The sequence below is a fragment of the Lonchura striata genome, chromosome 14, assembly GCF_046129695.1.
Source record: "Lonchura striata isolate bLonStr1 chromosome 14, bLonStr1.mat, whole genome shotgun sequence".
Classification (NCBI taxonomy): Eukaryota; Metazoa; Chordata; class Aves; order Passeriformes; family Estrildidae; genus Lonchura; species Lonchura striata.
Window position 1 is genome coordinate 7,963,412 of NC_134616.1, and position 143,748 is coordinate 8,107,159.

Consider the following 143,748-nt stretch of genomic DNA (forward strand, 5'->3'; position numbering starts at 1 on the left):
GAGAGCCTAGATTCAAAGTATTCTGATGAAAAATCAAAGATGAAAGAGACAATCCTTTCTCCATGCCTGGATGGAGGCATTTTTATGGCTCTGCTGTCCACCCTGCTGGTTCCTGCTCAGAGGCCAGAGCAGCACCTGCCTTCCCAGAGTGACTCTCCAGCCCTTCAGGCTCCCAGAGCCACGGGCTGGAGCCCAGCTGGGGCAGAGGTGGGCACAGAGGGCCCCTGGCTCTGGGCAGCTCTGGCACAGCAGGGACTGGAACCATCAGGAGCAGGGATGGGATTTGAGGCTGCAGTGCCTCGGTGCAGGCGAGTACTCGTTGTTACTCCATGGGGCAAGACAGAAGTCACAGAGCAGGGAATAATGCAAAGATGTTTGGTTTTTCTTTTCCCAGCACTGTGTCACTGCAGGCCAGATGGAAACCTCCTGGGTTATTACACAGTATAAATTTGACAGGATTGTAAATCATAAAATTGTCCCAAATGACAGAGCTGCTGACAGCAGACATTATCATTCAGTTGCAACTGAACTCCTTTTTTTTTTTTCTTCTTGCCATCCCCTCCTTAAAACTCCATAAAGTAAAAAGGAGAAGCAGAAACTCCAAAAATACCTGAATGATGAACCAAAACCTGACATTTCATGTTTCCTGGGTTTGACTAAATGCAGCAATGCTGAAATAACTAGATACATAAAATCTCTTTTAAAAAGGCTTAGGAAATAAAACCAGAAAAGTGTATCCTCTAATATTCTATGTAATTTTAAAACATTATTCAGAATTGACTAGATAGAAAACACTGTGACTAATGGGAACTAGGGCATCACTTATGTGATATGAGCACTTGAGACATCCCATATACACACAAAGTCAAATATTAATAGTGTGGTATATCAACAGAAGCAATCTCTCTGTTTTGGGGACAGATGTAGGGATTTATTTTATTGTCTTTATTTACAGCAACAATCCTTTCATTGCTAATATCCTCAGCTCCTGACAAAACATGCCTAAGGGACAGCAGCTCTCTCTCCCCTTTCTGGAAACTTGGGCTGTGCTTTAACTGCAATTAGGAAGCTGCTTTGATTTTCCTTCCAAGTTCACTGCTCCTGACCCTGGCAGAGGTTCTTTAGTCACACAAGGCTGTTCCCCTGAAGATGGAAGAACATCACTCCCAATGAGTCTGTCTGGGTAGGAAGGGAACCTCGCAGGCAGGGCCCAAGGAAACCTCAGCACCCACATAAGGGCAGGGAACACACTCTATAAACAGTGTACTGTATGGCAGGCACTGTAAATATTGCAATTACATATCAGAAAGAGACAAATATTCAAAACTAAAGTTAACAAACACAGGCCAAAACAATCTGCGTTTAAATATAGTAAACACAGCAGGCCTGGTCTTCAAAGCAATTTTTTTTCCAGAAGTGATTAAGAAAAGAGATGACCCCTCTTTACCCTACTTAACAATGCAGCACCCATCAGCAGGAATTTTATGCCTCTGTGATGGTATTTATTGACAGCTGTCAAACATTTGGGTAAAAATATGGAAAGATACACTGGCAGGCACTAAGTAAGAAACATGGGGAGGGGACTCAGGTGATCAGTGGTGTGTTTATTTTGGTGCATAAAACATGTCAGGAAAATTATTTCCACATTTCTAAGAAAAGGTTACAAGCAATGAAAAACAAATGGAAAAGAAACCAAGCAATTTTTTTTTTTACAGTAACGTTGAACAAGGGAGGTAAAGGCAAAGTTGTTAATTCAACAGAAGCCAAGTATTTTGGAACAATCCTGGTTAGGAGGAACACAGGTTAAAACAGACTAATTTATCCTTTATTAATGGATACTGTTCTGTGAAACAATGTTTAAAATCTGAAATGTTCCTACAGTTCTTTTTCCTGCCATGTTGTGCAGACAGAGGAGAATAAACAAACTTGCTCTCTACTGAGAGCTGGAAAGTGTGACACAGCCCTGACCTTCCCTCCCACCATCTCCATCTGGGCACAGAAGGAAGAGCAGAATCAAAGGCCAACAAAAAGTAGGGTTCCCCAAGGAGCTCCTGTGCCTGCCCCTCCCAGAGCCCTCAGCAGCTCATGTGCACAACTGTCCTTGCAAAGGGGACGAGGACACTCCGGTGGTCTTTAGATGCCCAGGTCACTAAAATTTTCAGCCTGAGAGATTTGCCCCGTGCACGCAGATTTTAGCTGCAAAGCAGTGAGGGGCTGGTGGGGAATTAAATGTCAAAGCCATGGCCCTCAATCCACAGCTCCACACGGTCTTTAGCTCCACAGGTACTTCAGATGTAAGAACCCAAGCTCAGATTGATTTTGGAATTCAATCAACAGGCAGCAGGGAAGACAGGAGGTGCTCTTACACAAGAAAACGGATGCCAGACAGCACTGAATGCTGTGATCTGAGGGAGAATACAGCAACAGGCCAGCCAAGAATGCAAGCAGGTACTAATAATTGAGCTTTGACTTACTTATGCCAACTATAAGTTATTTTAAAAAAAAATTTAAAAATTAAATCCCTCCCAATTCAGTCTGTGAGAGCTGAAAGTCCAAACTAACCTCTAAACCATGGCAAAAAAATAAAACAAAATCTAAAATAATATGCAGTTTTGTTCCAGTCCCAAACACATTTTCATCTGAGATTTTTTCACATTGCAAAATTATTTCTTCTAAACACTTAGGAAACAGAACTCCAAAGAGAAAGGGTTCAATAACCATGCAGACAGTCTGACAGCATGAAGCTCTAAAAGAGCCACCTGAACCTTTTGCTCCCACTGCAGACTCACAGAGGCATTACTCATTTCATAAAAAAAAGTTAAAAACTCAAACAGCAGCAATAAATACTCCCAAAGATGGGGAAAAAACAGCACTCGAGCCAAAGTAATACATATAGTAGGAGACCATCCCCTCAGGAATGTCAGCCACTTACGGCTCCTGCTGTAGCACCACTCCCAGGTTCCCTGGGCTACATCTCTACAAATTACCAGGTCATTAAAGAACTCTGGAGGACTCCTGTGTGTCACTGATGGTGGAATTCCTGAAAAAAACAAGCCATGTCTTTTCAGGTTGTGAAAACACAACACGTTTTCCCCAGAGAGGGTAATCAGCAGGTCCAACAGAGCTGGACATGAAAACCTGGAGCCTACTGACCAAGAAAAGAACTTCACTGAATGACCTGTGAAAGACTGGCAACAAGAACATGTGACATGGTGACAGGCAGGAAAGCCATCATTTCCTAGCTTGCTCTCAAACTGAATCACCTTTTCACAGCTGAACAGGTCCTGCGATACTCATGGGACTAAAAACTTTAGCAATTAAGCAAAGTAGAACTCTGCCCTTTACGACTTTTTTTTCTGACTACATTTGCACACAAAGAATCATTATTCACATTTAAAATACAGAATAAAAAATACCCAATAAGCTACATATGGTGTGCAATAAAGAAAACTTTCACAGGGCGTGGAAAGCATAAAGTGCCACATGAGAGCTTGACTCTGCCTCCAGACCTCTGGGTCACCACTACACACAGCCCTCCACACACCAGGTAAGGTGCAAGCCAGGAGGAAACAGGACACACATTACTCCTGCAACATGCACATACCTTTCCCTAGTTTAAAACTGCTTTTATATTTCTAAGAATGCACAAGCTGAATTACAAATACATTTATCAACAGTGGGCTTTTGTCTCTCTTGATGTAAGTGCCACTAAAAAAGCCTCAGCTTTATCTGTTCTGATCAGGAGCAGAGGAAGTAACAGAGATGTCAGCTACAAAAACAAGGATTGAAAAAACAGTGAAGAGCAGTGTAAAGGTGAGGTAATCACTAGCTGGAGGGCATATTAAGAAGGAACAATAATTCTGGTAGGCAGAATGAACTTTGCAAAGAAAAGTGCTATGATCTTTTCTGATCAGATCATCCTCAACTCTTTGGTTAGAAAGTTCTCCAGGTATTTGTACTGCACTTATTGCTGTGGTATCAAATTATTTTTTGATGTCCAACCAGCCCATCAGATTAAGACTAAGCTTCAGGTAAAACTTTATTTATCTGCATGCAAACTGCTCTAATCCATGCTTGCCATTATTCCACTAAAGGACCAGATCACTGGTTTGAGCTTCTGATACTAAAATACTACTCCTTAGAGATCCTACCCCTCAGAAACAGAATGGGCAATTTTAAAATAGCATTGTTTATAAGAAAACAACTCACTTTTGTCCTGGGAACAGGTAAAGTGATTCTTCCATCCAAGGGGCCTGTACAGCCACAGCCAGGCTATCAGCCACGTTCTGCTGCACCAGTGCTCAATCCTTCAGCACAACTCCATTATCCCCAGAAGCCACAAGACTGGCTGGATCCTTGCAGGAATTGCTTTCCCTGGACCAGGTTCTTGGACTTTACAACTTTCTAAGGGGAGGGAAATCACAGAAAAATGGATATCTGCAGATGATGAACCCTCTGGTGTTAACAGGGCAAATAAACTTTACATAACCTGGATTTTGCCAGGTCTTCTTCCCCATTGTTCTTGGTCCCATCTCAAAACACAGAACAAAGGAAATGTTATCTTGGGTATGTGGAGTCAGAGTGCTGGGTTTTGCAGGGATATCAGATGGGCCTTTGGCCAAACTGTATATGGAAGTGAGCACTTCTGGCATTTGCTGCTAATTGGGCACCAAAAAGCAAAGTCTGAATGAATTTTGCAGCATGTGTCTGCATCACTGGGAGAGAGCAGACAGCTCCTGTGGCTCTCCAGCTGGCACACCATGCAGCCTTAATTTCATTCAAGTCAAATAGCTATAATTGCTTTTTATCCAGATGCTTTTCTGATTCAGGTACTACACTGCAACATGAGAGAATCGAAGATTTATGAAGAGGCAGCCTGACTGGAAATGGAGATGGGTATTTGCTGTATCCACACCTACAGCTGTGGGTTCAGAGATGGAAAGAGGCTCTTATGCCATGGCTGAGATGGATGCAATGAGCATTAAGTCATTTTATACTGTATTATAGAAGAAACCAGTTTGTAGTTATGGACAAGTCTTTGATGCTTGCTTTTCAATCCTAGTGAGTAAATTTTAACTAATGTAATTATAAACACTTTAATCCAGAGGGAGATTTAAAAAAAAAAAATCAAACAAAAAACCCCAAAGATTAATTTGATTGAAGCACTGCATTTAATCCACTGATGACAAAATGTTCAAAAATAATTCTTCCACTTTACATATAACAAATAATGAGTCAAAATAAAATAAAACAAAATAAAATAAAATAAAACCGACAAAAAAATCCCTCAACATTGTGGCCATATACCAACTCCTGGCTATTCAAGGCTCAGACATTAAATTGACATCCTGGCTTTAAACCACCTCAGAATGATCAGAACCCATGTTAAGCTTCTTCCAAACAGAGAATACGAGTGAGATACCCACTTTTAAACACTGTGTCCCTCATCCCCAGCATACAAAGAGCAGGATATATTTACATTATCCTAAAGGAATTGCAACTTCTTCAAGTATTTTTCAGTTTAATTAATAAAAGAGACACTGAATATGGATTTCAGGGAATTTAAACTCAAGCAGGGTCTAAAATCTGGTCTTTGAGCTGGAAAAAAAATTAGTAGCATGTGACACTTAAATTATTGAAAAATCCTTAAACAATCCTTAAACAATCCTTAAACAGAGCAACATTTTTCTATCCAGTGCTTTACACAGCATAAGAAGAGTATTCTTAGGGTGATGAATCAATTTATATTCAATGGCCAGTTTCCAGGAGTATCCACTGGTGCCACTATTCCACCTGCAACAACCTTGCACAGCCACACGGAATTGAGACTTCAATTGTTTAAAGAGGAAGAATTGATTTTGATTTTAACCAAAACAATTATGAAACCTAAAGCTTACATGTAGATTTTTGTAGTGACCATTACTAGTAAACTGCACAAAGAATAATTATCAGTACTTCCAAAACTGACACCACAGTAATCCTGCTGCTTGATGCATCAAGCAGGGACAAAACACAAATAGCAAAATCTCAACAAAAGTCTATTAAGCTTTACTTGGTTATTATTAATAGGTAACACAATAAGCTAGTTTAAACAGTTTTCCCCAGAGGATGCCCCTGTGGCTGTTCATTAGCAAAATGACTTGTAACATGATGGGAAGTTCAGAACAATCACAATGGCATAAATCAAAGCTGCAGTTTGTCAGCAGGGCACTGTATTTTGGAGCTGGTAGAGATTCCTGTGAATTTGCAGGGCTGCACACATAAGCAGTTCTCCAAGGAAAAAAACATTAAGACTGGCTTTTCATCAGTCCCTAACAATAAAATGAACACATCAGACCAAAATAGTTTCTTTAAAAGTAGGTCAAAAATACCCATTCCTGATCACTCCTGCATTGGTTTCCTGGCAGATTCATCTACCCGCGTGGATATACGGAACGCGTATCCTGGAGACAGTGAGGCAGAGGAGGAAAACCAAATACATCAATGAGGTAGCTTAGACTGGGTAACTGCAGTTAAAAGTTTTATTGAACAAAAAGAAGGTAAAATGTGGTAGTCCAGGTTCACTGAGCAAAAGCAGCTCTCTCACTGAAGCTGCACTTTGTGCTAAATAACCTTATTAACTGAGACTATACAGAGGACACATTATGCAAGTTATCTCAACAGCAAAGGAGAGAAGGTAGATTCAATTTGATCGATGGAACCATTTGGTCAAATCCAGTGGCTTAAGTTACTGTTTCTAGCCCTTAACTACCCATACTCAGTACAGCCATAGCACAGAACACACAACTGCACTGAATTCCCATTTGTTAATAGTGTGTGCTCCCATGCAAGCGGAAGCCAATTCCTGAAAAAAAAACCCAAATTAAAAACCACAATATGTTTAGGATGTTTTGTTTGAAGCATCATTGAACTGACTCAGCAAAAACACTCGATATATGTTATAAAAAACTCCCGGCCTCTACAAGGTCCGCCCCTGTACAGTGCTAATATTTTAAAATTATTTTATTTCTTCCCTCTGCCTAAGAAACTTCATATGCTCTGAAAGCACCCACAAAGTCAGGTGGGTAAACAGATATGTCAAAAATACTCTGTGTAAAGAGGGAGGTAGCTCAGGCCCCTTGGCAACCTTCAGAGAGTTCACATTGATGTGGTCTACCTACCCCTGTGATCTGCAGTCAAAAATGAAAGGAAAAAGGATTTCAACATGAAATTCAGTGACACGTTCAATACAAATTTGACTCACTGGGCTCCCAAATGTAAGCTATAAGGTACCTCACACCCAACATACAACATTAACAACGTACCTAGTTCATACATTTTATAGACAATACCCTCTCATTTGTTAAACATTTGGCTCAGGCGAGTACATCTTTTTTTGTTAACCACTTGAGAGACATTCTAGGCCAAACAAACAGCACAAATAATGCCAAAGTCTTTTTTTTTTTCCCAGTAATTGTATGAAATGCTGTAGGCTAAGCCTAACAGAAACTACTGAAGAAAAATGACAGAGCCCATGATGCAGTGCAGAGGTGTTACTACAGCATGGTGAGCCAAGGGATGGCTCTAAGGTGCTGAAAGAGGAGACTCTCTAGACGGTGACCCTGTATTGTCCTCCGGAGGGAAAACAGTGAGAGTGCAGGCTCGAATGCCACCAAGGGATTCTGGAAGGTCAAACACTTTATGCCACTCATCTTTTTCTGGATCATACTTCTGAACTATTTCCACCATACACCGGTTATTCCAGGAATATCCTCCAACAACATAGATTTTATTTTCAAAGACAGCAACCCCAACATCACTTTGGCCACGTAACATGGCGGCAATTGGAGTCCACTGGTCTAGAGTTGGTGAGTAATATTCACAGCTTAGAACATCATCATAATCACTTGTTCCTCTAAAGTGATTTCCACCAATAACATACAGCTTGTCTCCTACAGTACACATGCAGTGCAGACCTCTGACTGTCGTCATTGGAGCTTTCTGAGTCCATTTGTCTGTGTCAGGGTCAAAGCACATGAGTTCCTTTTGGAAAGTATCATGGGTGATTCCCCCTAAAGAAACAAGACACATGTTAGAGTAGTGCCCACCCTAATAAGCATTAAATAACAAAAAATACATTTTACTGAAAGAATTCAATCTTCCTTAAAACTTCTTCACTCTAGCTTAGATTACTGTCACAGAAGTACTCCATTTCAAATGACATTTGTTCCTTTAAATGGGAATATGGACACAAGCCACGTCTCACACTGCACCTCATTAACCAATTGATACTGGCAGATTAAAAGAACAAAAACTGTTACTTATGCTTCTATTTTGTAAAGATATTTCTTTGCTTGTATTCAGTTTGCTAGTTATGTTTCTCACCATCAGGAATCCATTTCCCTTTCAAATTTTGATACTATGTCACTGTGTTTTAAGTATTACATAGTAGAATTTTCATCAAAAATATTTTTTCATCAACTTCAAGTGAATAGAGAGAGGACACACATTTCAAATATTTTTCAGTTAATAGTTACGTATGGTTCCCTCTACATTTACCTTCTCATAGCTCTCTGCAAAAGCATTTGGAGAGGCTTCAAGACAAAAGGAAAAGAAAAATCTGTGGGATCTACATGAAAAAAACACAGCAGATAGCATATGCATGTGCCACCTGCAGTAAAACAAACAAAATGGGCAAAACACAACTGCCAGCAGCACAGCAATTAGGAGCTCAGTGGACTTGCTCACAGAAAAATAAGCACCTGTACCTGACAGTAAATTCTAAAGCAAATCCCTCCTAGCCTACTGGCACAAGAGCCCCTAAATGAAGCTGCTCCAGCACATCTCTTCACCAGTTCTTGTCAGCTGAGCAACCTTGTCCCACCTCCTACCCTGAATTTTAGCATAGCTCTTAAGAGGACATCCTTTAAAATTTCAGTAGGAGAATATAGGCCTGTGATCCTTGCAATGATCACTGACAGACTGAATCTTCTTTTAAAATTAAGCTAATAGAAGTTTTCCAGACAACCCATTTGGAAAATGCAATGAAATTGCAACCTCAGTGACACACAGAGGATGAGCATATTCCAAATAAAAAAACAGTGAAAGTACAGATATCACTTATATGCTATGATTAACATGAGAACTTGGCTCTTTCCATTACCTCAATGAAGGCAAATGTGGTTTAAAGTAATAAAATTTCCAATGCATTCCAAAGTTTATAGGAAGGGTGTGTTTAATTGCTATATTATATCATAATGCATGTTATAATTATTTAATACTCTTATACACAATTATAATTATGTATTATAACAATATTATGTTTAATTATATTGCTCTATAAATTTTTATATGTGCTACAGAAAACTTTATTCTGATTGGTAAAGTGAGTAACTGCTTTGGAATTTAGAGCTGTTCAATTACTAAGCATAATGTTATCTGCAATAATTTTGTCAGAGCCTGCACTGTATGTGCTGTTTGACTGACTTCATATGAAACTGCATCACTACTGATAGCATGGCAATCCTAGTGCAACCACAGCCTAATTTGCACTGTGTGCTGCTGAAACAGAAAAAGTTAGGCAAGGAATTGTTTCACAGAGATGATCTCACAGGCAGCATTTACCTGAAATATACATTAACCCCCCATACACGGTTCCAGCGTGGCCATAGTGGGGCTCGTTCATTTTTGCCACGTAGCTCCACTCGTTCATTCTGGGGTTGTAGCATTCCACAGTGGCTGAGGGAGACAAACGAGAGCACAGAGCTGTTGAAAGCAGTTTGGTGCTGAGTCGAGTGCAGAGGCAGAGACATCCACAGAGGAAGTGCCAACAAGTGACTCTGTTCAGCTGAGGGAGTCTCAAGGGAATTACTGAGCACTCCCACAGAATCACAGAACACAAGGGGTTGGAAAGGGCCTCTGGAAATCATCTAGTCCATCTCATCCAACTCCTCTGCTAAAGCAGGGCCACCAAGAATAGGTTGCATAGGATTGTACTATCAGCAAACTCGCTCAGAGAACACTCTCTCCCTTGCTAATTTTCTATTGTATTGCAGTGTTTTATTAAGGATTTGCACAGCAACATACAGCAAAGAATATGCATGTCACTACATCCATTTACAATAGCCAAGCTTGAAAAAAAAAAAAAAAAGGATGAAGCATCCCTGAATCTGGCAAGGAGATAAACAGTGCCTGTGTTGATGTACAACTGCATTTGTGCAGTTTTCTCTGAGTTGGAATGCTAAAATGATCAAGGGTTTTATCAGATCAGAAATCACAGAGCACAGTACCCAGCCCCCAGGAGTCAGTGCAGAATGGATTCCTGAGGAATGCACGATGGGAGAGATGCAGGCTGCAGGAAAAGGGCTGCAACAATCACAGGGAACACAAACAGAAGGCAGATTCAGTAATGGAGCAAGCTCTAGGTTTGGCAGCTTGAATACTACAGTACGAGCAGAGAGGCACAAGAGACTCAAAAAACCCATAATATAGTGACATTATGATGCACAGAGAAATTGTCAATAATTAAGTTATCTTAAAGACAAATTAAATCTCATTTTAAGTAATTCAAGATTGTTTAATCTTTGTTGGATATTTATGAACTATACATAGAAAAATTGAATCTGTCTTTAGAAGTGGCATTTTACTTGCTCTAGAACAAGATTTTTATTGAATCAAGGACAGAAAATCTGAGTCAGCTCTATGGAATCAGTGATGGTGACTAAACAGTGCAGGATTATACATCAACCAAGAGAGAAAATACCCTTAGAATCTGATAAACTTGTCATTATAAAGGCAGAATGTAGTTAGTTTTAGTTTAAGCCTAATTACAGAATTATAGGGTAGACCAGTAAAGAACATCAGTCAGTAACACAGACTGAATATAAGGCATCTCACCCTAACTCCAAAGCTGTTTTTAAAAGACCTTCTGACTCATTTTAGAAGAGTATAGCTATGGTCTCAGACTACCAAAAAAAAAAATCCCTAGTCATGAAAGAATTAGTATTGAGCACACCAGAGTGACCTTCTGAATTCTCTTTTAGTTGCTGCATAACCTCCTTATTCTTGCAAAATGGGATGATAATACATAATTCCATGCAATTAGTGTCTCAAGTACTGAAAAACATGCACTGAAAATAGAAGCTTCCAGTTCCAATGTCAGAAATACTGTTTGACAGTTCAGCATCATCTAAGGCTAGAAGCGAAAAATAAAAAAATCTGTTTTGCACATAAGAATTGTTAAATTGTTACAGCACACTGGATTTGCTTCAGCTTTTCCTCACCCAGGAGCGGAACTTTAAATTTGTGAAATGCAGAAAAGTGCCAGTCCAAAACATTAAGTTCATGATACAAGGCAAAACACACTAAATTTCTGGTTTTTTTTCTCAACAAATTATATATGTTGATTTGCATGTATAAAATTATTAATTTCATATTCTTGAAACTGTTTCAAAATAGTAATGAAATCTTGGAATGCATCTGGTTCTGTGCAAGCGGCTCGCACAAGGACTCCCAGTTCTACCAGGGATGTGCAAGACAGACAAAAAATAACAAACCAATACAAGTAACTGAAGTCAGGTGTGTCTCCAGTACTAGTGATGTACCAAATTTTTGATTTTAAAAACCTGCCCAATATATGGGCAAGTTCCCAAGTTTACTCTAAGAGATCTGCCTTGATTGTGGGTTTTCTTAATAAAGACAGAAATCTCCTTTTTTAAAACATTGTATTATTTTCCATGCTGCAAGCTTTCTGAATCCCATCACAGACTTAGCCACAATTCCAATGAATGCTGGAGACACTCTCTTGCCCAAAGAAAGGTATAGGGACAAAGAACTGATTCCACAAATGACACCATTAGCAAGAGAAGACAAAACATGCAGAATTGGTACCCATTTCCACCATCACTATCACCATGTTGTAAGGGCATTATTTATCTGAGAAAGGATGGTGCTGAGCCCAAGACCTGTCACTCTCTGATGTGGCTTCAAAACTGTCTCCAACATTCCTTGTACAGTCAGAGTATTGCCTGACACTATTCCAGACAAACTATTCCAACCCAAATCTCACATCACATCTCACATCTCATGACTAGATGTGCTCTAAAACAAAGCTAATCACTTTCCAGGTGAAAAACCCTACTTTTCTGTTAGATTGATTTGTATACTTGTTTCCCTGTTAGCTTGTAAGGTCATTCAACCACTCTCTTTTAGCAAGATATTCCTCTGCACTGAAAAGAAAAAAAGTATTCAAAATTCTAGCTATTAAAGGTGGCCATAGTTTGAGAGACATCTCCAGACAGAGCAGAGTTCACAAAACACTCTAAAACTGCTACTTTAATGCACCTAAGTGAGAGTGATGGATTCATTTTTCTGACATCATGAATGATTCAGACCAGGCTTTATTTATGTTTAACAGTAAAACTTCTGACATGTTCATTACCATAATCCAGGGAAGACAGGCCTCATTTTAATAGAATTAAGCAATCTCAAAAGGACAAAAATTTTTGGCAGTCCCAAGGGATGTTCAGCCTGCACTTATTTTATAGTTCCATCTGTGGTGCTATTTAAGGCGTATACAGATATTTAACACTTCTCCATCAGTAGCTTCTAAAGTTCTTGAGGTCTGTTACAGCAGCACTTAGCAACTCTGTCCCAAAACCCAGGCTCTTAGTTTTGTTATACTAGTTCTATGTTACAGCTTATTCATGTACAACTCTAAGCTGACTTGGTTAAATAGTCCTGACTAATTTTGTCCTAGCATAGCAAGGAGCCACTCCAAAATAAGCCTCGGCACAAAAGGTCCTCTAGCTCACACTCTGGTCTGATGGTCACAATACTACTGACAGTAAACAGCCCAACTGGATACTGGTGCATATCCATCAACAACATTTTAAATATATTATCTTTATATAAATATATATGTACACATACACACACACTCACAGGGGAAGTTTTTACATAAACAAGAAGGGTTCCACACTACAGAGGGCATCTGGAAAATAAATATCTTCCAACTTGATGGTCAGAGGGTCAAAAGAACAGGTAACTGGCCTGGCAGTTTTCTCTTTCTGCTTTATTGCAGCGTGTTGAATGAATCTGTGCTTTAGTCACAACCCAACATCCCTTAAAGTACTTAGGAAAAGCCCATATATAAAAACCCCAAACTCTACTCAAGCCTATCAACAGCAGAGCCTGAAGTATCTGGAAAATATCTAAATGCACAAGTTTTCTAGTATTTACACAGCTTCTGCCATAATCAAGCACCACAACTGAACTCTTACAATGAGTTACAAAAATTTACTTGTCAGAAGAGAAAACAGCCTCTAGTGTTCAGCTGGAATCTGCCAGTGTGCTGTGCTTCACAACTATCATTGTGAGCCACATCTGCTTCTCCCTTTGTCTCTTTTCCCAAAAAGTCTTGCTTTTTGCACACTGCCCTCCCCAGGCTGGGCTCCTCCCGTGCCCAAGGGCTGCTCTCCTGCCTTCTGGGAATACCCCTGGCAGGTGCCTGCCTTGACACCTACAGGGAACTAACAGAATTATCTACAGTCCTCCCAGGAGCGGTGCTTAATTCTGCACACCCCTAAGCTGCCACAGGGTTGAAAAATCTAAATTATAATATTCATATTATAAAATTCATAACATTTAAAGGATACATTTACCACATTCCAACACATGTACCACATACATGGAAATTCACTCATCCTGTCCAGTGAAGCAAACTTTTCTCAGTGGCACGCACTGGTAAAACAGCAGCTCATTATTACATTAAAGCAAGCATTACAAATGTAGAAAGTGGCATTTACAAAGTTCTCAGAAGAAGAATCATCTGAAAACTGTTTTGAGAAGGCAAAAGCCTCAAAAAGTATAATTTTTATTCCCATGAATGTCAGGGGAAAAAAATTGTTTTAGTAACTTTAATTCTTTGATCTGTTTCCATAAGAGCCATTTTCCAGAAAGCTCAGTTCAGGTTTTGGGAATTTTTCCTCTCTAACAACAGACTGAAATTAGTTTGAACCCAAGGGCAACTTCTTTAATATCTGTCCAACACACATTTGACCTTCTCTTCTTTGAAAATCCTGAGAGATTTTCTCTTCTGAACAGAATGGGAAGTTTAAACTGGATTGCATCTTCCAGTTGTCAAGGTTTATGAAAGAAATATGAAAATGGAAAGTGACTCACCTCACAATTAACAAGGAAAGAACCTGAAGCCTCAAATCAAAGCATCAGACAGCTACAATATTTTGCACTTAAAGTGCTCTCTTCCCACAGAATGATCCAGTGGCATTTTTCACATCTGTGTGAAAATTGCTACAGCATTTTAATGATACTTTTACAAAAGAATTTTAGATAGGTCATAAATTTTGTATTTTAATTAAAGAAAGCAGAAGAGTTGAGGTCAGCAGAATGATACTGCTTGATCTAATTTAAGGTAACGCTGCCCTCAAAGCCTCCTTCACACACAGGTTGCCCTGGCTTAGTGACAATATTATTTTGTATTGATTTTGTCAGACTTGCAACTTTTTCAGACATTTTTATAACCCTACTCTGTTCCGATCATACAGTGCACAAGGTCAGCAATCTGATTATCTGCTATTAATTCATACTGTTAGAAAATAGCTCACTGAAGCTATATATCAGGTTTTCTGACACTCAAAGATCAATACATGTTAGTTTGTACATTTAGTCTTCCAGAGGGTATTGAGACTGTTTAGGATGTATTTTCAGATATATAGTGATACATAGTAAAAAATTCTGAAAACCTCAGGATATGTATCAGAAAATGGCTATCTAGGGAAAATAAATTATTGCTAAGCAATTTCCTATTCTTTTGGAACAGGAAGCATTTTTAAATGCCCCATTTCATCAAACATTGGAAGGGAATTAAAATTTCTAGCAAAGCCAGGCCCCTTTTTTCTGGTGGAAGCAGTGTGCTATATGTTTCCTATGAAAATTTGCAACGTGACAATGAATTAAACCTGTGTATGTGAATAACCAAGATGCAGTAATTTTAAGAAGCCACAGATCCTGCAGCAGAAATCAAGTTTTGTATTGTTTCAATTAAATATGTTTCTCACTGCACTTATAGATATCTGTGCATTTCTGAAAAGTAAATCTTAGTAGCAAGAGGTAGAAGCCACAAAGAGACAAGGGACAGTTGAGTGTTGGGCTGAAAGCAGCAAACAAAATAATGAGATTTACATCTGGTTTAGATATATTATGCTAAACTTTCAAGCATAATCTCTGTGACATTTCAATTTGAAAGCACAGCCAAATTTACAATTGAGTCTCCTATTCCAGACTTGACTAAATGTTAACCACTCTGGCTTTGCACAATACAGTGGATTAACAGGGGTCATCCTCTGCATATTTTTCTTAAATTTAAACTTACCATGTATTCATTATTTGTTCTATTTTGTTTCCTGGAAACTGATATGGGGGTTTTTTCTTCTGTTTTTGTTTGCTTTTTGGTGGGCTTTTTTGTTTTTGTTTTGTTTGTTTGGGTTGGGGTTTTTTTGGGTCAAGCTAAATTAAGTATCATTTGTGAGGGGGAAAAAGAGGAGGCACCAGGACCAAGTCATTCAGTCATTTGTACAAATAAGATCATAGGTGAAATACAACATTTTAAATAATTAAAAAGTCCAGAACATCAGAATATCTGAATCTCACTAATCTGTGAGTGAAACAAATCACAGTCATAAGACTAAAACAAAACAAACCACATCAAAAAAACCCTTTGCATTTCAAATAGTATTCCAGAAAACTTTTGTCTTTTAAAATGCAGTGTTCATTCAAGAGTAAATTTCAGCTAGAGCCATGTATCCCTTAGGAACGGATTTTGTTTCTCAGCTGAAGTAAAGATTAATTTTTTTCTTTTTAAAACTGCATTTATGTTTCCCCCACAGTTACACAGGCAGACACAGATGCTTACTTCACGTTCCCTGGTAAAGGCCAAGACATTGGATAATACGCATCAATAAACAAGATGTGTATTTGGAATTTTTTTTGTGGGATCCCTTCTAAAATTAACTTCTAACAGTATCCAAACAAATTTCTCTCTGCATTTGCAGTATTTCCAGAAAGCAGCAGCACTCAATGACTCCAGCTTGTTTCTCTCCACCCACTCCCTGGGCAGCAGGGTATTTCCAAGCCCAACAGAAGGCAGGGGGCTGGCTGCAGGAGGACTCACCTAGCTCACCCGCTGCATTCCGACCTCCGACTGCATACAAATGTCCTTTGAGGGCACTTAGGTGGAAGAAGGTCCGTTTCTCGTTTAGAGATGCCACTTGCATCCACTTGTTGTAGCGGGGGTCGAACCTGAAGACCGTGTCGACCGCCGTCTTTCCCTTGGTGTCGTAATTGCTCTGGCCGCCCACCACGTACAGGAAGTTCCCGATGACGGCGATGCCGTGCTGGTACCGGGGCGCGTCCATGGGCGCCAGGGACTTCCACTCGTGCGCCTTCTCGTCGTACATGCGCAGCTCCTTGCTGACCACCAGCTGCTGCCTCAGCACCCCGCCCAGGGTCACCAGGTGCGTGCTGTCCGAGCGGATCGCCGTCCGCTCCGACTGCATCACCGGCTGCATGTACGGCATCATTTGGTAATTGCTGGCCTCCAGAAGCAAGTTGACGCAGGTGTTGTCAGTTCTCATGAAGTCCACTGTCTGAACGTAGTTGATAAGATCCTGGGGTGTCATCAGGGGAAACCTGATGTTCTTCATGAGCTTTGCAGCGTACTCCATGCGAGGTTCCTCGTAGCGCAGCCAGCGACACGCCGCCTTGAAGAGTTCGAGCTCGGTGCAGTGCTTAAGGCTATTACTTGAAAGCACGAAGGCAAGACGTTCAAAGGGGAGTTTCACAAATTCACCAGTACTTAATAATGCAGGGAAGTTCTTCAGGATGAAATTATTAACATATTTATCCACTTCTGTGAGATTGTATGTGTTGGCAATTCGCCCAACCTCAACACAGTTTTCCAACGAAACCTATTAAGTAAACAGAAAAAGGAATCAAAACACTTTCTTAATTTGGTGTCTAAATGATAATGTACAATTTAATGAATATTGTAGAATCAGCAATATTTCAGCATTTTGCAGTGCTCCAGGTGATTGACACATGAGCAAATATTCAATGCACTATATATATTCACAACTGCAAGGGGAGACCCAATTTATTTCTTCTTTTGAAGAAAGAAATCAGACAAGTAACAAGCAGATGGCATATATTATACCAAATAGCTTATACAATGATGAAGCATAGCAGTTATATAGCACTCCATCTTTGAAAAGCTCTGAAAACATCTTTGTAAGAAAGACATGTAGAAAATAAAGTTAAGGATCAGCCCACGGTTAGAGAGAGCAAAACAAAAGTCTCACCATTAGGCATTTCTGGCAGTATTAAAATGGTATTAGCATAATAAAATCAAAGAGAGTAACAGCTAACCCCTACATGCCACATATTTTGGATAACTAATATTTACAGTGTTAAATCTCATGAACACATTCCTTCAAAACAGAAAAATGTATCTTTAATAAATCAAGGCAGTGTTCTTACAGACTCTCTCCAAAATTAAATACATGTCAAAAATAAGACAAAGTTAGTGATCTTAGTTGATATGTAATTTTTAAAATATAATTAACCTAGAAGGATTTCCCCTAAAATACTCAGCTCATTAAATGCTTTAGCAGTATGGCTTACACCGTAAGTTAACTCAGTACTGGAGTGACTGTATCTTGGTAATCACCTGTTTTACACTGTAGCTGCATCTTTTTATATCTTTATATTTTTGGCTCCTGAATTTCTAAGGTCACTTGGGATCCAAGGCACAGGGAGGAAGAAACATGCCAGGCATGGGGCACAACTTCTAGTGGGTTTCCAGTGAACCAGTCAGTTCCTTTCAGGAGCTCTCTGGTACATGTGCCAGCAAGTCAATCAAATGCTTCTTGCTGAGAATTGCAGCTTTTTTGCATTCAAACCTTATTCCAGTCCAAGCTTCATTTACACATATTCTAGTCTCTGTGCATGTCAGTCCTACTCAGTGTCAACCATTTCCTCAATTTTGTGATTCTCATGACATTCCTAATGCCAGAAGAATTTAAGCTTAAAAATCTCAGTTATTTTTAAAGGGATTATAAAGATTAAGTACTGGACCTGACTGGAGCCTAAAAATTCAAAAACCTTCAAATGACTTCTGGTCGTGACAGAGATTAGAAGATTTTAATACTGTAAAAATCAATCTGATCATTGTCCTTTAATACCAGACAATTCAAATGTCTAGTGAGTACAGGAATAGGAGATTTTCTTAATTCACTAGAAACTGATCTAACCTGCCCTAAAGTTATCTACCGTCATCCAAAGTCTTCATTCATACATCTTGAAATGCCTACTAATCCTGTAATCAGGTCCTATCTATAAAATGAATGTGTAGCAGACTGTCAGGAGTTCTATTATGAAAATATTTGTGCTTTATATACATGAAAATAATTTTTGTATTACAAGACAGACCACATTGTTTATATCAAAATATAATCACACTAACTAGCATCAGCCTATAAAATATTCTCATGACCGGTTTTGAGGCTCAACATCAAACAGATTGTCCAGAGAAGCTGTGGCTGCTGCATTGCTGAAGTATTCAAGGCCAGGCTGGATGGGGTTCTGAGCAACCTGTCTAGTGGAATTTCTTCCAAAATGTCTTCCAACTTGTATTACAAAATAAAGCAATGGAAAAATCACCCCTTCACAAACAGCTGACTTGCAGTATACCACAAATCTTAACTCTTGCTATACAGTTACTGTATTTAAAAATCACTTTGGAATACATTGTCTGGCACCAAACTAGAGAGATAAAGCACTTCCTCCACATCAAAGTAGGCAGGCAGAAATTATTGCAAACAGGAAAGGCACGCTTGAACTTAAAAGATCAAAGGAAAACCTGTACAGGTTCTGTACCACTGGAACATGTTCAGGATGCAATGAAGTGGCTTGCTGAGTGGCTGCCACTTCTCAAGTGCCCAGAGTGCACTGAGTTCTGTATTAATTATGTTGCACTGTAAATCCATGCATCTGAGCACATTCCTGGGCTTCTTACATTTGAAAATTTTATTGACACTGTTAATGACTGATGATCAGCAGCTTCCAGTCAGCCCCTGATTCTCAGAAAATTTACTTTGTACTGCCTTTATTAATCCACTGGGACTGGACTGCGCTCAGTGTTGTAGGTTTGGTGGTTTTTTTTCATATGTGATTGCAAATACTTCCCATTATGCTTATGAAATTGTGCACTATGTTTCACTCACTAACAAATTCCCCCACTCACCTCAAATCAGGGTGCCATATTAAATATTGTCTTAAATGCTACTTTTCTTGCCAAATTACTGTTACCCTCTTTACTGTGCTCTAAGATAGTAATCAATGTACCAGGCTAATTTATATTGCAAAGCCTTAAAAGTCATAAAAAGTATATATTCTAGAGATTCTTAAATCCTGAGCCAAAAAATAAGCCTTCAACAGAAAGAAATGATATAGCTACTTGTGCTTGAATATTCAAAACAGGACAGAGTTCAGTACAATAATGTTGTTTAAATAAGTACTTCAGTTTCCCAAACATTGGGGGTTTTGGGTTTTTTTGGAAGTTTGACTTATGCTATAGTTCTGTGTGGAAGTCAGTCAATCAGGAGCTCTTCAATGAAGAGAAGGAACTGCTGCTCTGGAAATCCTACTGAAGCAAACAGGAGGAATGGAAATATCAGGTGCAAACATATACACTGTACAGTGCATCCAATAACAAGTAAAAATACTCACTAGGAAAGAGCTAAAAGACATAAACATTCAAACAGCTAAGCAGCTCCACAAGGAGTTGAGAATTTCAGTTAAATAAATCCTATTTTACATGGATGTACACTACTGAGCAGAGCTGCTTTCTCACATTACTCATTGTAATTGCTCATTACAAAACAGAAGTAGCAGAAAATACTAAAAAGCCTTTCAAAAAAGAAAGGTCAAGCACAGCACCATGTTACAACAGCCTGAAAAACCCAAAGCAAAAGCCAAAGTACTTTCCTGAGAGCAGTTCACTTAATTCTTTGAAATCTTGGTAGCAACCACTTCCCAAGCTCTCATAAAAACCTAACTGACTATAAAATATTACAAAACTGGACACAGCACAATTATTGCAAGTATGAGAGCCTTGGAGAGCAGTTCAAGAAAAGCAGCATGCACAAAAAAATCAAGCCCTCCAACCCAGTAGCACAAAACAATCAGGTGTCTGACTTTGTTTTGTTTCAATGACTGTCAGACACTCAAGCATTTAATGCAGTGCTTGAAAGGGTCAAAGTTTAAAAGAGCAAATACACCCCTAAAACCCTCAATTTTCTTATGGGCTCCCACTGACAGGAGCCCAGAAAAAACAGCACAGAAATTTGACCAGCTCAGAAAACAGCATCCATTGTACCCCTACAGTATAAAGTCAAATTTCTGGTGCCTGTCAGAGCTGGTCCCAGGATTAGATCCCACATTCCCACAGATGAACATGCTCCATCCTCAGATAACAAAGTTGTTTTGACAAGACACGACTTCCAAGTATTAAGCCCTCAATATTTGACTATATCCTTGTTGATACAAAAGTGTAAAGCACCAAATTATAAAAGGAACAAAATTTTTTTTGTAGGTACATCCAAGACATTAATTTTCAATGTTTGGGAATGTTTTCTTTAATTACAGTACAATAAATAACCCTTTCCCCATTACCCTGTAATTTTCCTAAGTGCTGTAATTCACTTGGTTAAGTTTCTCATCTTTCTTTATTTTGTACATTGCTGCTACTTTTGCAAAATCAGTGTTTTGTCTCGAACTCGCTACTCTGAAAACATTTCCATGGCATTTTTATGAATTTTATTTACACTGAAGCTCAGATGTGAACATGAGAGTAGTCCTAGTCTATTGTACAGCTATAATTACTGAAAACCAGTAATAACAAGTAGGACTGAAAACATCTTAGAAAGTATTCCACTGTTTCTCTGGGAGTCTGTCTGGTTGCAGAGCAAAGATAATCCGAGCAATGGCTACTTGACAGGAGGGGTGTAAATGCAGAGCAAATTAAAAAAAATTCAAGTCAGCTACAACAGATACTGTTCTTGGAAGGTCTCATTATTTTTGTTACACAACTTAAGCTGTTACCTTAAGCTTTGGTTTCTCTTTGTAAATATTTCCAATACCCTTTTATGAAGTACACAATTACATTGTGCCTTACATAAACTGAGTTCTATAATCTCTTAAATAACGGACTCCCCAGACAATTGAAAGACAATTAAGCATTTGTCTGGGAATGGTTACCTCAGCTCTCAAGCCAGCTCACTTCAGTAAGAATAAGTTCAATACTTGCTCAGAATATTCATTTAAATTACAGAAATTCTCCTTCAAAAAGCAGCTCTTTTGCTCACCAACTCTTGTTTCAACAAATTTAGAAGTAAGGTAATTCAAAAATTCTTTATATAAGGATGCTAAGAATATAACTAGGCTAACAGAACAATCTCTGCTCTGTACTTCCCCTACAGCTATACAGGAATGAGATTATGTCCCCTTAGACATTGGTTTGAATGGAAGTATTCCCCAAAAAAACCCCAATAAAATTAAGAGAATTAATAAAGTCTTCCTCATTATTTGAAAATGAAATGAAGTATCAAACAAGAGAATTCTTATTGGAATAAAAACAGTGGGTGGGTCAACATCACAAGTGAACACACTTTCAGAGAATGAGCATTTTAAACAATAACACGATTCAATATGAAAAAAGTTCTTTCCTTAGCAAAGCAAAATAAACAAGGAGCTGCCCTACCCAGAAAGGGGAAAGGCCACCACAGTGTCCCCAGGGCACAGCTCCCATCAGAAGGAGCCCTTTTCAAATACCTCATTCAAAACACCACCAAGACCTTTTTCCAAGGTGGTATTTATAGTAATGTCAAACCTGGAGAGGCATCATTTTGGAGGGTAAAAAAACACTGAGCAAGATAAAACAGGTGGGGTAGGATTGAAGAGTATTAAGCTTAATGAAATATTATCACAACATTATCAGACAACTGGTCAGCTAGAAAATATCTCCAAATTAAAAGCAAAATGGCATTATCAAGTCTGAATATCTCTAACACATCATAGGAAAAAATTTAAAAAAAACCTTAAAAAAAAAAGCTTAGAGTCCTCTGGTTTGCATAAATCCTGGTACATATTTTTAGTTAGGGAGGTCACATTTCTAAGCCTATACTCTGCAGAGCAACAGGAATTCCTGCTTCTTTATTTCTTATTACAGTATCGAAAAGCTAATTTCCAAATAATTCTTTAATTTGTATGGAACACACCTGTTAAAGTCAGAGTTCTAGCGAGCTATGTAAGCATTTAACATCAACATTAGAAAACCTCCAGTTAGAAATAACTGCAGAGTCCCTCCAGGCAGAACTGCTCTTGCACCAGGGCTGTTCTACAGCCCCACAGAGCTGGTGCTCCTCCCTGCTGCCAGGACAGGAAAGCTGCTGAGGGATCCTGTCTGGGTATTGCTTTTATCCTGTATTAGAGTCAGAAAACAGCTAACTGCGCCCCATTGAGATGGAAGGGCTGTAAATACAGGAATAAAGTGGCTGTAACTCTATAACTGAAGCACACCTAATGAATGCAGCAAGCAGACTAATGCTAGAGTAAGTGTAGTCATGCAGGGAGACCCTGAAACATCTCAGCTCAGACATGTAAGGGAAGAATGTCAACATGGTAAAACATTTGAATCAAAATAAAGTTAAGGGACAGGTGATCATCCTGTTGAATCAAACTCATGCTGTATGTAATACTCAGAAAAAACCCAAGTTTTTCAAGGAAACTATAAAACACATTTGCTCTCTGTGAATGGCAAGTTTTAGACATAACTTTGATTATTATGTAAGTCAGTGTCATTACAGAAGAAAAAAAAAACTACATACCAAGGCCTTAAGCATTTTAAGTGGAAAAAAAATAGCCTTACCCCAGAGATAAGAAATACTTTACAGAAGTCCAAAACAGGTAAAATCTGCAAAAAACTGGCAGCTTCCAGAGTGTCCTGAAGGTTGTCCATGTTAAGGGAAAGTTTTGCAGTATAGATGAAATCAATGATCTTCTTTAGGCCTATTTTGTTCACCCCATGAAGCTTAATGCACATTAAATCTTGTTCCTTCATTCCTCCTGAAACAGACATGCAAGTAAATGTGAATTATCATTTCAATGGGGTTGAAATTAGTTCATAAATTTATATATAATTAAAATATAACTTTAAAATTTAATCTTAAAACCCCATATGCAACAGTAGAGAGAGATGTTTAGTCCACAGTGTTGTTTTCAATCCTGGACTGATTCACACACAGCACTGAACTTGTGTCTGAGTGTGTGAATGAGAGCAATTTGGAGACAGCAGTACATGGCTTTAATAAAAACACCACCTGTGAACATGGCCTTGAAGTAATCACTTGCAGAAGCCATCATTGCTCTGTGGACAGGGAACACCTCATCACCATCGCCAGGAACGAGCGTCACATCGCAGAGCAAACCCTCCACTCGCAGCTGGTCAAAACCCTGCAGGAAAAGCACAATGCAAAGCATCCCTTGGATTTGGGAGGAGAGTAGGAATCTTTTATTTCCCTTATGTAAATATTTATTTACTTTTATGTATATGTGTAGTGTAGGTCCAAAAAAGTAACAAAGAAATAATTTGTCATCTTAAAACCATTATCTGTAATATATTCAATGATTAGTATTCATTGAAAACAAGCAGAATAATCATTATTTTCCAGATACAGCTGATGAATGCCAAGTACATTGGGCCTTAGAAAGTAGTTTTATTCAAATAATGAAGTTATTTTCAGGAAGGAGTTTATTTTGTAAGCTTTCACAATAGCAGTTGTTTCAGGTAGGAACTATATTTTTTGGACCTACTCCTTCTGGTCACATATGCATTCTAGATATAATTCTGTTCCACAGCAATTTAAGGGGTTTGCAGCCTATCAGGCTACCAGTCTGTGACCTGAAAGGAAAGCTGTTACCTGGTTCTATGATTATCAAATTTGTTACCACAGCAACATGCTAAAAAACCCCAAAATAAGCTCCCATTATACCTCTGATCTCTGAATCACTTATAACATCTAACCGTAATAAAAAATAAAATCATCTACAGCGCCATCCTAGAGCAAGATTTCTTCCAAAGATGTGCCTGGTTGTGTATTCTGGAGGATGGATTAAATACTCTCCTCCTTCATTCACTGCAGAACAGGAACTCAAACATAAAACATTTTCCTTCAAACTGGTATTTTTCTAATACTGGCAAGAATGTAAATATTGTCTCTATAATGTTTTACCACACAGTAGTGCCATAGTCAGACCCAGCAAATGGCATTACAGCAAACCTGGCAGGGCTCTGCCTAACATAATTAAATAATTATATTTAAGTGAGCTTTTTTGATACAGCTGTTACATCAGAGTTTAAACCTTGTTTCCTCTAGAAACTTCAGAGTGGCCTGGGATATGACCCCAGGAAAAGGCCAGGTTTTTATTCCAAGTAGCTGCTAAAAGTTGAACCTCCATCTCACAGGAAACCAAGTCCCAAGCACTGACAGCACAAGAACATGAAAGTTTTTTGAGGCTTTATAGGAATTACTAGACTAATAAAATGTATTGAGTAGACACATTACTTAGAGCAGCCAAAATTCTCAGTACAGCTCAATACAGGCATGAGAATATTTCATTACCTGTAATACCACAGAACTGTGAGTATTGCTGGTGAAAAATCTGGTGGTTCCTGTCTTCGAAGACTGCAGATGGGCAGAGACGCCCATATCGCTGCTGCCAAGAGACACTTTCATATGAGGATCCTCCTCTTCCACCAGGGATCTAAGGAAATTGGAACAGAGAAACCTTAACATCAAAGCCATTTTCATTCAGTGATCTTTTGTTCTAAACCCACAGTCTTCTGGGATGAAATGCAACAGCACAGAGGCTACAGGAAAAAAAAATCAGCAGGCAAAAGAATCAGTCCTTTGTGGTTCTCTTCAGCTAATTCAAGAAAGGGAAGCGTTAACAGTCTCTAAAAGGCACAACTGCTTTTTGGCTTGTAAGTTTTTTCTTTTCCTTCCATCCCCAGCTCCTTGATTTAGACACTTGCACGCTATGTTATTTCTACAATCCAGTATTGTGGGATGTTTATAGAGGTTTCATCTGGTTTCCAAAATCAATCATCATAGTTTTCCTTGCCAAACTGGTGAAACATTAAAACTCTAAGTGTAATATTAAAAAAAAGTATTTTCATTCTTACAGCTTGCATTACCTCATCCATGCATAACTATTCCTAATAGAAAATATACATCATGGAGTTTCAAGCTGCAATTGGAGTTTGTAACCTGCTTTTAGAAACAGACAATTAGAATTACTTTAGGATATTATATCCAGTATTCTGCTACTGTCCAGGCAAATAATAATTTTAATTTAAGATTTGATTCCAAGCAATTACTGTCCAAATCTAGACAGGACGAGCTAATTTTCGGTAGAATTGTTAAAGAATTACTGCAGTATTATTAGCCTACTATTTTAATCTTCAGATATAAATTAGGGTACATCTGAAAGCCTAACTATGCTAACCTGTAATTATTATACTATGTAAATAAAATATTAATAACAACTAGTTTCTGTTATTTCTGGGATCTAATGTTCTACCTCTGAGCCTGTGTAGAGGTATAATGAATATGTATGCAATTTTAATTAACAAACATAAGCCATTAATCCAGAGAAGAGGGCATCTCCATTGTTAATCAAGTATCTCCACATCTCAAAAAAGATTTACAGCTGTTTGACATAATTGTTGCAAATTTCAGATACAGAAAATTTTCCAAATTTTAAACATGCAGGTTAAAACATCTGCCTTCAAACTAGTTTCAGAAATTACTTTAAGTAACAAGAATGTGCTTAAATCCCCCTCCTTTTCCTGAGTTTTGGTTATGATTATTATGTAAGGACAAATTCGGAATTTGTGGAAGCAAAATAATTTCAGAATTTCCTTTTAAAAAAAAAAAACATTTACCCCACCTTCTTCATGTGCAAAGACCATGTAGAGTACTTTCGGAAACCCTCATAGCATTGATATGCCTTGTTCAAAACCATGAGTACAAAAGGTCAGCTACAAAAACATACTCAAAACAAATTCACCATTCCACAGCGTACATGGGTTTGAAACAGTGAGATTTTATGCACACAGACATAACATTGTAGGAGCAAGGGTACATCCAAACAACCGTGACTTCTAATCTACTCAGCTGAGTAATGTGGATGAACTGCAGCATGCAAGATTTGTGCTATTTTTTAAACACAATTATCTCTATTTTATAAAACAAGTCCAGAGTAATTTAAACAAAGTTTACAGGGTTATACCTTACAAAAGGGCTCTCCAGACTATCTCTGCATCCAAAAAATACAACTATGCAACAGAGCAGCAAGCAGTTGCTGGCTCACAACCCAAAATACTTTTTTCACTTGGTTCTAGGGTGTTTTGGGTTTGCTGAATTCTGTTTATTTCAGTTTTCATAGAATCGCATGGAGGCAAGAGTCTTATATAATTTCAAAGGACATCTAAATCTCTAAATTTATACATGTCTTCCTAAGAAGAAATACAAAATAATGTGGGGAGACTTGCAAGCGTGGGTGTGAAGAACAACAGATTCAACAAGCACCAATCTGACTCTTTGCTCTTGAAGCATCTTCCCAAAATGTCAGATCAGATAGATGTTACATGAAGGAGTATTTAAAATACTTTCTCTGAACTCACAAGAAAATATAAAGTGAACACATAATTTTAAATCATTATGAAAAGAAATAGATAAGTAAGCCAACCTCCTTGGCTGTTTGGAGTGGGCTTTTTACCATGTTTGCCACATCACCTTGACTTCCTGACAGATAGCATAATTCATAAATTTTACAAATGAAGGCAAAGACCTAGAGCATGATTCATTTATTCCTAGAATGGCTGGGATAATGGAAGCATTCTTCTGAACATGACACAACTTCCCATAGCTCTGTTCTCTATAGGTCATCCTCTATAGAACACCATGCCTTGTCAAAACTGCACAGCCAACAAAGAGGATACAATAAAGATTAAAATTCTTGCCATACCTAAAAGTAGACATTTGACAAGCCTGGTGTGGCTATAAGCAGTTGTCTACCTGATTTCAATATATAATGAGCAGTTCTCTATCACACACATAAGCTCAGCAGTTCACCACCTGAAGTTCATCTGTAGAAAAGATTTTCACTATTTCTCTTCCACATTTGCTGTTACATATGGACAAAAATTTGCACATGTGAATGAGGCATTAAAAACTGAAAAATCCACACTATAAAAATTCACCTGAGCATAACTTTTACAATTCTAGTCCTAAACCTTAACTTGTCTGCATATGATTCCATGTGAATAAAGACAAGCAGATTATAATAATGCTATATGGGTTTTGGCTTATATCTAAACAACTACGACCAAAAAAAAAGTGATGTGGGTTTTTTGTTTCTTTGTGGAGACTTGGGGATTTTTGTTTGATTTGTTGTTGTTAAATACACCACTACAGCTTAACAGTTCTGGAGGGCTGTGCATCCTCTCCCTTCTGCAGAAAGTGACATTCAGCAGCTGGCTTTGGCAGAAGTTCCAAAGCAAGTCAGCAATAACACCTGGCAATAAGGCACTGATCCCCTGAATCCCAACCCTGTGACATTCACCAAGAGGGAAAGAGCAGTCCCAGAGTGACCACAAATTCTGCCTGCTTGGTAGCAGCTCAGCATTTATCTCCACACACCACAAAGGACCTGTCTTTGTAAGACAAAGTGAAATTGCAACAGTGCTTAAGCTCTGTGTTAACAGCACTACACAAAGAGCAAAACCCAAGCATTGCATCATGAATCCTGTAACAAAATCTTAAAGTACTCAGAATGTAGCTTCTGATGCAGGGGCTGTAACATTGAGATTCAGAAATAACGTTGCCATTCACACCCAAAACAGATGGGAAATGTGCCGAATGTCCAACTGACTTCCCAACAAAACCACAGTAAGTACATCTGTCTTCTTTGGACACTTACCAAAGGCATTATTTACATTTATTAACATAGGTCTACTAAGCACTATCATTAACTCAATAGTAATGAAGATAAACATATTGATTTTTTTTTTTTTTACTTTAAGTACAGTATATCACAATTAAGCATACTACCAAAGGAGAAAGTTAATTCACTTTCTAATTAATTATATTGTTCTGATCAATAGAAATCATTAAACAAGAAGTGCAGCAGTACCATTTTTAACCAGTCTTAAAAAGTTAGGAAATAAAAGTTAAGAGAAGTTAAAACTACAGTAGCATGTAGTGAGAATTCACAACAAACTGCTCTAAATGTGGATGTTAAATCCACCTTCAACACACACACTTGGTCTGGAGAGGGTTGAACATCATAGTATTAAGACAAGGGAATGTTGGACTTGAATTAACATTGCAAGAGGAAGGCAGAGGAGCTGCCTGACTTTCTGCAACCTCTGGCTTTCAGCTCAGAGAAAGGTGCCAGAGGTTAATTACTTGCTATCACAAAGTAGGTTGAACCAGAATTTTCTTTCTAACCGCATGTTGATTCTTTCAAGTACAGCACAGTCTTTTTCCTAGAGGCTACAACCAAATGTGCTTTTCTCATGACTCCAAGTTAATCCTCCAAGTACTTCCAACTGATATTTTTGTAGTGATGAAATATGGAGTGTTCATTATATGGATATTAACATGCATTAACTTTCCAGAAAATACTGACAAATTTCACTGGCTGGAGTTACAACATGACTCACAGAGACAAATTGCTTTCTAAGCCACTTAGTAAGTATTAACCTGTTGAAACAGTTCAGAGACATCCAGGTGATGCATGATAAGCAAAGATCTTTGAAAATTGTGACAGAATTTATTCTCAACTAGAATATTCAAATCATGCAGTTGCCATTTTATAGAGCTTAGTGGCACAAATGAAATAAACCAATATTCTGTTATGATGTTTTCTTCAGTAGTAGTCAAGTTTGTTCTGATGCATCAGGAACAAGGCAATTAAGAATATTATTAAGGATTTGTTCATTTCCATCAGTAAACCATTCATCTATTTTTCAGACTATTGTAGAAACTCTTTGAAAACAAAGTAAGGACATCAGCTTACAGCTACAGATATTTTAGAGTGCATGTTCTCCAATTTATTTAAAACCCAGTCTTTACATAACTCAGTAAAAGCTTTGCCAAAGCCAGATCAGCCAGAGAGCAAGTTCTTAATTCAGTGAAGCTCAATAGCTCATTTTTGAAAGGACTATAACCTTATTTTCTCTGTCAAATTACTGCTCAATAAACCATGACCACAAGTGTTCTGGTCACTGGTAAAATGGCTTCTGGTGCAATCACCCCTGGCACGTGCCAGGACTCTGGTATTTATCAGGTAACACAGAGATTTCAATTTCATATTAGGTTATTCTTAGTGCAGGCCAAATCTTTATAATTTTATGACCTATCAAAAAAAAAAAAAAAAAAAAAAAAAAAAAAAAAAAAAAAAAGCCCTGGTACATCCCAGGGCTATGCTATGCATGCACCTATGCATGTAATTCCCTAATGAACCTATTAATTAAAAGGCCAGTGAAATACAATAAAACTTTCAGTTGCTATTAAAAATACAGTAACTTTTTATTTTATATGCAGAATCTGCCAAAGAGTATTTAATTAAGCTTAGGTTCTTAAAAAAAAAAAATTATTGCTGTCTTCCCATTTTGAACAGATGTTCCAACTTCCTGAGTAATGAATTTAGGAATTCCCCAACAAAGCACTTGGCCACCTTGGAGCTCAGTAAGCAGAACAGGTAGGGCAGTATTGTATTAAAGAAAATCTCATCATATGTTTTAAGAAATTCAAATATTAATATAATGTAGATGAAAAAAATTATGCAATCATGGTATTTCACATTTCCATTCCATATCTTCTATTCATACAATTTCAAGAAATCCTTTATTCATGCAAAGAAGTTACTTTTATACTTGTCCTCCCCTAAAATAACATCTCTTCCTTTTATTACAACTTTTTATCAAGAATTTCTAATTTAATCCTTTTATGGTATCAGCAACCCAGTAAAATTAACTAGCTTTTATCAACTGCTGATGATTTCTTATTACAAAAAAGTTTCTATAGGAAATGCAAGTTCATATTTTAAAACAGATACATGACTCCAGCTAGGAGAGAAAAGGAAGAGAAAAGGTAATTTTTGTTCCAATAGGTCGGCATAGCAAATGAACTCCTCTCCACAGACCAAGGAGCAGGTTCCAGCTTCAGTTCTGGCTTTGGGGCACACAGGAACTGACACTGCTGCTGCTCAAAAGCCAAATGGAACATGAACACAAGAACAACACTGGAAGGCAGGACCTAAATTGCTTTGCACGGACACCTCTGTGACACACACAGTGCATTAGGAGTGGGAATCATGCCTTTTTGTCCTTTATCACTATGACCAGTTGTCCTACACTATTGGTTTCAGATGTCACTGTTTTTACTGGACAGTTTAAAGACCAAATTTTTATTAGATGAACTTGAGGCTGCTGCTGAAACTAAAAACAGCTTTTATTTGTCTAATCAGGCTAGTGATTTTGTTTAAAATGCTATTTAATTCTGTTCACTTGAAAAGGGCTGCCACAACCAGAAGTTTACAGACCTTCTGCCTCAAGTGAATTATCACTGCACTGTAACTACTGTGAATGCAATCTCCTAAAACAGCTAATGGCAGCTGGTGCCGAATATTGCTTGCTTTGGACAATACTCTGATGTTTATACTTTAATATTTCACTTTTTACACCTGATCTTTTCCATACATTAGACAGGCAGCAGTAACAGCTGAACATTTAAAAGTATTTGCTTAGTAGCTTCATACTGAGCTCTTTTAAATCTCCACTCCAGGAGAAAGGCACAAAGTAAAACATACCGTTTCTTAAATTAAAAAGCATATAGGTGTCCCATTTTCTACCTTTCCTCTAAACTGAAGGTGTTCTGTAAAAGTGAACATAAAAACAGGCTCTATACAATAGACCAAAGCAGTGAGAAGTGGGTTTTTACTTTGACAAGGCTCTGGCCAAGGGAAGAAATGAGGATACAGGACTTGCAAAGCCCCCAAAACCAGCAGAGAGGCTGAAGGTCGTTTGTGGGCACACGCTGTGGGCAGAGGCAGGCAGTGCCCCAGCCTTACCTGCTCCTCTGACACTCACAGCACAGGATGCTCATTGCAGTGAGCAGCTGAAGAAGGTGAACTCAGTACAAAAGTGATGTAGCCTGAGCAGCTCTGCCAGCACCATCAGCAGAGGCAGCAAGGCTACAAAGGGGAACAACAACCACCTCACTTGAAGGACAGGGACAATGACATGTGCTTAACCACAGGCTCCAGGTGAAGCTATTTCTAGAAGCAATGTTTTGGAGACTAGTACTTAAATGTCAAGCCTTAACCTTTCCCTTTTTATTTTTTCCTCTTTTTTTTTTTCCTAGGACTTCAACATACAATCACCATATTGTGTCCAACCACACAAGCCCACAACAGAAATTATGAGAGTTACAACAAACACTCGGGTGACTGAAGATATTGTCACTGTTCCCAGTACTGGTGGATGTCAATGGCAAGTAGGAGAACACAGAAACAAAGATACTCCCAACATCACTTAAACCTTTTTGTATCACTTTCAAGTAAGGCCACACTGCAACCAAAGCCAGCAGAAGAGGACTGAGCAACATCAACTGTTTCGGTATGAATTCCCAAGAATATGCACACAGAAAACATTCTCTTCAAAACTCCTTCTTAAACAACTAAACAATCACAGGTCTCAAGCTGTTTGCAGCATAATTACAGCCCGCTGGTTAATTCAAATTTGTTTTCCACAGAAACAAAGCAATATTTGGCTCAGTCACTGCTATAAAGCTTTTATTCCTAACAGCATTTAATCTCTCTGGGAGCCTTAGCATCACATCCACATTTATCTGTTTGACAAAGGGTTTGAATTCACTGAGCCATTCGTAGCTTAAATCTGCAGAGTTGCATTGTTTAATGATGCTAAATTAGAAACAGTTCACTAATGACTTTTTGCCAAAGTTGGTGTTTGTCTCTTGATTCCTACTATTAGAAACAGAAAAATCAAGAAAATACACATTTTGTAGCTTTTCTACATAAGGAGAACTATTTTATTCCTTAATGTTGAAGAAGGTAGAATAGAAATGAGATTTCACAATTTAGGCTGGACTAACACTGCATGTATTTTCTGCTCTTTATATCTGGTCTTAAGTACTCAAGAGTTAAACAAGAACTTTGACTAGGCAGCTTAATACTTCCTGTGTATTAAAAAACATCAAAACCATTCTGCATGCACCAGCAGATTAGAGTTGTACCTCATGTGTCCTTAGTTTCCACACACAGAAATTATTAAGTTAACAGAATGGCCCCTCAGAGACAAATATAAGTCTAAGGAGGCACCTGCACATTCAATATTTGGTCATAGAACACACATCCCACTGTATTCCTGCAACCAAATTAGGAACTACTCCTTTCAACAGTGCTAGAGGTTTTTTCCCTATATACTGGTCAGAATAATTCTGATAACTTAAAAGTCGGTAAGATTATGACTCTAGGGTTTGGGTTTTTATTTACCAATCCTCTTGCTCAGTCACTTCTCACAGATGTTTTACCATTCCTTCATGCAGTCTGCTGGAGAGGATGTAGAGGGGCATTAATTACTGTCATTTGTGAAATATTTTTCCCTGTGTGATAAAGCTTTTAGATCTATGCATGCCAGATAAGAGGGGCATGTCATTCATTCATCCCATGAAAAAACACAATTGCAATTTAGACATTGATACAATCTTTGTCACTGCTGGACAAAATATTACGGCAGTAACATAGATGCACACTTCACTTTAGTGTGATAGCTACATATTATTACACTACAGTTCCCATTATGGCCATTTAGAACAAGCAACTACTATTTTAAAACCCAAATATTCACCAAGCACTTTTTGAAAATCCATAGGCAGCCCCATCCAAATGTCAACAGAAAATACCACTTAACACTAGAAAAGTCAATGAGTAGGATGTGACTGGAGAACAAGATTTTTTTCACCTTAACAAAGAAATAATGGCAAAAATAACAAACTGGCAGAACTGACAGGCTGGCAGAACAGGCTAAGCAATATATTCTAGATAATTCAATAAAGATGCTTTACCATGTCACAACACAATGTCAATATTACAACAGCCTGCTGTATAAGGAAAAGTGTGTAATTTTGGGGACTTTTAGGCCACATCATCCCCTATAAAGTCTCCTCAGAAAAAACAGCAGCCCCAGGAGTCTTCATGATAAACAAGTTGGTTTTTTCTCATTTTTTTCAGTTTATTACAGCAATGAAATTTGCTGTACGAATGAAATTTCAAGCTTAGAATAATCTATTGAAATACCTATTATATAAAGAGCAGAAGAAATATCAACAGGCACAAAGGAGAACTCTATCCACAAAATTTCTGGGATTAAAAGCAATCTCCTACTAGTACGATGCAAGCCTCTTCTACTCTCCACTCATCCAATTCATGTTTTTGCATGTATTGTCAGATCAGTTTAAAATATATTTGAGGTGAGGTGCATATTGACTTCCAACACGAAGTTTGAAATATCTAGGAAGGAATGTCATAAAATGGAAATGTTGCCAAAGACAGGTGCATGTGAATATCGTGTAGCTGTCAAATGCTCAGGACCCAACAAAAGGATCCATTTCCTAAAAAATGACCTTTGAAGGCAGCAGACATAGGGTGGTCTCACCAAAGACAGCTAATGCAGGTGGTCTGATGAATTACACACATACACCTTTTCCCATTTAAGTGTATATCACTGTATAGCATAGATTAAAGAGCTCATTGTAGAGCAAAGCAGATATCTGGAAGAAGACACAAAAGCATTAACCTGTATAACCAATATAAGCAGCTAAAGCTAATGCTGCTTACTCCAGAGTATTAAGAATTTATTATACTTTTCTGCATAGTAACTGATTTCCACTAAAGCAAAGCATTTCCTATCAGACAAATTTCATAACCACATGACTCAGGATAGACTGTGTAGTAAACCCTTTGATAGCAATACATTTGGAATAGCACATCTGTTTATTTCTCCTAATATTAGTCAGTCATTTATAAAAACACATGCAAAGGATACTTTCCATTTGATACTATTCCATATCAAAGGATAGAAGGCACTAAGATTACAAGTGGATTATTTTGAAATAAGAATTCTTTTATTTTACTTATCTTTGAAATTGGAATGCAGGTGACTAAAACCACTTAATTGAACATTTAACTTTCTAAAAAACCAGCTAAGAATATTCATGCATGACATAGCCTTAACAGAACAGACTTCTGTAAAGTGTTTTTGTAAACAGTATTTTTGCATTATTGAATTCTTTGTAGATGTTCATCATAGCACTTTAATCTCCTGAATTTCCAAAAACAACTCTCCCATTTGTATTAATGGAAGATGTGCACTATTAAAAAAAAATTACATTACTGGTGTGAATAAGAAAGAATTCTCTTAGTTCTTAATGCATGAGATGCCATGCACCATGAACAATAAGTGGGACTCATGTTCTTTATGCCTCAAAGCTGTTAATTCAGAACTGTTCCTCAGCCTCGCTGTAGTAGTGCTTTAATTCTTAACCTCTGCTTATGTCAGTCACTGCTGCTTTTTTGTTTTTAAACATTGGGCAGTCATGTTAAATAAGAGCCATGATGCTATGGGACACCACTTTTTCAAGTGTTATTCACTTTCTCCTTTCCTCCTATTCACTTGCTGAAACTGTCCACCTAATATATGAAGTCACATAGGTCTCTCTCCACATAGTCAACACAACCACAAATATGAATATGATTTGACTAGTGGTGCATAAACTTGCTGTAACAGCTTTCACAATGTTTGACAAACAGCATCTATATTGTAAACCCTAGCAAAATAAGTGCACGAAAGAAAATGCAGCCTGACAAAGGCGTGTGCATGTACCCACAGCTGCATTCCTAACTCATGCACTAAGCCAGCTGCCCTACACCCACATATATTGGCACATGCCGGTCTTCCAAGTCTAATGAAGTCTAATTTTCCCTAAGCAACATCACTGGATCTCTCCAGCTTGGGGGAAAGTACAAGCTACTCTGAATCAGTTTCACCAGAAGTCAGGGTATGTGTGCCTTCCTCATCCCTCTGTATAATGTGCAGAGTTCCCTCTCTGCAGTCAGGATGTCCTGAAAATATCCCTGATAAATAACTGGTGGTATAGAAATCCACCAGCCAAGAGGCAGCAAGCCCCTGCTGCTCCTTCCCATTGTCAGGAAAGGGGTACCAGATCCTGCAAACCAAGCAGACTTCCCAGTGACAGAACCGTGTCCTCACCTGCAAACTTATCACACCTCAGCTCCTGCAGGTCCTTCATTTCAGGTACTGCCCAGCCACAAGCTCCCCACGGCACAGAGCTCTGTGAGATGAGCTCTTCACACTCATTTTCCCCCATCAGCAACCAACACAAACTTCCCCAGCAGAGACTGAGCTAAGCCTGAACAGCTGAAGGACAGCCAACATTTTCCAGGGGCACTTTGTTCATCCAAGAAGCCAAATCTGCTCACAACCACCAGTCTCAGCATTTTGATACAGGGAAACTGAGGCAGAGTTCAGCTATCAGGTACACAGACTGAAAAACTCTAATAAAATCTATGCATCCTGATCATCAGTTTAATCTCTAGATTATGTTGCTTGTAAATCATAAGCAGGATGAAGCTTTTAAAGCTAAGATCAACTTTATTAGAGGAACCTGAAAAACTGGAGTTTTATTTTAAATACAAGGAAAAAAATGAAAACTAAAACAATTTTTTGACCTTCCTACTTCGCATTCCAAAGTACACTAAAGCCCCTATTTTGCAAGATTTAGATGTCAAGTATCAAAGGGATTAAAAGCTCAAACATACCATTGTATACCCTAGATCCAAAATATTTAGTAATAGTGTTCATCTGTGAATCCTAGAGTTTTATGGCCATTTATTTTACATCAATACATGTTCCATTTCACACACCACTTATTTCTCAACCCTTTACTCAAAACATAAGCTCTTCGTCAGTGTGCAAAGTACTACTTACAACAGAAAAGTTATAAATATGAAAAACCATCAGATTATATAAAACAGTATCAAATTTACTGTAATCTCTACAATGAAGGTAATTAATCCGATCACCTATTTTACTGGCCAACCTGAATGACAAGTGATTTTTTAATTAGTTGATTTATATTGCCTAATCAAATAGGTGCCATTTTCACATTCTTTATAATAAAATATATTAATAATTTTAGCATTAGATATAAGAGTCCTCCTAATGCCAGGTCTGTGTGCCAATAAAGAAATGTCTTCATAAACATTGAGATACATTGACTCATTATCAAGAGATGATTAAGGCTGCTGATCACATATTTCTCATGCTCCAGACAAGCTCAGCATCATATAGTTTAAACATGATCACTAAACCTGCTCATACTTTCAAAACACTGAAATAATCAGCCACAGATCCCCATCACAAAGGCTGGAGTGTTCTAGGGCTAAGATTAGCACTTTAAAGGCGACGCACAAAAGAAAAGCTCCCTTGCAGCAGCAGAGACATCAGACTGGGCTAGTTCTGATTTTTCTTGCATTTAAAACTACTACAGTTTAAAAACAACAGCATAACATAAAATACTAATGACACTGTTTTCCTGAAATAGGTTCAAATGTCTCACAACTTTTATCATCATGATACTTTCCTTATATTTAAGTCATATTTTCTAACAACTTAGAATAGGTAGCAATTTACAGGAAATAGCTTCTCTTTTGGTAGCCTTAAGTACATTTGATGGTTCCCATAAAAAGACTGAAGCACATCCACATCTTGTCATAAGATTAATTAATCTTAAATGTGAGCGTGCCCAGCACAGGTTTTGCACAGGTTTGCTGCCCCAGCCTCTCAGCCCGAGAACAATAGTGACCATGCACATGGCGCTGGGTCTTTTCAGCCCCACCACAACAATGCCAGGCTCAGCAACAATAGAAAAAAAGACATTTAGAGAACCTGTGCACCTCTCTTACAGCATGTACCTACTGTAGCTGAAGCAAAAGCCTATCTGTAAGCAGACAATACGTGCTTAAAAGTATTAATATTGTACATATTAGGCTGGAATTTTATTGGAAAGCAGTAGCCTGTACAACAATTTCCAGATAGAAAAGTCATCTACTCTGCTACCTGTGCATTTTAAAGGAACTCTTCCTCCTTTTGGAAGAGCTGCTTTCCTTAAATAAAGGCAGAAGAAATTCAGTACCCTGAGCTTAATAGTTTTATTTCAGAGAAGGAAAAAAAGCCACCTGTGTATGCTAACACAGAACTCACAGCAACAAAAGGTGAACAAAAGCTGCATCAGGATTTGGCAAGACAAAGGCACACTGTGAAGCTACTTTACACTGACAACCTGTATAACTATGTAAGTATTCAGATATGAATGATTCAAATTTATGTTACAAGCTTTTATTGTAACTTTTTTATAAAGACATTCAATTTGTATTAAGGCTAAGAGTTTAAAGAATAAAACAAGACCAAAGCAGGATGATTTCACCTCTACAAGAACTCACACGAACAAAAGTGCAATACAATACAGCAGGTGATTTCAAGCTCAATTTCCAAATGAAATAGTCAAGAGAAGGAAATGTTCACATATACACTATATAGAAAGCCTGCCAGCCTCAAAGCTGAACTTGTCATTTCAAGATCAGCTCTACAAATTAACACCACCACAAACTTTTCAAATGAACATACACAGTATCATTATGAACAGGGCTTAATCTGCACAATTTCTCTACGTTTCAACAAAAAGGGAAAGACTTGACACGACATCCATCATGAAACATCCAGGATAAAATCGAGAGGGGGGTCTACATAGCAAACAAGATAAAATTCTGACTGCCAATGTCATTTAATATGTATCAGGGTATTTTGCCACAGGGTAGTCTCACAAAAAGAATTCCCACCTTATTATCCTCATTTCTCTCACTTACATGTATGCTGGAGAAAGTGGCGATGACCTGGATGTTTTAAGCACAGGAACTGGGAATTTCCAGATAGCAGGAGAGCTCGTTTTCCATTTCAATGGCATGTTGTCACCACGGTACTACAATAACAGTAAACAGCGTTTCCATAACAGACTACCAACTAGGACTTCCATTCCACACACTACTGACACAGCAGTGGCTGCTGCTAAGAACAAGGAAATGATTCTGCCAATGCCCTTAAACCGATGCTTCCAATCTGTAAAACAGGGCTGTAAGGCATCTCCTTTTAAATCCTGCTGTCCCCTAAAGCAATATGATGATTCTATCCTTCTAACTCAACAATAGTGCCACCTCGTTAGGGAAGCACTGACTGCAGTGTATGTTAAGAAAAAAAAAGAAAAGACTGCACTCTGCACACCAGCATAATGCAGCTTTATTTAATAAAAGCAGCTAATTTTTAAAGGTACTGTTTCTGATGCTATTGTTCTACCTTAACAGGGACACTGCAGCACTGTACTATATTCTCTTCCTATTAACCTCATTTCTGACCAATGGAAGCAGAAAAAAAAATGGGTTTCATATGAAAATGAAACAACATACCTACTCAGAATACACTTGTCATCCTCTGAACATTCTTCTTTTGAGCTGCAACAATACAAATGGGATATAAATCTCAGCATAGCCTTAGGCCACGGCTAATAGAGATCAGTGACTAAATTCAGCAGCCTGTTTTCCTCCTGTGCAAGCTCTGACCAAACAATACAAGAATGCCATTATGGAAAAAGCCCATTGCAAAAATCAGTCCTTCTAATCCATAGCTAGGAAGACAAAATAAAGCAGAAATCGCTGCAGGTTTCTGCATGCTCTTCTAATAGCTTCTGGTTCAGGATGCTCTCATTTTCCTATTCTCATTTCCAAGGAGGAAGAGCAAAATCTCATGCATTTTACAACATGATATGGGAACACAAATATCACTCTGTCTTCTGCAGTATAGAAGCAGAGACTAGCAGGCTGCTAATAGCAGTCTTTGTAGGAACGCTATCAACAATCTAATTCTCAACGCCCCCCCAGCAGCTCCCAAATTGCCTCCAGAGCTGACGAAGCAGATGGTCATGCAGGTCCCCATCAGGGACCACTCTGCAGCTCAGGGCTCTGCTTGGTGACCTCCCGGGGCTGACGACAGCGGGGAGCAGGGAAGGCAAGCTATTAAAAAGGGAATGGGGAATTTAATAGCATCTTATGCAGAAGCAGAGCAGGATTCTAGGGAAAAGAAGGCAGAGATTTCGCTATACTGATTACCTTACAGGAAAAAAATATATCACCTCTAATGTATTGCCACAGCAGACCAAATCAACCAAAATTAAGATATTTCATCTACAGATTTCCGAATAGTCTCTGTACAGCATGACAATTTTTCTATTCATCAGGACAGCTTAATCCTCTCATTAAAAAGCCAACACCCCGTCACGCTGCTTAGCAATAAGAATTGAACCAGGAGCTATTTCTATAAATATCTATAAATTTATTCATTCTAGTAACATTTAACAACACTCTGATAGCGTTCTGTAACAGTGAAACATTTTAAGTTTCACGGTTACAAAATGTTTTTCACAATGTTAAATTCAATTTTGGGATGAAATCACTAGGGAGTAATTGCTGCTCCTGATCACCATTATTGAAAATGCATCAAAAAAAGTTTTGGGCAAGTTGTTACCAAAATCGAAGGCAAGGAATTAAAATAACACATGACAACCTCACTCAAACCCAGATGCACCCCTTGAACAAACAATTGAAGGTCTCTCTCCCACTTCTCTGAAGTTCTAAATTACAAATGAGCAGCATTAACCCAGGCAACAAATTTCACAGGAACTGCTGCTACTGGGATGTTGAACAGACACCACTGGTATAACAATAGTGTTTATTTGCTGTGACTATTAAGAAACACTAGCCCTGCAGAAATATCCATGCCGTTTTAGCACAGTCATACTTTCAGCAAAAGAATTCGAGTATTTACATGCCAACAGGCACGCTTGGCTACACTCTTGGTCAATACTGTGTCCAGTCTCTCACACACACACAACAGACTAATACTTCATGCCAGCTCTGCACTGAAGGTCTAGAAATAAAGTTGAAAGATGTTAGATAGCAGCCATTATAATCACAAAGTAAAAAAAAAAAAAAAAAAAATCATTCATTTGCATTCACATACTCAGCTTTGGTTTTACATTCACCATTATACAGATGGTGTCTTAAAATACAATAAGCGAACACTTATAAGTTACTCCCTTCCTCACACCTCAGTGCGACCAACTGGGAACTGCTTGTAAAGCCTCTGTCTCACTGTTCTGTCACCCCCAAGGAGATCTTCACATGCTTTATTTATTAAGAGCAGCCTGACTAATTAAAAAAAATAAAATGGGGGTAAAGACAATCAGTGGACCTCTTTTCCAGAAGTAACTCCTGAAATACTCTTTTGATCAGTAGAATAATATCCAACTCAAGCCACAAAGTCATTCCCAAGCACTGACTGACACTGAAGTCAATCCACACAGGCACAGAAATCAAGAGTTACTTCTCACTTTGCACCCCAACACGATCATTCACCCTAGAGAGCAACATGAGTCCTCAAATACCTGCTCTCCTTTGTGTGCTCCTAGTTCATCTTGTCTTTCCACTTACTCTAAACAACATAATAAAATCTTAACAGAAAAAACAGTAAACATTTTTTAAAAGTACAGGAATTCCAAGCACTGCCAACCAAATCTCCTCCCAAAGTCCAGCACAAACTACTCCACCAAACAGCCCATGTCGAAAATTCACAATTGAAGAAAGTAGCAGTGCCAGGTACTCTAAAAATAGGGAAATGCTTGTCACTTGCTAAAGAACAACCATGTGAGAAATGAATCACCTATCCACACATAAGGAGAAAAAACAAATCAAATCCCATTTTCTTCCTGACAGTCATAGATTGGTAGCATATTCACAAGGAAAGTACTATTATTATGTGTTTTATCCTTTACATTAATTATTCCTAAGACAACAGAACATCTCAGTATATAATTCAGATATTTTAATTGAGACTTCAAAATTACATTTGAGTTGCACATTTAAAAATACAGGAAAAGTAATCTGATCTCCTGGAGTGTACTGCACCCACTGAATATACATTTTCTCTTCTCATATTACATAGCTTTTCCACTCATCCTCAAATGAAGGATTTTGAGGGCCAAGACCAGCATTACAGCTCTGTGCAGAATACTCCATGCTAAGAAAATACTTTCCCAGTCAAGTGCTCTGAAACATACCAACTTGGCACACAAACTGGAGAGGTGCTTTAAGTTTAAAACTCTAAGTGCTGAAAATCCCATGATAACTGCACAGATTAAACATAATTTTGGGACTATTTGAGGGGCTTTTCTGTAGTTTTCTCACAAGCAAGTTGACATTCAAAATTAAAAGCATCTATATTTATAACTTGCTTGAAGTTATATTCTACTTATTATCCAAGTCTGCCACACATCCTTAATTCTGTGTACAAAAGATGAGAAAGTGTTTGGGTTTTAAGCAACTATTTCCATGTTTGTGTTTCCAAAGCTGCACTGAGCACAGATGAAGTAATTGACATAGTATCAGGAACTTCTGCACAAAACTCAGCCATAAAGGAAAGGAACATGTGGCATAAGGAGAAAAAAAGTAAATAATGCCACCAAAGGCAAGATCCCAAGGTGACATTTTTACAGACCTGAAACGTTAAGCAAGGCCAGAAGCTACTGACTGGGGCTGAACAGCAGTGCAGCTCTGATCCCACAGAGAGAAGACTGAAAAGTGCTTGTGATAAGAGAGGAAAGTATTTCCTAACCCTCTCCCTCCATCCCTGTACCTACATCCTGGTTCACTATTAACAAGCAAAATTTGGCCCCAAACGAGCAGGCACACAGCATCACACTCAGCAAGCACATGACCAAATCACACACAAAGCTCCCTTGCCAGGGCACTGATCACACCATCTTTTCTTCTGAAAGCTCTCCCTGATCTTCAGAGCAGGAACACAGCTAAAACCACGTCCCTTGTGACTCTCTTCCTTTTCTGGGGATCTCCTCTTCCTTCCTCTGTGCAACTCCAATGCAAAGCTGCCACCACGTTGTGTCACACATAGCAACTGTCAACACATTGTCCTCTTACAGCCCACTGTGTTCACAGTTCTGAGGCATCTGTACATCCAACAAAACTTTTAAACCATCTATGCATTTCCCATAAGACTTCCAAAAGAAGTTGTTCAAAAAGAAGAAAAAGGCACAGGCAGAAAGCTGTTTCAGAGCACAGGCAATATAAAACTGTTCTAGTCTGGAAGTATTTATTCTTAGCCTTCGAATGCCACCTGAATTTTTGTAGGAAAACCAAGCAGAATAAAAGTCAGCTTTTAGAGATGTTGCTGGGTTTTCATCAGTTTGCACAGATAATGAGTTTAACCTTTTTTCCTCAGTTCTTAAACTGTTAAAACTGAAAAAAAATACTTGCTCAGTCAAGTGATTTGCTGTGGTTAAAAACCTGCTGTTCCACTTTAACAGGCTACTTACTTCTCTCCTTTTATTCATGTCTTAGGTGTCAGAGGAACCAAAAGCACTAAGTGAAAATTAGGGTTATGCTACATCACAACTTTCTCAGGTCTTCCAAACCCTTTCTAGCATGACCCAAAAAGTCTTCTCACTTCCAGAACCTCAGGCTTCTTAAGCTTTCCAGAAAGAAAAGCAGTCAAAGCTACAGTGACAGTATGATGTATATCTCCCATTTTCATCGAGAAACATAGACAACAGAAAGGTCTTAATATTTGTGTCACAAGCTATTTCCTAGTGATAGTGTTTAAGTAAGAGAAGATGCCAGACTCGACAAGAAAAATACCTTGAAATTATAGTGGTTAGACCAGTAAACATATTTAAACTACTGAGGTTCTTTTCCCCTACACCTATGTTCTAAAAATTCATAGATAAAAAAGCATGTTTCCATTTTAAAATGTGCATTTGTTGTATGATAAAATACCTGGTTTATGATATTAGCAGTAGCAGAGCTCACTCCAAACTGAAGGCAGAAAATCAGTTTCACATAGGGAGGAATTACTCTCATCTTTTCTTTAACCACCAGCCTGCTGAGCTGATGCATTCTACACCACACAAGAGCATATTGATACAGAAAAAATAAAGCAGAACCCCCAAAATCCAGCAAAATATCCCTAAAGACATGGAGTTCAAATGAAGTAATCATTTCAATACCCAAATCATTTCAGCCATTTAAATATGGCTGCAAAGGCATAAGTCTAGAAACTGAAGAAAAACTGTGATAATTTAATTGGCTTTCTTACTCAGCTCTTTCCACTTCACATGGGTGCTTCTCATGCCTCTACCTCTGGCTTTTCAGTCTATTAAACTGCAGCTGTTCCAATTACTGGAAGAGAATAATTAAAAGATGGTGTTGACAGTACTGCCCTATATATGAGTCAGTTCATTAATACAATTTCTTTGACCATACATCGTCAAAATATTCATACCAAAATTCATATGAAGGGAAAACAAATCTTTGCCTAAGGAGGAATCCAAAGGAAAACACTGAAGTCACATCTGCAGTCCTCTCACAGCAACACTGGAACATTCCCCAAATACTGAAGTACAGAAAAAGATTGGCAATATGCACCTGGCAATGCTTTTAGTGAAAATGCAACTTTTCTAGAAACATTAAAACAAGAAAAGAAACAGTCTTTGAATTAATTTTTTTTTATTTCATTAAGAAAATAGCTTTAAAATTGCTAAAGACAGTTTTGAAAATTACACCTGTACTTTGACTTGCTACCTGCTATGCTGTCTAAATTTTTTTTTTTATAACTGGGGATAAAAAGGCCCTCAGACATCAGATATAAGTTGCAGCAGCTTTTAGAAACCATTGTACTGTAGACATTAAGGTGCATGTGATGGATAATAAATGGATCCATCCATAATCTCATCTCATAAATGGATCAGAGACGCTTACAAAGTAGTTACTATCAAATAAATTTAATTCCTTTAAACAGGGGTGACTGCTCATGGAACAAGGAACAATCATAAAGCATAAAGAAGTGAGATAAACTGGGTTTGCAGCCAACCCCTCCTGCTGTCAAAATGCTGTAAGCAGTGCAGGTTCAAGCCACTACAGCAGTATGTGGGGCCCTTTCTCAAATATGAAAAAAAAATCCCCAAATCTTTAAATAGTAAGTTAAGCAGTCAGGGCATGTCCTGTGTGTTTAACAAGAAGTGCTACAGTTTTCTATCCACTCACTCAGCATTTTTTCCTGTATAAATGAGGAAATTGCTGCCGTAACATTTTAGGATGCATCAATTCAGTGAAAAACATTATACATAAATATACATATGCATACTATATATGTGGGATTCTGTATATAGCATATGTGTGCATATATATATACACACATACATACACACAGAGTATATATATATATAGAGATAAATATACATTATTTCTATATATATTTGACAAATACACATTATCCTGCATCTGACACAGCCACTTCCCCTTCCCTTCCACACCTCAGATAGGAGAATTCAAATTCTCATGTGATTTTCAGATTACCAAAGTTCTTCCACAAACCAAATATGATGACAAGGAATCATGCTGAGAAATTAGTTTTTCCATTTCACACATTCTTCAAATGTCCATAACCCTGGTCTTTGCAACATTCATAAATGAAAAAAAAAAAAAAATCTTATAGTCTAACTTTGAAACTTCTGAAATTACTCAGCAAAGCAAAGATTAAAAAAAAAAAAAATTATGTATTTCCTATACATAAACATTCAAAAAAATTCACGCCATTTCCCATTTCCAATCAACTATTTTTAAAACTATTTAAGTAAAATTTTGCTCAAATCTTAAGTCAGGTTCCCAAAAACTTGCAGGAAAAGAGAGACAAGAAATACACAAATTCAGTCCCTGCAGTATTCACACTTTAAATATTTGGAAGCATTCATGTATTAAAATATTAAAGCCTGTCTCAGGTATATTTGGCAACTACACAAAGTTTCAGACATATTTCAAATATTCTGAAGTGTGTGTTTCTTACCATGAAAGTGGGTTTTATTTTATGCCACTTATGGATGTGCTGCATTTTATTGTGTGTATTCTCGAAGAGAGATTTTTCTAAAATGGAGGCAAGACTTGTCAAGATACACTGTTTAATTAATTTCAAGACACAGATTATAATATTTTTAAAAATCAGCTTTCCTTGGGTAAATTACAGTTATGTAAAATTCATTAGGTAAAAAAATGTCTTGAAACACTTAGCAGGAGGTAAAACCAAAGTGAGATAACGAAGGTTTCCAATTTTTGATCTAAGTCCATGTACTCTACTGACAGCACACCACCAAGGAGAATGCTTTTGAATTAGCACCAATTTATTCAGAGAACTTGGCTCATCTTCCCCAGGTGATTATATCTAATAAATCAACACAGAAAACTGAATGCACAGTAACAGAAGCCAGACTGACCCTGCTGAAGGTAATTGTCTGAAGTAACAGTATTTTTATTAAGTCAAACCGTGAACTACAAAGAATTTATTTCTAAACAACTTCTCCACAGCTGTTATAGTCTGCTGGCTGCTCAATTTATTTTAGTAAAGTATGCCTAAACGCATTTACACATCAGACTCAACTGCTGCAAATATATTAAACAATTTAGTAAAGGAACAGAAGCCAGGACTGAGCACCAGCCATGAACAACGTCAGTATTTCCTGCACCACAGACAGCAAACTGCAAATGACAGGAGTCATGTGCTGGGTAACATTTTTTGGAAATATTCTTAACTTTGTAGACTTTTTCTTTCATTCTTGCATTATTTATATGAAATCTGTTAGTCCTCTTACTTTCTCTAAATCCTACCATCTTTATCCATTGGAGTGTGTTTTTGTGGTCCTGCACACCTACAGAAAGTGTCCCTGATGAAAAGAGAAGAGCAGGCGTGGGGAGGCAAGAACAAAGCCTTGATCACTGCTCTTGTGTGCTTCTGTAATGACTCAGTTTCATTAAAAGCCAAAAATTCCAACTTTTCCTGAACACAGGAATTCCTACTGCATTGTCACCTCTGATGTCTCCAATCCACAAAATCTCCACTGTGGACACTCCTGACACCTCTATCCAAAGGCCAGAGTCCCTCAGGAAGGCTGACAGAGAATGAGATGGAAAAGGTTTCAAGAAAGATGCTGATGCTTCAGGTTGACAGAAATCATTGTGTGCAACCTGGGAGCCAGAAAAACTGCAGGCATGCATCTTCCAGGCTGCCATGGCCACTGCTCTGCAGCTGCCTGGATTCCTTCAAGGAGTCACAAAAGGGACACCCAGGTGCAATCAATTTAATTTCCTGCCTTCAGATACTCTGAAGCGTATTAGATACCAATTTTTACGAAATAGCAATTTGATCTTAAATTTCAGCTTGTCTCCACACAGGGACATGTCAAAGTCTTAGGCAGCAAAAAGTTCCATTTCAAACTTGTCACTAATGTTAATTGTTTATCACTAGTGCTAATTTCTCACAATCAGTGAGAGGATAAAGTATAATTTCTCTGCACTAGAAAAGGAGTCTCAGGACCACAGATAATTTCTAATAAATGCCATGAGAACAGGTGAAATTAGTACCAAAACCAGAACAGCTAACAGGCAGTGTGGGAAAAGAGAGTCTTGTACTAAATTTTCATTGTACAATCAATGAGTGTACTCATGACACAGAATTAGTCTCATCCCAGGGATCATCAACATTTTAAAAACACTTGCAACTTTCAAAATGCATACCTTGCTTACATTTAGATTTTTCCAGGAGACAAAAAAAAATGATTGCAAAAAACATTCTTCATATGAACTCAGTCCATTTCTCTGAAATACAACAATATGTTCTAGTTCTAAATCACTAAATGTTGAAACTTTTGTGTAATAATTAAATTATAAACTGAATATTACAAACTGCTTTCATCTTTAGCAGATATGAGAAATAAATTTAAGGAAAATTCCATGTTTCCTAGGCAAAGTTTTGAAATATGCCTGTTAGTTATTTCAAATATGTTATGGTAGGCAAATATATAAGTTATTAATTCATTTCCAAAATCAGGTTTAAAGTTTTAAAATATTCACTTAGCAGTCTGGAAGAACTCTGCAATTGCAATACCCCTATTTAGTGACAATCTGGATAATTTAGGATCAAATGAGGACATACTGCTTTGCATAAATTAATTGTACAGAGCAAGAAAAGTACAAGCTGATTTTAGAAAGGCCCATGGAAGAATGGCAATCTTACTTGCATTTTTAAAAACCGTGAACTATTTAAATCAAATACTTTAAAGTCTTATGACTATAAACATATATTATTTATGAAGTTTCATAAAACTTCAGACATGTGACTCCTATTCAAAAGTGCAGTTCAATGCTTTCACCAATGTCCATGTCACAGCTTCTATAGGTCATTTTACCAGCACTCCACACACTCCTGACAGTTTCCTACATCTTTATTGAGACATGTGGCCACATCCCTTCACCTGGCAAAGCCCCCTTCAGAAATAGGGAACTGAAAATAAATCCATGAAGCTGAGAGGAGGAGAAGACTGCAGAGAGGTGGGTGGGAGGCTCAGCCCAGTGAGAGCCACTACCAGCACAGCTGCACCACTTCATTCCACCCACATCATCTGGTCAGGAAAGAAAGGGTCTAAATTCTGCAAATAACTCTAGGCTCCTATACAAAACATCCCTCTCATCTGTGCTGCTCTAGTGAATCACAGCAGGCTCAGGAGATATCACACTAGAGAAAAAAAAAAAAAAAAAGAATCAATGGATGTGCGTGGTGTAGAGGTCCTTGGGGTGAAATAGCATTGCACAGCTGTGATGCACGAAGACACTGTGCAAGAGTCAGCTAAACCAAGAAATATCTATATTTCAGCACCTTCTGCAGCTGCAGTACTGTACTTTTCTACAGCTGAAGATATGTTTTTGGAGCACACAGAGAGAACATCAAGCAACTTCGAGCTGGGACAAGCCCTTCACTGAAATAGTTTTAAGTAAAGCAGTTGCAGTTCGGGGCTTTGTCTGCCAGAGGGAGCTGAAGGAAAGCGAAAAAAATCTCATGCATCTCATTCCTTCTGAAGTTTCAGGTTTGTCCTACACATTACAATTAAGTATTCTAACAAAAAGGGGGTTGAATGTAAAATCCACCCCATCTGTGTCTGGCACAGGGCACCCCTGCACTGACACCCCACTACCCAAACCTTGTCCATCATGCCCAGTGCCCTCGCTCTAGGAGGCAGTTGTCTACAACTCTGAATGGAAACAATACCTCCATTTAAAATTTAACTACTTTTTGATCAACACCATAGTGGAGATGACTGCTCCAGAGACAGACCAATAAGGAAAGCATCAAATAAGAGGGTATCTAATATCTTCTTTCACCAGCTTGCCAATAAGTGCAGGGCAACACTGCACAAAGACTAAGCTTCCAGTTAGAACACGACACATATCTGAAAATAGATTGTCATTAAAAGGCTCACTGGTCTTTTTTGCACACTCTTTTCACAAACTGCTTCTAACACCTAATGCTGGTACACCTAAAAACCTGCCTGTGGTTAGAGGTGATACCACACAAAACTATCATTTATATGTTACCATGCTAATAACTTATTTTTTTGTAGCACTTGCTAAGGAGTTTAAAAGAAAGAGAAATTGGTCTCATTTTGCAAATTGATAAAGGAAGCTATTTAAACAACGTATTCATGGGAAACTGGGATTCTGTAAAACAGCTCAGGAAAGAATTTCACTGCACACATACTGTATGACCCCTTTCTTTCCCCCTGCATTTTCAGGTAAACTACTTCCACTTCCAAAAACTGTACCTATAAAAACCTGCACACAACGGTTTTGCAGTTTGTTTTTTGTTTAAAGGTAGACGGGTATACCTTTAAATAACTCTTTTAAATGCCAAGGTCTAAGCTGATCCAGCTACCCTCAGATCAAAATTTCACCAACAGCTTTAAAATCGGTGCAGTAGCTTTGTGTGCATTTCTTGCAATCAGAACCCTTTTAGGAAAACCAGTTGTGCCACCTTCTGGTGTCTAAAAGAACTACAGAACAAGACAAATATTTTAATATATTCTCATTTTAAATGAAAAAAACAATACAGACAGAAAACTCACTTTATCTATGAAACTAATGAAAAATACTACTTTTTTAAAGCTTTGGTTGATCTGTGCAACATCATAGCTAGGACTAGCTAGGCTGGAGTAGTTTGCACCCAGCCTTGAAGTTCCTAAGGCCGTACTACCCAGGAGATGGATTTGATGGTCCTTAGGGGTCACTTCCAGCTGCGGATATTCTATGACACCTACTGACAAACACAGCACCCTTCCCACACATTATCTGGTCTGAGACATGAGCTATTCTGCTCTTTGCCCCATCTTACCAGCTGGAGCAAAGAACAGGGAAAGCAGAGAGTGAAAAGAATTAGAAAACTTGTGGAATGACTTCTGTACAAGAATCATCTTTCAGATTTGACTTAACAGCATGGAAAGCAGAGAGGAAAGAAGAAATACTTTCAGAGTATATAATGTCACAAAAAGCATGGTAAATGTGGGGTATTTATTCATCATCTCTCCAACACAATAAAAAGAAAGTTTTACATGAAACTAGCAGATGTTTGGTGGGAAAAAAAACGAAACAGAGGAAATGTCTTCAAGTAACATGCTGCAGCTATCCCACCAATAACTGTTTTTTAATAACACAGATTCACTGAAGCAAAGTGAGAAAAACAATTTAAAACAGATGTGGTTGTACCCAGTGCCCCATAGGTGACTCCAGCACTCACATACAATCAAACGTCTCCATCTTACCTCCCACTACCAAAGCATCCTTAACATTATAGTGGGACACATGCACAGTTAGGTAGAAACAACTATAAACCCCCTTCCTCCCTTATTACACCTGGATCCATGCAATTAACTCTGTACTGATAAAAACACAAGGGAAGATGAATTTAAGTTATTACTTCAATAAATTTTTTATAATTTCCAATCTATGCCTTCAATATAAAACTGTTTCTACATGTCAAACTCCTACCAACAGTTTCTGAAGCAGAAAAAGCTTCAGTGAAGGAAGAATGAAGGCATATAATTAGGTATGAAATAATATTGACAAATCACGTGAATAACTGACTCCAACTACTACCTCACAACCCCTCCCAAGACAAACATTTAGTGTTCTCCAATCTTAGATAATATCTGACACAGAAAGTAGGTATTTCTGACTATAATTTTGCACTGTAACTTTGAACTACAAAATTAACTATATGAATTTAACAAATAATTTGGAAGTTTGGTGTAGGAATCCAACCCAAGACCATGCTCAGTCACTAATGTACAAACAGCAGAAATAAGGTAAAACAGTTGAATCAAAAGGACATCTATTTGCATGCTGACTTGCTCATCACACCTTCCACAAACCTCTGCATATTATTTCAGCCATATTTACTCAGCTCTCTGCAGTATGTGTTCCATGGTATAATCATTTTCTGGATCTCTAAACAAAGCAAAACTTAAATTAATCAAAGCTTTGCTTTGATGTGTTCCTCCAAGTGCAGTACATTTTACTCATTCTGAAGTTCAGTAGTTTCATTTTCTGGAGATGCTGAAATTACAATTTTGCCCACACAAGACAGAATGATAATATTCAGAAGGGTATACAACTCCACAAGAAATACAAAACATGATTCTCATCATAAGCAACACCATAAATCATGCTGCAAATAATATCTTATTTGCCTTAAAAGTGTTACAAGAACCTCTGAAACAAGTAATGTAACAGCAAAGTTGCCCAATAATTCTTCAGGAGAATCATGAAACTCAGACCAGGCAGAATGTGACTGCAACCTGAACAAAGTCTTGCTGCATATTGCACAAAGTGCTGCCAGGAAATTGCAATGCCATAATCCCACATAACTAACTGCTACAATATTTATTTTAAAAGTCATGCACTAACATCAGTCATGCCTGAGCTGCTCCTGCCTCCCCATGTATCTACAGACATTTAGAACTGGAACTGAGTAAATTCCTGCAATATATGAAAGCATTTCTTCACTTGCTTGGAACACTGATTCTAAATTTCAAACCTTATACTGAAAACAGTATTGGTGTCTAGAGACTCAAAGGCAATCTCAAAGGAACTCAGTACTTTCATGACAGTAAAATCCCTGAGAGCAGAAGCTTTGGAGGCCTTTGAACAGCATATACTGAAAACATGAAAAGAAGGCAAGATTAATTCTGGGGACATGTGGGAAATCTCTGTTGAGACAAACATACATTACTCCAAAAGCACAGGATACAGTGGTCAGATTAGGAAGGGAGGAAGGCAGGAAGGCAGGGCAGTAAACCAGATATTTATTCAGCAGGGTCAGTACTGAACTCAAAGCAAAATGCAGTTCGTAGCTTAAGATAAGATGAACATTTGCCACAAGAGTTTCTACAAACATGAAATAAAAACTGTTCAGTGAATAATAAACCTCTGCAGGGAAACCAAGAGTTACAGCAACTATGAACCCAGGAGTTTTACATAAACACTGTTACAGAAGACTGTTATTTCTTTAGTACTTCTCATCAAATTTCTGTGAACTTATGTTCTGGCTCATATCCCGAATCAAGCAACAACATGCACAAACATAGCTTCTTCTGTTTGAGTCTTTCACTAAAGCAGAAATATAAGCAAACTACCTACAGCTTGTGGTCCAAAAAGCAGCTGCTGGGGAGAAATTTCTGAAACATGACAAAGATTTGCTGGATCTATAAATAAATGTCCATTCAGCGACATTTTTTTGCTGTGGGAGAGGGGGTGTGCAGATGGCACTAATCAAAGACTGACTTATTTAAAGGAAAAGCTTATTTGAAGACTACCAACTATTTTAAATAATTACATTCAATAAATAGTTAAGTAGTTTTTCAGAATTTTCAGCCATTGTATCAGGCATCTGGGTGTTAATAACTAAATACAGGATTTGTAGATAAGCAGCCTATTTATAATTTTCTTTTATCAATACCCTAGAACAACGCAAAAGGCGCAGCGTGACTAAGCTTTTACTCCAGGGCTCTAATCTGATGAAAGCCTACAGAATCCAAAGGGCAGAAGTAAAATTAACTAAAATTATTAAGCCTTAGCTTTCTGGCGTTGAATCTACAAATTCTTTTTCATAGCAAATTCCAACAATGTGATTCAGTTCATTTACCCTGCTCCCAAGTTCTGCATCAGTCCTCTAACCAGTTAACTGGCTGGAGAACAAGGCCATTCCTGTTCTCCAGCAGTGCTGCTCATTACTCCTGAAGCATGTACAGCAGAGGGATGGCTGCTCCCACTGCACAACAAGCCAGCAGCATCACATAATTACTCCTCATCAGCCCAAGCCTCTGCCACACCCCACTGCAGAGCAGCAATGAAAAGGATTTCCGGCTGCAATGACAGACCAGCGATGTCCTGGCCACGGCCCTGAGCAAAGCCCAGCACAACCATGTACTTTGCTGTATGGGCCAAGCTCTAATTACCAGAAAACAGAACTGAACAGTCACATTGGCACTCTAATTACCAGGAGACAGAACAAGAGAGGAGAAAACCTGGCTATGAGAGCAAAGAGGAATCCAGACAAAGGCAAAGATGCTGCTCCAGCTGGGAGAGAGCAGCTTTGCAAAGCCTGCAAACTCCTCTGCTGCAGCTCTTATGTTCCACATTGCTCTGACTCACTCAAGTCACATCAATTTAAGCAACAGCAAACACGGCTTTGCTCCTTGTCCAGCTGGGCTTCTGAGGGACTTGCTGACTTGTTGATACATGACCTCTGTGCTCTTTGGGACAACAGAAGTAAAATGAGATTTAACACATTCTCCTTAAGCTTCCTCCTGGATCCCTGGTTGAGCCACCTCCCCAGCTGTCACCTTAGATTCAACCACCCTGTAACAGGTGAGCTGGAGCAGAAGAATGAAAGTAGAATTCAGGAATTTGGAGCAGGCTGGTTGCATGCTGAAAATGTTTGGAATCCAACATGATGGAGCTGGATGTGAAAACATAGCTTGGGAAAATGGAAGGAGATTAGCAAGATGCTCAAGTTTCAGCAGTGCCACAGGAAGGTCAGGCATAAATATACACACAATATTGTGACAAGGCACAACAGCAGTAGTTATAGCTGAAGGTTTTCCATGACAGACGTGGACATTTAAACAGTGCGCTGTTATGTTCCATTGTTAAATTTGCTGTTATCCACAGGAATCATACTGATGTCTGGATTTCAGTGTTTTTATTTACGGGAGTGGAAGTCACCAGACTGTACTGTTTGAAAAACTGTGCTGTTTCCCTGAACAGCTTTCTCTGGTCCTGCAGGATACTTGTATAATACCTCTGAAGATCACATGAAAACTTAATAGTTGCTTCAACTTTCATTCTCCAGGACAGGACATTTATGCAAATATAACCCAACACTTCTCATTATTACAAGATGTCCTTAACAACATTAGTAAGCTTAAAGTGCAGCTCATTAAAACAGATCAGTTACAGATGCAAAACTGATCTTCCCATACAATGAACTCAAACAAGACTCTTTTTCCAGCACAGCCTCCACCACTGTGTGATTATTTTCCAAGATACGACTGATTTTGCATCCAAGCGAACTGCAACCTGAATCAGAGACATCCCAGATGTCCAATGACAGTGGAATAATGGGAAATGTATTACCAAGCTGTCAACAGGAACATACACAGGCAGAAAATCTCTAGCATAGAAAAAGAGAGGAATGTACATGAAGGAGGCTTTTAATTAGTTGGGTTTTATAGTGCAAGAAGGGTTTTGTGTTCAGGTGTGGGAAGTTTTTCTGTTCAAATAAGGCAAAAATACAGACATCCTTCAGTTGTTTTGGGGTGGGGTGTGGTTTCTTTCATTTGTTTTAAATGTAGAAAGCACCAAACTATTTGGTAACCATGAAGAAAGGGACACTTCTCTTTTCAAAATTAGGTCACTTCTTCCATTAACAGCAAAATTAAATAAAACAGATCAGACATACTCAAAGAAAAGTTGTCTTTATTTTTTCCCCTTCCCTTTATGAATAGCAGATAATTTAATTCTTCCATTTCGACTAAATGGAGGGACATTGATTAGAGCTAAACTTTAGCACCAAAATAATTTTCTGGGAGCAAGCAATTTAGACAGCATCGTTGCTTTTTAAGATTACAACTTTTATTTCAAAAATGTTCATTTAGATGATCAGCTGCTAGCTAAGGCAGATTAAACTGCATATTAATGATTCATTTTTGAAACAACAGGGTAATTTTTGAACATTTTGTACATTATCAATTTAAGAACTATGCCAGTCTGTACCCAGAAGTGATACACACAGTTTAAATATAAGGTCACAATCAATACATTTCATGCAGACAAACAAATACCCTCTCTCAAAGGGACAATGCTGTATACACTGTCCAAATAGATTATTTTAGATTTAGAACTTTAAAGTACCTTATCATAAGTATAAAGTTGCTTTGGTTAAAGCCATTCTTTTTAACTTGATGCATTCAAATAAACAGCAAACAGAGCAGGGAAACAATTACTCATAACCTTACAACCACCACTCATCAGGAGAACAACTATAACCAGCAGACACCCACCCAAGTGACAGAAGACAGAGAGAGGAAAGAAAAGGGAAAGTGACAATGAGCAGGAGATTACACTACACTGCTAACAGGTGTCAGCAGATGGAGAACTTTCCAAAGCCAGCTTTCCAGAAAAAACCTACTTACAGTATGTTGAACATCCTACAAGGCAGCCAGACCTTCCAAGCAACCAGGGCAGTTTGCAAGTTCACCCATCCCAGTAAAAGCAGCAGCTGACCTCCTTCGAATGAAATATGAACTATTTTAGATCCACACCTCTCTGCCTCCCACATAAAGTTCAAGTTGCAAACAGTTCATGTGCAAAAGGCACTGGCTCACAAACCATACACTAAAGCTGCATTTGGACAGATAACAGGACCCACAGCCATGTCTAGAGGAAACTAAACTGCATTTAACCCAGAAACATACCCAAACCAAAACCCAGCTTTTAAATATGAAAGAATGTTTCTGCTTTGAACCACTGTTCCTTCTTCATGAAAAAAAATAAAATTAACAGGAGTACACCCGTGTCATGTTTCAATATATTCACTAAGCCTGGATGTTAATTTCTAGTCATAGAAGAGGAACTTCTGCTTTTTTATCAAATATTCTATCACAAATAAAACATTACTTCTACCTAGCCCATCTTGAAAAAAAATTACAGATACTTTCTTTTAATGCAAGTCAACACTAAAGCTGTAAGTATTCACTCCACTAATCTTTAGGTCATTTTAGTGGTTGGTTGAAAATAAAGATTATTTGGAGATCTAAAGGCATTTACTGGAGAAAAACTTTTTACTGAAGTAGTTAATTCTTCCACTGAGGTTAAGAAACCTTTACCCCTTAACAAGCATAAACACTGTTACACAAACCATACTGAGACCAGATGTAATAAGTGTCCAATAAATAAGGTAAAAAGTTTGTCATCTCCTTAAAAAAAAATACACTGAATTTTTTTCTAGTTCTTTATCTTCTAATTTTAATTCTTACATTAATATATTAAAAAGACTTCACATGGCAATGCCAACATTCAAATTTTGAATGGCAATTGACTTCTAAAGTATTCAAGTCCACATGCCTGGGAACAAAGGACAAAACCATGAACCTAGTGAGGACTGAAAGTACTTGTAACAACACTGCTATGAGCACAGATATGTTCATCTACTAAATAAAATTAAGTACAAAAGAATAACTGGAAGGAAATAGGACTGAGTAGGTACTGGTTGGGATTACTAGGGACTGGAAGCTTTCAGAGATGGAGAGAACACATAGATAAGAACTCTGCTTTAAGTAAAGTTTTTATAACTTTCTTCTTCAGAGTTTCACAGAATTATTCATTAAAGAGCCATTTTTCACACTAAGCAGAAATGTGACTGACCAAAACACTGCTAAAAGGTTGTGTGCACTCAGAGTACAAGTCTGAAAAGTGAAACTTGAGACTGAATATGTTCAAGTCACCATAAATTCATCCAGCAGACAAAAGAAACTTGTGTGCCTGTTTTGGGGGAGGGAAAAAAAAAAAAAAAAGGCAGAAAATCCACTGCTTCTAATCCAAGATTAAACCTATAAGGAAAATCCCCCCAGAAGCAGCGAGCAGCATACCAATGAGTTTGGTCATTCTCAAGACTGGTTCAGCTGCTGCCAAAACATAACTTTAGTAATTTAAACTATTGTCCTATGGATTATCTGTTTAGGCTGAGACAAAAGTACACAAAATCAGTCAATGAAATTACAGAAACTATTAAGATTTCTTCAGTCCAAACTTGCTAAAAGAAGGCTTAATGTCAATACACGCCTTGGAACAGAAATAATTGAGCATTTATTCTTAAGATGAATGCTCAAAACAGTTTTATTAATCAAGTTAAATGAAAGGTTTGAAATGCCATTAGCAATCCAAAGGAAAAAAGTGGAAGGTTTAAATGGCATTAACAGAAAATCCTAGTCATGAATGATGCCTCTTGCTGCAGTAATATTTTCAATTACTTATAAAGGAAAATAAATCATACCAACATACTGAAACACTCATAGCCAGGCTGTTACATTTCATACAGAGGTGAAGAAAGGTACATGATGGATCCCTGTCACTTTCTCAGACTAACACTAAATCAAAACTATCATTCCTGATAGGATGTCAGGATGTAAAGCTCCTTTACAAAGTAGTGTCAGAAACTGTTGTGCCAGCAGTACATTTCATCCTAAACTTATGACTCCTAATCTTACCTTTTCCATGTAAGTATGACGTCCCTATTCAATTGCAAAATGCATGAAAATGAATAGTTATTTATATTTGACAATACAGCTCAAACATTTTCTACAGAAACATACTGCACTACAAAAATAACTTTTTTCTTGTTTCTTTAAAAGAATGAACCCAGTTATTCCAATATAAATTAACCAGACCAGCCAAACTACCATTATGGGTGTAATAAAGTACAGCACAAGATAATACAAACAATGCTATAGCTTCTATGTCCATATTATAAAGGAACAATTATGTTTTAAGAGAGGATTTGATTGCTAAAAAAGACACTGAAATAAGGTTGCTGGAATTTCTGTTGGGTTAAGGTGATCAACTCTGCATTAAATGACTGCTGAAGATCTGTGGAGCCCATCTCCTGCTTACTATAAGAAATTAAGTCTTGTGGTTTCAAAAAAAATCTACATCACAGAAAGACACAAAACAGATGAGAGATTCTAAAACATAGAATCACATCAAATCACAATTTTCCAATATCTAAAATGCACTTGTAGAGCAGATGGGAATTGTTCCCTTCATAAGGATACACTTATCTCATTTTTCCATCAAAAATCTCTCTTGAAAACATGTTAAGAATCAAATTACTTTTCAAATAAAATCATTATTAAGTCATTTTTGTCACCACAAAGAATTCCAGACATTGAAAATATTCTGTATTACAAAAAATGAAAAAAAAAAAAAAACCTTACAAACTTTACTAGTTTTTCTCTTTGCCAACAAAGCATCAAGAATCAAAATTCAAAAGCTAAACTAGGTTTTCAGACATTTTAATATTATAAAGCCTTGGGTGAATGTGACAGTATTTATATCAAAATAATCTTCTCATTTCTTCTCTTCTGCCCACATGCTACCTCGAGTTTTGGACAGATATTTATTTATGCCTTTTATCTTGCCTGCAGCAGTACATCACTAGGGACGTGCAGTTTTGCCTGACTGGTAATTTGTTTGCTGGGAGCACTAAAGAAAGAGAGTTTTGTTTGCAGGATCCTGTCCCTTGGCATGAAAGTGAAGACATAGGAAACATGAAGGGTGCTGTTTTCTCTAAAAAACTTACACATTCAGAACAGCAAGGGCCTTAAATAAATGCAGCTACATTGCTAAATAATTTTTATCCATTTATGTCATCAGTTTGGATAAACTGGGTAAAAGCCATCTGCTAGAAGTATATGCTGCAGGTATAAAGAGTTACTGGTAAATAGACAACCCTTTTCCAAAACTTTTTCTACATCATCTTCAAGATGCAGCCTTTTCTACCTCATTATCTAGTCAGGTAAAATCCATTTTCATAAAATTAAATTGTTCTGGCTTCTGACAAGCCCCACATTTCTTAATCTTTAAAACAACTCAAGCGTCTTCCTGCCTTGTCTCTTTAGCCACATTAATTTACTAGAGCACATCCATCCAATCCTCCTGCTTCTCTCACCACATCCACCATGAAAAGCTGCTTTTGGATGCCCTACAGGGCTCAGCTTTGCTGGTTTTGCAACACTTTTCCCCTCAATTAGATCAACCTTTGGCAAAGCATCCAACAAACATTTCTGTGTTCTCTTCCATGGGACCCCCAACACCCAAATGCACCAGAAAAGAAGAAGCAACAATAATTTCTCCATCAAAACACCATGCTGGCAATGGCACATGGCACTCAGCAGAGTGATTTATGGCAACTATCACTTCTTAGGCACTGGAGCAGATTTTGCACAGATCCCCAGACAATCCACAAGCTCTCACAACAAGAATTGGGAGCTCCAGGCTGGCACAGCACAGACACAGCTTTAGAAGTGCAATTAAGCAGCAATTGTTAAGGTAACATTTTGCATCTTGCAATCCCATTATAAAAACTTGGTAATCTCTGATCAAAAGCCACCAAAACTAACCATGACAAGGGGTGCAAGCTGACTGCAGAGCACCCTGCTAGCACAGCAACAGCAGAGACTTGCCTTTCCATCAGAGGCCATTCTGATCCAGCTGCAAACATCCACATGCAACATCTGTTGAGTCAGGGCTTCTTAGGAGCAAGGATTAAAGAGGGCATCAGACAACATTTTGGAAAAAAATCCCCATGGATTTTTCTCTTTAACTGAAAATACTACAACACTGTTCCTATTACAAAAAGAAAAAAAAAAGATCAAGAACAAAACTATTCAGTTTGGCTCCTTAAAGTGAAAGCAATTTTTAATAAGTTGTGAAAAACTGTCCAAAGACTAAATTTTAAGGAAGCTTTGTTAATTTAAAAAAAAAAAAAAACCATACTTCATATTGCATTGAAGAGTTCAACAAAATTCAGCTATAGGCAAAGTCAGCAGCATGTGTTGGATAAGTTCAGGCTTCCCGAAATGCCATTTACAAGCAGTGAATTTCAGGTAAGCCACATACACTAAAAAGGAAGCGAGACTAATGGAACAGGATTCACTGCAATTAACCCCAGAATACAATACCATATTTAAAGATCAGTGAAGTAATTCTTGTTTTATATAAACCATTCTACTGCAAAATTATCTTGTGCAGCACACAGAACACTGCCAAAGCAGCATAAACACCTGGCTTGTGAAAACTAGACCCTGGCAAGCAGGAGGCAACCCAGCAAAGGACACATTACCAATGGGCAGAGAGCAAAGCTCCAAAAGATCTATTGCTTTCCCCTCACCATCCTAAAACACTTCCCAAAACAACTCAGGACACCTGTACCAAATCAGAATACAAACTGCTTCACTGCATAGCCACTGGAACCTTTAACAAGACATTGTACAGCAGCAAAATAAACCTCTTGTGCTGTTACTTGGAGAAAGGAAAACCCTTCTACAGTCTTAATGAAATCTAATCTATAATCTCAAAACCACTGAGCAATTTCAACCCCTGCATAACATTTGCAGGAACACAACTGTGCTTCTGTGCTCCCAAGCTACACAGGATTATTTCACTGCCTAAGTACACTAGCATCTTGGCTCTCAAGTCAATCCCCCTCTTAGCAGTTAGGAGCCAATTCCTAAACTGAGCTCCAAGAGGGACAAGTCTGACAATGCCAGAGTCATTGTAAAATTTCAGAGCAAGAAGGGTCACATTTTACAGAAAGATTTATGTAATTTAAGTTTAAAAGCAGATCTGGTTGTTAATATATTAAGGGAGATATAAGACAATGCATAGTTGGAACACACTTTTACAGAAATTTTAATCCACTATCTCATGTGTTCTACAAATCATCTGAGGCCCCTTTTCTCTTTGTACATTACTTCTAAAGTTTATCTGTTCCAAATGAGCTTTTCTGTCCATTTTCATGGCCTAGAAGATGACATTGCTTCCATCCTCTGCCTTATGTCTAAGTGAACAGCTCAGCCAGCTGCAGCCTCAGAGCAGGGACAGAAGCTCTTCCCACCAACACCTCACCTCAAATGGGACAGGCACCTGAAACTCCCTCATTTCTACAGGCAGCACATGACCTCAGGTCAGGGCTCTGTGCAAGGACAGCCTTAAACCACTGCACTGAACTTAAAGTAGCAGAAAGCAGAATTTTTACACTGCTGAGGTATGCAAATTAAAATACTGTCTTAAATGAAATATTCTTCTGAATTTTAAGTCAGATGATCAACTTTTTCATGCCTGAATTTGCATCATGAACCAAATTTAAACTCACGTATCTACGGTGAAATTAATGAAATTATTATTAGCTGGCCCAAAAGCATCTAATCAATTTATATGTGCTCTTAAAATGTGAATTTAGAGATTTTCCCATCTCTTCAGTATTCTGTAAAGGACTTTAATCTGCACTTTCCAACCTTCATAAAGCCTTTCCCTGATATAAGTCACCTGTGGCTACAAATATTAAAACTCATTCATCATCACCTACACTTAATAGACCCACGCTGTGAAATAAACTCTGCTGACAAAAGGTTGATTAGATAAGCATTGCATGTAAAAAAAAAATTGTACATAAGAAACCCAGCAAAGTGAAAGAAAAACCTGGATTCTCCACAAAGACAACAGGACCATGACATTTGGATCCCACCTTTTTCTCACTACCAAGTGAAAAAATCCTGCTATGAAACCAGCTGCTGACTGTCAATTATTTTAGGAGCATTTATGTGGTTACAGAGGAGAAAGGCCAATAGAACACATTAATCAGTCCATTCATGAGGAAACTGAACAAACAGCTTAGATACAGCATGTCCCTTCAGTGCCCAGCTTGTCACATACACCCCTGATCTACTGACTACCAAGGGCACAGCTCAAGTACCTTTTCCTATTGTACAAATTAGACTCACTCAGACATGGGCAGATGTCAAGCAGAACAAGGCATCCTCATCCAGCCTGTACAGAAATAATCAGCATTGGGAATGCTGTACATCTCTGCATTTTGGTTGAACTTCACGTTAAATATTATCCACTTAAGAATTCCACTCAAGAATTAATATTTCTAAAATTTATTAATTTAGGAGTCAATACTACATTGAAAATGAAAAAGCTTTTATTGGACATTTGTTCTTCATTAGTTAAGTTGCTTTTTAACTTAATGAACTAAGTTGCAGTGCATATTTCAAGCTCTTTAAAACCTTTGAGCATTCAAAAGGTGAAATGTTTTTCAATTTTTCACCAGAAATTTTACACATGAGTACAAGTAATAACCGCAAAAAGAACAATGGTAAAAGGCAAAAAGCAATTTCCTTTATATAGTCCACAATACTTCTCAAGATATTACAGCATAAAGGTTAAAGCCAAGGTTATGATCATGCAGAACTGGAAAAGGAACCACTTCCTTCAGCTCCATCCTGCACCAAAACTTAAATTCTCAACTTATCCCATAATATTTTACACACATTCACCCTTGCATGGAACTGTCCACAAAGCTATCACCTGTTATTGCAGCTACTAATGCTGACACAGAGGACTATTAATGTAGGCAGATCCCAAACCACTCTTCATGGTGGGTGTCATTGGCTGTGAGCCTCATCCACTCAAGTATCAGAGCACAACCTGCCCCAGCCCAGTGCTGAAGACCATGAAAAGCTGACTGCAATGCAACTGACAGCATAGCAACCCTCTGTACAAATTAAATGCTAGCCCACAAAATAACTGTTGCCTATTTTGCAAAAAGTCTTTTCTGAAAATGACCTCACTAAATTATAGTCATCATCTGTAAATAAGCTCCAGAAAAAAATTTCGTATTATCAAATAACTGTAGCATCACCAGAAGAACACTTCAAGGTGTAAAGACTGATACTTGGAACATTTATACCTAAACTTCTTGTTTATTAAAAACCAAATTTATCAAGTTCCAATTTTATTAAGCAGATAATATTAAAGAGGTCTTTTTAAAAAATAATTAAGTCATGAAGAATATTGCATACTATCATTGCTACTCAGCCAACTGCAACTAAGACTTCACAGACTTTGTCTACAAGAGATCTCAACAGAGTAAATCAAATCAACACTATCTCCTGGGTAAGTCAGCTGGATCAGGACAAGGATTTCTCCTGCTGCTTCATAAAGAATCCAGCATCTGGCCAGGAAATTATTATACAAAAATCCTCACACAGCCTTCCTGAACCAGCAAGCAGAACCTGGAAGAAGCCAAGGGAAAGATGACTACAAGCCAACATTATCTTTAAGCTAATTTTCTCTTGAGTGAAAGCAAGACAGGCTGTCAAATAAGGCACTATTTGCAGATGCCAAACCACAATGAGGACATTAAGCAATAGTGACTTTTTTTTAATTAGTTACTAAAGAAATCACAAAACCTTATCTAAGAAAGTATCCTAAAGTCTCTAGGAAGAGGGAAGTCTAAAAACCATTTAACTTTTCTCTTAGATCCAGGTAACAAGAAAGGCAAGTCACATGTAGGAACCCAAACTGGTTCCTGCCAAGGAGTTGAAGCAATTACTGGTCTGTTGTAATAAAAGGATTTTTCTTCCATTTAAGAAAAGAACAAAGAAAAAATTTTCACTATGTAGCTTTAATGCTACAAACATAAGAAAACTTAGAAATCAAGGTGCCTGAGGTAAGAATAGTTCTTCTAACTTGAGCTCTTCCTTGCCAAGAAAAGCACTGAAGTTGTCCACAAAGGCACTGTTCTCCTAGATAATTATCATTAGAACAAAGCAGCAGCTCCAGAGTATCAAAGTTTATGGTTTAAAAGAAAGCACTCAAGACCACATTACTCATATTATACTTTCACACAAAAAATAAGAAGCACAAAGACTATAATGGAAAATGCTAAAATAACATGCTGCTTTAATTCACAACTGTTACTGGAAATCTGGCAAAAAAAAAAGGAAACACTGGGACTAATTACTCCAAAGGAATGAGCTGGCTGAGGAGCCTATAGCACTAAAAGCACAGCATTTTTATGGAATCCATCTGAAAAATAAGACATTGCATCACCTAATTGTGCTCTCTAAAAATGGCCTTGTCTCCACAAAAGCAAATCCTTTAAGTACTTATTTAGATACAGTTATATTCCATGATGGAGATTCTTTCTTTCCTGTAATATTTTAGGAGTGCAGTTTAGATGCTTGATCCCCGAATATTGTTGTTTATTCTAGCAGAAAATAACTGAAAACTTTCAGGAAAGCTTCCACTGACTGCTACTATTCTCATCATGTTTATAGCAGATATAGCAGACTTGAAATCCAAAACTGGACAAGGACAGGAAAATGTTCAGAACCTGACATGAAAAATAAGCTTGTAAAAGTAACAAGTTAACCCTGCTAAAGGTTTCTCATACCCACCATGCCAGGGGTTTTACTGCAGTCTAGAACACTTTCAGCAGTCAACAGTAAAAGCCTTTGGTAGACTGATGACTACAGACAAGTAAATTGTGGTTCATCACTTATGAAACCATACATTGCTCTGTCCTCCAGCTCTTCCCTTCAACAATGAGCTTTGTCTATGGCTCCCATGAAGGGCTCTACACTCACTGCTTTCCAGACCCAAATGAAACTGTTAGACAAACGGCACAATAGTTATGCTAAGTTAGAGAATTTTTTTAAAAATAAATAATTCCCACATTAGCATTTTGGGCTTTTTAGAAAACACACATCAGTTACTCACAAAGAGTCTCTCCACATCATCTCTGCTAAGCGGAAATATCTCCTCTGTTCTTCATGCACCTGTAGTCAAACAGAAAAGAACTGAAGCAGAGTCACAGACAGACATCCCCAAACAGCACCTGGCTCTCTGATCCCATGGATTTTCACAAAACAAATCAAGATTTGTTCCAAACATTCACACACAATCTGTTTCCCCATTTCACTTACTTTGTCTCTGTAATTTTACAGAGATGAAGGAGCACAAAAGCAAGAAAAGTGCTTCCTGTTTGCATGCATTAGGCTGTTCTTTGCTGTGGAAACAAGGATGAATTATGAAAACTAATCAAGTGAACAGAGAGCACATGCCCTAGATTTTTCAAATAATCTCTTGGTTTAACCCAGTTGTTCCTGAGCCTGCCTATCCCATGAACAATTTACTAAAATGGAATCTGTGACTCATTAAAGCCACCTTTTAAGGGAGAGAGAAAACAACTCAAACTATTTATAAGCAAGACGCAATCACATTAATTTGCACAGAAGAGGCCAAAATCTTAATGACTTCCATTTCTAAGATATAATAGAGTTGATAAACAAACCCCAAGTTAATTATTTTTTATGTCTCAGGAGTATGGTAACCTACAGCCTTTAACCAAAACTAAAGACTACAGACTATATTCTAGCTTGTGAAATCATACCTCCACTAGAAGGGATGTGAAAAAGTTGTAACATTTCTATTTGCTGACATATATTCATTAGCAAACATTACAAAATAGAAACTATGCATTACCCCTGAAAAGAGCCACACTTCAGATTTTTGGTCTCTTATATACTTTACATTTATAAACAAAACTGAATGATAAAAACTTAGTAACTGTATGCATTGGGTATTTCTTTAAAGCAACTTGCTATTAATTCACAGCCCAAAGAAGAAATTCCTTTTTCTTAGCCAATACTTTAAAGATATGAAAGCAAAATTTTAGATAAGGTCAGAGTGGCAGTGGTTATATATAACAGCAAATCATCCTCTCCCCTTCAACTGCTGTGTACCATGACAAAGTTTTGACTTCAGAGAGTAGACACAAGCTCTCCTAATTTAAGAGCCTGTCTAAAATCTTCTTTTGCTAAAGCAGACCGAGATATTTAGTGGAAGGAAATAGCACACAGTATTTGTAAGCATGAATTATAAATTCACTGTGTGCTTTGCAATACTTTAAACATGCCACAACTGAGACAGTATCAAACAGAATTGTTTAATAGCACCTAACTTGCCCACTCCCTCCCACTGACACTACAGCAGCTGTCAGAATAAAGTGGTTCTTAACTCTTGATGTTGCTACACCTCAGGACATCCTCTTGTTTCAAATAAGCTTTAGGTTCTCCTCTGTTAAAGAAGTCTGCTGAGTAAATGGGATGGGTTTTATCCATCCTCCATCACAAAACTAGCATTCAGAAAGTGCCACATCACCTGAGCTGTTCTCCTATCATCATTACTCCATTATTTGTGAAGTCCTATGTGATGTGTAGTGTGGTTACTCCAATTAGGATGGGTGCTTAAATCTCAATCCTTGTTTTACCAACCTGTGGACATTACACAGGCTTCTCTAATGAGACCAGTAACATCACACAACAGTATGAAGGGATAAAAAAATCCATGTTGAAACAGATTTTTTCATACTCAGAAAAATTTTAGTTAACATCCATCTTTAACAATAGAGTTTCTATCATCCTCAGTGTTGATTCTACATTCCCAGCATATAAATATCAGAAATTCACTCCTCTGCTTATACCTCTGCCACAGAAAGGACAAATCTGATCACCAGCACACACTTGCATCCTCTTGCCAAGAGCTAAATTTCTCACTACTGTGCAAGTTCCTGAGGTCTGTGGTTTACAGGGTCTGCTCTTAGCTGCTTCTATATTTTGCCATCATTCTTTCAGAACAGCCAAATTAAGTACATATATTAATGAATAAGGATTCATTTCCTATATAAACCATTACATTTGTTATAACCATCTTCAGCCTGAATACAGGTAGACAATTTAAAAGATGAGTGGTTGAGACCCATGTAAAATTGTTGTGCATTTCTGAGAAGTTAAACTAATTCTAATTCCGACTCCATAAAGCAAACACACTATATGCATTTTCATATGCCAGTGAATGCAACTCACATGGTGAAACTTATTTTTATGTCTGTAATTCATCTGTCAGGAAGTTCTAGATTATTCAGGGTTGATAGTGCACACTGCTTTTATGTAGGTTACTTGTATCAGTTACAGCCAGCTCTTCAGAAACAACAGCAAGTGAGTGGCAAAAGTCACACCAAGGAGAGACAAAGTGTGCAGGGCACAACCTAGGAAGCCACTAAATGAAAAAGGCCACACATCCTCAGGGGCAAACGTGAGCACCCAGGGAACATGAGAAACACTCATCAGGTCAGAGGCCAGTCCTCAGCAAACATCACTCCTACAGCAGGCAAGTTGGTTTTAAATGAGTCTCAGAAATCACAAAGCAGATGCTGGGATTGAACCTGACCTACAGTGATAACACAGTCCTTCCTCCAGCACAGCAGGCAACCTGAATCAAAACTAACAAAAACTGCTGAAAAGCAGAGTGCTCATGAAATGCACAGGAGCAAGAGGCTGAATTCTCGCTTGGGAGCACTACTGAGGGTCACAGCCCCAAGCTACCTCGTTTCACCCAGCTATCCCTTGCCTACCTTGTGCTGGACCCAGCTGCACAAGCCAGGAGCAAACAGCTGTGAGGGGACAAGCAGAGCCAGCACAGCCAGTGCTGTTCCCACCAGAGGGACAGGGAGATGCTGCTCTCCAGGGCAGCCACGAATCCCCAGCACCCACCGGGCAAAGAGAGAAGGGAGCGGCACCGTCCCTTCCAGCAGCAACTGATTAAATCTGACATTGAATGGCACTCTTAAAATAATGGCTTTAATTGCTAAATAAGTAATAATAAGATAATCTCTCTCTAAATACAGAGAATATATACCTTAAAAAGTATTATCATCTTGGAAGTCGAATGCAGATTAGGCTGGTGTAGGCAGTTTTCAGCATGGACTTCGTACACATTTCTGGAGAATAGCACAGCCTCCCAGCTTTTATAACAGGCATCAGAGTTGCATTACTCAAGAGCAGCGTTACCCTATATCAACTATCACCTGATAATCATTACCACGTAGAATAATTTACTTCCACCCACAAACCAGAAGTACCTAAGTACTTAAACATTTTCTATAAAAATCGAGTCCTGACACAAAAGTAACCCCGTATTATAGACTACAGAAAATATAACTGAAGCTACCAATTAGTTAGAGACAGATAAAGTGCTGCATTTTGAAAAACTCAGTGTCATAAAGGAAGCCAACACTCGAAATATAACTCTAGGTAGCAGAACAGATCTTATTCTAATGGAAATTTTGCAATTGTGAAGAAGTCTTACCCACTAAAAGCAGTGCTACCATGCTTGTCAACTGCAGTTACAGAATGGCCTTCATTATCATACTTTTAAAATGATTGATAAAAATTTTATTTGACCTATTTTAGGAACACAAAATAAAACAAGCTTCAGCATGCTCACACAAGCTTAGAAGTCTTCAGTAACACTTCAAGTATTAAAAAACCCCAAGCTTCTTGGTATAGTATTTCACTCACACAGAAAGAGAAAACAGTTCCCTGAAGCAGATCGAGTCATTAATACAACACATATAAATCACACCTAAGTAAAACACCTGCAGTTTAAAATGGCACCATAGGCAAGAAGAAAATGCTGTGTTGTATTGAATAGCTGTGCTAAGCTTAACAGACCTAGGTTGGATGCCCTTATATTATACTCTCAACACTGGGAGCTTCAGCAATTACAGCATAGCATAATCCAGTGCCAAAGAATGAATGGACTTCTCTCCCATTCCCTTGAGCCCTAACAAGATCATCTTCCCACACAGCAGTCCCAGCCAGGAAGCAAAGAGAAGGGGACAAGGAATAGGCTGCAGATGGCACACCACAGTGACAGTGAGTCTAAGATGCCAGCACAGGGAGGGGACAAGGAAGCAGCAGGGACCAGCACCCCAAAACACAAGAAAGCAAGTGTGAGACAAGCCAGCTCCCTGCGAGAGCCACAATGACCTGACAGATTAGTGACTCACCCGGGTTCACATCAGCTCTGTTCCTGGACAGCAGCACTGCTCTGTCTCTTCTGCCCTTGGCTCAAACATCTGCACCCTCTTGTCATGCCCAGCTGCAGATCCAAGCATTGTTCAGAGCTGTGCACAGCACCCAGATGGTCTGTCAGTGACAGCTGTCCAAAATGTTATTGTCCTCCTACTGCTGTTCCTACAGCCACAACGCAGAGCAGGCCCCTACTAGTGACAATGCCCACAACTCCTGCTCTTTGCTGTGCCCAGACAACAAAGCTGCTTCCATGCTACTCCCCTCCTAAAGGTAATGTGAGTTTCTGCCTCTATGCTTGTGAGTGGAGGAAGGGTTTTAATCATTATCTCCCAAGAGTGCTGACAGTACAAAGTTAGGAGTCTTACCCTCCATGGATTGCTTCCATTCTCCAGGAACTCCATCCTGGACAGTCTGTGTCACAGATTTAGAAGCACCAACTACTACTCTGGAAGTGTTAATGAAAAGGCCAGTTCACATCAGACTGGAAACAAGTGATAAAAAAAGGAAATAAAAGCCTGTGCAGCCTCCTAATAAAACAATGCACACTACTTCAGCAGACTGACATCTTCCAGCCCTCACAAGCGAATCCTGGATAGCCAATATACATTACCTGGCAATAAAAGCAAAAGGAGTTCAGAACATTAATGCCCATTTTCCCATTTTCTGCTGCAAACGTTTTGGCACTCTCTCCTACATCACATACCAGAGTATCAGAAACACCTGCATCACTGAGAAATTGAATCCTTATTGCTACCATTCAAATATCCTTATGACAAGCCACCTTGGAACCACTTTCCACTGAACTCAAAGCCTTCCCACCTGCTGTTACTTCCATCAACAATGTCCTTTACCTGGAGGCTTCTCCTAATCTACATATGCAAATAAAGGCTTCAGAAAAATGCTCCTAGATGAAGTTAGTCAGTATGATTTCCAATAGCAATCACTGTCAGCAAGCTTCCTAATTTTGCAGTGCTGTTATGGGTGAAGGTGGAAGCTAAGGGAACACCAGGCTGCAGATGAACTTAGAGGCATTCGTTTTCCTTTCTTTTCTTCCTAAAGCTATTCTAAGCAGACCTTGAAATGGCACAAACACTGAACTGACAATTCAGGACACACTAGGTCAGAAATGTACCCAGAGCACAACACAGCTCACACAACTCACTGCCTTATCATAAGCCTCACAAATGACATGAGAGCTGAGTAGGATGCACTTCACATTTTGGTCATTCAGCTTTAGTTAGTGGTACGGGGATGTTTTCCAATACAACAGCTTTAAAAGCAAAATGAGATTTGGATTTCTGATGACACTTGAGCTAGAAATGGACATTAAGAACTTCCCAAACACAAGGATCTTGAACACCAGTAAAACAACAGTCCAGCTTTTTTTTTCTCAAATAACCACGTTGAAAGAAAGGCCAGAAGAGAAGCCACATAACCTTTAGGTAACTGATTGCCAGGGAACAAAAAAACCCAGGATCATTCTGATCTTCCAACCTCTCAAACAGTGACTTGCTAAATAAGACAGTTCAAAATGAAGAAATCTTTTACCTCTGAGCAGCACAGCTTAAATTGTTAGCTCAGCCAATCCACAATCAGAAAAAGTAAACTGAAGTTTTAGCTGCATTTGGAAAAATTTCAAAGCTATTTAATATTCTACAAATATATCCATTTATCAGGTAAACTGAACAAACTCCTCAAAAAGCCAAAAGTAATCAGTTTTAGCAGAATCTGTTTGGAGATACATACCCTACTTTGTACAAAGCTCTAAGCTTCCTATGTCTTTATCAGCTCTACTAATAAAGAACATAAAGGCTCTGTGATTTGATCTACAAGAATTTAACAATTATAGTTTGTTCATCAAAAAAGAGTTCTGATATTTTCAAGATATTCACAGTGCCTAATATCTCAGGTATATAAACCAGCTTTTGAAAGCCCTTGGGAAAAAACTGTTCCCACAGAAGAATTAAACATGACATGGTCAGAGTCCTACAAAAGAAAACAAAATATTTTTTTCATTTGAACATTTGCATGTTAAGTATTTACACTTCTGTGAAGACGTCTGATTACAGAAGTTTTCAAGTGTTGCACGTTTCCAATGGACTATATCCAAATTACAATACAAAAGCCTTCTAATTTCTGTCCCAGTGAAGGCTGACAAATTGTGTAAGTTTTCCACAGACACTGTTGACACTTTACAAACATATTACTCACCCAGTCTCTCAAGTCATTTATTTTGTACCAGGAAAATTAATCAGAATAATTTTCAATGTGTTAATTTAAGGATGTCTACTGCAATATCTGGAAAAGGCTATATAAAGAATACAGAGCATGTACATACATTAATATTTACACATCCTTCAAACTAGGATGTCTCAGGATACCAACAACACAAAAATATCTGAATATTTTGATCAACACTCAAATATCTTCCAAGCTATCCTGCTTTCTTGGCTACATGAATTCTTCAATCGACCTCTGTTACACACTAAGTTTCATTTAAGAAAAGCACCACACAAAAGTCAGACAGGAAAGCTCAGACTTGAAGACCTAATCAGACTACCTGTCTAACAGCAGTCGATTCAGGAGCAGTGTCAGTGAAAGGACACTGCCTCCTGGCAGCTTCCCTCTGTCAGGGCTTTAGGGACTTCCTCCCACAAACTGCATCTGGAATTCAGCCTTGAGCACTTCAAAATTCACTTTTTTTCTGCTACTAATTTGCCTAATCACATTTCAATCTAATTTGCGCTCAAGATATCCCATTAAAATGGAGTCTTGATATAATTATACACAGGGTACCAATGGAGTCTCACAATATAATTACACATTACAGAAAAGCATCCTTCAGTTACTACCTCAATAATTTCCTGATGCATCACCCATAGCAGCTTCCCACCTCCAATGCCACGCTGGCTGCAGAGACTTCCCCACGACAGTTTCCCAAAGAATGCTCCCCTGCTGGTCCACCCCTCTGACCTACTGTGCTGCCTCTTTACTGCCTGGAAAGCTGGGGGGCACCTCCACACACAGCTACACAATGTGTGCCTGGTTGTGTTAATTGAGCAGGAATGATTTCACTGGCATTTAGTCACTAAAAGAAAATTATTTGCATACACGAAGTATCTCAACTTTCTTACTGTTCATGGCAGGATCCCAGGGCTATGTTTCGCCATTCCCAAGCAGTCCAGGTTAATTTTGACATCTAGAATAAGGTTTGGGAAGAGAAAAAAATTGTCACACACATTTGCACACTATTATCCACTGTAGATGTTATTTTAAAGAACTGCAGGGTAGAGCATCTCCAACAGAATTAACTATTGGCTTCTGCAGCCCTTTAAGCTCTGTCTCTAGTGTGAGTGGAAAATTGGACAGCCCTGCTTCTTGCCTGAAGGGAAAGTTCACATAACTCACTAAAAATCTGTGGCATCCTGCTCTTTTCCATGTGTATGGAATATTTAATACAGAATCCCACAAGAACACAGCTCCACATAAAAATCTATTTCAACAGTAGCACAGAAGAAAAAGGCAGATCTAATTTTTGCTTTGAAGCTACTCAGGCAGACACTGTTTCAGAATCACAGCCACCACTTCATGTCAATCACGAAATGCATACAAGCCACAGGAGGTACAGAAGTCCTAACAGAAGTAATACCTTGCACCATGATCCCAAGGCAAGCCCCTTCTCACAAATTCCCCCCAGCAGCTGCTACCACAGCAGGAAGCTCTGGCTGGGCTTGCACAGAGAGCACCAGTCCCAGCAGAGCTGAAATAGCACAACGTTACACTGAAAAGTCATCTTACAGCCATGAACAATGGGATAGAGGGATTTAGGAGGAGACACTGCATTTCTTTTTAATGCTGAAAATATAGCACAACCCATTTGAAAGGAAAACAGCAAGCAGTTACCCCAAAACACAAGGAGCAATCAGCAGTGCTGTTATTTGCACAGGCATTAATTCTTTTTAATTCATTCTAATGTAAAGCAGAGTGAAGAAATGCTGGCAATAACACTGCTGGCTTTCATTTCCTCTGCATTTCCTCTCAGAAAAACCGACAACATTGCACTTGGCAACCCATATTCTCACACTGTTAGCACCAGAAAGTGAGGGTCACTTCTATAATTCAATGAATGAACAGTATTTTTTCAATTACAAGCCCTTGCTTGTATCCAGTTAAAGCAAAAACAATACTAACAACAAAATCACATAGAAAATTGTAGGTTAACCAATAATAATGGATCAGAAGCACTACAGGACATTTAAACTTCTACACCAAAACAAAGGGTTTACCTGAAGATAAGGAGCTATAGCAGTCTTATTTCATGAAGCTTTTGATACTCCTCCTTAAAATTATTTTGTCAAATTATTTTGCTTTTATATATGCACAGCTATGGATAACAGCAATCAGAATGACTCAAGTTCCAGAACTAAAATGCCATTGTGTCAGAAATGGCACACACAATTCCCCAGGAAGCCTCTCACACAGTTTGTTTTGGTGAAGAAGGCCAGAAAGATATCAAGTTAAAAAGTAGTTTCTGGTGGTTTGTTACTCCCTTTAAAACCAGCAGCAAGATCCAGCTCCCTCCCATCCCCTATGAGCACATTTTGCCCAACCTGCAGGGTGGCAGAGCCGTGTCAGGCTGCTCCAGTGACACACACGAGTGTTACACTGCAGGGCCTTGTGAAAGGCTCTTAGTAAGGAAAATCTCAGACAATGTCAGACTTGTTAGACACATCTGGGATGGCACTGAAACAATAAAGTCTATACAAAGACAGCATTTTCCTCCTCTGACCCATTGATTTTTTTTTCCTCCTCCCATTTCTTTTTCTGCCATTATTTATTCATGACTCCTTGTTTAGGACCACGAAATGTTGTCATGCAACTTCTTACCTTGCACATTCATGTTTTCCAGCCCAACTCCCTCCTACCATTAATTTTACTAATGAATAAACAATCTGAGCTGCAGTGGGAGCTGGTTACAACCAAAGCATGGACTCTTCTGTACACACGTGGGGAAAACAAGGCACTGCTGCACAGCAGCCCCACACCACCTGGCAGCACCACCAGAAGGGTGCCAGCACTGCCATCCCCTGCTTCCACATGAAATATGTCTAAATTCACTCCACACCAGCAGATCATTACAGCCTAACCAGAAAATACACTCATCCCCCATGAGGAAGATGAAGTGGGATTTTTCTTATTTCAGCTGTAATGACGGGGTTATTTGAAGGGACAAACCACATTTCTACCTCCAAGCAGCCCTTTGGCTTGTGAACCTCTGCCCTAGGTTTGGATCTCCTCCTCTAGGAACAGCTGTGCCATGGAAGAGCTCAGCACCCTTGGCTGCTTGTCCCTGCTCTCTGCCATAAGGCTCCAGCTGAGCTGCTCTTAAGTACTTTCTAACCTATTTACTCAGGATCAACCAACACAAAGAGTGATTATTTAGACTGTTTAAAGCACTCCAGCTTATTTTGGTTGACATTCTGCAGAAGAGCTCACATAAATGTTTAAGCTGCCAGAGTAAAGGTTTACAACCCCCTTTACTGAAATATTTTCTGCTCCTACAAACTAGGAACGATATTCAACAGCAAGAGAAAGCCAACAGCAGACAAGAAATCCCTGGTGTCATTCCAAAAGAAGCCAGGATATTTGACACCATCATCATTACTGAAGAAATCAATTTTAAGTCCCATGTACATCTGCTCAGCCCTTTCTCTTAGAAAAGACATAACTTGGAACTCTATGAGCCAGAAGAGCCATGTAATCACCTACAATAATGCTTAACACAAACCCCTGCCTTGGAGGAAGGCAAGACCAGCTGGTAAAGTCCAGCATATCCCCTTAAGGCTACAAGAAAGAGAAAAATGTTACCACCACAGGCTAGACTACTTGCTTACTAAACTGTTACCAACAATTGTAACTGTTCCTTTATACAGTCATACCAAACACCGAAAAATAACCAGTGGGAGAAAGACTACATCAGCATAACAAGATTTGGGAAAGGAACAGAAACTGCCTTTTTGTTATGCACATGGGAGGTGCTATCATAACAAGGAACACAAGGAACAAGGAATGGCAGTAGGAACACAAAATCTCAGTCCCTACCTTCTTGCTAAGGGGGGTTGTAACATGGCTCATTTAGAGCCTCACAGCAAACTCCTCCACATGTCAAAATTAACATTAAGACAAGGTACTAAACCATTCCTGAAAAAGAGCCAGGCTCTCTTGTAGCAAGTGGTACCACCAACATCACTGAGATAAGTGATGAGTTAACAACACTTCTACCAGCCCCAAGACAGGTGATAACACGATCTCATTACTCTGCTCCTTTAAAAAACAGAACTCTGTTTGGACATTAAGGACAAAATTCTCAGACTCAGGAGTAAAATATGGTACCACATCTCACTTGGATCACAGAACTCCACACAATAGTCCTTTCATCATTACAGATTACAGTGTTTGGTCCTACCCAGTTTGGAAATAAGGAGCAGAGACAGTGAATGCTGGCACATTTACTTCCCCATGACAAAGGTGAGGAAGTACAAAAGACTGGTCAGATTTGCAGAGCCACCAAGGGAGCAGAGTAAGGCAGCTCAAGCAACCTGGTAAATTCAATATTCCTTACTTATCTAGACTTATCCTTCAATTCCTTCATAGTATAAGTGTTTAATTCCTAATTTCCAGCTTCAATATGTAAGCTTGCAAAGTCTTTTGTTTGTAGGTCTCATAGGAAATACACCCTGGTGGCAATACTTTAATTCCACTGTATAAAAACAAGCTTTACTTAGAACAGCAAACATAAGAGCACAGATTAAATTTCTAACCATAAAATCATGGCTATATTATAAGTTCAACATTGAAGAGAGCAAAACTGGTAACACTGTTCCTGTTAAAAGCTTCCAGCATAAACAAGCAATAAAATACAGTTGTTAATAAGTGTCAGCAATACAACCTAACATGTATTTTGTAACTTGTAGTTAGTTGCTACTACTTAAAAAGTTACTCACTAACACTGAGATGAAAGATGATGGGGGGGTGGTAGGCATAAAATATTAACACAAGTCTTCTACAATTCTGGCACCATGGTGGATAATCAGCTTCTAAAAACAAAGATAGATATATATAAAGAACATGCCCACGTCTGTAGGATTCTAGTGCTGCTCACAGCTTTCTTTAAATAACGGATGTGCTACTCACTTCCTCAATTCTATTCAAAACCTGTGGGCAGCCATAAACTTGCCCAGAACCACGTGTTTTGTAACACTGAAACTGGTTGAGTGTCAGGCACTGAGAAGCCAGAAGTTGACAAGGCAGAAGAGCAACCCATTCCTCCCTCTTGGCTCCCTTCAAGAACCAGGTATCTTCAGCAGGATGCAAGGCAGTGTTTGAATGCCTCAGAACTAAGAAAAAGTCTTCCCCTTAATGTAGTGTAGAATTTCTGCTTTAATATAACTATTTACCTGAAAACATGAATCTAAGTGTTACATGGATAATTCAGCTTCCTCACAGATGGAAAGCTAATTGGAGAACAGCAATCCAGAAAGAGTTCTTTAAAGGCACCTGGAAACATGACAAGTTTGAAGTGGGAGCAATGCCCTGGTCCTGCTGAGCTGAGTTTGATGCTCCATCCCCAGCATCTGCTGGACAAGCCGTGCTCCTTTCCCTCCTGACACGATTCCTGCCTCTACCTGTGAGAGCAATAGCAAGGTGTAGCCACAGGGTGAGTTAGCAAACTGATAAGAACATTACTGAGTGGGTAAGTTTCCCATGAGCTAAGTAGCATGAAAGAAATCATCCTGCAATCACTCAACCATTAGCTCTGCCAATGCAGCTGCCCCAGGAGATCAGGGCATAGGGCAGGACCACCCAAAGGCACATTTAATGAATTACCTGCAGCACCAAACTGTCTCCAAAGTCTCCAGCATTGGATTTTGCTGTCCGAGTGTGTGAATCTTCTGCTTAATTTTCAATCCCTAAGAAGTTTATGAAAAAGTTTGAAATTTGAAAGAAATATTTTGCATTGTTTTCTTACAGAATTATTTTTAAATGTAAAAAACATACTGCAGTCATATATGACAGAGCCAGAGCTTCAACTTCAGAAAGCCAGTACAGTAAAAATGTGCTGGATATTTCAGATCATCATCTTAACATACTGCTAGATACTTCCCATTAGCATTATCAGATAAGGTCAGTTATTCAAAGGAATCAAAGTTCTCACAATACTAAATTAAATGCATGTGGAACACACTCAACTTAAACTAGAGAACACCACTCACATGGAGATCCCAAAGAACAATCAGGAAAAAGGAACTGGGTTGAACTTCACATTTATCTTTGCTTTTATCAGCCTATAAGAGTTTCTCTAATATTTAATCATAATCACTCTGCTTAATTTTTTTATTACATGGCACCTCACCCTCCTCATAACAATTTGCACTTGACCAGATGGTTATGGTGTGAATAAAGCTCATTTACCATGCACCATGGTTTTCGCTTGTCATGATGCTAAATCCTGATCTGCAATTTCTGAATAATAGACTGATAAAACGAGTTTCTTTTCATCACCAAGAAAAAAGGAACAAAGTTCTTCCCCCACTGCCCTGCAAAGATGGAAATTAACATTCATACCAGGACTCACATGATGAGTAGCTGAGTACTGCAATATTTGTTAAAACACATACTTTTAAGTCCTCTGAGCAAGGACAGGGACTCAAATCACCCCATCCTTCATTTTAACCATGAGATCCATGCACCACATTCCCATAAGCTTTGTGCCAACTGTTTTTCTCCTTGCGAGGTGGAGCAGCTTAGACAGGACCTCTGTCCTAAAGCAGCTTACACCTCCCACTTCAGGCAAATAAAGAGACTTCTGAGAGGCAGGACAAACAAGTCCATATGCCAGGAGGCAGGAGCCAAAGCAAGTGTCTGACATCACAGGTAAATAGTCCTGCTGCTTTTCCTACTGACAGCCAGGTCTGCTCTGGTCCCATCCACACCTGCACAGAGAACAGCAGCAGTTTTTCTGTCAGGTGCCTTCCATGTGCATCACTGTCTGGGCACCCTGCAGAGAAGGGGCTCTCAAAAAGGGAGAGCAAAATGTGCAATGTGACAACTCAAGCAGGCATGAGGCACCTGGTAAGGTTGATGCTCTTTAATAATGAAAAAGAGCAAAATTTAAGCAGTTACAAGTCAAGGCAAAAACTCTAAGAACTTATTTAAAAGCAAAATTTCTGTTCACAAGCTATTTTCATTTGTACTTTCTCCTGTACATAAGTTTGTTCATATTTTAAATATTTCCCATTGAAGATATCAAGCAGAATAGCTGGCATTGCCGAACAAATCTCACATTTCACAACTACAGAACACGCCACCAAGCAGCTGCATCAGTCACAAAGAGGTAAAACAAAAGCCCCAAGGAATCATATGACCATTGTCATTAGTACTAACAAAGCACTGTTTCCATAAAAAGAAACTGAATTACGTATTTCCTATACCAAGTTTAAAGCAAAAACATCAATAATATAAATCAGTAGCTGGGGCATTCTTCAAAAAGTAGTACAGCCAACTCACTTGAAAACAGCTTCTCAGAATAGGCATTGAAGACATCAAATTTATTACAGGACACTGAACATGGAAAATCACCCACATTTTCTTAGTAAATCTTCAGAAATACACAAGTCAATTAAAGGCGTCAGGTTTAAATTTTGTTGCAGGTTGCAAGCTCCTCCTGGGTTCAAACAGATCCCTTCCTACATCAAAATTCAAAAGATATCTTCAGGAAATCCACTTCTGAAAGACTTCTGTCACCAATACTAAGTCACACATTCCAACTCCCTGTATCTCCCACCCCACTGCACTTACAGGTTCCCATGCCAGAACCTCCTGGTACAGGATATAGGCTGTCTGCACTGCAAATGCACCCCAAAAACACCTCTTCTTGTGTAAAGCCCTCAGAAACAAAGCTTTATGAAAATAATTCATAATATTTCATAATAATGAATAATTTCATAATCATAATAATTCAGATAAAATCAGAATATTTTTCAATTCCCCTGAATACCCACTGAAAGCATGCCTTTGCACCAGAGACTACAATCTAACATTGTTTAATTACTTTGTAGCTTTTCAAAGAGCTTTTGGGTTAGGGCTAGCCAATACACAGAAAAGTTTGTTCCACAGAAGTGTTTCCAATTTATCCACAAGCTCTAATCTCACAATTTTAATAAACCTGTTGCACCACAAATAGTTAAAAAGAAAACCATAAAAATGTTCCCAGACAGTACTCTGACAATGCAATACAGCTGTGAGAATTAAAAAGACCCGAAAGTAGAGAACTTTGAAAGGAAAGCAGAACATAATGTTGCCCCATCTATTTAAGCTTTTACCTCCCACTCACATTGACACCTATAAACACTATGCCAGTATGCCAGATCTGTGATAAAAGCATCCATCCCTGTGAAACCAGCCCCAGGCTGTCAAAATCAACTCTGGCAAGCTATTAAGAGTCATTAGAAAAGTTTTCCACTATTGATACAATGAAACAGCCAAACACTGAATATGTTCTGAGACTGCTATCCTTAAAAAACACTTCATAATTGTTCAATTTTTGCCACAGTGCAGTTTCACAGAAAGTTTTGTCAGCACAGATATACCATCGAAAACAGTAAAGGGAAAAAAAAAAAGCTATATACTAGGCATCACAACTATTTCAGCAACCTAACAACCATGAAAAACACAAGCATTTCTGACAGCTTTGCTTGTGGTGTTTGTGGAGGTGATAGAGTAGTGCTAGCAGATACACTCCCAGCAGAACACACTGCAGATTCCTTTGGATCCTCTACCAACGCTTTCTTTGTAGTGTTGATTAATGATCCCCTTCTAACAGCTAGACCACACCAAGAACATAGAGCCCTGGAGGTAACTTCAATGATACCTTTAGATCCAGACAACCTGAGCTTGATCACCATGGTCGAAGAAACCATACAACTATCATATTACACTGAGATATATTCAACAGCAGAGCTTGTTGGTTGTTTTTTGTTTTCTTAAGAACTCCAGCATTTTTCTCAGCCTGCTGGAAAACAAAACAAAGGAAAAATCACACCTGTGGCTAGAATTCATAGAACAATTTGGGACCTCAAAGATCACCTGTTTTCACCCCCCTGCCATGGGCAGGGACATCTCCCACTGCACCAGCTTGCTCAATGCCCCTTCCAACCTGGCCTGGAATTCAGGGGGAAAAGGCAAGGCCTTACTCTGTATGCCCAACCCCACTGTGCCTCTGGACAGGTCATGTGCCAGCAGAAGAACCCTTCCTGCAGCAGCTACACCTCACTTCCCCTCTTAGCCTCCCCTACCAGCTGCACGTACTCCCTTCTCCCTTCCCTGCTTGGCCCCACGGCTGCCTGGGACGATCCCAGTGCTCGGCATCCCTCCACAGACACGCTCTGCTGGCATCTGGGGGACTCCACTGCAAACTAGACCAGGGAATCTGGGCATAGCCCTTTTCTTCTGGTGGGGTACACCTGCTGAGCTGCTTCATACATCACCAGAAGTTATCATGAATTGCATTAGTCTCCAAGCCACAACTACTGCTGCAGATCAGGTACAGCTGAACTACGGCCTCAGATGACATTCAGTTTAGTGAATCTTTTACAGAAGAGCAGAAGAAATTATTTAAAGTAATAATAATTAAAAAAGCTAGCTGGGGCAAAGTCACTTTAATTCATTTTTGACACCTAGAGTCATTGGCTCACTAGAAGCAGTCTTGCTTCTTTGAAGCAGAGCAGCATGCTAATTTGTGCTGGCACCTCATTACAATTTTTTGAACTTTAGAAGTGAAGGAAAATGTTCAGAAGCACAATTTTGAAAATCATAGAATCGAAGAGATCACAAGAAGTGCATTCAGGATAGCATTTAATCCAAGTTACTACACATTTTTTTTTTTTTACTATCAACACTCTGCAGCATATTCTAGTATTAAACAGGACTGCAGAACAAGCTCTACCATGAAATCAGAGAAGTGGGAAGAGTGCCCTGAAGGTTATTCATTAGCATTATCTCTATGTGTAGCTCACTGGGGAAAGAATAAGGAAAACTCCTCTGTGGCAATCTATTCAAATGTATGAGACATATTTAAATGAGTGAGGGAAGTATTTCTGATGCAGATTTCACAGCAGGTCCAAGACAGCATCAGTTTCATTAACGCTCAGAACATCTAAGCTGAAGAGCCCTTTGCCATACAAAGCTGAAAAAGATGCGCACCTTGCGTCTCCTGAATTGTACAAAGGAGCCGAGCCAAGACTCCTAGAGTTCTTAAGTTAACATCGCACTTTTCACACGGAGGCGAAAAGTCCTGAACGGTACCTACTAAAAACAGAGCTTGGCCTAAATTTTATGAGAACAAGGAGAAGAGGAAACTGTCAAGTTAATTACAACCTACAGCTACGTCCCCCTTTCTAATGGCTGCACCTCAGAACTAATCCCCAAAACTCCTTCCTGCACTCCGACCTCCTCCAGCCTATTTAAGGACCAGGGAACAATAAACACTGACGAGCAGAACGGGCCGGGTGAAGGAAGAGAACGATTACAATGGCTGCACAACAAAGCCTGCGAAAGGAGAGTTAAAGACACTTTTTGCGAGGGGCACAAGCCCCGCAGCCCGGTCCGCCGCCAGCCGCGACCCCGGCCGGGACAGTCCCGCTGTGTCCCGGGCGGTGACCCCCATCCTGCCGGACCCCGTCCGTGCCCCGCCGGGCACGGCGCACTCCGGCGCTGCCCGGCACCCCTCGCCGGGTGCCCGCTGGGATGGGGCACCCCGCCCGCGCTCCCTCCCGGCGGGGACCGCACCGCCCCCGGCGCGGGGTCCCCGCCCGCCGCCCCCGAGCGCGCCGGCCCCGTCCCGCACGCAGCGAGCCCCCGCCGGCAGCAGCGCAGCCCCGCGGCCTCCGAGCGGCCCCCGCCGAACCGAGACCCTCGGGGCAGCCCCCCCGCGCCGCTCACGGAGCGCGGCCCCGCTCCCCCCGCGGCCGCAGAGGCCCCGCCGGGCCCCCGAGCGGGACAGGGCCGAGCCGGGTCCCCGCGCCTCGCCCTCACCTGCGGCTGCGGCCGCCCGGCCCCGGCCGCGGTCCCGCTCCGGAGCGGCCCCAAGCGCCGAGCGCGGCCCCGCTCCCCGCGCGCGCCCGGCCCGCCCCGCCCGGCGCGCGTCACCCGCGGGCGCGCACTGCGCCTGCGCGGGGCGGAGCGGCGGGAAAGGGGCGGGGCCAGGGTGAAGGGGCGGGGCCTCTGTGAGGGGAGGATCGGAGAGAAAGGGAGACAAGGAGAGAGGGAGGGAGAGAAGGATGGAGGAATGGAGAGAGGGATGGAGAGAGGGAGGAATGGATGGAGAGAGAGAGAGAGGGAGACAAGGAGAGAGGGAGGGAGAGAAGGAAGGAGGAATGGAGAGAGGGGTGGAGAGAGGGAGGAATGGATGGAGAGAGAGAGGGGTGGAGAGAGGGAGACAAGGAGAGAGGAAGGGAGAGAAGGAAGGAGTGATGGAGAGAGGGAGGAGGGATGGAGAGAGGGAGAGAAGGAGGGAGACAAGGAAAGAGGGATGGAGAGAAGGAGAGAGGGAGGAAGAGGAGGGAGGAAAAGAGGGTAGAGGCCACAGTGCACAGCAGCAGCATGTCTGCCAGCAGGGCTTGTCTCCACCTTGGTGCATCATGAGAGCTGCTAGAACAGCAGGGAGGACAGCAGCAGTCATAAAATCACAGAATGGTTTGGGTTGGAAGGGGCCTCAAAGACCATTTAGTTCCAACCCTCCGGCCATGGTCAGGACACCTTCCACTAGGCCAGGTTTCTCCAAGCCCCATCCAGGCTGGCCTTGGACATTTGCAGGAATGGGGCATTCACAGCTTCCCTGTGCCAGTGCCTCAAACGAACCTCAAAGCAGATAATTTCTTACCAATATCTAATCTAAACCTATTCTCAGTTTGAAGCCATTCCCCCCTGTCCTATCACTACACTTCCCAATGAAGTGCCCCTCTCTATTTCCCTTGTAGTCCCCTCTCAGATGCTCACCAAGTCCTTGGTGGCCTAGGGAATGCGAGTGATAGATACACAAAAATATCTCCTCATGTTCTCCAGGGGATTCACTTGGGATCAGCAACATTACCAGGTGAAAGGCAAGCCACAAGTTCTGCCCCAGCCAGTGTTGGCTCCTGGAAAGCTCAGAATTGCTTCACCTGAAAGCTCAATTGCTTAACCTGCTCCCATAATGCTGGAGGATGCTAACCCTGAATTTTCTTCACAGTCCTCTCCTCTTTTCATGTGGCCACATCTTTGATTTGGGAACTGCTGTTGTTTTGCCATTCTGTATTGTTTCCTGTAAACACACCTTTAACTAATGAACCCCCAACATTCAGCAAATTTTTGACTGCAGGTAATCTTAGGGAAAATAATGCCTTAGTTAAACCCAGTCAACCCTAATGAAGTTATAGGAATTTTAGCAATGCAATTAAGAGCAGAACTAGATGCAAAACTAATTATGAAGGCATAGGTAACCTTCCAGCAAAGACTGCAACCAGCTCCTCATACTTTTAACCCTGAAGGAAAAGTTGAAACGCCTATGAGACCATAACACACCATTTGAGAGTTGTGCAAGTCAAACAGCACTTGCTTTTAAAGCTGTTTTTAATCTGGACATTTTTTGCATTGGCTTATCAAAGCCAGTGCAGCATCAATCTCAGAGCAAAAGGTATCCTGGTTGAGTAACTCTCTAACAGATTTTGCTGTGGGCAGTTTTGGGTTCACTTCTGTTCTCCTCACATCAGTGAGAGCAACTGAAGCAAATTCAGGCACAAGGAACCAATTCACCTCTACTCTGAAGCTGACAAGAAAATCAGTATTTCAGTTGCAGAAGAAAGCAATTTTTGTGTATATCTTTTCTGTATATTTTTCCAACTCTTGTCCTTGAAAATTACCTCTTGCATGAGCAAGTGCCAGTCTCAACTTACCTTTACAAAACTTTAAGAATTCACCTCTGCTGAGAAGAGACATGAACAAAGTGACACACAGGGTATCCATATAAATGCTCCCAAATAGAATAAATCCAGTATAAGAATGTGCTCAGTATTTTACAAAAATAAGGTTGCAACCATGAGTTCTTCACCTTTTTGCTTCTTTCTTTCCATTAGAAAAAAAGTGAAATTTGCCATTTAGATGGACAGTAGCTATAAAACACATACCACTCCAGATACTGCTTTTCTTTCCTACTGCTCTTTTTATCCCAAGGCAAGATAATCTCTCCAACACACATGTAACTTCCAATAGCACAGAAACTTTCTGATCCTCTTTGCTCATTTACCTGGCAAAAGGTGTTTTTTACAGGCCAGGTTCCATCTTGTTTCACAGTTGAATATTCTTTTTTATTATTATTATTTTGTTTTGGGTTTTCGTTGGTTGTTTGTTTTTATTAAGGATTTGGCAAATTAATCAAGTGCTCATACTGCTCTAGTGTACTTCCAACAGTTCCAGCCTGAAAACCAGGCAAGTTTTCCCGGTCTTTATTGGAGACCTCTCAGCACCAAATTCCAGAATGCATCTGGAAGCCCCCAGGAGCACAGCTGTGCAGGGGAAGGCTGCAAAGCTCTGTTCACCAGACCTAGGCTTTGTCACTAAGGAGTTCTTCTTGAAAATACATGTACTAGGGTTGCTTAGGTATTATATTGTCATTTAAAAACTTGTTCTAAGTGTACTTTTCTACAAAGCTTTGATGCCTGTTATGTATTTCTCTGTAAGAAATCCACCTGAAATTTGCTGTAGACTCTCTGTCAGGCATCTCAAAGTATAAACACAAGACAAATACACAAAATTACTAACAGAAAGCAATTTACAAAGTAAGATTTATACATAATGATAATATATATTACTATACTACAGCAAGACACTATTCACAAATATTTCCTGTGTAAGTCTACTTACAGAATAAGTAGTTCCTTTCAAAACAGAATTCTAAGTACTTATGCTGACAAATCTGATACAATTTGATAATTATACTGAACATAATTTGGTGTGATAATACATGCTTTCAGCATCTAAGAACAGTATAAAAAATTGACAGTTACCAGTTCAGGCAGAGCAGGTTATATCTACCTCATAATCATTTTGCATTGATATTACAGATTAGAGAGAGCAATATCCATTAAGCAACAGCATTTCCTGTTCAGAAATTATACAACTCGATCTTATCTGTAAAGAAACACGTACCCACCACCACCTGAGAGCCAAACAATTCTGAGCTTCTGCCATAAATTGTAACAGATTCTGTTACAAAGCAGAACACGGCACTTGGGTGGAGGAAAAATACGTTCTATTAAGTTTCAATTGCTGGTGGCAACATTGATTCACGATTTGCAGTTCTGCAGGTAGTTACTGTCAAACTTGATTTGAACGTGTGAGGAGCTGCAGCTCACATGCAGTGAGTACCCACACATGTTTAAGGCAGCATTTCTGCAGCTCTTTCAGCCAGCATTGCCTGCCAAAGTGAACTGGAGCGTCCATGACCCCCTCTCCAAGGGCAGGGCTACAGGTGGAGATGCATCTATGTGCTTCCAGATGTGAAATGAGCACTGCTGCAAGAATGCTTTTTAGTTCATCTTACTTTCTTTATTCCACAGTTTAGAAAAGTAACTTTCAGGATTTATACCTTTTCTATAATGAAAATGTTCTGTGTAGGACAGATCTGCATATTCATGCCACTCACAAAATTAAAATAATTCTGAAATGAGAAGCGAGGTGCATATTTGTCAAGCAGTAAACACTGAAAATGTTTTGTGGTAAAAAAAAATCATTAATTTTAAGTATTTTTAAAGCTGGCTTTCTGGCTTTCCCCCTCAAGACAACTTGTTTCCAGCCAGGAACGTTGCATTTCCAAAGTTCACTGACAACTCTGGCTCCTGGTAATGCACAAGAAATGCTACAGAGCTGGAGTAGAAAGGAACACCTGCTGAGTACAGGCAGTGCTGAGCTCCCAGCTGTTCCTGAAGGCTGCCATCCCATCCCATCCCATCCCATCCCATCCCATCCCATCCCATCCCATCCCATCCCATCCCATCCAGGCCAGGCACAGCTCGGCACCAACCATCGGGATAGCCTCCAGAAGAGAGGGAGGGAGCTGAGCAGCAATCCCTCACCTTTGCTGAGGCTAGTGAAGCCCCATAAAAAGTCTTCATTCAGAGTGGAATGTACCTACAGCTGTTCTTGGTGTTTCCCCACTCTGTGAGTTGGAAATTTCCCCCAGAAGGTTATCAAAATAAAAATCCCAGGAGGGCAGAGCAGTGCTCTACAGCTTTGTCCTACTCCACCTCCACTTCCAACAGCACCCAGGACACACCAGCTACTTTCCACGAACATAAGCAAGGAAAGCCTCCCATTTTCTCAGATCTTTCCTGTAAGAAAGACAGCCTGGCAGCCTCTCTCCCTGTCCTGAGATGCAAACATGAGATACTTCTGGTGCCTAGCATGAAAAATGGAAATTCTACCTTCCAGCCTCATGCTTTAGGGCATAGAAATTGGTATCAGCTTCCTCACCATCCAAGCACTGGTCAGATCAGAGCCAGCTGAGGTGCACAGAGACACAGCCATGCCTCCCCAGACAGCTGCAGGCAGCCCTCAAAAGTAAATGACATTAAAATATATATTAAAGCTTTATCAAAAAGATATTTGAAATGTCTCTCCTTGCACAGTCAGTGCTTTTACATTACAAAAGTACCAGATATCAGAGTAGTTCCCAGTGCTTGGAAGAGGAAATAACTGCCTTGTATGTGCTGGCACACAAAAGCATTCTAAATTAAATTATAATACCAATAAATCTTGCATACTCAAGCCTTGATTTTCAAACTTTTTTTTGCCATCCACAGCCATTTTCACAAATATAAAATTAGGGCTAAACAACAACCTAAAAATTAATTTTTCTTGATACCACTTTGAATGCTTCATCTCTCTTTGCCCTCTGAATGTTTTGTCTCTCTTTGCCCTCCACACAGTCACCCACCACTGAAATGGCAATTACTGTGGCAGCAGAGAATCACAGACAGCTTGGACAGCCTGCCCTTCTCTGCCAGGCAAGCTCACCACAGAACAGAGAATAAATCAGCATAAACAGCATTGCTACTCTCAGAGAAACATTTCTAATGTAAATGGAGCATCTCACTGAAGAGACATAGTTAAAATATTAAAATATGTAGGAAGGGGGAGTTATTGTGGCCACTGAGCATTAAAATTCATCATGCAGAAGGAAAAAAAAAAGACAGAAAATATTTAGGTTAAAAATATTTAGGAGTTCAGGAAGACGAATGAAATGTGAAGGGAGTAGAAGGAAGGATGGGGAAATGAGAGAAGATGACTGCAGGGAGTACAGTCTGTAACCAGCATTCAGGCAGAAAGAAGGCCATCCTGAGCAGGCAGAGATTTAAATGCCTCAAGGATTTGGAGCGGTTCTAAAATTTAACCCAACAACTACAAAGAGGGAATCTGACCTAAATACGCCACTGACATCTTTGCATTGTCCAGTGCAGCAATAACCCCTGTAGTTTGAGGCCATGAAGGACTGATATAAAAGCAACGCTGACATTTTAATGCCATTTTTAAAACATGCTAAGATTGCTGATTGATGTATTCTTTTCAAGACATACCAGCAGAGTTTACATTCTGTATTACACCAGCTTTGCATAAAAGGGTGAAGTGGGCATCAGACAGTCAGAGAACCATTGCCCAGGGTATAGCTTCTTGTGGCAGACACACAAAATGTTTTACCCACTCCATCGTGAAGAGTATGATTGCAACATTTCCACTTGTAGCGAGGACTCTCTCATCTTCAATTTACTAAATTGTTGTGGAAGCCTTCCTTGGGAACATAACCTTTACCAGCTGCAGTCTGCCAGCCCCAGCCCCAAGTCCTCCCTTACCTCAAAGAATTTCACCTAAAAAATAAATAGCAGTGGAACTTGTAATTTCCAAAAGTAATTTTGGACTTTATCATGTTTTTCCTCCAGCAAAAATTAGTGAAGTAGAATTTCAGATTTAGAGGAATAGCTATTTTTAAAATAGATTTCTTCATGCTATAATATGTTATAATAAAATATCACTATCAAAACATCAAAGAGTGCTTTTCCTTAGCTGAGGTAGAGACCCATTTGGGAGCCAGGGCAGGCTGCACATTGTGTCTGAACTTGGTGCAGGACTCAGTCAAGACATTTCTTTGGTAATTCAGGTATTCTTCCATAACAGCTTTTATTTTAATACAGGATTTTTCTGTAAAGATTTTTCCTTGCTTGCTCTCTTTGAGATTCAAATTTATAAAGAAGAGTGAAGCAACTCAATATTTGAGTAGTATTATTTCTCTACATTGCTTTTATCTTGATTTCCTATACACATGTTGAGGCAGCCCAGAGAGGGGTGGGAATCTGAAGTTTGAGTTATAGATGATCAGCAAGTCCAAAGTCTCAATTGTCTGGGTTTTTGTAATGTCAGATTTGTATCTTCATTGTGTCTTTTCTAAAGTTTGGCTTATTTTATAGCTTTTACAGTCGTGGGGGAAAAATAGCCAGATGTAATTCTTTCTCACTTTTAGGCAAAAAGTGAAGTAGTCCAAGGCAGGAAGTGTTTCCAACAAGTGTCTGAGGAAAAAAGCAAAATACAATACTTTCTTTCAATCCTATACATTTCCAAAATGTACTACAATAAGGTGTTTGTTATCATTCCCATCAATCTCTCTCTCTTTATTTTTTTAATGTCTGTACAGCAGCATTGAGCTTTGAAGTGCCAGCATGGGGATACTTTATGATTCATGAAATAATTATGTTTGTATTTAGCATATACAAGTTCCAACAGCCAACAGAAGTGCTGGGTTAATCAATGTCTTCTGCAAATTTTCACTGTTCTTCTAGCTTGAGCAGCAACTGGAAAAACAGTTTTTGCACAGAATTACTAATCACCACAGACAACTACTTCCACCACTGCAGACTGTGTATTCTCCCGGCTAAACAATTTGTCATTGCACGCTTATGCTTTTGTTCCCTGCTGGCAAATGTTTCTAACTCCTTTCATATGACTGCAGGGCAGCTTTCAGAACATGACAGGAATTTTAAAGCACTAATAATAATTCTCAATTTGAGTAAAATCAGCTTACTTTTAACTCATAAAACTGGTGTAACAGGTCTTTCTTATCACCAAGAGGAAATTGGAGTTCAACACTGCCAGGAATGCAGATAAATAGCATCACTTTCATCTTCCTTTCCCTTCCCACAGGTGGGGATGAACAGGGAACAAGTGCCAGAAGAGGAAACTGCTTCAGCCAACACAGTTCAGCCAGGATGCAGAAGTGGCCTGTGCCAGATGGAGGCATTATATATAAAATTTCCCCTGGAGCAAGAGGGACAGCAGAGGCTCTTGATGAAGCAGTGGAGCCTTGCAGTACAGCACTGCACTCCTTGTTTGCTCACTGCACATGGCATAATCCATATGCTGGTTTGGTACCTGGAAATTTCTTCCCATAGTGAGGAAAGCAGTGCACCTTAGTTTCTTTATAGTTAGCAGTAAGGATAGAAAATGTGGAATTCTATAAACACTTGCATATCTTAATAATTGATCACTACAATATTGCCACGACAAATATTAAAAGAAGATATGAACTTCTGTTGTATATTACTTTTCCTATTACAAAAAGAAAGGTAATAAAGGCTGTGTTTTGCCTGCCTCTTGTAAACATGCACCTGATGTCTGGAGCACTGCTCATTTGAAAGTTGTAGGATCTGATCAAAGTTGGGTGTGTCTCAACCTGACCACATCCTGGCAGAGGAGCTGTCTCTGACTACCCCTAACATCACAAAAGTAGTGAAAGCAACTGTGTGCTCTCATTCTCCACAAAGTGAGCTGCTAAATGGGATTTCTGCAGCAGTCAATAGTTCTTATATCAAAGCAATCTGTCTTTAGGGTTCACTCCTAATTAGAGATCACAGTGAATATAAAATAAATTATTGATTGCTGTCAGGAGATACATTAACAAATCCATTTCCAAGAAAGAGCAGCTCAATGGTTCCAAGTGGAGCAAATTTAGTGACTGGCAGTGGTGTGGAATGACTCCATTCATCACCTGAGCTCATCCACCAGTAAAGCATCTTAGAAAACCTTCTGAGCCATGCCAAAATGTGGACAGGAGAACAACACAGGACTACCCAGTGGCCATTTCCCCAAACAATGCTTAAAAAAAAGTTTCACATTGCCACAGGATAAAATGTGGTGCCTCATTATGATATTCCCAAAGGCAAGGGAATCTGCCCCGGGGCAGATTCAGGTACCTCTAGTAAAGCTTATGAGCACTGCAGAAACAGCAGTGAAGGCTTTATTTCTACAGAGGTAAACAAATTGTTGTGAAATGTGCTTAAACCACTGAGCTGCTGCAGTGTGCACAGCATTAGCAGAACCCAGTGACACCAACTATCTCATTACAGGGTGTTTTACTGCAGTAGCTGTATGGATATAAATCCTAAGTTTTGAGCCATGACTGCAGTGTAAGTCTGTGTCTTTATTTTTCTATGCAGTACAAGGATAATGACTGCGGAGAGAAAAACAAAGATGTTCAGTCCAACACTTTATCTACAGGGGAACATTTCAGCTACTGCATCCTGAATAGCTAACACCCAGATCTGTTACAGCAGGGAGGACAGAGGCAACTGATCCTGAAATCCTATGTCTAAATGGTATAAGGAAAGTAAAATTCAGAGACAAAAATGCAACGTGTTGGAAAAGAAACAGGCTGAGCTCCTTGAAAGGTTCACAGCCTAGCTCCTGAACAGATAGCTATGCAAGGTCTACCCATAAATGTCCATGCTGACCACAGAGATTTACTCTCTTCAGAAGCTTTCTGAGATGGGCTTCATTTAGAGAGGGATATTTGATCATAAACTACAACAATCAGAGTGTAGTATGATGATTTCAGTACTTCTAGTCCATATTCTTTACAGCATAATGCCAGGTAGAAGTTTCATGAATCTGCATATACATGTTCTGCATCACTCAATAGGTTACCCTAAATTTTGTGTATGAGAGAGGGCACAGCAAAGAGTATCAGTATTGACAGAAACCTGGATCACCATCAGTTCTCCTGGCTGTGCCCCAACACTGATAAAACCCTGCTGGTTGTTGTGGCAGTGATGGGGACGTACTATTTTAATATCACAACTTGATTCTCTGTGTTATGGCAGAAGTTCTCAGCAGTGTGTCTCCCTTCAAGGAGACCAAATGAATTAGCATAAAGTGGGGGTTGTAAATAACAGGTCATCAGTACTGGCAGGGAAATTATAGGTATTTGGAGCAGGATAAATAGTGAAGGTGAACCCGGCCAATTGCTTTTGAAACTCCTTATTTACTGCTGGCCCCAGCTGCAGGCTCTGATGGCTGTAAACATTGCCCTTGAAGAATAGGAGAGGTCCCACAGAGCATCTGTCCATAGGGTATAGAGGCAAGCCCGTACACGAAACAGGGAAACACAGTATCCAAAACAATACAATCAAATGGGGTGTCTGTGTCAGTGAAGCTGCACTTCATTTGGCTCCACATCATTGAAAATTATTTCCATGAAACTGTATAGAAAGTGTTTTCAAAATATTCTTGAAAGGCTCCTGGAAATAGTTGTGAATGTCTGACAAGCAAGCACAGTGAGTACTCCTCTCTGTGCCAGTAAAACCAGAGGCACAGGAGTGAGTCCTGAGTGTCTTTTCTCCAGGGTTTTGTTGTCTGGGCTCTGTGACAGTGGTTTTTATGTGATGACTGGAGCCTGCACAGCTAGGAATTTGTGGAGCTTTAAAGGCTGATACTCCATTTTCTTTCAAGTGCCCCAGATATCTGCTCTCTAGCAATCCCTTCAGTGCCAGGGAGAGACATCCTTAGGGAAGCTCTCATCCAAGTGGTTGGGCTGAGAGGGGAAAAGAAAACTGGTTCTTCATTTCTCTGCAGGAGGAGGGGTTGCAATGCACACAGTCCACGGGCTGGCTATGCCTTGCAGGCTGTCCTGGCTAGTCCATGATTAAGGATGCATTTCATGGTCTTTTGCCATTCTGCAGCTGAGCAGGATCACAGGATCACCCTCAGGAAGCTCCCGGGTGCCTTTCTGAGGGTGCTGAATGCTCTGTTGTGTCTGGGTGTATGTATCACACCCATCTGACACTGCCTCCCATCCCTGCCTTGGCACACCTGTTTCTTTCCACTCACATGTCCTGGATACAACAGCAACAGTCAATTTTCTTTGTGTGGGCAGATGTGAAGTGGAGGAAACAGTCATTGCAGCACACAGTTTCCATCCCACTGGGATGCTCAGAGCCATCCTGGTCATGCAGTGATGTCCAATAACTTTGGGGGTTGGGCTTGGTTTTGCTGGGGTTTTTTTTGGTTTTGTTTTTTGTTTGTTTATTTGTTTTAATTCAGGGAGGAATTTAGTGCATATTTTAAAATTATTTTTAGTATACATGTAATATTTTTAATATTCAACTTCATTTCCTGGCCAGTCCATGTGTCCCAGTGGAGGGTTGTGCCTTCTCTATGACTCCTCCTGGCAGAGAGCCAGTTTATTAAAAAATGAAATGAGGATTCTCATTAAATGAGAAAAATAATATCCACCCTCAGAACTTCTCTGTCTCAAAGCAGAGCTGCTTAACCCTTTCTTTAGTCTCCTTGCATGAACTCTTTGTGTGTGGCACCTCAGAGGGAGTTCCCAAATACCATGGGCTTTTCAGGAGAAAAAAGACATTGAAGCTGTGACTATTTGTTTCATCAGCAGACTTAGCATTAAGAATGCACATTTCTGACAGCAGCAATTTTTACTGTTCCTACCACATTATCACCCAGGACATCTGAAAAAAAATTACTGTTTCTCCCTCACCACATCTTTCCTAGTTGCCTGTGGTGCTGCTGATGCCCGGGAATGCAGCAGGTATGCTGGACACTGCCTGCTTTTTACTATGCAGGTCCTGAGGGGCAGTGAGGAATTGCACTTCAATACAGTGCATCTGAATTTTAATTGAATTGTAGCCTGCAGCTAAGTGGAAAGACATGAAAATGACATTTCAGTGTTTCACTCAAGAGTTGATATTCCACCATACCTCTGAAATAACTGATAAACTCTTCCCTCCCCTGTCTCTGTCTTCACCCATGGCTCTGGGAGACCCTGCCAGCAGCCTGGCACAACTTCCCAGGCAGGTCACAGAGAAGTGGACCTTGTCCCAGTGACATGTGTTCAAACCACTGACTGATGCTGGCAGTGCTGGCCACATGCATTTCCTATATTTTAATGAGGATAATATAAGGACAAGGTTATCCAGGTGAGCCCTGAGTCTAACAAGGGATTGTGGCAGTGTAACCTGAATCTACAAGAAAGCCTGGGTTTTGCAGTGTCACTCCATCCTGGTGCTGTCAAATGCAACATAAATGGCAGAAACAAATAGGTAATTGATTCACCCATCCCTTTGCCTTAGGGGGTTTTGGGCATGCAGCACCCCAGAGAAAAGAGCAGCAAGGATGCCTCCCTGACATTTTGCTGATACCTGAGAGGTTCTGGTGACTGAGAGTCCGTGGAGGACTTGGTCCCTCCAAACACCAAATTAGTATAAACTTCTGCTACAGCAACTGCATCCACTGGTCCAGAAGTGATTTAGCTCTCACCGTGAGTGCTGCTGTCCTCAGTTACTCTGTGTAACACAAATATGGAAAATGTGCAGAGGAGGGTTGTAAAAGTTGCTGGTTTAGCTGGAACAACATAAGAATGGGAGAAAACACAATCAGAAATATGCAGCAGCTATAAATAAATGGGCACACCCTTGCAAGAATGGAGATTCAATAAATATTTGAATATACTGACCCCGGAAATAAAAAATGTTAAAAATAGTCTCTAGCTTTTGTTTTTCAGAAAGGACAGTATCCCGTGGCCAGAAGATTCCTGCAGTATTTGAGAGGTCACTGTCACACCTACCAGCTGATGAGAACCTGCTGCTCACCAGGGGCAACAGGGGATATTTGGGCTTTGCAGTAGCTGCTTCCCACAAGTTGTAATTGCAGTCTCCACATCTGTCCCTGCTCCATCCCTGTCCCCTCAAGCTGCAGCAGGAGAGGGCCCTTCTCCTGCACCCCCAGCAACAGCAGGTGAGGGGGAGGAGGAGGAGGAGGAGGAGGAAGGGCTCTGGCAGCTGTGCCAGGAGGAACAGACACATTTCCCTATTCTTCCAGCCCTATCAACATCACAGAAGAAGTTGTGTCCTCATGAAACTTGTCCCACTTCATTCTCAAGACACCACAGGTTCAGCAGTGCCACTGCTAAACATTTTCTAGCCATTTTTCTGGCTTTTCATGTTTTCCAGGTTCCTGCTTTAAAGAAGATCATAACAGTATAAAAATAAACTTTATATTAAAGAGCAAAACTTGCTCAGAGTGTCTTGCTTCACTGTTGGAACAGAAACCATTTTTCCAGTTGCTGGCTAATCTTCAATAAACTTTATAGACTATGCTGAGGCCTTCACCAGGGATATTGCTAATTCTTGCTACTTCTTCTACAGCCTGTAATATGACATTTAAAAAATTATTTCTACAAAAGCTTTCTGTTTCTATGCCACAGCTTCAGCTTGTGGGGCTATACTCTCAAATAGGAATTCCTTGCAATTTTTAAAAGAGAATGGAGTTAAAAGTACATAGTCCAACACATAGGACAGATGTAGCCAATAGAAGCAGGGAGAAGGCTATGGAGGAAAATGCAGGATATCAGAAACAGGATGCAATGTGTCAGCCTTGAAATTCTTACTTGGAATATGCTTTGATCTCTGCTCTCTCTGTCCTGTTCATCTCAGGCATGGCTATGCCAATGGCCACAGGCACAAATATGCTCCTGCCCTGCAGCCATCCACCAGCACTGAGCTCCATCCATACTGGGGGGTTGTAATAATTTGAAGTGTTTTGAGTTGCTCTCATATTTTTGCATTTTTGTTCCAAGCATTTGCTGCAGTTTGAGAAGAATGAAGCATTGCAGGGGTTGGGGTCTGCTGTTTTGGGCATCTGCACAGGGCTCACAGGGACTTCAGGGAAGAGTGGTCCCTTCTCATCCCCATCAGCTTTAGAATGAGATTCATTTGAAAGTACAGGTACTGTCACAGAATATAATTGTGCTTGCAAGCATGAATGAAACTCATCAGTTTTGCTTATTATTTCAAGTGGTTTGGGTTTTGCTTGCTTAATGCTCAATAACTATGGTCTCTGCCGCTGAAGAGACAAAGGTGTTGCTCCGTTCCCAGCCACAGCTATTTATATCTTGTAATAATGCTCCTCAGGATACAAGGAAGGGTATGAAACCAACAGTGTAAAATTAGGACAAAGTCACAACCTTCAGGCCCTTTCTGCTCAAAAGCTGTCATTAACATTATCACCTCACTTTTGTTTTCTTTGCTGGATTGCTCCCCTGCAATCCCTCAGCCAGATGGTCTTTAATTCTGTTTATTTGAGCTTAATTCAAAGCAAAAGGAGTCCATGTCTCTGGGGACATCCGTCCCACTTTCAGCACTAGATGTGCTGACACCTCTGAGAGCCCAGTGATAACAAACCCTTTAAGAGCCCCTAAATGTTGGGGGAAGCAGAGCCAGCAGCAGTCAGGTCACACCCAGCTCTGCCTTTATTGCAGCTCTCCCTGTGTGTGGCCCCTATGGGTTGGACAGATCCCAGCCTCCCGCTCGGTGTGAACCCCTTTGCTGAGGAGGGAACCCAAGGGAGAAAAGGGAGAAGAGGCTGGTGGAAAATCAGACACATCTGAGCACTTGGCAGGTACTTACTGTGCCTTTTGAAATGTTCCCTCTAACTTTGAAATCACAGCTTGTCTTTTCAGGAGTTTGTTGAGACACTGTTTTGCTGCCCCTTGGATGTTTTTCCCTTAACGATTCCCTAAGGAGAATTGGCTGACAAAAATAAGTACTTAGTAATTCTTTGGAAATCAGATATGGATGCGATTCCCTTTAATCTCCACTGCCAAAATACATGTATTTGTAGCATATATAGAGTTCCTTGTACCCACTTGTATTCAGATTATTTTCTAATTGTTTCCCTTGCTATTAGCCTGTCTGCAAAGGATTCACAAACAACATTAGAGGTCCCACTCCTTCAAAACAAAGTCTGTCCTAAAAGTGACTCGTAACCAGATGTGCCACACACCACACGCTGTGCTATTTTTATCCCTCCCTGTTTTAATCAGTGACTTAAGTTTTATGACGTAACCCAGTACTTTGAAAGGGCTCCTGCTGTTCCACACGCAGCTCAGTGCTCCATCCCACGTTAATCTCTCCCTGACTGCAGGGAGATGCTGCCCCAGACCTCTGGGAGACAGAGCTGTGCTTTGAGCACAGCCACCACCGCCTTCAGTGGGTTTTGTTTTGAGAGTTTTTTTTGCTCTGGATAGGGATGAGCTGTCTGGTGTGGTCTTCCAGGTACCTCTGGGCCCAAAGGAAGACAGTTCAGGCCAGGAGATACAGGAAGATGTTCCCAGCCCGCCCTTGCCAGTTGTGTCCCCAGCATCACTTGCTGGCCAAAGAGCTCTGCAGCTGCTGGGAGAGTGAGCCTCACATCTTCCCCTTCCTCTTTTTCCTACATTTCTCCCTTCAGAATATACACAAAGGTCGATTGAAATTGTACATGGTTTAAAAAATAATTAAGTTACCTCATAAATTTATCAGAAAAACGTGAGCTAAAACTCCCACAGCACCGTGTAGGATTTTTAGAAAAGCACATTTTAAAAACCCCAAACAGCTGTCCGTATTTCAAACCCCAGCGCCTGTGAGCGGGATCAGGGCGCAGAGCTGTGCCTGTGTGTTTCCCGGAGCATTCCCTGCGGCCACGAGCAGCACAGGGGCTGGCGAGGCGCTCCTGGACACACCTGCACCTCCCTGGCTTCTCCCGGCGCTTGGAGCTGCCGCCTCAGCAGCCGCAGCAGGAGGGAGCGCATCGGATCTAGATAATGAATACGCCTTGTTCAACAAACATTTGGCTACAAATGCAGACAGAGTAATCAAGATACTCATCTGCTTCAGAAAATGCTTCTGAGAGTTAAGTTACGCCCTTGCTACGTCATATATCAAATTATAATTCAGCTGCCTCCCCCTGGGAATTAGCATAGCAGCTAATCACTATGTAAACTGCAGAATGTGTGGGAAATTGTCTTTTTGCAGCGCCGGTGCTGCCCCTGGGAATGGGAGGGTTCAGGCAGCAGTGTGCTCCCTGCAGCAATTCTGTCTGCTGCTCCTGGATGCTGCTGGGTGTTTGGGGTTTTTCTGTGCCCAGAGCCGCGTGGGGTGGACACCACAGTCCCCTGACATGGCCATGGTCTAAGGCCAGCTCTGCTTCTCGCTGTGGCTGGGGAAAAAAAGATGCCAGGGCTGGTGGTACCTTGCAGAGGGCAAAACAGGGATGTACAAGGAGCCAAACTGGGAGGAAAGCTCCACCAAGCAAGGCTGACCTGCTCCTGGTGCACTTTGGGACACACAGACACCCCTCCACACCCCACCTCCCCCCAGAAGGGCAAATTAATTCACCCTGAGCATCACCAGAGATTCTGTAATCCCCATGACCAGGGCCAGGGCAAGCTGTTGCTCTGCAGATAAAGACAAGTCACTCTCCCCACCAGAGCAGGAGCTTCTGAGCTACCAGACAGGCTTAGTTTTTTGTTTTCTTTTTTTTTTAAATCATGCTGAGTTTTTTACTTGCTCTTAAAAGGTGCAATTGTAAGAGTACAAAACAAATCTACACATATGTGACAAGATGGTGCAACTTCATTGAGCAAGCCCTGAGAAGTCACAATTTCTGTCCCAGAGCAGTGCTGAAAATCTTTGCCATTTCCCAGTTTACTCTTTCTTTAATTTGACATTTAACAAAGGAACAACACATGCCCAGTGACCTGTGCCCATCACTGCTGAGCTTTGCTGAGCAAAGAGCTGCCCAAGCTTCATGTCCTCAGACAGGTCTCAGCTCCCATGAGGCTGTTTAGGCTGAACCTACAAATGGGGGCTTGAGCTTTACTGATGGACAGTGAGGCCCAGAGTATGGTGGCATTGGGGGTGGATGGGTGTCAGCTCATCAGGATGTTTGGAAGAACATTTGGAAGAGGGTATGGGTGCTTTTGTTACATTACAGAAAATGTAATGTCGTGTTCCATGATTTCTGAAGTCACACTGCAGAGCTGCCTTTGTCATTCTACAGCCATGTATTTGTGGTTTCTTGTTGCTAGTATTGGCCCACAGCAAATAACCAGCAAAAGCCCCATTAGCATTTTTCCACAAGAGCCTCCTTGGAGCCAGGACTGTGGTGTTATCTGCACTGGAGCAGCAGCCAGTCCCTGAGCCAGAGCCCTGGTGTTCCCCTTGATCAGCTGTACCAGGGGTGCCTGTGCCCAGCACTGCTGCACCAGAGGGCCCTGGGCTGAGCAGCCAGGCACAGCTCATGCCAGAGCACTTCACATTAGTGGGCTCAAAGCAAATATTGCCATCGTTTCACATTCCCCACTGACTTGGTGTCAGAGTACATCAGCATAAGAATTGGATGAGCCCTCAGGTTGAAGCAAGACAGATGTTATTTAGATCTAATGAACTGCAATAGGCAGAAATATATAAATCATTCCTGGCCAAGGAGTAAATCAAATGCAAGTGGCTGAGATGACAGTGGAGCCTGAGTTTCAATCTGATGAGGGCCAGATGCATCCAACAGGAGTGCGAACTCTGTGTTTCCTGACAAGCTGCTTTTCCCAGCACCAGAGTTAAATGCTTTAAAATGCCTTAAAACACTGATCTACACTTTCTGCTGAGACCATGGCTCTGGGACAGCCACCCCCTGTGAAAGTCTCTGACCTATATGGAGGTGAGCAATCATTTCTACCTGTAATGTGGACAGTTCCCCATGCTGTGTAGGATTTTGCATGGGCTTTCAGCCTCACTGAGCTTCCTTTATTCAGTTTTTACTAATGGGAAGTAATTTAAACACTGGTGTAACTCCTGGATTCAGCAGAACTGCTGACACAGACAGGGCTGGATCTGGCCTGACCCTCATTAGCAGGGAAAAGGACAGATTGTCATAGTTGTCATCAGAAGTCCCCACCTGGCCTTGCCACTGCACCCCAAAGGTTTCCATCTTAGATAAATAATAAATGCAAAACCTTGCCTCACATCTTCCCCTTGAAGACTAGATGAAGCTGCGTTCAAACGAATTAAATCTGCTTTGCTCTCTTTTGCTGATGAACTTGGGGTTGATGAAAGTGGCCTATTTTTAGTGCTAGCTAGAGGCACAAGTGAATGGCTGGCAAAGCATGGAGTGCACTTCCCTGCCCTGCCAGTGCATCCAGCCAGGGCTGCAGCACCCAGGCACAAAGCATGCCAAGAGCCTTGATGCCATGCTCCACCTTGCCCCCTTTGATTTAGAGTATGCTCTGCAATTCCTGTTTCACAAGGAGAGGCTCCTTCCAGCTCAGACCCCCCTTGGGTAGTGAGTGCCAGCCTTTCTCAACCAGTGCCTGGGGACACGCTGCTGTGTTCAGCACTGGGGCACTGCCATGTGAGCCCCATGGTTCTGCTCCTGAGGGAACAATGCTGCTCTGCCTTGGGCAGCTCAGTGGGGAATGCCCCAGGTGCAGCTGAGACACTGTGACAGCACTGCCTGGGACTGGAGAAGGAGGAGGAATCTTCTGCCTTTGGTTCAGGGCTGCCAATAGTAGCACAAGCATCTAAATTGGCTTCTGCTGCATGTGCTGAACCTTGCACCATGGGGAGGGGGAGATGAGGGTACTGGATGAGCTTCTATTTCCTCCAAGTGCTCTGAGGGCTGCTGCTGATTTCAGATTTACTTACTGTAAAGTGTCCTTCACTGTGGTCATTTGTCTTGCTCTTTTAAGGCTATGGTCTGACATTTGATCTTTATTGGATTCCACATTGTGAGCATAAAGGTTCTGTCTGCTTAAGTAAAGTTTTATCCAAGATGCTATTTACAAGTTTCTCCTAAATGTCAATATTTGCTCTTCTGCAAGTTAGCAGGGTGCATCACACTTCCTGCTGGATAATGCTGCAAAGTGCAGGTGCTCAGTATCCTGACAGTGTTTCTGAGCCCTCAGAGAGTCTTTCTGATGTACTGGGCAGCTGCCCCCTGCACATCCAGCTGTGGCTCCTCCTATAAGCATCTGGCTTCTTTTATTCAAAGTTTATACTAGCAGTTACTCATTGGGCTTTTTATACACAGATATCTCTTAAACTGTTTTCTTCTGTTCCTTGGCATATTTATTTGTGCCGCATGCATGGAGTTTTTCGGTCTGGGAAGTATACTCGAAGCAGAATGGGCAAGTCTTTATGGCCTTGGTAGAGTCAGCTGCTCATTTGGCTGTTGAAGAAACAAATGAGGAGTTTTAATCTGCAAGACAGGAAGATCCTGTCTTGTGTTTGCAAGCACTGATTGAGCAGGACCCTAGTGGAGGTGGTAGCCCCAATGGCCAGAGGGAGCTGTGAGTGTGAAACAGGGTCCCTGCCTGCAGCAGCTGCAGATCCAGGCCAGCACAGGCAGGCTTTAGGACAGCTGGAACATTGCTCCATGGGCTGCAGCAGTGCCCATGGTGCCAGCATCGCCCTGCAAGCACTGTGCCAGGGAGGGAAAGGTCTCCATGGCTTTGCAAACTGCCTTCTAAACCAGGTATTCAGACAAAGCTCCAGCAGCCTGTGTGCCAAATGCCTGGGGGCCTTATGCTGCTTTGGCTGTGGAGGCAGCAGGGCTGCGGGGCTCTAGCAGCAGCGATCCCCCTGCCTGCAGAGTGACCCTTGCATTCACTCGTGCTCGGTCCCCTGCAGGGGAGATGGGTTGTGGGCGCCATCCTCAGCACAGCACCCAGTACCAGACACCCTCCTGCCCCTGCTACCCAGGGTCTGCTCTGCCCCAGCACCAAGGAAGATTCCACCGGCCCGGAGCTGATCCCTGCCCGGTGACACCGGCCCGGAGCCATCCCTGCCCGGTGACACCGGCCCGGCGCCCGTCCCTGCCCGGTGACACCGCCCGGCGCCCATCGCTGCCCGGTGACACCGGCCGGAGCCCGTCCCTGCCCGGTGACACCGCCCGGAGCCATCGCTGCCCGGTGACACCGGCCCGGCGCCCGTCCCTGCCCGGTGACACCGGCCCGGAGCCATCCCTGCCCGGTGACACCGGCCCGGAGCCATCGCTGCCCGGTGACACCGGCCCGGAGCCCATCGCTGCCCGGTGACACCGCCCGGAGCCATCGCTGCCCGGTGACACCGGCCCGGAGCTGATCCCTGCCCGGTGACACCGGCCCGGAGCCCGTCCCTGCCCGGTGACACCGCCCGGAGCCATCCCTGCCCGGTGATACCGCCCGGAGCCATCCCTGCCCGGTGACACCGGCCCGGCGCCCGGCGCCGCCGGCCGCGCACGGCGGGGCCCCAGCGCCACCCTCCGGGACGCGGCCGCAGCCGCGCGGTCCCGGCGCTCTCCCGGCCCCGCTTCCCCCCAGCAGGGCCTTCGCTCCCCGTTCAGCCCTTCAGCTCGGTTTCGGGGTTCAGCCCCGGCGGAGCATCAGGGACCGGGCACGGGGCTCGGTGTGGGATGGGGCTGCGGCTTCCCGGCAGCGCTGGAGATTGATCCACTGCGCCTTTGTGGTGCGTTTTCAGCTGTGGAAAGAGGATATTTATCGGTCATTTCAGAGCCAGCTGTTGAAAAAGGGCGTATTTAAAAGATTCTTAAATCTCCCTCTCTCGGTTAAGAATCACAACCTTTGATTTGGTCTTTTCACATAAAATGAGTTTGTTGGGAGGTTTTTTTTCTGTTCATTTCCTGATCAGCTCCATCAGCTCAGGAGAATCACCTCCAGGAGGAAGAACGGGAGGACAGTGCTGCAGAGAAAATCTTGAAAGAGAAGTGAGACACTCTGTAGCATAGGCCTGTCCAAGTGCTGCTCATAGAAATAGATATTCTGACAACAAATTACTGTGTAAATTTAGTGACAGGTTGCGGATGTGAGTACTTCATATCTGCTTATAAAGGACTCTTCTTGTTATTTATTGTCCCTTTCAGGATTAGCTGAGGAAGGAAATGTGAAATTGTACTTGCTGGCATGTCATGGAGCTGGCTGAGGGGCTGAGGAGGAAATGAGGCAGAAGCCAGCCGAGAACAGCACCTTGCTGTCGAGGTTTTCGCCCATGTGAGGAGCAAGGCAGATTTGACTCAGCATTCCTCGGGTGAAAGTTTAAAATCAAATCAGCACAGCAATGAGCATTTTTGCTGCTTCCTCCCATAACCACCAACTCCTGCCCAGTCACAAGCTTGAATGGAGGATCCCATTGCAGAGCAGAAGATGATGAAAAGTTCCCGGTTGCCCCAGACCAACAATGACAAATGTGCCATGCTCTCCCCAAAATTCAGCAGTGATGTGTTTCTCCCCACTCTCATGAAGGCCACTGGTGTTCTGCATGCCAGAACACATGGAAAGGAAGGCCAAGCATGCTGCCTTCCTGCTGAAGAGGGCATTTCCCTCTTGTACTAAATATGGAAGCAGACATAAGTAGCCCTCTTGTTTTTCCTGGGGTCATTTGAGGCACAAAAATTCTAGAGGAGGCTGTTCTTTAGCTTCCACTCCTGAGTTCTTCCCTCCCACTGTTTGCAGAGCTATAGCTGGCAGAATGGGGAGGGCTGGCCTTGAACACCCCACTGTTCCCACAGAACACCCACCTGGGTGGGTGCCCAGCCTCTGTGAGGAGGATTTGATGCACAGTCACAAATAGGTATTTGTGTGGGGTTTCTTTCCTTAACCAAATGAACATTTGCCAGAACTCTGGCCCTTCAGTGCAGTATAACCATTGTCAGGGCAGGGATTGTTGTGGGCATGAGCTCCTAAATCACAGCAAGAAAGAGAGAGGTGATTGCTGCTTTGCTGCAAGCCTTGGCCAGTCCCACCAAATCAAGCACTGTGGGATATCTGGGATGAAAATATCAGATCCACACAGGGTCCTGGCATCATCCCTGGGATGCACCCCCAGCCCTAAGCCACCAGAGCCCAGGGCTTTAGCAGGAGCTGCTTCCTTCCAGGAGAACACTGGATCTAAAATAAGTTACATTTCCTTCATTGTTCCTCGGCTTGAGCTTCTAAAATTCAAACTGTTTCTGTTTTCCTGGTGTTAGTCATGCACATGGATTGGGAGCTTAACCTGTAATTCTGGCTTTGCTGCTACTATAAAACATTCACTCTGGGTTCTTCTAAACCAGGAGCAGAAACCTTTAATTTCATTCCACTAGAGGAGTTTAATCTAGGACTATGGCATTTCAATTCGTTAGTAATACATATTTAACACTCCTAAAATTAACCAAGAGAAGGAAAAATGTTGTATATAAGCAACTATAAGATTTTTATTTACAGCCAGTAAAAGCTCTAAATTTAGAACACAGATCTAAACAAAGACCTTGCAGTAACTCCTGCCTGTTCGGCTGCATAATTTAGGATCTTCTGTTCAAAACGAAATGTCTGAGATTTTAATTTCTCCTTAGTTTGAATTTTTGGCTGATAAGGGGCAGAAAAGTCTAAAATATTGAAAATTTCTCCTAGATGGGATAACCGTTTCTGGAGGATGATGGTCCTACTCTGGAGCACACAGATGTTCCTCATCTGTAGGGGTTCAGTGCAGCTCCCTCTTTTCCTTTATCTTCCAGTAGCTATAGGTCTTCTCTTCATCTTCAGTGGTGCTGTGAATACCCTCAATCTGCCCCATGCTGGTGCAGATGCTGGTCCAGCAAGGTGCTGGTCTAGAGCTTGGCAGTGCTGTCCTGCAGCATCTGAAGTGCTCCATGGCTTGGCTCTCTTGAATAACTGTGTCACTAAGAAATACATTTAATTTTATATTCTTTAACATCACTGCTTTCTGTGCCTCCATAAACATTGTTTATTACCCACAGCCAGAGATGGTTTTGTTCCTCAGCACAATAAATCAGGCTCTTTTTAGCACAGCCTGAAGAATTCCCGGAGTGGTTTCAGCTCCCCCAGAACCACAGTGTGACTCAACATACTGACCAGGAAACCAGACTTTCCCAGTAAAATCCTGTTTCTCCACAGAAGTTATTGCTGAATATAGGCTGGTTTCTTTTTCATGGTGGTTGGTACTGGGGATCTTCAGCCTCTGGATTAGCCTTAGAGCAGGACATTGCAGAGGATTACAGCAGGCAGTCCTGGCCTTACAGAATGGGTGCCAGGTGGGCTGAAGTGGTCAGCGAGCAGGGGAGAGGTGATGAACAGCCAAGGAAAAAAGGAAGAAATCCTGCCAGGCTGCAGGGATTTGGAAGCAGCCTTGTGGAGGCAGCTGTTCAGGGGGGCGAGGAGCTTCCTGGCTTGGGCTTACAAATACACACTGGCCCACCACGTGCAGGATGCAGCTGTCTTTCTGCACTTCCTAAATATTTCTGGGATTATTATTACTATTGCTTTTTAATCAATGCAGGAAATGAATGGAGGTGAGAATGGAAGTGCAGGGGTCAGCAAAGGAGCTGCTTTGATAGTTCTGACACAGCACAGCAGGGACCTGGAGAAAAAACCTGCTAAGCCACATTAATATCAACAATACCCTTGGAGGTTCTTTTTTTATATTATATTTATATTGATGTCTCTATTAACTTCCACAGCAGATATCAACACCTGTAGCAGGAAAGAGATTTATACCACTAATAATGAATTCTGTGTTAGCAATGGGGACTAACTTAAATATCATTAGCTGTGCCTAACAATAAAACATAGAGGTCACATAGTGCCCCTTGAAAGCTCTGATGTGACTGTTGTGCTAAACTCACCACACTTCTCTCCTGCCTGCCAGATCACACAACGATGTTAATGCGGTCTCTGGCAGTCTTCAGAGGAAAAGTAAATGCTGAACTTCGTTAAATATAATATCACATAATAAACTGATATTTGTTTACTTAATGCTCATACTATGAATAGCAGATATTGACCCAAATGTGAGAATAGCCTTATCCAGTGTTCTCTCACCTAACATTAATCTTTATCAGCTTTGTGGTCATGTTCAGAGATCTCCCCTGGGTATGTTTCCTGGCCACTATTAAACAAATAAATTGCTTCTGCAGCCTATAATTAAAGACATATATTCAGAAGCAAAGAGGCATAAAAGGAAGTGTACAGCAGGAAATTGCTGCACCCTGAGTTATCCTTCACATACACCACAATGGCAGAATAAGACACATTCCCTGCTGGCAAAGGAATAAGCAGAAAAGAGAATGAGATTAAACACTGACAAGCTGCAGTGCAGCCTTTGCGGTGCCCTAGAGTTACCATATAAAATACTTTGATATATCAGCAAATACTCCTGATATGGGAGGGATCATGCTCATTTGAGCCCATCACCACTGTTATTCCAGCTTTTACTGACACCCAGCATTGACACCTATCTGCTACCACCACCACCACCACACCGCCACCTCTCTCCCCATCTCTGTACTCTGTTGACACCACTTCTTGCACCAGAGAGTAAAGCTCATCCCCAGAAATGGGGCAGGTGGTTCAATGAGTGGAGTTTTTTTGGTACATTATTTCCATAAAAACTCAGAAGGCCCATTTCAGACTTTTCTCCCACATCTGTCCACCCAGGTCTACAGATTTTCACCATGTGTTCTTTCTGGGTACTGGAAAGAGCAGCAATGAACAATTTAATTTCCTCTGGGACTCAGAGTCTATCAAGAGAAAAAGCAGCAGAGTCACTAAAAGTAAATAGCAATTATAATCAAAAGCACAGATTATCTGTCATCTATGTATGTATGTATGTATGTATGTATGTATCTAGATCTACCTATCTCTATAGATAGATAGAGAGAGAGATGGACAGATAGATAGGTAGACAGGTATAAACTTGGGTTAAACTAATCCTGAAGTTTAGGCAGAAAACATGAAAACAAGAGAATTCAAAGCTGGGGCTGCCATAGCAACCCTGACTCATGCCATGGTGGTTGGGCATTGCAGCACCTCCCTGGGACGTCCCAGCAAGTGCTGATGTGTGCTTTGCATTTTGTGGGCATTCTGTGGACAGGTCATGGAGCTGAAGAAAGCAGCTGGTGTGTTTGTGGAAGAGGATGCAAGTTTGGAGGGAAGAACTAGAAACTCAGATCTGGAGAGTACCAATACAGGCACAGGTAAATCTGGACTCACAAGTGAGGCTGCACATGAACTCTTGAGCCCACAGTCCCAGCAAGCCATGGGACCACGAGAAGCTGGCCAGGAAGACAAAAGTTTTAGTAGTGAAGCTTGGAATACTGAAATCCCACCTGTGAACCCTAAATCAGTTCCAGCTCTCCCATGGGTCCTGCCCACAGGGCTACAACTTCCAGGTCTTGCTCTGCCCAGCAGGTACCTCCGTGCAACAGAATAGCTTCATTTTTCTCCAAGTTAAAATTTCTTACAGTCATGCAAGTCCCTTCATGCAACTGCGTCCTGTTTGCAGTTATTCTGTGGAGCAATTGAGTCTAAACCAGAGAGCAAGGGCTGATAAAATCTCAGTTAAAAACAGTTTGACCCACTGGCTATAGTCCAGAAGAGTTTGGGTCCTCCCTGCACCACATCAAACAGGCAGTGCCCAGGAGAGCAGCCACAGATTATTAAACAGAGGTGTGGTGACCAGGAGCTAGAGAAGATGTTTCCTTAGCACCAACTGGCTTCATGTTAATTGTATATATAAGGTTATAACTTCCAGACTCCTCAGTGCCTTTAGAAATAAGACTGATTTTTGTTAGCATTTTTAAAATGCAGCTGTTTCAGAATGAATTTCATCCAATACAGAAAATTATTCCTCCACTGTAATGTTACTGTCTTTTCTATTTCTCTTCCCCTTTCAATATAAGTGTTCTGTAAAATCATGTTAGTAAAAGGTATTTGTTTCTTTTTCAACATTTACATGAATTCTGGATTTGTTTAATCTTCACAAGTAACAAATTACCTTTTAAAATGTGACAAAATTCACTTCAAAGCAAGCTGCTCTCAATTGTTCATTGCAAAACAGCCAATGCACTCTTTTTCATTGTGCACGCCAGCATTCATTGCTTTGATCATGATTTTTGGTGAGCTGAAATGAAGAACAAAAGTAGATGTTCAGAGAAGAGCACAACTCCCAGCTCTGCTATACATTGATACACCAGGCCTGATTCATAAAATAGCAGCATGCTTTTAGGCATCTAGAGACAGAATGTAGAGAAAACAAAAATGTAACAATTGTATATTTATATATATGTATCCACTGAGCATCTTCAGACAAAAATAAAATATGGAAATTTGGAGGACAGAGCACTCACATTGGCAAAGCTGAGACACAACTCATCTGCCCATGCAGGAACTGTCAGCATGCCAGGAAGAGCGGTGAAACAGCACGTCTGTGTAGTTAAATTGGTTTGTTTGTGAGAGCAGATGATACAGTGCAAGTCAGAGCAGCAGGAAAATCCTTTGAATAGAAAGCCATGCACAGTCTGAGTTTTGGGAGACCACCCCAAAAGACAGATGGGGCTTTCTCAACTGTTTCTTAACCCTTTCAGCAGGCACTGAGTCTTCAACTCACCTTTGATTTAGTGGCTGCACTTTATCCTACTTCACACTTTGGGTAACTGACCATAAAATAACAAGGTTATTTCTACTTCCAACAGAAAAGTTTGATGCTCTGCTTCTGGAAGCAGGGAAACCGCCCAGGCACTGCCAGTATTGCTCAGCCTGTCCTGGCTCCTCCAGGGACCAGTCACTGCTGCTCAGATCCACATACCATGTCCCTACACCTGTGGGATGGAGGCAGGGATGAAGGCAGGATCCAGACTGGGCATACCCTGTGCTTGGAGCAAAAGGGGCACACCCTGCTGGGCACTGCCAGGCATGGGTGTGCAACTCCATATGGAAGGAGAGCAGGGGCACTTCTCACTAGTTTGCTCAATGCCTCATCCAATCTGGCCTTGACACTGGCCAGGGATGGGACATCCATAACTTCTCTGGGCAACCTGTTCCAGTGCCTCACCACCCTCACAGTAAAGGATTTCTTCTGTATATCTAAACTAAATCTCTGCTCTTTCAGTTTGAACCCATTACTCCTTGTCCTATCACTACAGCTCCTGATAAACCTTCAGAAGAAGTAAGTTGGACCTTTCCCTCTCAATCACAACAGGAAAAGACAGCCCAGTCCGTTCAGGGCAAAAATTTTCCAGATCTGCTTTTCAGTTATGTGATATTTTCTTTTCTACAGCATGCCTTGTGCTGAGCACTTCCCAAGCTCCCAGAAAGGAAAGGCATGTGTTGTAGCACCATGTGCTCCCTATCAGTCTCATAACCTGCATGAAAACAATCCTGTTTCATAGCTGCTGGTGCAAATAGCCCAGGCACAGGGCTTGCAGTGTGACTTAGTCATCAGCAGCTGGCAAATGACACTGTCTGTTTCCACACCTGACACATACAGCCACAGACAACCTTGCCGTATCTGTCTTCCCTGCCACACCTTCTTCAGGAAACATTTAGCTTGGTGTATTTTTGACAAGTGTGTTTTCTGTGATCTGATTTGCTCTTTATGGAGTTTTCATCATTGCTGTTACTGGGGTGCCCAGGGAAGACTGTGTGGGAGCTGGGTACATAGCATTTCCCAGCATTTCTCATTTCCCAGTGCAGATTTCCCACTCCCTTGTGCCTGGAGGTGGGTGTTGGACCACATTCTACTGTTATCTCTGTTTGCATTTCTTAGTGCATTTCTTCACCCCCTGCAGGATGATTTAAGTTCCCTCATAATATTTTGCTAGCTGGGATCCTCCCTCCCTCCTCCAGTTTCCCGTGGTTCCTCTCTTTGCCAATACTTGCCAAAGCTGCTTCCCCTTCCTCATCTTCCTGTGACCCTCCTGGCACTTCTGCAAAATTTTGGGTGCACTCTGCATCCTTTGTGACCACCCTTCACAAAAAGCTGCCTGTGCAAGACAGTTGTCAACATGCCAAACCTCCCAGCACGCTCTCCCTGGGACAGCACAGGGACCAAGGTGACACTGTGTGATGGCTGTGGTGGCAGGTGCCAAGGGAAGGTGCCCAAGTGGCAGCAGTGCATCAACAGTGGTTTGCAGCCTGGGCAGGAGCAGTTCTCATGAAGGGAACCAGAAATCATGATTTGCATCAATGGCTTGTCAAACAAGTTGGCAAAGACAGATGCTCCTACATGGCACTCAAGGTATGCAGCTTTTCCTGTTTCCCTGCCTCTCTCAGACCAGCACAGGCTCGGTGCTCAGGATTTTGAATCAAAGAGACTCACCCTGTTTTATCTGGCCACTGATGTCATTCACAGTTCCACACAGGTCTCTTCTACTCTCACCAAACTCTGTATCCCCGGGGAGCAAGGTCATACAGAGAAGCATCTCCAAGCCCCAGGATGCCTGGGGAAACCTTGGTGTAACTCTTGGTTCAGCCAGATGTTTTGGGTTTCGCTGTGACTGTCCTCATCCTATTATAGACCTGGGATGGTTCTTCTAGCACTTGTGCCCCTTGCTGCTCCCTGTGCCCAGAGGCCACAAAGGAGATCACCCACTGTCTATGCTGCAAGATGGAATCAGCTCCAAGTTATCCCTAAAAATAATTTTTGCCCTTATTTTTTTATTTCAATGATAAAAGAAAAAGTTTTACTTTGAAACCTTAAGTCCCTAGGTGACTAGACGAATCAGGAAATGGGTGATATTTTGCAAAGGCTGCAGATCTACCCTGTATCTGCCTGCAGTGAGTATACAAAGATTTAGTGGGGCCAAGATCTATCTGCCAAAATCAGCAGTGCTAGCAAATGAGCTATAAATAAGCAGAGAGGGACCCCTGTGCTTTCTGAGACTCTGAACTACGAAAGCAGCAGCAAAATCACTCAGAAAGACACAAGCCTTTATGCTTGACGTCAGCGTGGCCCAGGCAAAAGACCAGGAAGCTTCCACATGTCAGCAGTGATTTTGGTAAGGTGGTCCTGCTGACACCACAGAGTGCTCAGGACAAGCCAATACACGAGCTTGATTCATGGAGGCCCTGGGGGAAGTCCACATCCAAGCAGATAAAAATTCTCATTACCTGGCCAAGATCAGAGAGGGCACAAAGGACCTTCAGCTGCTGGGCACAGGGCTCAGCCATGGTGTACTGGGGAAACACTGGGACCAGTTTGTGCTCACTTGGGTGTGAAATAGATGAATGGTTGAGCAGGACATGGAAGTCAGAAAACTATTCAAGTAATTCAATTGTGTATGATTTAATGTTAACAAATCTTAGCAAATGTACAATCTGCTACGTCAAGGAATCTTCTATTTATAAGGATTTTAACCTATGATCTTGTCTTCTTCCTCATGTGGGTTTGGTTTTGAGACAAGTAGGCCAGGGATAATATCAGATGTAAGTCTGAGGATTTAACAGCTCCTTGCAGAGCTGGCCGTTGCAGTCCCTCCGAGCCAACACATCCCACTTCTATGGCAAGGTGAGATGAGCCCTCACTGCCATCCTGGGCCTCATCCCTGCCTGAGCCTGGGAAAGAGCTCTGCCAGCTCTGGGGAGAAAGCAGCCAGGTCACTTGCAAACACTAATTATGACCTTTATCTTCTATCTCGGGAAACTTTGTCCCTGTTACACCCAATTGTCCTCTTGCTGATCTTTACTAGCAGCAGAGATAACAGCAGCCAGCCAGCCTGAAAACACTGCACAGCCCCAGCAAGACCCTGCAGAGGCAGCAGCCAGCATAACCCTACCAGAACCTTGCTCTGGTTCTGTCTTGGCCAGTGGGTTTCCCGGTGCTTAGATAACACCTTTGTAGCCACTATTATGTTTGTATCCATGGACAAATCAGGCAGGGCTGTATCACTGTGCTCCTGTGGTTATAATCCTCCTGATCTAGGGGCTCTATCAACCTCTGAGAAGCCACCCTGATTCAAAAAAACAAATGGATTTGGAGGGGAAAGGCCAAGACCACTGCAGTAAAGCTGAATTTTAATCACTGTGTAAGACCTGACTAAATACCAAAGTATTTAGTCAGGTCTTACACAGTGGGCTTTTATTTGAACATTCCTTAATTCTGCAATGATGTAATTTTCTCTGCCTAATAAAACATGAAGTCATGCAGCTGTCATGAGTGACAAACTGATAAACAATTCAAGATGCTTTTCAATAGCATTTTTCTCCAGTTTCCAGAGCCATCTGCCTTCCCCAGCTAAGGTTACATCATTACTGACTTCAATAATTTAGAGGCCACCCTACTTACTCTAATGCAATTGTTGTGTTTGGCTGTCAGTTAGAGCAGAAACAATGTTCAATGAATAAAGTCAGCAATTTTCTGTACAAGTTATTTATTCAAATTCTTCAACATTGAGAGCTTAAGATGTATGCTAGGCTCTTTCTTCCTTGTTTTTAAAAAGGATCAGAAGAAGTGCTCATGCATTTCCAGTGTGTTTTCTTCCTGTCATCCCAGCACTGCTGCTATTTTGGCTGAGAAGCATCATGATTTTTTAGAGGAAGGGGAGGATGTGGCCTCATGGAACCCATATGTGCAGGACAGGTGTGCATGTACCTGCCTGCATGTGCACAACCACCTCTGAGTTGACCATTAGACAACAGTATCTGTCTCAAATACGTTAAGCCTTTGCCCATTTTACAAAAATAAGAGAATAGACAGAGAACTCCAGTTTGTGTCAGTGCTTTGGGAAACTCTGTGCTTGTTAGAAGCCAGAAAAAGAGCTGTAGCTGAGCTAAAGAAGCCAAAGAGCGAGGGGCACAGGAGGTCAGTGCAGACAATGTGGAAGGAAGCCTAAATTTATGCTCAGCCTGCCACCATCACATGTATTGATTAAGTCTTTTGGCTCAGGAACAGGCATATATTAAAAACTATGTAGGTTTCAAGGGGAAGTCTCTTTCCTCTGGGAGTTACTGTTGATCACTCATAATTTGACGAGAGGTCAAAGCTGACCAGAAGATTAGATGAAAATTTATGGAAGGAAAATATGAGGAAAAACAAATAAGGAACTATATTGTTTAATTCCTCCTGCCAATTTCAAACATTCATTACAGAAGTTAATGAGAAAAATTATCTTAAAAGTTCTTGTCATTTTCTTGTCATCTTGTCACTTTGACTGTCTTAATTCTCTATCACCTGATTGTATCACAGAATTCTTTGGCTGGAAGACACCCAGGTGGGGGTCAGGGAATCAGCAAGAGGACAAGGGGATAAGATCTAAGCTGTGCCAGGGGAAGTTTAGGTTGGACATCAGAAAGAACTTCTTCACAGAAATGGTGGTCAGACATTGGAATGGACTGCGTGTGGAGGTGGTGAAGTCACCACCCCTGTGTGAAAAATGCATATTTTATGATCGGCTTTTCGCAAATGTTACAATGAATATTATATGTGTAATGTTAGAAAATGATGCTATATTAATTCTCTTAAGTAGTGTGTTAAATGTAGTTTTAGGTTAAAACATCATGTTAAAATAGAAATTCTGTGATACAGGATTTGTTACAAGCTCAAGCGAGAAGATGAGATAATAAAACAACTCTTCACACAGAGAAGGGGGCCCATAAAAAGTTACTGCTTCCTTATCAGAAAAGACAAACATTCTAGCACCTTCTCTTCGTCTTTTTGGAACCACCAAGATTAAGGAGAAAAAGTTGATATAAACCAGGAAAGTTTTTAATTTGCAAGGAATTTATGCATCATGTATGAGATATATGAATATGCAACAGGCTGTTGCTTTTAAGGTTATTCCTTTGTTCACAAAAGATGCTTTTCGTGACTTAGTGTCCAAGAGTATCCGGACGTCCGTAATACTTTACTTTTTATTGTCTTGTAATTATCCTAACTCTACATTTTATTACTCTAACTGTATTACTATTTTTAGAATCATTTTATTATTACTAAACTTTAAAATTTTTAAAAATCAAGTGATTGGCGTTTTTCACAGGTTGGACATCAGTCATTTCACCAAAAGGCCGATCAGGCATTGGAACGGGCTGCCCGTGGAGGCGGCGGAGCCACCGTCCCTGGAGGTGCTTAAGGAAAGACTGAACGGGGCGCGTTTTGTTTTTTTTTTTCTTTTCCAGGAAGGACTGGAGGTGGCACTCGGTGCCCAGGGTGCTGTTGGGCCCTCGGCTGCCCTCAGGGTCCGTCCCACGCCGCCCCGCTCCGAGATCTGCGGGCGGCGGCGGCTCCCCTCACGGCCTCAGCGCGGCCGCCAGGGGGCGCTGCAGCGCGCGCGGGAGCCCCTCCCGCCCTGCCCGCCTCGGCGGCGCCGCGCGGGCGGGGGCGGGGCCGCGCCGCTCTCGCGATACCCGCGCGGCGCCGCCCGGCCCGCGGTGCCCGGAGGTGGCGGCCCGGCCCGGCCCGGCCATGGCGTCCGACAGCGACACCGAGGAGTTCTACGATGCGCCCGAGGACGTGCACCCCGCGGGCTCCCCCGCGCCGTGAGTCCGCGCGGCTCGGCCCGGCCTTGCCCTGCCTCCCTCGCTCCCTCCCTCCCTCCTCTCAGCGCGGCCCCGCGGGCTGTGGGCAGCTCCCGGGGGTGTGTGGGGGTCAGAGCGGCCCCTCAGAGCTCGGGGTGTGCTCGGGGCGCGGGGAAGCGAGCGGGGCTCGCCCGGGGCTGTGCGGACGGCGGGAGCCGGGAGAGGATGAGATCATACCTGCCTGCCTGACAGGGAGCGGGTGTAGTGCCGGGAGAAGGGCGGAGATGGCATTGGGATCGACAGAAGTAGCCCTGAAATGCGATAAAAGTAAAGATTTTCCGAGGAAGGAGAAGCCAGCGAGCTTCGTCAGCAACAGGCAGCTGTTGCTGCGTGAAGAACAACTTCTGGTGTGCTCTGGTTTTCGTGGTGCCTTTAATACTTACACTGTTTTAATGGGGATTGGACTGGATTATCCCCAGAGGTCCCTTCCAACCGTAACAAATCTGTGATTCGGTGTCGCTTTGATGCTTCTTGTTTAGCCTGTTGGTTCCAGCAGTGAAGATTTACCAGCGTTTTGTGGAGTAGATCCCAGTGCTGCTGCCTCAGAACTAACCCTGACACCGTGTTGGTGTCAGCCAAATGTGCTCCCTCTTGTTGTAAATCTCTCTTTCTGGTTGTGTGCTGGACAGGTTATGGCTTGTATCAGTTCTGTTTTTCATGTAGCCTGGACCAAACCTCTTCAATATTTTACTTGGTAGGATGAGGTTTCACATGGCCTGTTTATAGAGTAATAGATATGGATTGTGGGACCCATGCATTTGAAGTTTTAGTAATGGAACAAGGAGCTTGTTTGAAGCTGCAACTCAGTGGTCACTGGATGCCTACAAGAAAGGAAAGAATAGATCTATTCTCTTCACCTTCAGATTAAAGTTTTTCTGAACTCGGGTACTTAACTGTAGTCTGATGAAAAGCACATCCTAGCATACAGTTCTGCAAGATGTGATAAACCAGATTCACAGTGCTTGTACTGAATTCTCTGACTGCTTCTAGGAATGGTGATCAAACTCTTCTCTGAGTTGCATCAACTCAAAGTAAACAGCTGAAAACTAGAAACAGCAAAAACTGTTCAATAAGTTAAAGCAGCTAGAACCTGTCAGGGTTGTGACAGGAGAGGGTGAAGGTGAGGGATTAGTGTCTCTAGAGGCTACAGACAGGAAAGGGGAAGCAGACTGTTTGGTAGAACTGAGCTGGTAAATCTGCACATCCACCTTTTGTCTGATACAGATAATGCCATGGGTTCTGACTTTGCAGGTTTCCACCACCTGTATCTAAGCAGAACTTGATAACACAAAGTCACTCACTAGAAACTAAAGTGAAAGATGCTTTTAATTTCTTTAGTGCTTTTCCATAACCTGCATCAATGCATCATTGACTCGAGTCAATAGAATTCTGTGAGCCTGAGTCAAGTAAGGAGGTGATGTCTGTGAGCTTAGTTTGCAATACAGCTACTGGTCTGTAATTCAGTCTATTGTTGAATCTAACATATGGACAGTATTTTATCAAAAGAAGCTTTGAGATTTCATAAGAGCTAATTTCGCATGAGCACTGGACACTTGTAGGAAGCAGGCTGGTATATTATTTTGCATGTGTAATGATGTTGAGTTAGGACAACAAAAAAAACCCAACAAAACAAAATCTTCTTTTTGCAGGCAAGGCAACTGAAAACAAATACATGTTGCCCTCTGCAGGTTCAGATATTTCCTCCTGCATTCAGTGTTCTGATGATCAGTACAATCAGTTGGGAATCCTTTTTGGCAGCATGAATTTGCAGCAGAGCACTGTAGATACATTTACCCTCATTAAAAATGTGAGGTTTGTAGCTTCCTCCCTCCCTGGCCTTTGTTCTATGTGGGGAAGTTTAATAGCTGCTGATAGAGAAACTCTGAAAGTGGTGCCAAGTGTTCACGTCAGCTTGCTGACTTCTTTGCTGTTTACTTGTTTTATTAATTGTCTGGTCTGTAGGAGTGTAGTTTCCAAGTTGGATGTAGGCTCCTGATTCCCACTGTTAAGTCATTAAAGTACTGATGCTTGAGTCCCTCTCAAGGAAAGCACCATATCCTCACCTCATACATCTGTAACTGGTGCTTTTAAAGAGCTAATTAGCAGAAACTACAGGACCTGCTGCAAAGTGTTGTTTCTTTCAGATTAGAATGGTCTGAGGTAGTGTTCCTGGGGTAACACTTCTGGGGTGATGACTTCTCTAAAGTGAGGTATGTTTGGAGATATTCTGAGATTGCTGTATCCCCTCTGGCGAGGCCTGTGGGCTTCCCTTCTGCTCTAGATCTTGACTTTTATTTGTAATTATACTTTTGACATGTGGAGAGTGTCCATCTATTGGATAACTAAGTCCAGAGTAAAAAGGGAGAGGTAGTGTGACAGAAGATGCCCCTATGTCACTCGTTTTAAAAATGCTATAACCATGGAAGAATTTAGGAAAAGATGCTGAAATGTAGAGGCCTGAAGGATATCAGTTATATATTAGAGGCAGGAGGATATCAGTTTTGAGAGAAGGAAAGTATGAAGTAAGGCACACATGGTTAGATGCAGGCACGTGACAAACCCTCTATATTTTATTTATAGGAAAAGTGATCCACCCACTCTGAAATCAAGAACTGTTAAACCTAATCGTTTGGACTTCATATGCCTAACAGTGGAGGGGCAAGTTTGTTCCTAGTATGCTTGTATCCTAAAAATTGTTATGAGAAAGAGGTGCTGTAGGTAATGAGAATTGTCCTCTGGTACTTTTGTTTACATTCTTGATCTGTAACTTCAGTAGTCCTGTCTGTTAGAGGTTGCCTTGATGCTTTTCCTGAAGAATTTAGTATTCCTCTGTGTAGGAAGACAGGTAAGGTTAAGTTGTGCCCCACTGACATGTGGGAGATGCTTACTACAACTTTAGTGTGTGTGTTTTTGTTTTAGTCAACATGCAAAGCTGATCGTGGCAGCAATCTCCAAATAGTTGGAGTGTGAAGTGTTGGTTGTGTTCACTGCTGCAGATGCATTTCTGTGCTCAGAGTGTGCTGAAGCTCCCACACAGGAGCTTCCCCAGGGGAGCCCAGACATGCACTGAAGAAGGGAATCCCTGCAGGTTTGAAGGTGTGACTGCCATGGAGAGCTGCAGCAGGAGTAATTACAGCTTCCAGAGCTGCCACAGGTTAGAGGAAACATCATGTGCAGGACAGTGAAGGCAGTTCCTGGGCTGGCTGTAGGACCTGTATGTTCTGTACAGGGCACAGCTGCTCTGTGCACTGCAAACACCTTCCCATCTGCTTGCCAGCACACCTGTTATATAACAATGTACATCCTCCCAGGAAGGCAGGCACTGTTGCTTTGGGATTTACCCAAGGCCAGTATTCACATTGTTTTTTGTTTGAAGGGCTGAATGTTTTGTTTTCAGTCACAAAACTTAACAACAATGTGTTGAAAATGTGAAGCCCACTTCAGGTGCTAGGCTGGAGCTACCTGACTGTAAGAATGGGAGCTTCCTATGGTCTGGTCACTATCAGGATGAATTTGATAGTGGGATAAACAATTCTTTAAAAAAGTTTCTTTGTGGGTTTGTTTGACTTTCAGACTAATCTATTTGTGCAGATGAAATGGGATATTTCTTTGAATATGTTTAATCTTTGTAGATAACCTTGAAGCCTTCCTTTGTTAAACTGGTGTAAAAATGGTGTCATGTAAGATAATTTAGAAGTTATATGAAACGCAATCTACAAGATGTATTGCTGTCAGTTTATAAATCCCACTTTTTAGTAAACATCCATACCAGATTAGTTTTTGCCTTTTGTTTTCTGTGGCATATGTGTCAGTTTTCATGTGCTGCCTGACCTTTCAAAGCCAAATCAATATTTGATCTTTGGGTTGATCTTATGTAAATATTTTCACTTGTGCAACTGTATATTTTTTAAATGCAAGGATTTCATACACTGCATCCAGAAAACTAATGGGCTTAAAGTAAAAGTGCATGGAGAAGGATGTAAGGTCAGATGCTTGGGAAGACAAGACCATTCTAGAGTCGTGTTGAACTACAAAAGATTTCAGTTACCAAGCTGGCTGACTTTGTGTAAATGTAGTAGCACGTAAGCAGTAACTACTCACAAATCGGGGAGTGATACTGCTGACAGACACAAAACTCAAGCCCTCTCAGGCAAGCCACTGAATTTACCTGGCTCTTTTACAAACTGATCTGAAAGTGGGGGTTTGCCAAACAGTTGTGCAAGCTTTCCAGTGTTTTAAAAGTATGTAAATTCCATGGTTAAGCTTCTCCTTAATTGTGTGTGTGGGTTATGTTGAGCTGATAGCACGATGTTATGTTCTACACCTGCTAGTTCTGTAACCTTTATCACTCAAGCGCCTTTTTCCCAAGGTAGCTGAGTAGCCTAAGCGTGGAAAGTAACATCTGGTTTTGTTTGAGTGCAGCTTTTCTGCAAAACTAATTAGCTAAAGAAGCCTGAAACAGTAGCAGTGTCTTTTGAACCTCCTATTTTGTGTAACCAGTGTAGAAATGAGTTGCCTATATCAGAAGTGAGGGGCTAATTAGTGGGAAGTGTCATAGTAAAAAACTGAAATATCTATTTGCAGTTGAGGGATTTGTCTTATTTAAGTTTTTAAGCAGTGTCTTGTAAAATAGGACCCTGACAGAAGCCTAGGCATTAATGGTGTAATTATAAATATATTTCATTGTTAAAGTCATCTCATGGATTTAATGGTGTGACACATTTCTGCCACTCCTAAGAAAATTCAAGACTTGATAGTGGAACTGAAAATGTTTCAGTAACCAGAAGTCTCGCACAGACTGCAGCCTTTCCCAGCAATGTATTTTGCTATACAAAAAATATTCTTGTTTTTCTGGTTAAAATATTAATTTTTCTCCTTTTTTTGCACATTGGAGTTAAAGCTTTCTAGTAAAATTATACCTCAAAACAGTGTCACAGTTATTGTGCACCTGAGATTAATGCTTGGACAGAAGCATCTCATTGCAATAGGTTAAATCAGTTGCAATTATAGAGTGTTTATATACCAATCCACTGTACTTTCTTGTTTACTTAGGTCTGTTGTATAAATGGGATCTTTGCTTTTTTTGTGATTAAATGCTTCCAGATGGTAAAGAGAAGAGCCGAAATTCTTAAAACCAAATGTGGGTTTTTTCAGGAAGTATTGTTCCTTACAACGATTTTGGAGGCAGGAGGAGCAAATGAGGCTGAGATCTTGATATTTGTCTGTGTTGCTTGATGCCAGGTGATACCTGGAGTTCAGAGTGTCACTGATCTTGGTAGTCAGGTGGGACCTGTGTGCAATCCAGGCAGTTTGTTTGGTAGGAAGCTTTTAGGGAATTAATCTGCAACTTTGTCTCTGCTTGTGACTGATAAAATCATAGAACAATTCAGTGTGGAAGCAGCCTGGTAAAGTCATCTGGTGCAACCTTTCCTTTATGCATCAGTAAGATTCTGTAGTCAGAGTAAGCAGTGTGACTCGATATTTAAATACCTTCCAGAATTCTGAAAGTCTTGTGGAAGATATAAGTTCAGGATATAATAAGAGCTGACCATCCCACTAATTGAATTGACTTGGAAAGAAGTAATTATTTGATACCATTCCCCTAAGATAGCTCGTTCTTTCATGTAATTAGTGTAACGAGTGGTGGTGTGAGTGGTTGCTAATGCTAAGTCACTGTTTCACTGAGCATATTTTGGAAAGTAGTGCACACCAGTTCCTTCCTGTTACAATGTATTTTGTCTGTATTTATACCAAATGTCCTGATTAGAAACAAGATCTTAGGTTTGCTACAGAGTCTGGAGACAGAGTGGCTGTGATAGTGCCAACTCTATGGATCAGGATTCAGCACTTGATTTGCAGAGTACTGGAGTGTTTGTGCTTCTGCTTTCTGAGAGTTTTTGTTTCTTTAACGTCCACCCAATGCTTGGTATACACATGCTAATTTTAAATTCTCTGTAATGCAAAATGTTTTTAGTTTTGTACTTGGAATAACATATTTTTATTAGCAAAGGGTGATAGAAAGGTGATTTCTAGAAGATTCTGCTGACAAACTCTGAGAATTTGTAGAAGCTGTGCATTTGTGTGTGGTATAGAGTAGGGAACTTGTATAGAAGTGATGTGGAAAACATTCACTTTGTTGCTCATCTAAATTATCAAGCATACACTTCCTGCAGGGAAGGCTTTGTTATAGACTATTTAAAATAAAGCTTACTGTCTTTGAACTCTACCTAAGTCTATCTTCTCTTTCTAACAGGTCACCAACAAAAGTTGGAACCCATGTAGTAAAGGTGAGTTTCTTCTTAAAATCAGTCAAGTGCTTGTTTATGAACACAGGGTTGAGTATTTCTACCTACTGTGCTACAGTACCCTGACATCTGCACACAGAGGAAATTACAGACTAGTTGTAGGTAGCAATTGTACTTGTCTTGAAATTCCAGCTGTCCTTTTATTTATGGTATGTTACAGTGTCCTGAAGCTCATTTTATTCTGAAATGTGTATGTGCAATTTAATTATGCTGTATGTGATTACTGAACTGTGCTCTTTTAACTGATTTGTGAGTAGTAAGCAAGCCTCTGCAGCCACCTGGGTTTTGATCCTGATTTATATGTAATAGTTGATTGTGCTTTCTTCTGTCTACAAATTAAGAAAAATCTTAATGTTTGTACTTCAGAAGCCTCCCCTCTAGGTTATGTGAAGATAAACCACTATATTTAGCTTAATGAGACAGCATTGCCACTTCCCACGCAGGTAATTGGTATTCTGTGCATAGTGACAGTGTGGCTGAATCCAGCACACAGTGAATAGGTGAGGAGCTGGAACCTTGTGCAAATAACACTCATTTCCTGGTCTCAGAAGGGCCAAAGGTGGTGCTGTACAACCCTTCTGCCTAATGAAGGTTTGTAGATTTGTCTGCAAAGTGTTGGGAAATCCTAGTGAAGCCAGTGTTTCTGAGCTGTCAGCAGTACTCTGCTCTGAATCAATACCATAACTTGCTATACCTCTTAGGGAACAGGGCCTTACCCTCAATTGTGTGTTCTGTTTAATGTCCCTTTAATAATTAAGTATTACATGTGTAAGCCTTTCAAGCAATGTTGTTTTATCATTCTCACTAAACTGTGTGCAATCAATGAACTTCAAAACTAACTTTAATGTCTTCATGAATTGTTAACTATGAAGTTCTCTATGTTGCTATTCGATTTTTTAAAGTTTTTGAAGTATCTTCCTAAATCAGTTGTTCAAAGCTAAATTTCTGAAGGTGGAAAAAGTAGTAGCTTCTCTGCTTGCTATCATATCAGTTCAGTGCATGTGTGACTAATGGTATAGTTTGTCTTGGAATGCTTAAGAAATATTTCCTAAGTCCAAAGTTTAATAGGTGTGTGAGTTTAATGTCAACAGAATTGGAAATTAATATAATGGTCTTCTGTAGGGACTGATTATGCTTAAGTATTTATGTCATCATACGTTTGAAGATAGATATTAGTAATAAAGCAAAGCAGAGCTTGCATTTAGATTAGAAATGCTTTGTGGCAGGAGGGAGTGGAGAGGGAGGAAAATTTTTTCTGTAATTGCAGCTGTCTTTGCACAATATGCCATTTCTTTCAGTTAGAAATCTCCAAGATGGATGCCAGCAAGAGTCTGGGGCAGGGAGGAGTTTCAAACATAGTATGTTAGGTTGCCCTAGATGTTATGTTTGGTTGTCTGAGAGTCTAGACAAAGTCTAAGGAGAAATTTCTTAAAATCTGTACTAGACAGTCACTCTAAATAAAAAAGTAGGGACAAGTGATTGAAAATACCCTGTTGTAGTTGGCTATGCTTTGAGGGCTACTGGATCTCTGCAGATCCCTTCCCATGTCAAGGATTCCATCAGGTTCCACTTTAGATATTGTTGATATATGTGCTCATGGACAATGTGATGATGTGGCCTTTCATTGGACTAGATGGTCTTTAAAGGGTTTTTTTCCTAACCCAAACTCTTCAGAATTTGAATATTTCACATAGAAGAGAAGGGGTATGATAAAGTTCTTACTGGTCTGTATCACCTGACATTAGAGCAGTATCCTATGGTATAAACTACTTGTGGTTCTGAATCTAAAATTTTGCAGGAATTAACTAAAATGTTTATTCACAAATTGAATATTTTCAGTTCAGCTTATTTGGATTTTGGAAGGATCTGCATGAAGATGACTGATGGCTAAAATATACAATGTGCACTACAAATAATTGTAGAATGTAAAATTCCATGTCAGACCCTCAGAAGCATATTTGTGATCACTCGATAGAGCTGCCTGCCTTAATTGGAAATTTCTTTATAGTTTCTACTATATGTGGCTATTATACAGTTCTTGCATCCTTTCCTAAAAGCTGATAAAGAGAAGATAAAATGTTGTAATATGGAATTTCCTTGCTGCGGATTATTGCATGTGTTCGTTTCTCTGAACTTCATGCAGAGTTGAGGTTGCAGCCTATTTTGTTGCATGGTGTACATGACTCTGAAATACTACTTGTGTACTGAGCATTACTGTTTAAACATCTGACAGCGGTAATGTGTGAAAATGTGTCAGATTTCTTCTCTTTTATGCTATTTAATTTGTTGGAGCTATATTTTTTGTTAGATCATTTTACTGAAGAAGTTGGTACCATCATCTTATGACTTTTTCTTTTGTAGGATATGGACAATAAACTACACAAAGCTGGAAATGAAACATTTGTACGAGAAATTAAACAAGATGATTCAAAAGAGGTTAGTTAAATATTGCTTTGAGTTTCTAGCATCACATTAAAAATATTAAATAATTTAATGATCAGTATTCATCCTGAAACTACCATAGGTTAGAATTAGATGTTAATTTTAGTAAGAATGTTAATCTAAAGGGTAAAAATCAAAATAAGTGTTCTAAAAATGTATTTAGGATTCACCAGTTTTGAATTATTTGTGTAATTTACAGGATCATATTTAGCAGTACATGAGAACTCTTCAGAGTGAACAGCTTTTGTTTTCTAACTTTCTCTCCAAGTATATTAAAGAAGACTGGAAGTAGTTACTTTGTTTTATCTTTTCTGCACCAAGGTTCTGTCTCCTTTTGAAACAAAATACATTTTGTATAGGAAAGAATTCTTCAGTGGAAGAGTTCTTGTGGGTATTGTGCAGGCTGACTGGTTTGTGTACCCAGGAAGTGACTGCTGGTGACTGGTAGAATAGTTTTCATTTTGTTTCTCTAGATTATTGACAGTATTATAGAAGAAAGCCAGAAGGCCCAACGGCTAGAGGATGATTCTTTAGCTCCTAGAGGAAATGAATTGACTGTTCCAACATCAGATGCAAATGCTTGGATTTCTGGAGCAGGTATCATTAGTGATATCCCAGAAGTACTAGTTGCTAAAATACCATTACCAGAAGATACTAGAGAACCAGAGGATCAGAGTGTGTGTAAGGACGCTGAATTGGAGTCTGGGAAGCTTTTGTTTAGTTCTGACCAACAGGAATCTCATAAACCAACAAAAGAAACAAATGCAACTGACCATAAAATGGATGAAACTGAAGCACAAGGAGAAACGTCAAAAAAAGAGGATATAACAGACAAGAAAGAGGCAAATACTTTAGAAAAAGTGGCTTCAGATTTATCTACCAAAGACCTTTCTACAACAGAAGAAATGCCCCCAGCAAAGCCACCAAGGCAGCTGACTGTAGAGCCTGACATAGTTGCAAGCACAAAGAAACCTGTCCCAGCCCGGCCCCCGCCTCCCACAAATGTTCCTCCCCCGCGACCACCCCCCCCTGCACGGCCAGCTCCACCTCCCCGGAAGAAGAAGAGTGAACTGGATTTTGAAGTGCAAAAACCTGGTTTAGAAGGCAAGTATTTTATTTTAGATGGGTTTACTTATCTACAGGGTAATTATTTTTTTGTGTTTTGAGTGAAGGGTCATTCAGTCCTGTGATTTTAGTTTAGTTATAGATAAAAAAATCATTCAACAATCTTAGCTTATTACAATGAAGTAATACCCTTCTGCTTTACAAGTGTTCCTCATTCACAGACTTTCTTGTAAGGTGAGATTTCCTACTAAAATAGCTGTAGCTATAGCAAGGAGAAGTTGACTCATCCATACATAAGCTAGAAAACAGTTACTTCAAGTAAAATGTGTGTGTGGTCTGTATTTGCACAGAAATGCAAGTCAAGGTGTGGACTGAGGTCTTATGCAAATGAGTAGTCCTGGGTTACTAGGGAAACTATTAAAAAGAAGTTAATAAAGCTTAAGAAACCTAGGTGTGAAATCATGCCTGAACCTCCATCTGTATATGAAATACATAATTGTAAGTTAGATATGGTGGCAGTTGATCATTAAAAATTGCCAAACTGGTCAAAAGGATATTCAGGCCTGTAACTGATGTTAGGATTTGATACCTATGCCAAGTGTTATGCTCTTCTTTCTAATAAATCTCTTTTCAGTTTCTCGAGACAGCTTCACAGCTGGTGGTCTTTTAACTTCAAGTTCAGTGACAGAAGGTGTGCCCAAAGATTCTCAGCCTTCCTTGGATTTGGCCAGTGCAACTAGTGGAGATAAAATCGTCACTGCCCAGGTATTGGGAAATGGTTGTAAGTTTGATAACTGGAACATTTTCTATTGCTTCAGTGTTACAGTAAAGATAATGTAATCTATGTCTGCACAATTTCAGGAAAATGGGAGAGCAGGTGATGGCCAAACAACAAATGAAGTACTTGGACCACAAAGACCCAGGTCTAACTCTGGCAGAGAGCTCACAGATGAGGTATCTATGGTAATCTGTGGTTTGTACATGGTACACCTTTGTGCTTGCTTTTCCTATCTGGTAAATGAGTTGTCGTAGTCAAGTCACTCCTTGTTCTCTGAACCCACTCCATGCTGTCACCAGGAATACAAATAGGAGTGATGGCACAGCTGGATTTGTCCACCCAAGAACTGTGTCCCCTGAGTCATGTGTGGCATTAGCCTTTGGAAGTGTGAACTGTAACAGACCTGAAATGCCATCAAGTTTGTGTTGGTAGCTATGCATATATATCACAGGATTTTCATGGGAGGGAACACCAGCAAACCTGGCATTTTGTCATGTGTCTAAAAGGAGAAGGAGTCAGCAATAGCAAAATTATATTCCTCATACTAAAAAATAGTTTCTTCAGTTAATAATTCCACTAATCCTGATGATACTTTGTAAGTTTTCATTTGTGTCTATCATTGTATAGCTTTTTTTAACTGTTGCTGAACCTTTGTAAGCATTCATGAGATACTCCAAATAAACCTTTTCCTTTATGGTGCTAGTTTTCCAGAGTCTCTGTATGTTAAGTTTGCCTTTGGCTAAACCTAAGATGCAGCAGCAGGAGTAGGAAAGGGGAAGACTGCAATGTCTTTTAATTGCACTATATGCTTGATATTAGCATGAAAGGTGTCAGACTGTGGTTGATGTCTCTATAGCTTCATTTTTGATTTATGAAATTGAAGCTTGTGATCATCTTTGTCTAGTGGTTGATAATGCTTGCACTAACATGGTAATTTAAACTTAGTCTTTGTAAAATAAATATATAGTGAGCTACAGAACTTCACATTAAGATAAGTAATTTGTAAGATTTGATGATTACAGTTTTGTTCTGCTCTATGTTTTCAAGTCTACTCAAGTTCTTTTCATTTCACGTCTTATTTTCTTCCATAGGAAATCCTTGCAAGTGTAATGATAAAAAACCTTGATACAGGTGAAGAAATACCTCTGAGTTTGGCAGAAGAAAAGTTACCAACAGGCATTAATCCCCTGACTTTGCATATCATGAGAAGAACTAAAGAATATGTCAGGTATGAATCATGAGAGCTTTCAGCTCATAAGATGCTGTTGCTCTCACAGTTTTTGCATAAAGGGAAGCTGCTGTTACACAAGTAAAAAGAGCCCAAATCCATCTGTCTGACTAATCTGAGCTAATTTCCAGTTCTCAATGAACAAGGCTCATTATTGATTTCTCTCAAGTTAAATGAAAGTTGCTGATATTGCTGGAACTTGACAAGCAAGTACATCTGAAAATCCACGGATCTCCAGTTAGCCTTTGATGTACTAAATGTCATTTCTGTGCTGAATTAAACACATTTTATGTTCAAGTACTGGATGTTGTTCATGCCACCACCTCCTGTAGCTTTTTCAGTGTTTCATAGGAGACTGTTTCTCTGAAGATCTGTTGTCATTAGTACAACTGACTGCTTTGAGGTTTGCTTGTTCTTAATAGAGCTGTAGATCCTTCTAATATGTAAAATGGAGTATTTTTGCAATCTTTGATAGAAAAAGACACGTGCTTAATGATCAGAAAATCATGTCAGTCTAGATGTTCTTTTCAAAGGCCCATATGAGTTTATACATCAGACAACTTACAGGTTCTTTGCATTGGTGTATTACTGAGAAGCTCACTTTTCTAGAGCTCTTTCATGAAAAAAAATTATTTCAGGATTAACCAACTATTAATTTATTTGATCTGTGGAAAGCAAGATATGAGAACAAAGTGGCACATTACCAGTTCCTAGTAATTTAATGTAGTTTGTCTGCTCTTAGCTTTCAAGGGGTCACTATTAGCTTAAGTTGAAAATTTGTAGCAGGGAGTAATGTATCTTTGGCACCTGCAGAGTGTATGCAGCTTTAGTATCAAGATACCCAAGAAATGAAAGATCTCTTTATTATGTGATTAAAATAATGTTCATGTTTTTCCAATGTATTACATAGAGGAATAAAGATGGATCCTGAAATGCAGAGCTGACTTTACTAATGTTACACTCAATTTAGATTTATTATGATATCCCATTAAACAGTCACTTCTCTATTTCCTAGTAATGATGCAGCACAGTCTGATGATGAAGACAAAATGCAGACACAACAAACTGACACCGATGGAGGGAGGTTAAAACAGAAAACGTAAGATGCTGTTTTATGTTTTTTCCTTTCCATAGAAAGAAAAACCAGATTTTATTTTTCTAAGCTGAAGCTTCCCTTCTGATTATTGAGCAAGTTACCTTTCAAGTAATCACATTACCAGTGATACCTGATTTTACATAAGCCTGTAGCTCTGTGGTTGAACTGAAGATTGCATGACTGCTGTCAAATTTACTGCTTATTTTAAGAAGCAGTAATGAAAAAAGATAAGGTTGTGTTACAAATCAAAATTACTGATTCATTGTGGCAAAAAAAAAGACAATTTTCCATTATTATGTATTGAAAAAGTCCCCTTACTTTTAAGGACTCAACTGAAAAAGTTCCTTGGCAAGTCTGTAAAGAAAGCAAAGCACCTTGCTGAAGAATATGGTGAACGTGCTGTAAATAAGGTTAAGAGTGTTCGAGATGAAGGTAAGTGGCAATCCTTTTTTTTTTTTTTTTTTTTAATAGGATAGTTGGCTTATCCTTGTGCTTTTAGGAGTCAAAACTGGCAGAGGAACATGCACTGCTGCATTCTACCACTGTTCTGCAGTTGGTGATATGATATTTTTGGAGTTGAACCTTGTAGCTTAGTAGGCATTTTGAGACAACCGGGTTACAAAGATAAATTTTTGGAAAGTAATAGTTGAGAGACCTTTTCAATGAAACCAGCTTAATGTTCTGATTTTTTTGTTGTGTTCTTAGAAAGAGGTCTTGATATCAAAATATACACATTTTTGGAAAGTTATTCTAGCAAAGGTAGAAGTGGGGATTAGCTTCATTACTTTAGTAAATTAGATTGTTTTCTGGCAACCACATTAAGAATACTCATATAGCTTGAGCTCTTGTTAGATTTCCCAACTACAACTGAATTCTCCCCTCCTTGTTTCATCAGTGTATCTTCCAGAAAGACTTCTAGTGCTGCAGCAAACTGGTGTAACCACAGCCTGAAATAAGTGCCATGGAACTCCTGCACTTCAGTGTCTTGTGTTGCCAGTGGCTGTTGATAACAGCTCTTTTGCAATTCTTGTACTTCATGGGCAAATCACCAGGCCACTGCAGTGTACTCAGAGAGAAGAAACCAACAGATTTATTTTCAGTACACATCAGACTGACAGGAATCACTTAGTGCATGATCTGCTGAGTGCAAGACAGGTGTCAAGAAAGAGGCAGAACAAAAATTGATAGCAGTTCTTATTTTCAGTGTTTGGATTTGCTGTAGCCTAAAACTAATGCAGATGTATTTTTAGATCTTAATGCAATACTGTTCTTATTTTGCTTTAAGATCTTTAAATTGTCTGTAGAAATTGTCTAATTCAAGACTAATCCACTACCAAAAAGTTTACTAACATATTAAATGGGTGCTGCAATATGTAGTGCTGAATTTGTGTTCCTCTCAGTCTTTCACACAGATCAAGATGATCCCTCTTCCAGTGATGATGAAGGGATGCCCTATACAAGACCAGTTAAGTTCAAAGCAGCACATGGCTTCAAGGGACCTTATGATTTTGAACAAATTAAGGTTGTTCAGGATCTCAGTGGAGAGCATATGGTAGGTCTCAAATTCCACCTGTGGTTTTGCTCAGTCTGTTCAGCCTGAGATTCAACTTCTCATTTTCGTCTGCTTGCTGACCTCCAAAAATTACTGTCAGGTGTATTCTTTGTGAAAAACTTCATCTTGGAAAATAATAGTCTGGCAAAAAAAAGAAAATCTGGCTGGTGACCAGATCTTCAGGGGGTAAAAAGCATGTAGATTCCTGGGCATCAGGGATTTGCCAGAGCTCTCCTTTGAAGAGTTATGTTATCAAGTGGTATTTGGTTTTTTTAGTCCCTGCAGTTACAACTTTGCTGAAATAGGCTATTTTCCTCTGTCAGAACTGAGCACAGAGCAGCAAGCTTGACCTGCTCAGGAGTAAATAGTCTATTAGACAGATAAACACAATATTGAACAGAAATACTTAATAGGTTTTGGAGGCAAAAGTCAGGAATGATAAATGGTGTATGTGAATCAGAATGATAAAGTGGGGAGGAGCCAGGACAGGATATTGCCGAGATGCCTGTGGAGAATCAGGCAGAAAAGCTATATATTCATCACTGCTTGAAGTGTGCATGCTTCCCTATGGAATCTGGAATACATTCTAGTATTCCTGATTTCCCAAACTTCTGCTGACAGCAGCTGTCTGACATTGGAAGCAATCCTTCCTCTCCGAGTGTTGGGCTGAGGGTAATGACCTACAGCAGTTGGTGACCAGAGATTCCAAGCTTGTCATCCACAGCTGAACTTTCCATTCCTGCTGGTAATCTGTGTTCATTTCCATCATGCCAATATTTGACTGCTTAAACCTGGGAAATTTTTCAGTTGGTGGAGCATGGTGTAGTCAAATGCCTAGTAGCTCTTTATTCAGTAGCAGGAGGAAGTGGAATACTGCTTGTGTGGTTATGTTTTATTGACTAGTAACTCTTTGGACTTGACAATGGAGAAAGAATTGTTATCATCAGAGGCTTTGCAAAACCCTCATGCCAATGATGAATATAACAAATATATGTAGTACCCATTTTGGTTGCCAGTTGGTGTAACCAATCACAGTTTCTACTTTACAAAAAGCATGCAAACCTCAAGTGCAGCTACAAGTACTTGTCAGTTCTACAAAACAAACAGGAGGTTCTGAGTCCCTCAGATAACTGTATGAATCTTATGTGGGATTCTGTGGTAGCGCTGACCTCCTGTAACTCCTCTCTTTCAGTCATCTACCCTGTGGGCTTTTTCCTTCAAACTGTGTTTGCACATATGTTGCACAATCCACCAGTCTTAATAATTACTTATCAGTGTTTTGATCTACAGTTTATTTTACTTGTGGTATCTTGTGTACGTCTGAAATCTTGTCAATTGATGTTGTAGAAAGTCTTTTTGGTATGCAGAAAAGGACTTTTTGTGACTTAAACAATCATCTCTTTATTTTGACAGGGTGCTGTTTGGACAATGAAATTTTCTCACTGTGGTCGATTACTGGCATCTGCAGGGCAGGACAACGTAGTAAGGATATGGGTTTTAAAGAACGCCTTTGACTATTTCAATAACATGCGTATGAAGTACAACACAGAAGGTATCTCTCTCTGCATGGCTGGGGCTCTGAAACAGTAGAAATTCTGGGTATTTAGGAACTTGATTTTGACCTTGGTGTTTCTGTCTGTGTTCCAGGCCGTGTCTCCCCTTCTCCCTCTCAAGAGAGCCTGAATTCTTCCAAGTCTGATACCGATGCAGGGGTAGGTGCACAAGGTGTTGGGAGGGGAAGAGATGGTCTGGTTTGTAATGATCTTCACTGTTGATTTGTCCAAACACACATTAAAGAGTTCTTGGCTTGTGTCTTTTTATCAAACTGTCATAACAATAGATGTCTTCAACCAAATATATTAATTCCATGTACAAGGGGTGCAAGCAAGGAAACCCATCACTGAATTTAAAGCATTACAAAATCTGCATAGCTGTGCTGTGGCCTCCTGCCAGAGGAGATTGCTGAGTAAATTGCTCTGGGGAAAAACCCTACATCATTGAATTTCCTGTTTTTGTGTTTTATCTCTGACCATGACTTGTGGTTAACATCTGACTTGATGTTTTTTCCGAGGAAGACCAAAGTGTGCAAATCTCAGAAGCATGATGATACCTGACATATTTAAATTTTTCACATCTGTGTAGAAAAAAATTGAACATGACTGAAGAAGAGTATTCAGACACTTGTTTGTAGAGTTTCCAGATACTGTAGTAAATATTGCCATTAAAATTAATGTATTTAAGGTGGGGTTTTTTTCAATTTTTGGCTTTCAGTAGTGTAAGAAACAGATGACATAATCAGAGTTTAAGGAAGATCTTGGCAGTAGCGTTATTTAGCATGTATTGTTTTGGCAGAGGGGGAAGCAGGGAGGCCAGCAATTGTTCTTTAACTCATGTAAATGAGTGGGCTTGCTAAGCCACATACACCAGAGATGTTGTTTTGAGTGGTTGGGTATTGCTGGGTTTGGGTTAGTTTTTTTTTTTCCTGGAGAGGTTTTGTATTGAAACTTCTAGGGCTTTTAAAAATTATTATTTTACACCTGTTATTTCTGTATGGTCTCTTAGTAGGAAGTTGTCATTCATGATATGCACTAGAAACTTGGAAACCTGAACTCAGAGTTTATATTCTGAAGTGGAACGCAGTTTTTAAGGTTGATATACTTGGTTCCAAAAGCTTATCTTCAGGTGTTTGCTTAAATTGCTGTCAAACTTATCCCACTGAATAAGAGCTGAAACATGTAAAATTTAGAACTTCTCAATTTTGCATGTTCAAGATGATGTTTCACAGCCCATTGTACTTGACATTTACTTTGGTTGTTTATTAGTGCAATATTGTTTGTTCAAATTGTTATTGTCCTTATACTTTTTTAAGCAGTAAGTGCCTCATGGTAAATTTTTCCAGCTAATATTTGGTAATATTTCTATATATTTCTCTGATAGATTTGCAGTGGAGTTGATGAGGACCCAGATGATAAAAATGCCCCGTTTCGTCAACGACCATTTTGCAAATACAAAGGCCACACAGCAGATCTTCTTGATCTTTCCTGGTCTAAAGTAAGGCACCTTAATACAGGCTCCACACTTCTGTGTTTTCCTTGTTTTCTGTTGTCAGTTACTACTGGAACCATACATTTAAACAATATGAAATGTTGCTTGAAGTTAAGAGAAGTTTTGTATAGGCAACATGGTGCAGTGAGCAGCCTTCTTGTGCTTGTGTAATTAAGAGTGGTCTTAAAAAAAACAAAGCAGTAACAATTACAGTTGTGTATTCAATAATGGAAGTAAATTATTTAGAGTGGGAGGATTTTTCATTGAGCTGTGTGATTTCTGTTATATGGTGTTATTGCTCTTCCTGTCTTCAGTGTGCTTCACTTTTTGTGCCAAGTGTACACATTCTATTTTAAAATTAAAGAGTTACCTTGTTTCACATCAGACTTATTCAGATAATTCTCCACATGGGAATGCAGTTGTCCTTCTAGGAACACAGTCTGGTTGAAGCATCTCAGGCATCTCTGAGGTCTGTTACGCCATTTCTTCTCTGAATACTTTAACTATGTTCCAAGTACTCATTTTCACTGAGATTCTTCCAGAAAATGTTCTGTTACCAAGGGTCAATACAGCTCTTAGGGAAAGCACTGATCCGTAATGGTAATTTGGATGAATCTTTTTATCTGAAAATGTAAAATGTTGAATTTCACAGCAGCATAGCCTTGGTAAGGCTCTACCAGTCAAATTGCTTCTGTATTTCCATTTACTTTTGTGTCTGTGCATAACTGCAGAATTCTCTTGTTTCACAGAATTACTTCTTACTTTCTTCTTCTATGGATAAAACTGTCAGATTATGGCACATATCAAGAAGAGAATGTCTTTGCTGTTTCCAGCATATAGACTTTGTCACTGCTATAGCTTTCCATCCAAGGGTAAGTGTAACTGCCCTCTTACTTCTAGAGAGGTAGAATTCAAAATTACAACATTCAATTCCCTTTTTTTAAATTAAAAAAAATCGAATTATTGAATAATAGAGTTTGTGCACTTTAAAAATATGCTTCCTGGATAATATTCCAGAACTTTGTGTTCATCTTCACTGAACTTCAGCAGACTCCATGGATTTTAAGGAAGGCAGAAACTTCCTCATAGCAGAAGTAGAGGTTAAAACTTGTGTGTGTTCTCAGGATGACAGGTACTTCCTAAGTGGTTCATTGGATGGAAAACTCCGACTCTGGAACATTCCTGACAAAAAAGTGGCATTATGGAATGAAGTAGATGGGCAGACAAAATTGATTACAGCTGCCAACTTCTGTCAGAATGGCAAATATGCAGTCATAGGCACCTATGATGGAAGATGCATCTTTTATGACACAGAGGTAAAAAAACTTGGAGACTGTGGATTTTTTTATAACAAAATAACAAACAGATTTACAAGTCATGGTTATTTAAATACCAAGAAACAAGCCTGTTAGAGCTTGAAGCAAACTAATATTTTTACACAACTGTTTCAAATTGGGATACATTTTGATATCTTTTCAGCACTTGAAGTATCACACACAAATACATGTGCGTTCTACCAGAGGTCGAAACAGAGTTGGAAGAAAAATTACTGGCATTGAACCTTTGCCAGGAGAAAATAAGGTACTGTTTTTCAGTGCAGCTTTGGCCCAGTACTGAATTCTGATATTTATATTTAATGCTTAGTAAGTTTGTGCCAAATCTTCTAACACTACTGGAATGAGCCTTACTCTTTTCTGATTTAGGCTAATACAATACTAAGTAGTAGTAAAATAGAATATATATTCCTTAATGATATTATGCTCTGATTAATGTGCAGGTGAAAAAATAGTAGCAGATAGCTAATTGTTTCCACTTCTAAATTTATTTCTTTTCTAGATACTAGTGACATCAAATGATTCCAGAATCAGGTTGTATGATCTAAGAGATCTGTCTTTATCTATGAAGTACAAAGGTTATGTTAACAGCAGCAGCCAAATCAAAGCCAGCTTTAGGTAAGACAGTTTTGTAACAATGGAGTTGTTGGATTTGGGAAATGCTGTGGCTGAAGTATGGAGGGTTTTGTTTAAATAATCTACATGATGCAGGAACTGTGCTACAGCTGAGGTTGGAAAGGACCTTGGGAGATCATCTTGCTCAGCCCCCCTGCTCCAGATAAATTTCCCAGATTAAATAATCTCTATTTTCTGGGCTGTAACCCAGTTAGTGTCAGAGTTTAGAGATGCAAAGCTACTGTAATGCATGCTTGAACAGCTAAGAAAAGTAATTTTCTTCTTTGAATCTTTAGCCATGATTTTACCTACATTGTAAGTGGTTCAGAAGATAAATATGTCTACATTTGGAGTACATACCATGACCTGAGCAAGTTTACATCTGTAAGAAGAGATCGAAATGACTTCTGGGAAGGTATTAAAGGTAAAAACCAGCTTTTGATCTTTGTTTTATCAAAACTCATATGATTTGAAAATTGAAATATTTTATTTGCTATGCATTTAGTGTGCACAAATTCTTAGCAGGATGCATGGTAATTGGTGGCCTGTCAGGAATCCTTGTTCACAGGAGACTCTCTTTGGTATGACAAGAGAAAAAAAAGCTTAGAGTTTGTCCAGCTTCAGTAAGAGATTTTTAATTAATGTAATGTTTTGCTGGTTGATTGTAGAAATCAAAATAATTATCAACCCATGATCCTTTATGGAAAAGTGACTTCAAAAACAAATACAAGCTTTCTCTTTCACAGCAGGATAAAACAAAAAAGTGCAGAAAAAAGCAGCTCTTATCTGCTCCACATACACAGTTTTTGGAAAATGTGGGCCATATTTAGATATGTTCTGGACCTCTTGCCAATTAGTTTTGGGCACTTAGAGCATCTTCTGAAATCCCTAAGATTATAGAACAATGATAGTTGTTCCTTGAATTCTGAGTTTACCTGATGCCACTAGGACTGAGATTCTTGTATATTTCCTAGAAGTTCTGCCTGCTATTCTTGTAAAACTAACAAATTCTTGAAACAAGGTAATCAAAATTGGATTGTCTTTCTGAAGCGCACAATGCAGTTGTCACCTCTGCAATCTTTGCTCCAAATCCTGGTTTGATGGTGTCACTGGAAACTTCTGAAAAGCAAGAAGCTGAAAATAAGGGAGAAGACTGTGAGATATCAGACACCATACCCTCTGGTAGGTGTTTAAGGTGAACTCTGCTTGGTACCGTGGTATGAGCAGAAAAAGATTATGAATACTTTCAATCTGGGTGGGGGTTTCTTGAGAAGAAGACTCCTTGCAGTGGGCATGGGTATATTCCAACTTAGCATTCCACCTTGAACATTTTGGCAGCTGTTTCATTCTTAAAAGCTGAGGGTGTGGGATGAGGGGTACAGTTGCCATCCTAAGTACTTCAGGATTGTTCCTTTTACATTGGAGCTGTTAGGAGGTAGAGCTGCACCAACCATTAATGAAAAGGTTTCTTTCCCAGAAATGCAGATGTTTCTTGAAGTATTGGTTAGAAATCAGAAATATGATAAAGAAATAAGGGTATCACAGTGGTCATATATTTTAATGAGTGTGATTTTTATATATTTTTTTTTTAATGAACTAACACTTTGTTCTCTTTCCTGTTAAGGAGCTCTGAAGACAGATCACACAGAAGTGCTTTTATCAGCTGACTTTACTGGAGCAATTAAAGTCTTCATTAACAAAAAGAAATATGTATCTTAGTTCGTTTGCAACTGACAGCATAAAGCTATGGTACTGTGGGATTAAAATCCCATAAATAATGCAGGCAGAAGCAAAGTATCTAATATAATAACGTTGCAAGCTGATTTATTTTTAAATCTTTATTTTAAGGCTACTCAAATATTGGATCCTTGGAAAGCAGCGTGCCTATTAACACCTGGGCTTGTAGAATAGAAAGGATTTTGTAAGAATAATCCTGCCAAACATTGGACTCTAAACTTTCTACAAACAGTTGTTTTGCCATGTCATTGTGAACCTGCACAGGTTTCTGCACAAAATTGTGTCCGCACATGTGTGTGCCTTTTGGATATGTGCACGAATTGGAACCTGTATCAAAAGTGTTTTTAGTGGTGCTTGTGGCCACTAGATGTCAGGAGCTGGGGTGGGAAAGGAAGGCTGGAAAAATGCTGAATAATGTAGTCTGATCTTTGCACAAAATTCCATTTGAGAAAGATCTTGAATTTGTAGTAGCTAATTTTCAGAGTTTTAAGTTATGCAAGTTTTTGATGGGTCAGCAACCATGTGTAAATGTTTTTATAAATTTCTCAACTTCAGGACGTGAAAATGTTTTTGTTGTCTTTCAATTGTTGTGGACTTTAGATTCCTTTCTTATATGTAATTTTTTGCACACTGGAGCACAATACTTGTGTAAAGAATTCTCTCATTCCGTGTTCACGGGCACCAGGATATATTCACCTTCCAGATAAAATTAAGCTGCATTAGAAAGTTCTTATATTTTACAACTATGTAAAATAAACTGTTTACATTTTTTAAGCATTGTAGCTTAAAGTTTTAAGTTCTTGTTTGTTTAGTGCCACTGAATTTTGAAAGTCTTTGTAAATATTCATATGAAACACCTATGAAGTAACATTCTGGGCATTATAACCCATGAAATGTTATTGATGGTCAAATGTTTCAGAGAACAAATGTATCATTAAACTTGGTCACACACTTGGAAATTGTTGCTTCTTTTCCATTTTGATTTGTTATTTTTTCTTTTGTCTAAAGGAGTTTTGACCTGTTTCTGAGATCATTAATACTGCAAGCACTTGTTACCTTCTGAGTTCTACTTTTCCTGATCTTGTCACACCTTTATTTCTGAAAGAATGTGGAATGGAGTACTTAATGGCTATTAAGTAAAACTAAGAGTAATTATATGGTAGTTTAGCATGAGAAAGATTTCAAAAGTCTGCACAGAATCCTGTCCTTCCCATTAGTGGAAGAATGAAGACATGGAAAGGCGAGAAGTGAGTCTCACTCACTGTTTAATTCTTTTCTACTCAGGTGAATTTGGCTATGACTTTGTATAGAATTGTCTTGGACAAGAAAGGCAAAGGGTTTATTATCAGTCAAAATAGATATTATACTGGTACATATATAAAATTATCTTCAGTTAATGCAGTTTGGTGAATTTGACTCAGAGTTGAAAATATGCATGGATGAAATAAACTAAACTCTCTCAGGGTTCTTTTGTTAGTTTGAGCTCCACTGAATTGACAGAATTGAGGAGGTGGCACAAGAAGACATTTGGTTTGTGACTCCAAAAATCAGTTTCTATAATATATGCAATATCTGTGTAGAAGACTGTAACTGACTGAGATTTCTGTGAGCAGTTCCCAGACATGTCTAGGGTTTGTTACAGATGTTCTACATATTTATTGACTCACAGAAGTTAAGAAGCTGCTTTATGCAGTACAATGCCATCACTTTGCTTACAGGTACCTTAATTCCAGAGTCTTGGTACATTGTGACCTTCCTTTCTCTGGAGCTAAAAGTCCAGACTGAAGGAAGAGGCATCTGGGCTGAGCACTGGGGCTTTTGGGTAGGCTTTTTTTGTGTGTGTGTGCGCTGCTTTTACATTCCTGCTTTTCCCATAATATAGTAAATACAAAAATTAGGAATGAGTAATAGGAGAAGGGAGCTCTTATTAGCTGCCAAGAAATACACAGAAGAGTATAGGTCAAACCCAGCTTTGAGCGATTGAAGACCTGGCTGCTGTCAACATGCAGTGTTGGAGGTACATGTGGGGCTGATGGCCTTTGGGAGGGGTTCCTACAACATGAATACCCTGTATTTTGGCAGTTGTTTTACATGTTCTGTGCAAAGTCTCCTCTGTATTCCTTAATGATCTGAATGGTTTTGTTTTGTTTTGTTTTTTCCAACATGACTGCTTTGGAGATATAAGTTGCACTGTTGATTTTGCATATTAGCTGCCAGAAACTCTATTAAGATGTTTGTGTTTGGACCTGTTAAGTACTCAGGTGATCATTAAAAAAGGGTTATTCTTTTTGTTTTCCAGGCAGTAAACAAAGCTGATCTTGAGGAAGATTGACTTCCATTTATCTTGATATTTAGCTTTTCAGCACTCACAGTTCTGGTGCTCCCTTGCATTGATCTAGTATTCTCAATGCTTTTTCCCCAGCTGAACTGTTCTGCTCAGTTTTGATGGTTCAGAAATCAGTGCCTCTTTCTCTCTCCTTCCAAAAGTTGTGTTGGTTGAGTGTTGTTCCAGTCTGAGTGGTGCTGTGCCCTGTCTGATCTCAGCCACTGCTGGGTCTGGAGGCTTCTCTGGTACCTTATGTGCTGCCTTCTGCTTTTGTCCACAGCCTCCAGGTTCTCCTTGCAGGTAAATATGTTGATTTCTCTGCTGAGCCTGTTGGGTTCAGTTGAGTGCCTTCACTGTCTATGTCAGGGTGTGTCCTTGCACTGCAGTGACTTTCCTGGCTGGAGCACAGGCACAGCGTGCATGGAGATCTGTTGAAATAAAACATTTCCCTTTGTACAGAAGGGTTCCTCTCTCTGGAGTGTTTTTTTTCCAGGGGGCTACTTAACAACTTCTGTTAAAGAGCAAAAGGTTGACATTAATGTCATCAAAATTCTGCTCAAAGAAAGTGAGTGAGAATTCCCAGGAGGCAAAGGAATTGCCATTGCAGAGGAACCTTGGTGCAGGAAATGTGAATTAACCCAGTCATTTCCCAAGAATCAATAAAATGAGCTGACTGGAGTGTCACAGATCTTCAGCACCTCATTTCTGCTGTAGCTGGGTCCTGGCAGCTAGTTCTGGCAGTGAGTGCCTGTGGGTGGAAACAAAGCTGTGTCTCTGCTACCTTTGTCTTTCAGAGCTGGGCACCAAGCCCAGTGCACGTACAGAGGGACAAAAACAACAGATCGAGTAGCTGAATCATGCTAAAATTTGATTTCTAGATGCTGCACAAGTCATGTTTCCTGAAGTTAAAAAGGGAAGGGGTGTCTTTGTTTCTTTTGGTTGGTGAAATTCTTTTTTTTGTTTTTTAGCTGAAAGCAATGCTGAATTCTGTGACTGGCATGATACTAACACTATTAAATATATGAGCAGTAGCCATAGGCATGGCAGAATCGATTCATCATTCATAGAAGGCCACTATGCCTTTCTTGCCTGTCATTACCAATTTGCTGAACACATATTGGAAAATGGCCACTCTTCAAATGAGCCAAAGTGAACCTGTAAGTGTAAGGAATGCTAAGCTGTTAACCTTTTGAGGCAAACTTGCCTGCTGCTTCTGGCTGGAATATCAGCAATGCAATTTTTTTTCTGTTTTGTCTGTGTCTGTTTTCTAGGTGTTTTCTCTAGTTTCATATATGATACCTTGTTTGTTTTAGAACTGCTTATAAGCACATTGCTTCATTGTGTGAAAGTGGGAGCAAACTGGAAGGCTGTAGGGAGCTGTTGGCTGATTCTGAGGATGTGCTGCTAGAGTTATGAATCCATATTCTTTATACTGGTGTCTATAGCTGCTACTTTTTGCTTTCCTAGTATTTTGCTAATAGTATTGGTCTCCTGCTAAGATGCAGTGGAGGCTTTTCAGTTCACATGGTCAGAAACTGATGTGCTTTAGTGATGGTGCTTCAGGCTTTGGTGTGGAATTCTGCTCAGACTATAATGCTCAGTAAATGGAGCACGAAAAATGAGTGAAGCCAAGTGCTATGTACAGAACAGCACACAAAAGGCCATTCAGAAAGGAACACGACTAGTTGTTTAAGCCTGTGGGTAAATTTGTCTTTAACTGCAGTAAGTGATGAGCACATGTTTAGAGCTGTGCCAGAAAGTTTGTTTTTCACTAACCGCAACTCCTTTGATTTTTGTAGGGTTCATGTATAAATTGAAATCTATCCTTTAGTACCCTCCTGAATGAAGGCTGGTATTATATGATGGTGATTAACAGAACAGCTTGTTACAGAATCACATGTAATTCAAGATCCAGGGAGTCCTCTGGAGCTCTAGTCCAATCCCCTCTGCTCACCCAGGTCCAAGCAAGTATCTCCAGGGATGAGCACTACATTTTTCCTAGATAACCTGTCCCAGTATGTGACCAGCCTCATAGAAAGTGTTTCCTTGTTATCTTCCATTCTGCTTCCACTTACTTCCTCTGTTTGCATATCTAAATATCCCAATGCCATTTTTGTCTTTTTAGACCTGCTGGACTTTGATTAGTTCAATTTGTGCCTAAGGTTTCCAACAGACTTTGTTTTTATGAAAGTAACTGCTCCTTCCTTTTGCTGTCTGAAAACAAATAATGAAGAGCAGTAACAAAGTAAGAAAAGTTGCAAGGGTGAGAAATTACTTTATTGGCCTGTGTAATACTTTACTCCGCAGAGTATATTGTGAAATAGATTTATTAGAACAGTGGTGACCCCCCCCCCCACCCCCATACTGTTTTCCAGCTGGCCTCACATATCTATACAAGGAAACAAACATCAGGGAGTTTTTTCTTCTGCCTTTTCACAGAGTTGTCATGAAGAATACTGGGCTGAGACCAAGCAGCAATGGCATTTTGACCTAAGGAGGGATGTCCAGCAGCTGTGTGTATCCATCTCTTAATTGCTGTATTCTTTGTCCAAGCCAGGGAGCTGCTCATGGGAGTTGTGTGAGATAATAATAATCCTCCTGTGTGGCAGTTATTGTAAATAATCTTTAAAGCTTTCAAGCAGAGGAAGATAAATAGGGGAGTGTTCATAAGCTGGATGTTGCTGTGTTGCAGTAGAGCTCTACGGCTTAGCCTGAACCCTGTGCTTTCCTTCCATCACTCCCATCTGATCAGTTGTACTCCAGGGTGCAGAAGAGAGAGGCAACAGCTCAGGGGCATCATCACTGCAGTGCTGGGCTACCCAGTACACAAATAGAGATTTGCTGGAGAGAGTCCAACAAAGGGTTAGTCAGGGTATGGAGAGCTTGGGAGAGCTGGGTCTGTTCACCCTGGGGGAAGAGCCATCTCAGGGGGATCTTGCCCATGTGTAAAAATTCCTGACTGGGTTAATGTTGGAGATTTCCCAGTGGTATCCAGTGGAAGGACAAGTGGCCATGGGCAAAAATGAGACAGAGGAAATTCCTATGTTTAAATAAACATTTAAAAAGTGTTGGGTTGGGATTTTTTTTTTTTCCCCTGTCAGAGCAGTAAAACACTAGAACAGATTCAAACGTCTGCCACTTGAGGTGTCCCAAATTGCTCAGAAACTGCTCTTGCTCTTTCTCCCTGGGGTTAGGGGTGGAACCTGCAGGGCAGGAGGCAGCCACGGCAGTGCTGTCACTGTTGTGTGTGACCACACAGTTTGTGATGTGCTGGTGCAGGCAGCAGCTCTGCAGTTGCTGTCAGGAATCTCCACCTCTACAGTGAGAACAGTGCTGGCCCTCACCAACAACCACGTCTTGACCTCTCTCCCTTCCAGCGTCTGGGTGTGCAGCAGACATGGAGTGAGGAGGTTTTAACTCTGCTCAGTTCTCTGTGGCAGAAGAATAAAAGCCACATATGAAAAAAATGAAGAAGAGGGGATTTAGAGACAGCTGGAATTGCTATTAATTTTATTTGTAGTTCTGTATCTGAAAATAGTTAATGCTGGGTGTTTCATAAGCAGCATCTTGGTCAAATTTTCTTAAATATGACGAAGTTACCTTATTTTTCAGGAAGTAAACTTTGGGAAAACTTTTAAATACAAAAATCTGGTAACTGCTGGGCCAATATTCTCTTTAAGGATGTGCTACTTCACTGACCCTTTGTGCAAGGAGGAGTTTAGCCACGGTCCCTGAAACCCTTCCATGACGGTGGATGCTGATGGGAACTGCCAGGATGCACCTGCAGCTGCCGTGACTTCCATCCCAGGAGCTGGAGGAGGCGAACAAGGAGAGCAGCGTGTGCTCCTGCGGAGCTGAGTGCTCCCTCCTGGGAAGGCAGCGCTTGCATTTGGCACTCCTCCCACGCCAGGGGCTGTGCCCGTGCCATCCGGGATCGCAGGATCAGTCAGCAGAGGGCAGCCCTTTGGGTAGGACTTTGCAGCCTGAGGAGCGGCTTCTTGCTGCTGGAGCAGCCTCCCTCCACAGCCCGGAGAAGCAGGCAGGTGCCACTGACACCTCCAGCGATGGTGGCAGGGCATGTGGCTCCCGGGAGGAGCTGAGTGTCTGTCCAGCTGCTCCTGCCATACCCAGCCTCACACAGTGTTTGTCTCTCCTGAGACTTCCAGATTTCCCCTGAGCACACCAGCAGTGCTGCTGGCTGCATGTGCAGCTGAGGAGTGATGGCTGATCAAGATACCCAAGCACTTCATTTGTCCCTTGCTTTGGCAGAAGGCACAAGATGCACAAAATTTGTTGCCTAAGGAGTTCATGTGTGGACCTGGGGCAGTCTGTGTCTTGGCTTTGCTATCAAGAGGGGTCAGTATGCAGATATCATTCTAAGGCCACTTTCTGGTTGGTTTGTTTGGGTATTTCTTTTTTAATTTTTAAGTACTTGAAATACATTCAAACATCACAGCTGTATATCACAGGAATTTTGATGCTGGGAAATGGAAGATATAATGACATTCATAATCTTCCTCCTGCCTGGCAAAAAAAGCACATCTAGATCTGGGTAACTGAGGCTGGCAGGTTCCCTGCAGGAATGCAGGACCCTCCCCAGTGCAGTGAAACTCTTGGTAAATCACCTGCTTCAATTAAACATATAGGTAAGTGTTTTTCTGGGACAGGCTCATGTGCAGGTGCTAGAAAAGCCCACAGATAACCAGTGAAAGCAGTGAAAATTGGGATTATTGGCTGATAATATTGAGTGCCTTTTATCTTGGATTTAATTGAGAAATTAAAGCCCAAGCCTGCCACTAACCCTTCAGTACCTTTGGGAGGCTTTGTGGAGGCAGTGCAGGGTCCCCTATATATGGTTCCAGACCTTACAGAGATTCTTTCTTGGTGCATCTTCTGTGCTATAGTGATACTGCTAAGTGGGAAGGATACCACTATCAGTCTAATATGATATCCTCTGGAAATTTTCTCTCTCTGTAGTCTGTGCTGTGCAGCAGAGCTGGGGAGGAGGTGTGGCAGGAGAGCTGTTTTGCCTGGGTTGGGTTGGCTGCACCTTCCAGAGTGTATCCTCACTGGGAACTACAAGCTGCTGCTGCTACTCACCCTCTGATCACTCAGGCAGGTGTGGGATCAAAATGACATTGGGGACTTCAAGGCTCAACAAAAAGACAAAGAGATGAAAATGTTAGCACATTTGAATCTGTAGGTTCCCCATGGCAAACTGAGTTGGATAAAGTTTGGTTATCTGAGGCAGTGCCACTCCTCAGCACTTCTAAATGCTCCTACATGTCCTTGGGTGCCTTTCTTATGCTGATAAACAATTACTGGCCTTTTTTCCCTGTGAAAAGGAGATGAAAACGACAGTCCTTGCAGGCCTGAGTTTGTCTGTAACAGCAGTGCTGTGGCTGCTGTTGTCTTGCCTTAACACTTTTTGTGCTTGAGACTCTTAATCCGATGTTTAGTCTGTCCAAGATGGAATCACAGCTTTCTGCAGGTTGTTTTCATGAGATGTGTTCTTCCCTTCGCTTTTATTTTCCTTTTCATGTTTTGCTTCAAAAAGCAGCATCACTGTTCACTGGTTTTCCCTGGCTGCTGAGCTCAGGTCAGTGGGATGCTGATGGGCAGTTCTTTGGATGCTGACACCCAGCCAGGCTCATAATCTTAGTAGGAAACTTTTGCTTCTGTTTAGATAAGAAATGGAGTCTGTGCTTTAGGGAGGGTTTTATTTCTTGTCAAGTGACCATCAGAGCACTCTCCTCCCTGGACAAACACTCTGCTTCTCAGAGCTGTTCCTGATACAGCAAATGGAAGGCAGAAATGGCTCTGCCACAGGTGTTGGCCCCAGTCACTGGTTGGGGGCTCTCCTGCAGTGCCCAACTCGCTCTGAGCAACCACAGGGGTCAGCGGCTCTCCCCAGCAGCCAGGATGAACAGGGCTACCCTCACTCTGTGACCAGCATCATTGTGTTACCTGTCCTGAAGGAGACCTAATAATTTTATTTGCCAGTTCACTGCAGGGGAGTTGCTGGAGCTGTGCTGTGAGGATTTGAAGTGCCTGATAAAAATCTTTACAAGAACATTCATAGGTGTGGGAATAAGGAAGTGAACCTCACTGTGCTGCTACTGGAATTGTGCATCACAATGCTTTTCATTTAACTCAGGTTTGGAAAAGCTTCATGTTTGTGAAAATGCAAATTATTTAACTTGTCAACTTTTTCTATCCCACATCATTTGATAATTAACAATAAAATTTCAGATTTTTTTTGCTTCTGATGTAAAAACCCAGAGCAGTGTTTCATATGAAGTAGTGACTGCTGCCCCTTCAGTGAACTCCTAAAAAGCAGAACAATAACTGGCTTGCATGCTTTAGGAGTCACAAATAATGTTTTGAATGGTTTGGATCATAATGGCTGTATTCATTTACCCCCTACAGATTGGCTGTCATAATCAAAACTACTTCTCTATATGTTGTGTAATTTACGGCATGCCTATAATTCCAGTAAGATCTTTGTAGATAGTATTTAATTGGTCATATAGCACAATGTGAGTAAATTCCTATGACTATATGGCAACTGTATTAAATTCAGTATCTTGCTGTGAAGACACAACACACAAAATAAGTAAAAAATTAAAAGGCTTTAATAAACAAAACAAAGGGTCTATTATAATTTCAAAATCACCATCCTTGAAAGAAGTGCACAATGACAAAGTAATGAGGGGTAGGAATTGAGTTCTAAGGAATCTTTTAATATCCTTACTCCTTGGTTTTTCAGCTGGGCAAGCAAATGTGATCGTGGCCTCTGTAACCAAAGCACTTCCCTATAGCAAACTCTATAGGTTGGATATTTTCTTACGTAAGCCCAGCTCGCAGCTCAGCTGCACACAGCTGTTCTATCCTTTCCCCCCAGTGGGATGTGGGGAGAGAATCAGGAGGGAGGAAACTAAATATAGTTCAATAAGTAAAGCAGAAGTCACTCAGACAGGCAAAGCAAAACAAGGAATTCATTCACAACTTCCCAGGGCAGGTGTTCAGCCATCCCCAGGACAGCAGAGCTCCCTCATGAGTGATGGTGACTTGGGAAGACACTCTGATTGTCCTCACTCCCTTCTTCTGAACCTGCTTTATACCCATCAACTGATGCCATAGGATGTGGGATGTCCCTTGGGTCACCTGGGGTGACCTATCCTGGCTGTGCCCCCTCCCAGCTCATTGTTACAATTTTGGGGTGGGGCGAGGAGCAGAAAAGTTCTTGCCTTGACGCTGTCAACGCTGCTCAGCATAAAGGAAACATCCCTAATTATCAACACAGTTTTTGCAGCACAAATCCAAAACACAGCCCGCTACCGCGGAGAAGAATAAATTTCACACAACCCCAACCAGCACAGGGATGCTCAGTAGAAAATTCTTGTCCTGGATCCAGCTTAG

At 40.5% G+C, this 143,748-nt stretch overlaps 2 protein-coding genes across 7 annotated transcripts; one reads left to right on the forward strand and one right to left on the reverse strand.

Annotated features, from left to right (window-relative positions):
• Positions 1-1,584: 1,584 nt before the first annotated feature.
• KLHL13 (kelch like family member 13) lies at positions 1,585-81,445 on the reverse strand. Of its 6 annotated transcripts, XM_077786510.1 has the most exons (9): positions 81,372-81,418; positions 71,414-71,478; positions 64,123-64,181; positions 24,735-24,876; positions 23,433-23,565; positions 22,982-23,178; positions 16,169-16,964; positions 9,604-9,717; positions 1,585-8,051 (listed from the first exon to the last, which is right to left on the reverse strand). In XM_077786510.1, exons 3-9 carry the CDS (start codon positions 64,140-64,142, stop codon positions 7,564-7,566), a joined length of 1,890 nt encoding a protein of 629 aa, XP_077642636.1. In that variant the 5' UTR covers positions 64,143-64,181; positions 71,414-71,478; positions 81,372-81,418; the 3' UTR covers positions 1,585-7,563. The 6 variants fall into 6 exon arrangements, with proteins under 6 accessions (XP_077642636.1, XP_021404132.1, XP_021404130.1 ...); XM_021548457.3 differs by lacking the exon at positions 71,414-71,478 and having other exon boundaries at positions 81,372-81,436; XM_021548455.3 differs by lacking the exon at positions 64,123-64,181 and having other exon boundaries at positions 81,372-81,435.
• A 31,183-nt stretch (positions 81,446-112,628) lies between these two features.
• Positions 112,629-134,959, forward strand: WDR44 (WD repeat domain 44). The gene is made up of 20 exons (XM_021548372.2): positions 112,629-112,764; positions 119,057-119,090; positions 121,470-121,544; positions 122,024-122,654; positions 123,250-123,380; positions 123,477-123,569; positions 124,485-124,621; positions 125,637-125,720; positions 126,043-126,149; positions 127,118-127,269; positions 128,683-128,821; positions 128,917-128,981; positions 130,207-130,320; positions 131,064-131,186; positions 131,439-131,630; positions 131,794-131,895; positions 132,151-132,266; positions 132,560-132,687; positions 133,314-133,445; positions 133,888-134,959. The coding sequence occupies exons 1-20, from the start codon at positions 112,691-112,693 to the stop codon at positions 133,980-133,982; spliced, it is 2,724 nt and encodes a 907-aa protein (XP_021404047.1). The 5' UTR covers positions 112,629-112,690; the 3' UTR covers positions 133,983-134,959.
• Positions 134,960-143,748: the final 8,789 nt, after the last annotated feature.

Bases quoted from the DNA above. Each gene is read 5' to 3' on its own strand.
- KLHL13 (XM_021548452.3), bottom strand. From the start codon at position 38,246: ATGCCATTGAAATGGAAAACGAGCTCTCCTGCTATCTGGAAATTCCCA. The intron at 23,179-23,432 runs GTGGTGTTTTTA...TGTCTGTTTCAG, and splicing joins CTTCAAGGCCATGTTCACAG to GAGGAATGAAGGAACAAGAT. The intron at 16,965-22,981 runs GTAAGGCTATTT...TTTACTTAATAG, and splicing joins AAGTATTTCTTATCTCTGGG to GTTTCGTTGGAAAACTGTGT.
- WDR44 (XM_021548372.2), top strand. From the start codon at position 112,691: ATGGCGTCCGACAGCGACACCGAGGAGTTCTACGATGCGCCCGAGGAC. The intron at 123,381-123,476 runs GTATTGGGAAAT...GCACAATTTCAG, and splicing joins ATAAAATCGTCACTGCCCAG to GAAAATGGGAGAGCAGGTGA. The intron at 131,187-131,438 runs GTAAGTGTAACT...GTGTGTTCTCAG, and splicing joins CTATAGCTTTCCATCCAAGG to GATGACAGGTACTTCCTAAG.